General features: G+C 41.7%; 5 protein-coding genes, 1 long non-coding RNA gene and 1 pseudogene across 10 annotated transcripts; 4 read left to right on the plus strand and 3 right to left on the minus strand.

Moving 5' to 3' along the window:
- Positions 1-12137: 12137 nt before the first annotated feature.
- ALDH5A1 (aldehyde dehydrogenase 5 family member A1) lies at positions 12138-32989 on the plus strand. 4 transcript variants are annotated; one of them, XM_061593478.1, is made up of 10 exons: positions 12138-12683; positions 14247-14330; positions 15872-16042; positions 17051-17167; positions 17571-17714; positions 18968-19111; positions 20229-20387; positions 20557-20726; positions 22972-23030; positions 29920-32989. In XM_061593478.1, the coding sequence occupies exons 1-10, from the start codon at positions 12222-12224 to the stop codon at positions 29928-29930; spliced, it is 1521 nt and encodes a 506-aa protein (XP_061449462.1). In that variant the 5' UTR covers positions 12138-12221; the 3' UTR covers positions 29931-32989. The 4 variants fall into 4 exon arrangements, with proteins under 4 accessions (XP_061449462.1, XP_061449446.1, XP_061449454.1 ...); XM_061593462.1 differs by lacking the exon at positions 29920-32989 and adding an exon at positions 23215-26116 and having other exon boundaries at positions 12146-12683; XM_061593470.1 differs by lacking the exon at positions 29920-32989 and adding an exon at positions 23215-26116 and having other exon boundaries at positions 12153-12659.
- KIAA0319 (KIAA0319 ortholog) lies at positions 26131-72762 on the minus strand. Its single transcript, XM_061593537.1, is given in 21 exon segments — positions 26131-27156; positions 28051-28142; positions 30157-30247; positions 30386-30508; positions 30589-30731; positions 32378-32537; positions 34402-34540; positions 34990-35141; positions 36565-36713; positions 37833-37965; positions 40710-40833; positions 42871-43099; positions 44346-44474; positions 44578-44674; positions 45712-45799; positions 47280-47377; positions 51273-51371; positions 53891-54083; positions 57697-58457; positions 66584-66744; positions 72178-72762. Coding segments are annotated over 20 exon segments (3237 nt in total). The 5' UTR covers positions 66639-66744; positions 72178-72762; the 3' UTR covers positions 26131-26974.
- Positions 68877-68973, plus strand: LOC133375976 (U6 spliceosomal RNA; annotated as a pseudogene).
- LOC133368834 (uncharacterized) lies at positions 72206-85048 on the plus strand. Its single transcript, XR_009758769.1, has 3 exons — positions 72206-72322; positions 74255-74337; positions 82861-85048. It is a non-coding gene; the product is annotated as an uncharacterized LOC133368834 (long non-coding RNA).
- On the minus strand, positions 84141-94953 carry TDP2 (tyrosyl-DNA phosphodiesterase 2). Of its 2 annotated transcripts, XM_061593498.1 has the most exons (7): positions 94326-94943; positions 94141-94220; positions 92090-92263; positions 88998-89089; positions 88097-88215; positions 87187-87357; positions 84141-84797 (listed from the first exon to the last, which is right to left on the minus strand). In XM_061593498.1, exons 1-7 carry the CDS (start codon positions 94539-94541, stop codon positions 84516-84518), a joined length of 1134 nt encoding a protein of 377 aa, XP_061449482.1. In that variant the 5' UTR covers positions 94542-94943; the 3' UTR covers positions 84141-84515. The 2 variants fall into 2 exon arrangements, with proteins under 2 accessions (XP_061449482.1, XP_061449491.1); XM_061593507.1 differs by lacking the exon at positions 92090-92263 and having other exon boundaries at positions 94326-94953.
- On the plus strand, positions 94402-100861 carry ACOT13 (acyl-CoA thioesterase 13). The gene is made up of 3 exons (XM_061593523.1): positions 94402-95149; positions 97744-97928; positions 99694-100861. The coding sequence occupies exons 1-3, from the start codon at positions 95063-95065 to the stop codon at positions 99851-99853; spliced, it is 432 nt and encodes a 143-aa protein (XP_061449507.1). The 5' UTR covers positions 94402-95062; the 3' UTR covers positions 99854-100861.
- A 22869-nt stretch (positions 100862-123730) lies between these two features.
- C1H6orf62 (chromosome 1 C6orf62 homolog) lies at positions 123731-131454 on the minus strand. Its single transcript, XM_061593555.1, has 5 exons — positions 129229-131454; positions 128500-128676; positions 126240-126365; positions 125571-125705; positions 123731-124996 (listed from the first exon to the last, which is right to left on the minus strand). Exons 1-5 carry the CDS (start codon positions 129355-129357, stop codon positions 124871-124873), a joined length of 693 nt encoding a protein of 230 aa, XP_061449539.1. The 5' UTR covers positions 129358-131454; the 3' UTR covers positions 123731-124870.
- Positions 131455-144179: the final 12725 nt, after the last annotated feature.

Here is a 144179-nt window from a genome sequence, read left to right on the forward strand (position 1 = left end):
TACACTATCAGGAAGTAAGTCTTCAATAGGATTACTTCTGCATTAGCATACACAGAATTGCACTGAAAATATCTATACAGTCTGTTTCATAAAGCATGACACTGAAAATTGCAGTTTTTGGCTGATCTGGCAACAGACACCACTCCTTTGCAACTTCTTGCAATGCCTTCATATGGTAACATCATGAGGAAAATATTTCAGTTATTTCACAGCAAATAGCTCTTCAAGTTTTATATCCCTGTCTCACATGGCACACTAGAAGAAATATCTGCCAGGAGAGAATAAGAACTAGAGTCTGACCCTATGCATATATATTCTCATGTAAGGTGCACAGAATTGTACCCTATGCCTAACTGCTGATTATTCTGGGTCCACATCCAGCCTCTTGGTGTATACTGCTGAGAAAACAGACTATAAACACAAATATGTTTAACCTATGGCAGTGAATGAAGAGATTAGCAAGGTTTGTATGAAATGTAAATAAATTGCTCATCAAATAAATCAAATACAAAAATGATACGTTTTTCAAATAAATGTTTGAAATAGAAAAAATATCTTTTTTTCTCTACAGTGAAGGAAAAAAAGTATATCATTCTCAGGACAGTGCAAGTAGAATAGTAAGTTTCAATTATAAAGCAAGAATTGTATATTCAATTTTTATCATTGTTTCAACCAAAAATCACTGTTTACATTTTAATCTCTGGTTACAAATGTTTAATATCATGTTATTGTTCCAAAATTTGACCCTGATTCTGTAGATGCTCACTTTTATCAAAATGTCTTGTAGGAAGTACTATTCTACAAAATCCAATTATCACTGGACCCTATCAGAAAGGATGGTTAATATATCTTGCCAATTGATAAGACACATGCTATTTTAGTAAATGTCTAGATCAGGTAAGACAATTTTTTAAAATGCTCTTGATCTAGAGTGTAAAGAAATAAAAACACCCCTAGGATGAAGCATACCTAAGAATTAAGTAAATGGTATGCGTGTGAGGGGGGGAGCTATATTACTGATGATAAAAAATGTAAATGTACTGCCTTCAAGTCGATTCCGATTTATGGCGACCCTATGAATAGGGTCTTCATGAGGCTGAGAGGCAGTGACTGGCCCAAGGTCACCCAGTGAGCTTCATGGCTATGTGGGGATTCAAACCCTGGTCCAACACCTTAACCGCTACACCACACTGGCTCTATTAGCAATGATAGCTGACTTCTTTGACATTACTATTTACTATTGAATTTGCAATGACACTAACATCAAACAATTTTTATACAGAGCTCTTTGAAAATTGTGTTACAATTTTAAATTGTAGCCACCTTGATGTAGGAACCTGTCAATCCTTTCTTGATGAAGTGCCACAAACAGAGAAGATGCTACATAAACAAGCAAACAAAAACACACCCTGATACACGTCCAGAGATCCTGTGCAACTGAGCCGCACCATTTGTGTTACTGAAGGGACAGCTCATTGCACAAATCCCTTTCTGGACCAAGAACTGTCATTTCATTGAAGTGACTGAAAAAGCCCATGCAGGCTGGAGGTTTGGATAGTTCATTTCCAGGCCCCATTAAGGCACTCATGTTCGTGTTTAAAGCCCTAAATGACTTAGGCCCAAGTATCAGAGAGATCTCTTCCTTCCCTACAGACTCTCTTGGGTGATAGGATCAGCAGAGGGGGGCTTCATGGTAGTTTTGCCACCCCCAGAAGTTCAGGGGAGGGTGGCCAGGGAGAGGGCATTCTCTGTGGCAGCCCCTCAGTTGTGGAATTCTCTCCTCACAGAGCTGCATCTGGCACCTTCACTGTACAGTTTTTGGTGAAGATGCACCTCTTTACCCTGGCTTTTGGCACTTTAGACATATGTGTTCAGGACCCACCCTACTCCTGTGATTATAATTTAATTGTTTTTGATACTGAATTTTAAACTGCTTTAACTTGCCCTGGGACCTGCTGGTGAAGGGTGGGTAATAATCAATCGTCATCATAGTGCTCAGAAGCTCCTACAAAAAACCACCGGGCTTGGGCAACTGGCTGCATTCTTACAGTCCATGGGTGGGTGTCTTATTGAGGCTTTGTGAAAAGGGTGAACACCACATAGGGTGTCCTTTTAACAACAGCCAACAGTCTGGTTTGCTTATATAAGTCAAGAAACTATTTAGAATATTAGAGTAGTTTGGTCGCTCTGATAAGCAAGCCATGATGGGAACTGCTTCCAGTAGAGATCAAATACATTTCTTTTCTCTGTGGAGGACTATGGAATGGTATACAAACTTGCATGAATTCATCTTGGGTCTTAGGGTCATGACCCTTTCACAATAAATATATTGCCTGGTGTTTATTTCCAGCATTACTACACATTAACTTGGAGAAGGATATAGATTACTACTCTAGTTTTGCTTTATGGGGATCTGAAAAGGAGTCAATGCAGGACACAAAAAACAACAGAAATAATTTCTCTCAGCAAATGTCACCTTGGCTGCTTCTTCTGAAAAATAAAATGTAGCCACAAATCCTCTTTGTTTTCCACGGCCAGGTGCATAAGGAGAACCAACCACTAAATGGCTGTTTCCATCCCCATCAATGTCAACTGCCAGCAGTGACCAGCCAAGGTTACAGTATTTTTCCTGTAAAAGACAATATTTTGGTTTCTGAATTCCCCCATGAAATTTCTCTATAGAAGAGGTTAATATTTTGTGTTCTATTTTCCATCGCCTTTCTCACAAAAGAAATACCACCAGACCATGGACCAGATTCACACCAAGGGCACATCCAGACCAGTAGCCTGTCCTTAATTGTACTTCAGATGACAGGAGCTATCTTTGTTCTATGGGGCTGGTTACAGACATTTCTTTCCATAAAAGAAAGGGCTCCTTCCATTTGCAGATGGGAAGAAATGGCTATTTGGTGGAGGTAAAGGGGGGGGGGCGAAGGAATCATGAAAATGCACCTTGTCCCCCTTCTGCTTGTGGGAGAATTCAGTTAGTGGAGTTATGCTGAAGACAAATCTGGATCTAACCCTACATGTTTAAAAGCATATGTTACAGAAGAATGCTGTGAGTAATTTATATCCCTGTTTTCTGTCCCTTTTCTATTTCTTCTAGCATTAGAGTTAGAAAGAACAAAATTTCCATCTGGCTTATCATTCTGATTGTCATGGCCCCGTCAGAGGACTCAGCAGACGAGGATGACTCGGGAGTAACAGCAGCAGACCCAGAAGCAGCAGACCCAGAAGGAGAAATGGAGGAAACTCCTGAGAACCCAGCTCCTTCTCCCCCTCAGCTGCAGAGCACCCCAGACACAGCTGAAGCCCTTCAGCCAGACGTAGACAGTGAACAGGATACTCCCCCCTCACCTGCAGAACGTAGACAGCAGAAGGTCAGGCAGAAGAGAGGCAGGCCTGTCCACTTAAGGCCAAAACGCTGATGGCTCACACCTGCTGACACACCTGCTCCTTAAAAGTCAAACCTTGGCTTCAGCTTGTTGCTGACTACAATGTCAGGTGTGGCTTTGTGTGTTTCTAGTTTCCCTGAACCTTATCTTGGACTGACCCCTTGACAATTGAACCCGGACCTCTACTGACCTCGCTTCTGGACTTCTGGCTTGGCACGTAAGCTTGGAAAGGGCCTTGCCCTTATCATGCTTCATCCTCGTTAGCCTGGCAGATTTACAACCAGACTGCCAGCTAAGGACTTTCCCGCCCTGGTAAATACCCAGGAATTTCTAGCCCCCACCTGCACTGCTGTCTCAGTGCAGAGCTGACACTGATTCAGGAATGAATCTTCAGCATATCAGCGCCATTATAAATCAGTTCCCACCATCCAGCCCATAGTATAAGAGACTTGTGCATCGAGTATAGAGCCAGTAGAGTAAGTAACATGGATGACTCAAAGAAACAAGCAAAGCCAGACGCCACAAGGGAAGACATTTTTCGATCATCATTTTTGGTGTTTGAACGGAAAGAGCTACACATAGACCATGTTCAGATGATCATATCCTGGTTTGATAAACCAGGTTATAAACGAGTGTTATGGTTGCATATACACTTCCTTCAATCCTTCCTTCATGCGAGCAAACCAGGAAGTCTTCAGTTAACTATAGTTTCTCATTTCATCTAAAGTGGAAAACTATGGTCAATGGCTTAACAACAAGCCAGGATAATAGCAGAAGCAATTCACCCTGTAGGTCAGAGCCACAACACTAGCTTCCTGGTAGTGGCATCATTGCTGCTTACTGGGAAGGTCGGTAATAGGGAGGCCAGGACTGTGTGGGCGCACCATAACCAACCATGGTTTGAAGTTGCCTTAATATGGTTGCTTGTTCTGAAGCTGATGTGTTAACCATATTTTTCTAGTTCAACAAAACTATTGTTAACTAACAACATCCTGGTTTGTTTGCTCATTCATCTGCATCTGCTGCCAGAAGGCTCATCATAATTTAGTTTATTAAGTCCAAATGTGGCTTCCTATTTGGACTTTCTTATTCAAGTACACCAGCGTACTTGAACATCTTCTCATAAAAGTATAAAACCAATTCATTGGCACATGCAATGACACTTAATTGAACAACTTGTGCACCAACGCAGCAAGAAAATGTAATGCATGGGCATGTTTATTCTGGTTAGATGTAAAGAAAATCTGGCTTCATTTCTAATTTACATGTATTATCTATCCATCAGCAAACTTACTTGACAAGCTATGGCAATGTTTGGCAGGCGGTGGAAACCTCCTCCTCTTATATTGCCAAAAAATACATATACAGAACCCTAAATAAACAGAAAATCTTTTTTTAATAGGGCATGAATCAAAACCAAAAACTTTTAACTTTAAAATATTAAGTTCAATTTCATCTCATCCTTTCATCATCACATTAATATGTATGTCCAGGTATATTACTGCAGACTAGACTAATCTAATACAGTCCATTTGAGTTTGCAGATATCGGCATGCACAGTCAGTTGATACATTTGCTGTTCCTGTCTTATTTTGCTTGAGCAATGCCAACATGCACTCTCATGAATCAGCCATATACCTACACTAACATTTTCTATTATAAAATTGCTAAACACAGATTCTTACCTTATAACTGAGCTCCTGTGATCCTACAGATGGTGCTCCCACTGCAAGATCCAACACACCATCTTCATTGAAATCCAGAACTGCTATAGCAGAACCAAATCTTCCTGAAGGTTAGAAAAAGAAACAGATATAATTCTGGTGATGAAACATTCATTTTAAAAGCGTATCTCTTTTTAAGGAATACCTACCCAACTATATACAATCATTGGACAAAAGGTATTTTGTTTTGTTTTAAACTGCGACAACACACTGTACTTTAAGTATGTGTATGGAGTAAGAATGTATAGGAACTAAAATAGGCCTGCTGGTTATGTCTGAAATTTAAAGAGAGCTATTACATTTTGCTTCTTTGGATCAATTCTTGTTGATGGTTTAGTACAGTACAGGGTCTACCAAAATCTTCTTCTTAGTTCCTCTTCAGTCACCAATGAATCCTAACCACCATTACTAGAAGATGAAAATCTTCTACCACAATCTTCAGATATAACTAATGTCTACACAGATTGGCTTCATCTGTTGGCTTTGGGTCAGGGAGGACAAGTAGCTGCAATACTCCTGAAACTGCTCCTTCCCTTCATCTTTTCCCAGTCTTCCACGCTCTTGAGAGAATAGTTAAGGGTAATGTTTACAGAATGGTTAGCACATATACTCCAATTGCTGAGAAATATCACTGAGATCCATGCAAGGCATATCCAAGACAGCTTTAACTTTAGGAGCTACACACACCACTTCAGTACTGTAAGTTACCATCTACAGATAAGAGATGTCACAAATTCTTGTTCCTCCTTCTGGAAGCTTGTTCCAAATGGAGCTAGCCAGCCTCCTGGGTTCATACAATACAAGAAGTACAGAACAAAACAAGAGATGGTTTACTGGTGCTCCTGCTCATTCCCTTCAGGAGTGATTTTCAGGTGACATCTGGCCATCTTTACGAATTAGGAAGAGTATCTTCTTGCTCAGTTTCCTCACAATATGTGCTAGTTATTTATCACTGCAAAATGGAGCACCCCTAAACTTGGGAGGCTGAAATAAAAGCTGAGGGAGTCATGCAGGTTAACTGTTAGACATATCCCTCTAAGACTGTTGTTCTGTTTTTTTTTATCATTAGAGGCCAGTTGTCTATTTAACAAAAGACTGCAATGTCTAGACCAGCCTTTCCCAACCAGTGTGCCTCCAGATGATGTTGGACCACAACTCCCATCTTTCCTGACCACTGGCAATGCTGGCTGAGGCTAATGGGAGTTGTGGTCCAACAACATCTGGAGGCACACTGGTTGGGAAAGGCTGGTCTAGATGGAGATAAACTGGATACGCTTTATAAACATTTCCAGTGCTGTGGAGTTAGAAAGCAATATTAGAAAACACAATACCACACTTGGAAACCTGAGGAACTTCATGTATTGCGGGTGAACAGAATTTTAAAAAATGCATCCTTGAGATCTGTCGAGATGATCCAGACATCAGTGTTAAGAAGGGGCAGAATATCCAATAGGGAAGCCATCCAGAATTTCCTAGATCTTTTGAAGAAACTGATACCTTGGAGTTTGAGTGTTTTCCTCACAGATGGCAAAACAACAGGAATAAAGGGCAAGTTGGATCTGGAATTCTGGAACAAGTTTGGTTGCGGTTTCTGGAGGAGAACGTCAAGTTCCCATTCTAGTACTGAAGGGTACGTATAACAAAACTCTTCCAAAGATGGTAAACTAAGGAATTTAATGACATAAAGTATGTTATAATTAATATTCTATTTGGGGCAATGTGATCCCAAGCTTCACCACAGTTGAGGAACCTGGAGCCAAAGCACTAAGACAGTGAAGGAAGATAGAAGGGTCAGCATAAAGGCTTTAATTGACATACGCAAAGTCTTTGAGTGGTATTCAACTAAATAGTTGTGGTAGCGTAAGGATTAGCAACTAGCACAATGGGATTTCCCCTCCTGCCCCCCCATGCATCTCGCAACCCCAGAACAGATTTGGGGGAGGCATGGGGGGAGAAGAGGGCTAGAACATTCTGTTGCACAAGGAGAAATCTTTGCACAGATGGAATGATCTGCTTAATTCCACCTTGAATACAACCCTTTGGTCCCAAAGATAATGACTTGGGCTTGGATTGTTGACAGTTAGAGAGAATTATAAAAAGAAGCACACTTAGGGCTTCTAATATCTGGAACAACATTTAGAAGGATATTTGTAAAGAAACGTTATTTGTCTGCCACCCTGGGCTCCTTCTGAGAGGAAGGGCAGAACAACAACAACAACAGTCTTTAGATTTGGTCTTTTAAAGGTACCATCTGCCTTGATACTGAAAATGCCCTCTTCATAAAATGGTATGTCCTCAACCCACATTCAGTACATCATTGGTCATGGTTTAATTGGGAGAGAGAATAAAAAACAAGAAGGGCAAACCATGGTCACACTCCTAGCATTTGAACACACTAGCATATGCTGTTCATTTTATTTACATTCACTCTTTATTGCCCAGAATTTATTTTCTTTTTATCACCCTTTCCTCTGAGGAGCTCAAGGTGGTATACATGGTTCTCCCCCTACCCATTTTATCCTTACAACAATCCTGTGAGGTAGGTTAGGTTGAGAGACATTGACTGGCTTAAGGCTATCCAGTTATAGCTTGTACTTCCTGGCTACTGAATGGGGATTTGAACCCTAGTCTCCCAGGTCCTAGTCACAACACTCTAACCACTACACAATGCAACTGTAGAAAACATTTCAGTACACATGATCAGTAACCAAAACTTATTACATTCATGTACCTCACACAGATCTCAGTAAAGACTCCTTAGTCTTAAACAGTAATGAATGGAGCATGCTCTTAGGTCATCATGGACATCTATCTGTGATTATTTTAATCTGACTTCTTTCAGAAATAAAATTAATGGTATTACTTGCAGAAAAAGATGGCACTGGCCTTTGAGGTGACCTAAATCACATGCAAAATATTTTCAGTGATCAGTGTTTGACTTGTTTTCCTACCTTACTCCCTTCCAGGACATCATCCGCTTCTTGGTCTAGGTCCAAGTTTGCATGAGGCAACCCTGATTCATTACCATAAACAATATATACACGTCCTATCTGAATGCGTCCCAGTTGGCTATATCCTGGTGCTCCAGCCACTAGATCATCATAGCCATCCTGGTTAAGGTCAGCGGAAGCCAAAGCCCTGCATATTGAATGAAAGCATTCCAATTAATATTTTGCTCTACACTTGTTGAAATGTTCCACATTTTTCAACAGTCTTTCATTCACAGATTTTAAAGTGTTTGGGGAGCCTCTAGATACAAGGGTAATTGCCATGATCTTGTTGTTGTTGTTAACAGATCAGAAATTCAAGGATTTCATTAAATATTTTATTGTATTTTGACAGTTAAAAAATGATCAATGTCTCACAATATCCACATAAATAGCACAACAAAATTATGCTCACCACACATTTGTTGTTGTTGTTGTTATGTGCCTTCAAGTCGATTATGACTTATGGTGACCCTATGAATCTGTGACCTCCAAGAGCATCTGTCATGAACCACCCTGTTCAGATCTTATAAGAATTGCCATGATGGTCCTGAAAAAAAAATCACAGGATGGATCCAAAAAGATTCCGATTTAAGCTTTTATTATCCTGCTTGTAGAGACAGGATAACAAGCCCTTAAGTTTCAAAGAACTCTTTATTTGTCTAAAGAAGGATTATGTGCAACTTAAAACCTTTCTAACATAGTTGTAACCAACTTCTGTTCAGAACAGACCCACTGAAATCAATGGACAAAACTAAGTCCATTGATTTCAATGGATCCACTGTCTGTAAGTATATGAGTTAGTTGGATACAATCCTTAATCACCCCAACTGATTATACAGTCACTTTCGTGGCTGTATACTATAGTCAGCATGGATGTTTCACATTCTGCCATGTTAAATTGAAAATACCCCGCAAGCCATTCTGCTGCTTCCCATAAGCTCATTTCAAAACAAGATCTTACAAAACGTATAGCACTGAACTCAGAAATGCTTGCTTAACAACCCTCTAAGTTTTCATTGTGATACACCAAACACTCAGAGAGAATCCAAAGCTCAAAGTCTTAAACAAGAGTAAAATAATCCAGACCCCTATTGGTCTCATAAATTGTTGAAATTAATTAAAACTCAACCATGCTCACAGAGTACCTGTAATCCTATTACTGACCTTGCTCCATACTCTGACCTTCATCTTCTGCAGTTTAACAGTTAAAAAAATGCATGGCTGGTTTTAAAATTAACATTGGAATCTATGATAGCACAGGCATGCTCAGTAAGAACCAACTCTCAGTGTTCTGAAAGCCACACTAAGCTGCTTGGCTTGCCTAATCAGGGGGCTACACCCATGCCAGTTCCACTTATTCCACTTTAAACAGTCATGGCTTACCCCAAACAATCCTGAGAAGTGTAGTTTTTGAAGGGTGCTGAGTGTTGTTAGGAGACTCCTAGTCCCCTGACAGAGCTCCAGTGGCCAGACTGGTTTAATAGTCAGTCCCTCTTCCCAGAGAATTCTGGGGACTGTAGCTTTGTGAGGGGAATAGAGCGTCTCCTAACAACTCTCAGCATTCACTCACTCTCTGTTGGTGTGGATGTGACCAGGGACAGCTTTACTTTAAATTTGTGTGGGAAACTACACATGTCTGCTGCAGAACAAAAAGGAGGATGAAACCCTCCAAAATAATGATACTATTAACAATGTTTTCCTTTTGGAAAGAAAAGGTATTTTCCCTCTGCCCAATGCTCACCCACCCAATCTCCTCTCCACCCTTCCCTTACCCCCTCCTCCTGCCCTCCCCCCACCTGCCCCAGGTCAGGTTCAGCCATCCTAAGCAAGATTGAACAGAAGTAAATCCTACTGAACTCAAAAAGCACGCACATGATCAAACCTGCCCTCCCCTCCTCCCTCCCCTCCTACCCTCTCCCCCTCCAAATACCAAATTCTTCCAAGCTACACAGGAAGTGGATTGGACTATGAAAGACCAATCCAAATTGTGTTTGCATTTTGACAAATTTGTAGGGCAGTATAGTATCTCAGAGAGGAGGTCAGGTCTCCTGCACCCCTGGTGCATTCACTATAGCTGCCCAATTTCCTTGCTTTTCAAAGTTTGATAGAAATATCTGTTGGCTATAGGTACGTTCTTAAACTGCAAGAAGTTTTTTTGCCTGTTAGTGAATCTAAGACATATAAACCATTAGAGGTCATATCATTTTTACATTTTGTTATTCTCAGCACTTCTTTTTCACATTAAAAAAAATCCAAATTGGCAAGTTTCAGCTGACATCAATACACATACCCATTTATATATGAAGGTGTAGCACATCCAGGAAATAAAACTACTTAAACTATGCAAGTAAAGTATCGAATTTAGGTTCTTAACCACACACTAGCTACTTAACTAATCATTTCCCCTAAATTTATTTGATTTGATTTGATTTATATCCCACCCTTCCTCCTAGCAGAAGCCCAGGGAGGAAAAAATGCTAAAAACACATCAAATCATCATAAAAACAGACCTTAAAATACATTAAAACAATACAACTTTAAAAACATTTTTAAAAAATGTTCACAACTGACTGATTACATCAAAGTTGTTTAAGCCCATTTAGGCCTATTACTCTCACTAGAACTAAAGGCAGCTTCACACAATATGATCAATGCAACAAATACATACCTGGGCATTTTACAATGTATACAAATACTGTGAAATACACATGAGGGTTCATCACGTTATAGCACACAGGTACTTATCCTACATGCAGGTAATAGCTATGTAGGAAAATTACCTTGTTTGAAAAAATTACGTCATCTTGTACTTAATTCAGCTTTTTTCTGCTTCAGACTAAAATTGTTACATTTTAAACTTTGAATCGGATCTGTTCTATGGCTTTGTTAATGAATCACTTACTTACTGAAACTGTAAATGCAAAGTAGGTGCAGATATTGCATTTGAAGCACAGACTGAAAACAGATTTAATGATCTTGTTTTTCCATTAATATTTGTGAAATCTTATCTAGAAGGGTCTGTTATTGTGCGTTGTTTGGTAACTCCATCCTTCCTTTTCTCTCAGCATATCATTGTTCATTAAATCTTTTTCTGCTGTTAAACATCATATCAGTAAAAAGCACACATCAGAGCATATTTCATTTTTAAAAACAAAGCCTAAAATACTGATGGGTGTGCCTCATTACATCAATGTCAATAATGCATTAATTGTTCATGTAAGGTTTGCAATATTCATGAATTTGATATAAAGAAATAAGAACTTAAACCTTTCCATGGAACTAAACACACTGGAAAAACATGTCACTTCATTCACAACTGATGATGATGATTAAATCCATAATTGCCCATTTCAAGCATTATATGGGAGTGAATGCTTGGCTGGGACTGTTCTGTACTCATAAGGATGGCCATTTTGTTATCACACATCTGTACCTGAGCTATGGAAAAGCTTGCCTACCTGCCAAGATAACGCGGCTAGCCAACCTTCCCTGGGTTGAAAGATTTTTTTCCCCACCCTGGCGTAGTTTGGTGTATATATGATTGAACTTCAGTTGATGGGTTGGCATCTCTCACTGGGTCACAGGCTAGGTAGGTTGAGCATAGGAAGCTACCTTCAGCTACCAATCCAATTCACTTCTGTACCTATAATGGGGAGCGGGCACCATCCATCTAGCCCCTTCCCTCAGGTAGCAAAACATTTTGGGGCAGCCATGTATCCAACTCAGTTTGTAAAAAATAATACTTGGGAAATAACAACAGATCAGTATTGCCTATACTGACAAGCAGGGGCCCTCCAGAGTTTCAGATGCGATATCCCCACATGAATCTAGCACAGTTTTGCCTACAATGACTGGCAGCAGCTCTCTAGGGTTTCAGAGAGGGGAGGGGACATTCCCAGATTCCAGCCCGACCTGGAGATATCGATTGCTCCTATGACATTTTAATGGAGCTACAGCGCGGTGCTATCCTCCGCCTATCTATCAGAAGTAAGTCCCAAAAAGACCTACTCCCGGCGAAAACTGCAGGCGTCGAAAATCAGCTCTCAAGTAATACAGTTACAGGCCTAGTTCAGTGCCGGGGCAGCTTGTCTACTAAGCAACCAAGGAGTTAAATGCTTAGCGGGCCCTTTGCACTCGACCGCCCCGCGCTCCACCCTCAGCTCCCGCCCTCCCGCCCGGGCGGGCGGGCGGGCGGCAATGCGGCCATGGCGACTCGGTTGGTGTCGCGGCGCTTCCGAGCTCCACTAGCCCACCCTGGTGCTCGCCTGCGGATTTTGCTACAGTCGCCTCAGGCGGCCGCGCTGGAAGGACTGTTCCCGGCCCGGCTCAACAGCACTAGCCAGGCCATGGCAGTATTAGCCAGTTCCCTGATGCGCACCGGAGGCTTCGTGGGAGGCCGTTGGGTGCAATCGGCGGCTGTTTTCCCTGTCCGGGATCCGGCCAGCGGCGCGGAGCTGAGCCGGGTGGCGGACTGCGGGGTGGCCGAAGCTCAGGCCGCCGTGAGGGCCGCCTACGAGGCCGGTGTTGCTTGGAGCGGAGTATCTGCGAAGGTGAGGAAAGAAAAGCGGCGCCAGGTGGGAAAGCTTGCATGGCGGGAAGACAGAGGTTTCAAGACATAGGTGGCCAGATGCAAACGTGGCAGAGCTTCTTTTGCACCTTTAATACTTGTCCAGAAGAAGAGAGAATATCAGCAACTGTTAAAGGCGCAGCAGCCCTGTCTCCTTTTGCATCCGCTGTGTGGTGGGGCAGATGGGCAACCCCATATAAGAGAGGCGAGACGAACGTACACCCCCCTTCCCTGAGCAGAACTCCCCAGTCAAAAGGCACGGTGAGGAAATCTAGATAGGATTCACAAGGGTACCGGGCAGTTCTGGAGGAAGAGGAGCTATCTCCCTCAAGAGACTCCCCCTACCCCGTGTTTAAACTGAGCCAGATTTTGGCTCCCATGAGCAGCAGGTAAAGGCGCGAGTATTGCAGAGTGCTTTCCGCTAACCAGCTGGGCACTAACGATAGCTTTCAATGTATGTTTTCTTGCAATAGAAGTGACCCAGAGACATAAAACCTGGGGTCTTTCAAGGCGATGCATATAAGTTCCACAGTATTCAGAAGAGCTTTCTCCCTAGGAGTGGAGCCTTAGACATACAGGATTTTGGAACAGTAGGATTTTTTTTTTTTTAGATCAGAATGCATGTTTTCAGGGCAGACTTGAACAGTAACACATCTGATAAATTACCTACTGAGATAAATAACTGGAACTGTATATTATATAGTAAATTGCTTCAGGATTCCCCATGGGAAGTTGCAATTGGTCCTGTTTGTGGGCTATCTATAGGCAGCTGGCTGGCCACTGTGAAAACAGGATGCTGAAAATGAACTAATTTAGAATCTTCAATTTACTTGCATTTAGTAAACAAAGGCAAAAACTTTGAAACTTTCCAAGCTTGCGTAATACTGCATATACAGTTGGCATCATTATATGAACTTATGAAACAGACCTTTTTTTGCTGAACATACGCACTGGCAAAAATGGCTGCCCCTCATCACTGTGTAGGACAGTAGAAGGGCTGCGGACAGCTGGCCCCATAAGGGAGACTCCAGGTGCTTCTTTGAATGTCACCTCTATTTTATTTTATTCTTTCTAAGGTTGCAGTCCTATACACAGTTACCTGAGAATAGGTCCCGTCTTCTCAATAGACATGTGTTGCGCAGTGCTGTATATCATTTAAATTGAGAGATGTAAAGAATGTGTGATTTTCTACCCAATTGCTAAGCAAGTAGTAAGTTGTCCACCAGAGTGCAAAATCACTCAGTGACCCTTGGCCCTTCTTTTAATAAAATTTAATTTTATATACCTGTTAAAATGGCCATTTGCCACAAACAATAAAAATCTGACTACTTGTATTTTGTTGTTGACTTACAATGCCTCTCCTCAGTATTCTCTTAGCCAGACCCCTGCAATGTTTGGCTATGAGCCTGCTAAATTAAGATCTGTCGCTATCATTAGAATTGAACCTGGATCTGCATCACAGGATTGTTGGGAAACAATCAAGTTTAAATATTGTAAAGCATGCAAGCTGGACTTTTTGTTTTCAAATGTTCTTAACCATGATGATTTTAAAATAGTATTTCCTGTTCAGGAAAGAGCTGCTTTACTTCGTAAATGGTACAATTTGATGATAGAAAATAAAGATGACCTTGCAAGGATCATTACAGCAGAGAATGTAAGTATAAAAATTAAGGGGGAAAACATATTCTTGTAGTACTGTTGGGCTGAAGTTAAGCTTGCTGGTTGCAAGAACCTTGCCCAGAAGGTGAGGCAACCAGTGGGTGCAATTCAGACGTCCTTCCATGTTGTTGTATATCATAATAGAATCTATCATATTGTGTGGCTTCTTGAAGCTTTTTTGCAAATATAACACAGAATACCTGATTCTAAGGGATTTGTTTCTAAGAAAGTTTGTGTAGGATACTAGGATTGCAGGTGCATTCTTACTTATTTCTTTAAAAACATTTTAGCTTGCTTTTCCTGAACCCAAAATGGCTTGCATGCATGTAAACAACAATTAATCTTACATTGTGGATGTTATGTTTTTAAACATCCAGGAAACTATAATCAATAATCATCACATGTTCTAAAACAGTTGGGTTGTACATCCTTCATGAAATGTTGATGGAGAAGAGCAGTTTTAAATTTCTACAGGAAGGTTATTCCATAGACTTGGGGTAATCATTAGAAGAATGGAAGAGGGTACTGAAGCCTTCTCTGACAGCTAGTTTCCCCTTGACAACCTCACTCACCCACCTGCCTCAGCAGTGTTTAACTTTTTTTTCTCCAAGCAGGCAATAAAAGTGGGTGAACCTAGCTGAAAGAAAATGGCCCAGGGGAGGGGATTTTTGCAGAGGGAAATCAGTGGAGAGGTTTAGCACTCCACCCACCAATTCTCTCCCACATGCATTCAAGGTTTTAGTTCTGGTGTACAAAGCCCTATATAGCTTGGGATCAGGATACCTGAAAGACCATCTTATCCCTTATATATCCAGTTGATCACTGCACTCTGCAGGTGAGGGCCTCCTGCAGATACCATCTTGTCAGGAGGTCCGTTCTGCACATAGGAAATGGACCTTTAGTGTAGTGGCACTAACCCTTTGGAATTCCCTCCCCTTAAATATTAGGCAGGAGCCATCTCTGTTATCTTTTCGGCGCCTATTGAAGACCTTCCTCTTTCACCAAGCCTTTTAAGTGGAGACCTTATCCTAGTCTGCGTCTGTGTTGGAATTGCTTTTTAATATGTTTTTAAAGATTTTTTTTTAAAAAAAATTTAAGCTTTTTAAAAAATCTTTTTAAAGATGTTTTGTTTTAATATATCTTAAAGTCTGTTTTTATGATGTTTGAACATGTTTTTAGTGCTTTTGGTTGCCACCCTGGGCTCCTACTGGGAGGTAGGCAAATCACAGGATACATTATTATTATCTTGGCGAATGTGGATCTGACTCCACCTTTCTGAAATAGCATCTGCCTCATATAGGCAGAAACTGTCTAAGCCTTAGACTCTAAGGTTTGTCCCAGACTAAGAAGAGCTTTGCCAGCACATGGAAGACAGCAGGATAAGTTTATTTTAAAAAATTAAATTGCAGTTTGGAATGAAAAATAAATGTGATAATATAAATCCATACATATAATTGTCTATATTGTTATCATATGTTAAAGAGAGACTTTTATGATTCATTTCATGTGAATTCCTGCCTTCCAAATCATTCACAGGGAAAGCCACTGAAGGAAGCACAAGGTGAAATTCTTTATTCTGCTTCTTTCTTGGAATGGTTTGCTGAAGAAGCTCGGCGTATTTATGGTGACATCATTCCATCTTCTACAAAAGACAGAAGAGTCCTGGTTCTGAAGCAGCCTGTGGGAGTCGCTGCCATCATTACTCCTGTGAGTTTAGCTGATAGTTTAAATCAGACCTTTAATCTTAGTATTCAGAATAGGCAGGATTGGCTTATTGGTGCTCCGAGCTCAGTAAATTAAAATTCTTGCAATGAGAACTCAAATTTTGCACACGCAATACATGTTGCACTATATTGTGCTAGGACTCAGCTAAAAAACTAAGGCTGCAATCCAGTACACACTTGCCTGGGAGTAAGTTGCATTGAACTCAATGGACCTTACTTCCTGAATAGACATGTATTGGATTGCAGCCTAAGTAAACCATGTTAGTTACCTGGGGAAACTTCATTGGAAGACTCACCCAATCCTGTTTTTGGTTTCTGAGCTTTCATCAAATCCTGTAGCATGTTCAGGATACAAATTAATTTAAGAAATTTATACACTGTCTCTTGAAATAAGCGTAAGTATCTCAGGGTAAATACAAATATCTGATAATTAAAGCAGCCAAAAATTAGAAGCAACAGTTAAGACCAACAGCAACTAATGTTCCAAACCTGCATAAAATTAACAGAATTCAATCACTAGCTTCACAAAATTGAACAGTTTTTTAAGCTTACTTTAAAAGTTAAGAGTGAAGGAACCATATGGGAAGAGAGTTCCAGAGATGCAGGGCCATCACAGAAAAGGCCCCATTTCTGGTATCTGCCAAGCTGATGTTTCTAAATGGCATGCCAGAGGAGAGTAGTTCCTCTGAGGCCAATATTAGTGCCCCCAGGCAGTCCATATAAATGCAGGCAGAAATTATTTGGTCCCACACCGCTTAGGCATAAATAGTCAAAATTAACGGAAGTTAATATGCCATTTAGTTGGTGGACAGGATGGCTTTTATACCTATATTGATGGTTCCCAGAAGATACAAAGACCCCAGGAATGGATAGATCAAGCAACAGCCAATCTCTTAAACCTTCTTACTTGCTAATTTTCCCCTCAGAAATTTTAGAACTTACCAGTTATTTCAGTGTGTCTGTGTTTAAATGTATCTTTCTTTCAATATAGTGGAATTTCCCAAGTGCTATGATTACACGGAAAGTGGGTGCTGCTTTGGCAGCTGGCTGTACAGTGGTGGTGAAGCCAGCAGAAGATACACCCTTATCTGCTTTAGCACTTGCTGAGGTGAGATTTTTATATTGGTGAGCAGTGGATAATTTTTTTTACAGTAAGATTCTTGAAAGTGGGCAATTGAGTGTGATTTTCAAATATCTTCTAAGTGCATTCTGCCTTCAGTGCTTCACCTGTTTGTGATATAACTGCAAGAAGATGAAGCCAAGCTCCACAATCAGGCTATTTACTATTAGCATATAATTTCAATCTTTTAGCATGTGTTTTAAAATTGTTTTTAAATATTTTAAAATTGTGTTTTTAAATTGTTTTTTGTGTTTTAAGATTTGTATATTTGTTTTTAATGTTTTGAATTGCTGTAAACCGCCCAGAGAGCTTTGGCTATAGGGCAGTATATAAACATAACAAATAAATAAATAAATAAATATTGTTTCTGATCACTATTTTCTTGCTGCAGCTTGCAAATCAGGCTGGAATACCTGCAGGAGTATATAATGTCATTCCCTGCTCTAGACAACAGGCAGCAGCAGTTGGGGAAGTGCTGTGCACTGATCCCTTAGTAGCTAAAATCTCTTTTACTGGCTCAACAGCTACAGGAAAGGTAAGCTTTGTGTGTTTGACATTTTGCCCTCTTGGTTCTTAAACTGTTGCAACTTTGTAGCTAAAGTACATCTAAGACATTTTGGAATAAAGGTGCACAGACTTTAATAGTTTGCATATTTTAGATTTCTTTAATAAAATTTGGAAAAGTTTGGTAAAATCAGTTCACTCTTCAAGGATTTTTCTCTTTCTACATAAAATTCTGTTTTAGCCCATTAAGGTGTGCATACATATTTTTCATGTAAAACTACCATTCTTAAAAGTAGTGGGGGGGGCGGACAAAGATGTTTGTGTTATATTTATGAATGTTTTGTGAACTGTTTCTGGACTGTCATGGAGGTCTAATAACTTAGAGGTCACTGGTGGCATTGGTTCTTGAGCTAATTAAAGTTTGCTACTGAAGAGGAGAACCATTCCCATGTCCTTTAAACCAGTCCTGTTTTCTTTGAGCCAATTATTTGAGGTTTGCAATAGAAAAGGCTATCAAGGAGGGGCTTGAAAGGTTTTTTGAGTCCATTTGGGACCGAACTGGATATGAGATGCCATTTACACTATGGCTTTTAAAAAGTAAATTGTCAGAGCTCCGAGTCAGATTCTGGTGTATCTGGGAGTAGGGGGCTTTAATCATTTGTCTCCTACTTCAGTCCCAAATTAGATCTGTCCGCCCACCCCCCAGTTCCTGCTGTCTGTGTTTGGGGGAGGGGGAACCTGGGTCTACTTCACAGGATTCTTTTTCCCAATGAAAATAACAGGATCAGTGGGATGAGGTTAAATTACCCCATGACAGGTATCTCTCACAGCTGCAATTTACTTTTAAAAATGCAATTGCTAACTGTGTAAATGTTGTCCTGTCTAGTTTGACCCTTACTGACTTTCCTGAAACTCAATCCAAAATCCATTGAAATCAGTAGACTCTTTCCACTCACTGAGAGAATTGGATCTTCTCATCTCAGAGCACTTCCTTAATGTGTGCATAGAGATATTGAAAGGAATGGGACTATTTCAAGAATTACCTTAAAGAACATCTGGAGTCCAAGACAAAATACACGTAAATGAGGTGTTTGGATGAATTACAAGCTAAAATAAGCACTGGGGTCTCTGAGATCTAAATTTGTTCCTTACAAAGATGAGCAGGTGGCTTTGTAGGAACTAATAATTTCTACCACACAGTTTTCTTATGGCATTCAGAAAATTGAGTTTTTATCATTCATCTCTGTAGGTGTACATCTTTTTGTGTTTCCTGTGTACTTGCAGATATTGCTGCGCCATGCTGCTGGCACTGTGAAGAGGGTCTCCATGGAGCTTGGAGGACATGCTCCATTCATAGTGTTTGACAGTGCTGATGTAGACAGAGCGGTTGCAGGCGCTTTAGCTTCTAAATACAGAAATTCAGGCCAGGTGAGATTAATCTCCTTTCTTTAATCTGTTTTTTCCTTACGAGACTTGCAAATAATTTGAGTACTGTTCTTTATATAATTTTTGTTGTGTCTTATAGTGGAGAAAAGCATAGTTAAATTACAGTGGGACCATTACCATCTGATTTATTTGGAAGTAAGTGTTATTCATGTCAGGGGGAGCTTACTTCTAAATAAGCATGCTTGGAAATCATGCTTTTGAAAAGCAAAATACAATTCTGGGACACTTGAAGTCTACAGTGGATGTACAGACTAAACCCATAGCCTTAATTTGAGGGAAACCCTTAAACTTTTACCTATCCTATACTTTTAACTCCTCTTAAACTTACTTGGCCAGTGCCACCCTCCCAAAATTCTCTCTATCAGCATTCTTAGAACTACCACCCTGACATCTAGTTTGAAATCCAACAGTGTTACTCATGAAACCCAGCTGTGTTACCTATGATGTTGGAGGCCAAAGCATTTACAATTAAAACAGTATTCTACACTCTCATGTAAAATGGAATGCTGAAATGGCTCCCGTTACACACAGGCAAGCAGTAAAGCACTGCAGCACAAGGAGAACTCAAGAGGATATGTTAACAAATATTCTTCCACTTTTCAAGTCTTAGTTATGAATATTTTCATCTATAGTAAGTAATTGGGTGTTTCATATGAAAGGAACAACTTTACAGCCAAAAGGATGCATCAAGCCCATAGAAGGTAGAGAGAAGGGAAGACAACATTGTAATTGTTAAAACGATCAAGAGTCTTGTGGCACCTTAAGTCTAAAAAAAATAATTATGTCATAAGCTTTTGTGGGCTATGGTCCATCAGATGCATGAAGTATGTTTGGAGTTATAGTTATATATACTTGTGGTTTGGGGTGGGGGTTGTAAAAAGAGGTCAGAGGGAAATGAAATGCAGAAAAGATCAGACAGCAATAGTTACGTACTGGTCATAATTGCAATAGTATCTAGTTATTATTCATTGAATCATGATTCACTAGTTATTTATTAAATTTCTATCACACTCTTTCTCCCAAAGGAACCCATGGCAGAGAACAGCAACGCCCTAGTGGATGACTAACAGAAAGCAAATGGTTTTTCTTTTGACTTTAGACCTGTGTATGTACAAACCGCTTCTTGGTGCAAAGAGGGATCCATGATGCATTTGTAGAAAAGTTTGCACGAGCCATTAAGACAGAGCTACATATTGGCAATGGGTTTGATGAAGGGACAACCCAGGGACCGCTAATTAATGAAAAAGCTGTGGAAAAGGTAAGGCTTGGTTTTAATGTTTTATGTTATGAAGAGGTACTGCCATAATCTATCTTAAGTCATGTTTATTTTCGATGGAATATTATGAGGTACCAGATTCCACTTGAGACGAGAACAGCCCTTTTGTGGCGGATCTTGTTCTAAGCTATATTTGCTTTGTTTGTCTTAGGTTGAAAGACACATTGATGATGCAGTTTCCCAAGGAGCATCCATAGTTACAGGAGGAAAAAGGCACAGTTATGGGAAGAATTTCTTTGAGCCAACTCTTCTCAGCAATGTCACAACAGGCATGTTGTGTACACAAGAGGAGACATTTGGTCCTTTGGCCCCAGTTATCAAGTAAGATGGTCTATTCTGCAGACCACACTTTCCATATACTAATTGAAGTTTGTTAAAATGCTGCCAGGAATCCTCCTCATGTAATGATTCATGTTAACTATACCATATTACACACACTCGAAAGCAAGCTGGGTTGTGATGTGTATTTTTCACATTTTTATCGTAGCACTAGTTCATAATAGGAAACTAGCTGACTTTTCTCTCTCGCTACATGCAGTTCCTCTTGACCATCCCTGGATTAAGGATCATGCACAAAATGTAATGTTTGAACTGGCAATGAGCTGTTCCTACACAAATGTACTCTGTGATATCCACAATTACAGCTGTGCTTTTTGGAACCATCAGAGTTATACAAGTGCCGCAGAGTTTATTCATATAGCAATGGCTCCACTGCTAATTCACATTACTCAAAGCTGTGACAGTCAGCAGGAATTATGTGGAGAGGAAGAAAGTATCTGGCTGGCAATGGTGAACTGGTCCTTATTTTAAATTGCCATCAACGAATACAACCATACTCAATACAACCGGTAGAAGCTTTCTATAAAATATCAGTCATTTTGTGTTTCTGTATACTTTATGTATATAATACTTAAGTGGGTACCTCCTTAGATTTCTTATGAATACTTGAGATTTTGTTGTTATGTGCCTCCAAGTTGACTACGACTTATGGCGACCCTATGAATCAGCGACCTCCAAGAGTTGATCTTTCTCTTAGACAGTGAAAAAAGCGGATAAGAAAAATCAACTCCTTTGAAATGTGGTGCTGGAGGAGAGCTTTGTGCGTACCATGGACTGAGAAAAAGACAAATTGGGTGTTAGAACAAATTAAACCAGAACTGTCACTAGAAGCTAAAATGATGAAACTGAGGTTATCATACTTTGGACACATAATGAGAAGACAAGATTCACTAGAAAAGAAAATAATGCTTGGAAAAACAGAAAGGAGTAGAAAAAGGGGAAGGCCAAACGAGATGGATTGATCCCATAAAGGAAGCCACAGACCTGAACTTACAAGATCTGAACAGGATGGTTCATGACAGATGCTCTTGGTGGTTGCCGATTCATAGGGTCGCCATGAGTCCTAATCAACTTGAAGGCACATAACAACAGAATCAGGGTTTGCCTTCATTAGCTAAATATAAAGCCTTTTTCAAAACTGCCTCACCTCTTCAAATGAGGATTGTGTAGTGGGCATAATCTTGTGCTATTTATGTGAATATTGTGAGACACAGGGGGGGGGTTTAACTGTCAAAATACAGTGTTTAATTAAATCCTTGAATTTCTAATCTATTAGCATTTTTAAGTCATTTTTTCATCATCCTGGGGAAGAAAGTAATGTTTCTTCCTGAAGAGTGCACATGCACACGAGAAAGACGGTACTTACCTTGTTCATAGTGATGCTCCTGCTCTAGCTTCTCTGATGGCTCAGTTTTTTATATGCCTAAGCTGCATAGTGCTTGTACAGACTTTTCCAAGGGAAACTGCTGGATTTGGTAAAGTGTTGCAAATATTTACTCACTGGGAGAACTGTCTGATAGTGCTGGAATATTCCTGAAGGACTATATATATGTGTAATGATGTGGCACACTCCCCCCCCCTTACCATGCTATTTCTTTTCTGATATGTTTCAGTTTCATGGAGTGACATATCCATGTTGGGACTAGCATTTGCTTAGCTATATTGAACTTAAATGCCAGTTGAAGAAGTTATACATACAGTCTTTGGGTAGTTATTTCCAACGTTTTTCTCTCAGGGCAGGATCCAACATCACAGCAGCAGACTTAACAGGACTTCCCTTCCTTTCCCTCTGAAGGAGAGTTTTGGGACAGGAGGGGCTATAGGAAGGAGGAGTGGAAGGGGAGGTCCTGTTTATGTGAGTGGAAGTATGTTATGTAAGCAGGTTGCTATTGGATGTTGTCCTTAGAAAATTCTTCCCCATTCCCCTGCCCTGGTGTGTGTTAACCTGATGAGATTCCTTAAGATTTACTAATCTTCCCAAAAAATGTGTCACTTTTAAACATGCAAGTGTATTACTTGTGCTGGAAAACTTCAAGTCACCTTTATACAAGTTTAACTCATGGGATGTTACAGAAATTTATCTTGGGGCAGGGGGAGCATAGGTATTCCACTACACATTTTTCTGTGGAAGAGTCTTCTAATTGCACACAACTTGTAATGAAGCATTTCTTTGAATATTCAAAAAGAGGAATTACTATTTACATCTATTGATGCTGTTTCTCTACAGATTTGATACAGAGGAAGAAGCTCTTGCTATAGCAAATGCAGCCAATGTGGGTTTAGCAGGTACGTGCTTTCTTAAGAGACAATGTAAATTTGAAATCCTTTAAGAAGGTGAATTGGGGACTGGTTCAAGCTATCAGGCCATATCTTGACTTCTTTAGCTTAGAGAAATGACCTTCCCCACACCCAAGAGGTTTCAATTATAAAAAAACACACCCTGTTTTTTATTCAATGATACAATTTTCAGGTTATTTCTACTCCCGAGACCCTGCCCAGATTTGGAGAGTTGCAGAACAGCTGGAAGTTGGAATGGTGGGCGTTAATGAAGGCATTGTGTCTGCTGTGGAGTGTCCTTTTGGTGGCATAAAACAATCTGGGCTAGGAAGAGAAGGTTCAAAATATGGCATCGATGAGTATTTGGAAATAAAGTATGTCTGTTTTGGAGGTTTATAGTAGCCATTTGTGATTAGCCCCTAACTAATGCAGGCCTAGAAAACAATGTTTTGGGACATTCATAAGCTTTAGGAATACGATTTGAGTTTTTCTCCCTCTCATAAAATGGAAGTAATTATGTTTATGTGTAGAAGTGTCTTTACATAGAACTATGGCTATATATACATAACTCTGGTATCTCGTTTGTGAACACAGGTTGCAAGAATATAGATTTATTTATACCTACATTACCTGTCTTAACCATAATGCAGGGGAAAATAATGCTTCTGTTACTAATAGTGTTTCAGAGGAATTTGGAAAACTTTATAATTAAGATAAATGATTTTGGAGAGGACAGAGGCAAAAAGGTGCTTCTTTACCCTTCTTATATGTTGAGCAGGTGTGGAATAATTGTGCCAAATGTTGGATTTGATTTTTTCCTCTAATGTTTACATTCTTTTTTGATAGCCTATCTTACAGTTTCTTGGAGAATTTATTGCTCACGGGGAAAAATGTATGCCACTTTTCTCATATTATTCTTCAGCCCTTGGCTGGAGTTTAAAATGCCCTTATGGGCATATGCACACTGACAGAATCATACATATTATTTACAACAGGACTAGAGCATTTTTAGTCTAGAGGACTAGAGACGTGAGCCTAGCAGCTGAGCCTTGTGACCAAATATGCATTAGTACAGCAGCACAAAAATATGAGCATTAACTGTTTTGTGAAAAAACATTTAGCGTTTTTGCATTCCAGAAGTTGTGATGTACTTAGACCTGACTGGGCCAATAGCTCCATAAGGAAGAAATGTTTGATTGAAGTGCCACAATACATGATCTCACATTTCCCTAACCCCTGCCCACCCATTGCACTGCTATAGAGCTCTGTTCCTGCCACTGAGTCGCCATATGTTATTCACTGCCAAGCAATATTTCTTCTCTGGAAGGCTAGCCTGTTCCTCCGTGGTCCTCCTCTCATTCTAGAGATTATGGAAAGGAGGCAACATAGTATTCTTTAAACCTAGCAAGAGAAAAAGCTTACAAGACCAGGATAAAGCTTCCTCCAGTTCATGAACCTACTTGAGTAACATTGATGTATATACAGTACTAGGAACCCCAAAAGGTATTTGTTTTACCACCCCCAATTAAGACATTTGTTGGCACCAGATAAGAGCACTAAAGTGCCCTTCCTAGTTGGCTTTTGTGTTACCTGCAAATAGTTAACTTGAATGGTCCATCAGGCTTTCTGCATCTGAGCTACAGGAACTTTGGAAAGATGATGAAAAGATTAGTTTAACAATGTTATGTTAACACTGTTGCATTAAATTGAACATGCACTTTATTTACACTGCAAAACTTCATTTGACATTTTGCAATATATATTTTAAGCGGACTTGCGCGCACGCACGCACACACACATGTCTTTTGTGAACTGGAAGTTTCTGCCATATCTGACTACTTTAAGAGACACTATTAGGCTTCAAAAGTAGTTTGCAATGCAGCCATGAGCATCTGTCGTTCAGGAAACAAATTCAAAGCCGATTTGGATACACCAAACTGGTTCTTGTTTCTATTTCCATGTGTTCATTGTCTTCTAGATTTCAGAAGGATCAGCCAAACTTGGTTTGAATGAATTTGTACAACAAAACATTTTGCTTCTGCTTTAGTGTGTTAGGAAAAGATAGATCAAATTGTGGCACTATAGAGACTCCTAAAAAGCACATTTTGTAGCACTAATTGCTACTTTTAAGAAAAAATAAAAGCAAGATGGAGGTTGGTCTGTAATGCCAACAAACTGTGAATAGTTCATGAAGTCACTGTGCCAAACAGGGTTGAGGAAAAAACACAGTGACTATGTACTCTGAAGGCTTTTTTAATCTTTGTCATTTTTGGACATACAGGCTAGTACAACAGACTAATCTACAGTCCTATAGACAAATGTAGAAATACTGCCTGCTATAGCAGCCTGACATATGATGGTAGATTCATGGGGTTAGGTGTTGGGCTATTCACATAACTATAACCAACACAGGATGAAAGCTAGGTCTGAAGTTAAGAATTTCGGTTCCTCATTGACAAATATGGTTGGATGAACCCATTCTCAAATTATGCTTTAAGGCAGTTGCTACAATTTGGCATGTAACTCAGAATTTGAAATACACTCATACAAAACAAAAACTAAAGAACTCTAGGAATTGAATATAGTCAAAGCTTGTAAACACTCTTTTTCAGAGGAGAAAGAAGCAAAACATGAGAAGCACCAATAGTTCAGGCATGTGACAAGGTACTACCATCGTTCCTTGTCCGAGAAATTTCTTGGGGGTTAGATTTAATATATATTTGTGAGTATATTTACATCAAAAATAGCAAAAATATTGTTTAAGTGTTTGTATACTGTAATACCTTAACAGAAAGTGATACTAGAATTCTTACATTTTACTTTATTTGTACATTTGCTTAGCGTGTTGAGAAAGTTACAGCTATAGTGTAATAAATGTTTAATTTAAAAATTGGTGGACATTCACATTTACTATCAAATTTGTGGTGATTTGTAAGTCTATTTTTCTTAAACCTTATGTTTGTGTGAGCTCATCTAGTCTTAATATGTATAAGTTCTGGCCTCTCATGTGAAGAATGCTATAATCAATGGAGTGGAGCACATCTAATTTACTCTCTGGACTTCAACTGGAAAAGTAAAGAAAAGACTTAAAATTTGCTGTACTTGTTATTAAATCTGTGTACCCATAAAAGCTGCAGTTTTCAAAGATATGAAATGATTCTGCAAGCCTGACTTCAGTAAAAATGCAAAACAGGATCAAATTGGTGGCACATTGCATGTTCCATCATCATATAACACTAAAAGCCAATTTAATTCTCTGAGTGTAGATCCTTATGGAGCCAAAATGATACCATCCACACACATGAGGAAGGTATATCTAGGCTTAGGGGAACTTCATATTTTATTGAAATCCTTTTTTGCTTCAATAAAATTGTCCTTGCTAGGCAGGCAGCCTCCCATCTGAATACTAACCTACTTTGGTGCAGTAAGGTTGCTCTATCATGTGCATTCAGATAATGCCTTGGGACCTTTTACAAAAGAATTTCAATTCTACTGCCTTACCAAAGCAGGCATCACAAACACCTTTTCATCAACCCTCTTGTTTCTTCAACTAAAAAGTGTATGGAAATCAAGACTGCATACACTGCTTTTAATAACTAAAGGTAGATTTGCATACTGATGTGTTTCCATGTCGATGCATAGCTGCTATTTTCTATCGGAAACAATATAAGGGAGCTTTCATATGTGATTCTCCTAATGAACAGTCTTGAACAGTAGTAACCTTTTATATGGAAACCATCTGCAATAAGTTAGACTTAAAAACCCTTCCACCTTTCCCATGTGGCGGATTAAAAGGTGTTATCTGTTAAAGAAATAAAGAGAGTGCATTGTGTCAATTTCCTCTTCTATATTCAGGATGTTTATCATTCCAACTGCCACCAATATAAAGGTTTTGGGGGGCAAGGGGGATGAGGATCAGTTTAGCCTTAGCATATCCTTTCATTGCATCCTCTTCATTTATCTGTCCTTGAGCTGTAGCTGAAGGAGACACCATTTTTCATGGAACCATTCATGATGTTCCTTGAGTTCTCTCTTTCAGTCTTCTCTCTGCTGAAGATAGTGTCTTGATCAATGTCAGACTCAAACTCTGAAACCATCAGTCTGGAATTGTGTTCTGTACTTCGGTGTTTTACACCTGATACAGGGAGAAAAGGGGAAGCAGTGCATTCTTTGAAATGTCTATTTTCTATTTGATTTTCATTATCTCATTCACAACATCAAAATTCAGGAAATAATGCTGTCTTACTACTCCACCATAGTCACCCAGATCCAAAGCATTTTCCTAGCCATGTTCTGTGGAATGTGTGACTAGCCCTCTTGCTACCTTTACCAGTGGCTCATCAGTTTGGTGTTTCATCTTCTGTTGTGATCAAATAATGGAGTGGGAAAGGAAGGAGGATCTCTCTCACACACACACTGTGTGACCCCACTGCCAAGGAAGGGCAGCTGTCTGTCTTTGAAACACAAGCAATAACTGTCATTCATCTCTGATGAGCCTGTTGACAGGAATATTTATTGGCCTGAACCACAACCAAAGCAGACCAGCTTCAATTGAAGCTGAACCCAAACAGAAACTGTAGAAAGTGGGGTGGGGAAAGAGAAATAATTGAAAATAAATAAATTTTAAAGATTGGGTTCTGTGGGGAATACGCAAGAAGTGCTATTGCAACTTGGGGATTACTAATTTATCACGGCTGGAATGTTTAATAGGGGAACACTCGAAGTGGCAACGGTTCCACTTCAATGAGCTGCAATAAATAATCACAATTCATTTTGGCTGGTTGCTGGCTCACCACTTCGAGGGTTCCTCTCCCCTTGTCTGCAGAGCATTTGGGGTGCCTCCCTCTCTGCTTTCCTGCTGGAATGTTTAATAGTCTACTCCATCAGATACTATTGTCCCCTCAATTGTGAAGTCAACAGATACATGCAAAAGGAAAATTATGTATTAACAGCTTGAAAAATAGAAGTCACATATGAACTAAAGAGACCTTTACTAAAAGAGCAACCACACACACACAAAAAGTCATACCGTATTTGGGCCTGAGCTCCATTCTCTCCTGATCATCTATATTATCCAAAATTGTGTATTTTGTTTTCTTTCGTGTTTTAGTCCTCTTTCTGCTAAAAGGTGAAAAAAAGTGTTCCACACACAGCTGGCAAACAAAATACCCATTCAGTTGAACATTATTCATAGAATCATACTTGGGACCACTTCAAAAGTGCAGCCAGTCATCCGCAGGTGTGGCCATTTGTAATGTAACCCTGTGGGTGGTACTCGCATGGAGAAGCCATTTTACAAACAGCCAGAACTAAGAGGCTTATACAAGCATGATTAAAAATCTGTTTGAACTGTATGGGTGTCCACACCAATTTCTGTGTGGAGCTCTATTCACACTGTTGTGTTATGGGTAGCCACAAATGGGATAGCTGCACATATGAAGCAGGCCTCACAGTCTAAAATCTAAAATTAGAATCAGAACAGTAGAGTTGGAAGGGGCCTACAAGGCCATCAAGTCCAACCCCCTGCTCAATGCAGGAATCCAAAGCATTCCCAACAGATGGCTGTCCAGCTGCCTCTTGAATGCCTCTGGTGTCAGAGAGCCCACTACTTCTCTAGGTAATTGGTTCCATTGTCATATGGCTCTAACAGTTAGGATGTTTTTCCTGATGTTCAGCTGAAATCTGACTTCCTGCAACTTGAGCCCATTATTCCATGTCCTGCACTCTGGGACGATCAACAAGAGATCCCAGCCCTCCTCTGTGTGACCTCCTTTTATGTACTTGAAGAGTGCTGTCATATCTCCCCTAAGTCTTCTCCATGCTAAACATGACCAGTTCTTTCAGTCTCTCCTCATAGGGCTTTTTTTCCAGTCCCCTGATCATCCTTGTTGCCCTCCTCTGAACCTGTTGCAGTTTGTCTGCATCCTTGAAGTGCGGAGACCAGAACTGGACGCAGTACTCAAGATGAGGCCTAATCAGTGCTGAATAGAGGGACCTAATACTTCACGCGATTTGGAAACTATACTTCTGTGTTAGTGCAGCCTAATAGAGCATTTGCCTTTTTTGCAGCCACATCGGACTCTTGGCTCATATTCAGCTTGTGATCAACGACAATTCCAAGATCCTTCTCACATGTCATATTGCTGAGCCAAGTATCTTCCATCTTATAGCTGTGCATTTGGTTTCTTTTTCCCAAGTGTAGAACTTTGCATTTATCCCAGTTGAATTTCATTCTGTTGTTTTCAGCCCAATGCTTCAGCCTATCAAGGTCCCTTTGAATTTTGTTTCTGTCTTCCATGGTATTAGCTGTGCCCCCCCCAATTTAGTCTAACTGGACACCCCCTAACACCCATTAAACACTTGTCAAACTCACAGGATAGTTAAAGGGCAAATATTCCCGCAAACCAGTACACCCGTGGGAGGAATCTTCTTTAGAGGATCACCTAAAGCAAATGAAGAGGAGCAGCCCATGTCAAAGGAGTGTAAGGTTCAGAGCAGAGGGATGTGCGCCATTCAGGGGTTATGGCAACCCAACTTAAGACATAGATAGTGCCCTCATGGAATCAGGCAGAAGTCAAGCGGCCACCAAGTCCTAGTGAGCGCAGTCACCTAAAGATGTAGGCTCTGCCAGATGCCAGAATACCTGCCTGAGGAACTCCTCATGGGTAAAGGGATACCCGTGAAAAAGCTACTCCTCACAAGTAGAACAAATCCTAGGCAACCCAGATGGCCTGCAGCAGTTATGCTCGGGGGGGGGGGGCTTCTGAAAACTCAGGGTTGTGAAAGCTCCCTGACTTTATTTTCCTATTTGTTGTTCACTGGCTCCCCTCATATTTGGACTTCAGATTCTTGCAGGACCTTGCTTCTTACATTGCCCTTTTTTCTCTTTTGACTTCAGCCAGCTACTAGACCTTGCTGCTCATACTGCCCCTGTGATAAGATGCTGGACTGTGTCTTGGCCTTGCTTCTTGTGCTGCCCTCTGTTTGGACTGCTGTAAAACCCTGATTGTGGGACTGTCCTGCTAACCTGTGCCTGTGTGCAACCTGAAGCAGGACATGATGAGTGAAATAGGGATTCTAATCTATTTGTGACTTTCACTGCAGAACTAAGGGGTGTTAAAAACAGTGTGAATACCTTTTGCAACAGCAGATGCAGAGCCACGCTAACCCCGCCATCAGCACAAGCAAAATGCAAGCAGATGCCGTTACATAAAGTATGCTCCATTCTAGAAGACAGTAGTAGAATTATCAAAGTTATTAGAGGGGCTATTAACACACTTACGCTTTCAAGGTAAGTAACTTTACAGATCTACTCTATGCAGTGTCCATGCCTAGAACATTTCACCCAGATCCTCCCAACTCACCGCAGTTACTCTCTCCACTGTTTAGGTACTGCTTTATCAAATTCTCCATCCACATTTGATAGCAAATGCAATGCTTTGTGATGGGGTCACAGTGTCCATGACCAGAGCATTTTAAGAGGCAAGCTATAACAGCAAAGACAATTGAAATTATTACTACATTGGGCTTTGGTATTATTCCACTCCGTAGCACAAATACTACCTACCAGCAGTGTCAACACGAAGCACTTTAAAAAGCAGGAAGTCTGGCTTCTCCTTTAAGAGTTGCAAACGTAGTATCTGTGCAATATCCAGTGCCTTTATCACTTTAAAAGGATGCCCATTCTGAACATAGAACACAACAGCTGTGCTGAAGATAGGATGTATATATTAAATAATATCTATATTTAGCTTTTCAATTTAGTTGCAAGAAGTATTCTTGCAGTCAGAATGTTTGATTTGACCTTCACATAAGCCCTATTTATTTATGCATGCAGTTCACCCATGCAATGACAATCACACTGACAAATCATGTTGTCACCTCCAACACATCACCTCCCCCATGGTTACAGCCCTTCACAAGTTGAAGGACAAATCTATAAAGCAAGCAGCCTCATAGACATATGGAGGCTCCCTGTACAATTCAGAACCTCAATCATACTACAGAGAGAGATAGAAGGCCCATCTAGTCCAGCATGCTGTTCTCACAGCCAACTGGATGCCTATGGGAAGCCTCCAAGCAATACCTGAGTAAAGGCATACCCCACTTAAAGTTGCTTCACTTAAAGTCGCCTCGCTATAAAGTACATGCTCCATACTCCACCATACCCCACTTTAACGTACGCGCTTCACAATAACGGACACTTAATGCCATGACACCACTGCCATCTAGTGGCAATTGCAGTGCAGTACATGCATAGATAATTGCTTCACTTTAAGTACATTTTCACTTTACATACACGCTCCAGTCCCATTGCGTATGTTAAAGCGGGGTATGCCTGTATAACAGCATTCTCCCCAGTTGTGATTCCCAGCAAGTGGGTTAGGGTTGGGTGAGAATTTTGATACAGTTCACATTTTAAGCAGAATTTATCAAATTTGCACTGTCCGAATCCGTATGAGAACCAAAACACAACCATCCTTAGAAATTTGCATTTATTAGAATTTTGTGATGCAGTTCACCAACTAAACAATATTTACAAAAATGCATATGTATGGGGAAAGCGTGCATAAAAATGAATATATGAGTGAAAATGCATTAGATAATGAGAAATGGCCTGCAAAAATGTGTACCTTTGTTAAAACTGCTTACAAAAATGTGTTTATTAGGACAAATTCGCACTAAAATGTTGGAGAATTTTAATGATTATTTTTTAAAAAAATGCAAATTGCTGCAGCAATGGGGAGAACTGAATTTAAGATTGGAAAAACGAGAAACTGAGAGAACCGAAATTGACAGATCTTTCCATCCCTACAACTAGTATTCAGAGACATGCTCCATCTGACACTGGAGCTAATGCATAGCCATCACAGCTACTTTTGACAACCTTATCTTCCATGAATTTGTCTAAACCCCTTTTAAAGCTAACCAAGTTGGTGGCCATCTCTACATCTTGTAGTAGAGAACTCCATAGTTTAACTATGTGAAATGTAAAATAAGTATATCCTTTTGCCTGTCCTGAGTCTTTGCTGAACAAACTATAGAACCTTACTTACACAAAGCATCTTTGAGTTGGCTTTCACAAACTTTCTTCTCTGTAATGTTCTTCTGTTAGGAAGCCTCTGATTAACAGACCTAGCAACTTATTATCTTGACAGTTCACACTGCAGACTTTTCAAGGGAAAAGATGGTTTGTTTGGGGTTACATTTAGGTCACTGGTTGCTTTTGTCAGCAAGTCAAATTTTAATATCTGCAGGTTATTCACCCCTGCACTGCCGACATCCCTCACCAGTGAAATGAAGCTTAGCAGTCTCTAGTGATTTGGGTCATGTCTACTTTTGGTATCTCTGTGTACCTGATATCAGAATGAGCATGTATCTTCTGAACTTTAATATCTGAATCTAAGACATTCAGTAGCATTGCTAGCTGTCGCACAAGAGTGTCTTTCTGTTGTTCAGTCAGCTGGCCAACTCCAACTTGCAAGATCAGTTCCACAAGTCCATTTTTCTTAGGATCTGTGAATGCAACAACAATGCAACTCTTTCAAAGCACTAGAAATGTTTTCTTCAAATTTGAAGGTCATACTTACAAATTAGTATTTACTAAGAATTCCAGTTGGCAACACAAAACAGGGAACATGCAAGTTCCAAACAGGTATTTTTCATGGGTGTTATTCATCCAACTTAGAGTAGATCTATTGAAGTTAATAGACATGACTAACTTAGGTTCATTCATTTGAGCAGGTCTACTCTGAGTAGGACTTAGTTGAATACAACCCTATGTGTTGAATATGAAGTTACATTCCTCTCAAACGTAGCACATGAAGTTTAGAGGAAGCTACGCGATTCCCTCCCTCCCCCTGATTTGTCATACCCACCATCAGAAAATGCAATGGATTAGTTTGTAAAGGATGGCAAAATTATTAACTGCTTTAAAAATGCCTTAAATAAATAATAAATTTAATAAACTACCAGCTACTCAGTAGCAAAAATTTGTAGCTAAGTAGCAGAGAAAAAAGCTGGAGCAAAAAAGAGAAAGCATGGGAGAAACAGGGTAATAAAATGAAAGGGATCAGATTGTCCAAATGGTATTTTGTTTTGAATAGTGATTAGTGCCATATACTACAAAGAGACAGAACAGAGCATAAAAAGACCACTCCATTTCATTGCTCCTGGAATCAGGTTTGCTTCACAGGTTTGCTTCACAGGTAAAACGAGGGGCTACATGATACATTATATTTACATTGTATTTCTCTTTTCCACATAGGCACTCTTTAGCATGCCAGGAGAATCTATAGTTGTGCTAGTAGTTAGGGTTGGCACAGGTACCAATTTGGTCCGCAAGACTGTTTCCACCTAACTAGGTCCCACACCTGACATCACATCGTAACATCAGGTGTACGACAATTACAAGACACAGCTGCAAAGGAACAACTGGGAGCTTAAAGTGACCTCCCAATTGTTCCTTTGCCAGCACTACCAGCTGATCAGGAACTCCCTATTGCAGCCAAAAAAGTTGCTTTCAATGACTTCCAATCAGCTGATTAATGCTGACAACACGCCTTCAAAGATAGCTTTGCAGAGGAAAAATGTTCATTTGCAGATGCAGTTTGAATCCAAACTGTGTCTGCAAATGGCCAACCCATGGCTTGCAGTGAGCCACTCTGAAGTTGTCACCTGACATCATAATAGCATGTGATTGACAGATGAGTGGCATCATCTGTCTGCCAAAATGTTCTTCCAGTGATGCTGGGAGGTTGGAATCTGGCCTGCTGACCAGTAAAGGTTCCCCATCACTGCCTTATATAACAGATTAGCCCCACCATTCCATCTAACACTGTGACACTATCACTCCTCCATACCTGCTACTCCCAATTGCCACCATCAAAACTGTATGGCACTAGCGTACATGTGATGTACATTGTCATTAAGAAAATATGGTGGTAAAGACTAGGGAGCCTCCAGCCATTATGGAAGCACTGAAGAATGTGCCAGCAATAGCAATGAGAGGAGAAAAAGTTTTAACTGAAGAGTGAGAGAGCTACCTCTTGCAAAATGGGTTTTAAGCAGTATCATCACTCCACCTGTGACTGGAGAATCCAGGAAATAAATCATGACTTCTGATAGGACAGTCCTTTATGTCTGCTTTAGGCACCTGCCTTGAAAAGTAATGGAGATTCAAAACAATGGAATCAAACCATAAAATTTTTAGCATTGATGGGAAAATTGCCAATGAGTTACTGAGCCAGTGTTTAACATATGAATTGGTCACCTAGCCTGACAAGATCTTTGTTGTACTCTGCTTGTAGAAGAAGAGGGCAGATTTGGGATGAACATAGATCATAGCATATGCTGTAAATGTCCTCTTAAAATATCATACCAGGCCGTATTTCCACAATAGCTGTGTCGATGTCTGAATCTCCTTTGCCATCGGTGACTTTCAAGTGAAAATAATAGCTCCCTTCTACAAGATTAGTCAACTGCAAAATGGCCTCATGATCCGAGCCATGTATCACATCCTGCAAACATAAAAGTCAACACTGCTTCATATTCATTTTTACCCGAGTCCAGTGATTTTATAACTATCCACCACAAATTATCTTAGAACAGCCATGTACATAAGGTCAGGGGAGCTGAACCTGTGGTCTTCTACATGCTAGATTATAGCTCTCATCATCCATTGCCACTGGTTGTGATGGCTGGGGCTGATGGGATCCAGCAACATATAAAGGGTCATAGGTTCCCCACCCGTCATATAGGTGGCGGGTGTATCTTTAAACCCATGAGTTTGGTTTCTTCCTATTTTAAGGCTGAAGAACGAAGACTCAAATCGACTTGCCCAAGGCTACTCAATTTGTACCTGGATTCAATGCCATGGCAACAATGCAAATAAAGCATACACTGACAGAAATACATTTCTCTTTTTAAAAGATTCAATGTGACTTCATTAAACTATGAAAATACTTACTCCAGCTGCTGGGCTCTGGCCATCCCGAATCCAGAGATAAGCCACAATTCCTTGGTCATCAGTAGATTGTGAGCCATCCAAAGCAATAGAGTTATTGGGCAGAACAAGGATATGTTTGCCACCTGCATGAGCCTGGGGTGGATGGTTACTTTCTAAACAATAAAATTGTAAGAGGGAGAGTTTTGTTTAAAAAAGAAAAGAAATTACAGAGTGAAAATGGATACACTGCCACAAATGTTTTGCTCAATTGAAGAAAATGCTCAGAACATGCCTATGATGTGTGTGAGGGGGTGTCAAAATGAACAATGAAATAATTTATTGTCCTTTTGGCCTAATACTGCATCCTCTGCCAGCAGAAGCACTTTCCCAAAACTTGCTACCTGACCATTCAATTGAAGTTGCCAGGGACTTTCTGCATGTAAAGTATGTGCTCTTACATTCAGCATTGCCCATTCCCCTTGGCTCCTTCAGATCTGTCAACATTTCCAACACAACTGTGAGTCACTAAAGTCTCCCCTAGAGCAGTGGAAGGCAGACCAATTTGTAGTGGATGACATAGTGCTGACAATCTCATACAGAATAATAATTATTTATATATTTTTTAACAATTTAGAATAAATTTAGAATAATTTATTATTTATTTATTAAACTCTTATCTCGCCCTTCCTCCCAGAAGGATCCCAGGGCTAGGTAGATGTAGTCTGCTCTTGCACAGCTTTTCTTATGTTCTTAGGCAAGAGTGCATACTCAATGTCGCTTAAGATAGATTTGTTTTGCCTCAACCGTTTAATGTTTATGAGTATGCATATTCAGTTTGTAAGTTTAAAGCAGAAGTGGGACCTGCAACAAAATGTTGCAGTGCAGGGCTTTTTAACCTGTGGTCCATGGACTTCAGGGGGTCTGTGAACCAGTCACCAATTTTTTCCCCAATTTCCTTCTTGTTACTTCAGAAATAATAGTGTGTGTGTTTATGTGCATTTTTCTGGAGAGTGGACCGATAGCTTTCATCAGATTCTCAAAGGGGTCCATGACCCAACAAAGGTTAAGAACCACTGTTGTAGCATATAGGGATGGAGGAGGATTCCACAGAACTTGCATTCCAAAGGAGACTCACCTGATTTGTTCCAGGTGGCTTATATAACCTCACTTTGATCCGATTCCAAATCTGCAGTCTTGTGGAATCTCATTACAAGGTGGTCTGAGGACTTCAGTGCTGCCTCTCCAGTTTTAATCCATTTTACAAACTCCAGAAGTCAATCAGCCCTTCACAGCCTGCAGGGGCTAGTGCATAGGGCTTTGCATGTTTTGAATGGAACAGAGCCAGTTGCCTGAGAGCAATGGAATTTGATGATGCTCTGTCACTCTCAGAGGGAAACGTACAGAGAGGAAAATGGCCACCTCCATGTAAAAACTGACTTTGCTTTTCTGATATGTTTTTATATATGGTTATATTGATGAAATCACTATATTATTTCCCATTGCTTTGTTATGGTTGTGAGTTGCCTTGCAGTCAGCTTTGTTGTTGGGAAAGTGGCAAACAATCAGATCAAATCAAAATGGGGCAGTGAGCCTTACCCTCCTTAACAGTCACAGAAATTGTGGCAGTGCTACTTAGTCCTTGAATGTCTTCTACGGTCAGTCTGAAATGGTAAGTTCCAACCTGCAGACCTGTGACAGTTGCTATTGCGCTACTGACATTTTCCATTTGCAAAGAGCTTGGCCCGCTGCAACAAAGCAAAAAAAAAAAAAGCTGTGACTCAGAATCCAGATTCACCTCAAAGTTAAAATAAAAAGGACTACTGTAGCAAATAGAGCAAATTGGAATAAGCATTGTCAAAGCTTCAACAGAACTCTTTCTCGCGCTGAATGAGAGAGCAATGCCAACTGCAGGGATTGGTGAGCACTGTACAACTCCTTTAAGTTGCTTCAAGTTAGCAGGACCAAACAACAAACCTATAGCTTGACAAACCATTTTAAATACTGTCAACATTTTCATATTCTACCCATAGCAATGAGGCTCTAAATGATACTCACCTGAGGGCCTGAAATGCACTTGCAAACCTAGAAATTAACAGAATATTTCAAAGAGTGGCAAATTCAAAGGTTTTTCAGAAGTCAGCTGAGTGGCCACAGAACGCACGTCGAGCCCTACTTAGCAGGAAATCATCTGCATAAAACATATGGAAGACATTTGCAAATGCTAAGCATGAGATTGAGACTGCAATACTAAACATGCTGACAAGGAGGTAAGCTCCACTGGACATAGTGAGACTGAGTAAAGATTATGTTGCAAGTGTCTGACATCCCACCTACATGACCCTCTCTAGACACATCATCATATATACAGATGGTGGAGATGTAACTCCTCTTGCTACACTTCCTGGTCAGAACAATAATATGATAGGAATCAGAGTGGGAGATAATATGAGGATGCCAAGAGAACTGAGATCTTTTAACAAATGGTAATCTCTTGGAAAAGTAAATTTATCCCCAACTGAATTAGGAAAGTTGTCCCATTGTCTTACGACTTTCTTCCTTTGACAGTGTGAATGCAGCAAAGGTAGTCATTATTAGCATTTTACCAAGAGAGCAGCATTTTGCATGAACAACCCTAATGCATATAAACTTGGATTCTGTATAGTTAACACAGAAACTAGAAATTAAATTAGCTAAAAGGTTTTCTGTCGAAGTCATTTGGACCAGCTTTCTCTGTTTAGATGCCTGACAAATACCTTCCACTCCACTCCATCCCCACCCCAGGCTTTTCAAGTTCCTTCCATGTAACTTGGTAGGAGTTACTAGGGTGGCCCCACCAGAGAAGCTCCTCCACCTTTACAAAATACCTAATATTTTCCCAATGATAGTAAACAATGCCTAAGTCATCAGTGCTCATGCTTCCATCAAGAATAGTGCTCTGGACAGGAAACATCAACTTCTTATCTGGGCCAGCCACAGCTGTTGGAGGGCTATTCTTTTCTGTAACAAAACAAAACTTGCTCAAAATCCAATGTCTCTTCTAACCAGTAACTTACGAACATTATCATCTCCCTCCAAGCATCAAAGGATTCTTGGCTCTTTAATACTAGTAAAGGTACTAGCAGTGACTTAGCATATCATTTGATCCACATTTGCCTTTCATCCCCTGTCCTGGTCAGGAGGCGAAGGCAATGCAAAGAGCAATGCAAAAACACCAGGCTTGCCCTCTCCTAATAAACAGATGGCATCTCATAGTAATCTCCAGAGGTGTATACTGAGGCAGAGCAATCCCACTGTCATTACTGTTCTGGCCAGCAGGAGACCAATCGCAGGGGCAGAACGAGAGACAATTGTCCAGTCAGATTCCTCACATGCAAGCAGAATTATCCTGATACTGTCTGTAGTGTCCAGGCTGCTTTGCAATCACTTTTGCAATCCGCTGCTGTTTCCCTCGTCCGCCATTGCTGGGCCGGCTTCCTCTCTCTGTTCCTTCTAGAGGGGCTTTTCCTGCTTTGTGTCTGTCTCTGCCGGTTTGGAGATGGGCATTTGCCTCCCATCTTTTCTCCTGGGCCCTTTTTAGAAGGCCAAGAAGAGAGAGGAGTGGATTTTTGCTTTGTGATTTATTAATGTATTTTATTGGATGTTGTAACTGCTGCTTTTTGTAAATTATATTGTTTTTATTGATGTATTTTTATATTTGTGTTTACTTTTTGTAAGCCGCCTTGAGGGCCTTTTGGCCAAAAGGTGGGGTAGAAATAAACAACAATGATAATGATGATGATGATGATAATTATTATTATTATTATTATTATTATTATAAGGAAGTTACAAAAGGTTCTGACTGTGCAGTTCTTCTGCCACTGCTCTAGACAAGCCATCTTTCACAGCAGTCCCTGACTACACTGGTCTCCAAGACTACATGGGTCTCCAAGGCAGGCTGGGTGCTGTGAGCAGTATTTCACACCAAGGACAGAGACTGGTCCGGCAGCCACATGTCCAAGGAGGGAAAGAAGTGACAGGCTGCCTTCTCTTGGTGGTCTAGAAAAAGCAGAAAGGCTCAATTTTTTTTTCCGCCTTGCCATCACTTGTCCTAGGAGAAGGCAGCTCAGATGCCTGCTCTTTGATTTTTGCAAGGGAATCAGGTTTGTCTTTTACAAGCAACCAGGGCAGGGAGCACAGGCTGTAGCTGGGGAAAGAGGACAGCAGAGATGCAGTGAGGTTATCTTTCCACCTCAGGATCACTGAGACTTGAGACTTAGTAAAATAAGAAAAGCTACTTTATTTATAGAAATACATAGTAGATAGAAAGGCATACCTAGTTCTAACTAACTAGCTAAGTTGGAGGTGCAACGCCCAGGTGTGGGAGTTGACCTCATGGCTAGGAGAGAAAGTAGAGAAAGGGTGTCTCCTCTCTCCGGGACAGTCGGAGAAGAAAGAAGGTGGAAAGGGCAGAAGGAGGAGGGGCAGGTAAGTTTCCCTAAAGATGTAACAGCTTAGTAGCCGGAAGGAAGTCAGTCAGAGCATCACAGGTAAAGGTAAACAAGCCTATCCATCTGGAGGACCCTAGCTCTATCTCCCTTCTGGAACATAGACAAAAGAACAAAACAGGAGTTGCTCTTGCCCCACTTTCAACAGAGAGAGCCTTTTCAGTTGTGGTGCCCCATCTTCAGACTGCTCTTCCCAAGGAGGCGTTATTAACAGCCACTCTTCTGTCCTTCCAGTGCCAGGCAAAGACCTTGTCATTTTCCCCACGCCTTTTAAATACTGGTTAAATTGCTTTCATGAGGCAACTGTGATGCTTCTGTTTCACTGCCGCTGCTTTCAGATGCTCAATTATGACTTTATTGCCCTTGTTTGTACAACTGTTCATCACCATGGGAATAATACTACCGACGGGCAGAATAGACACTTTCCAAATAAATACATAAACTGACATAACCTTCCTCTAATACAGCATTTCCCAACCTTGGGCCCCCAGATGTTGTTGGACTACAACTCCCATCAGCCCCAGACAGCATGGCCAATGGTCAGGAATTATGGGAACTGTAGTCCAGCAACATCTGGGGACCCACGGTTGGGAAAGGCTGCTAGAACAGCATTGATTTATTTCATTTATTTGTGTACCTCATTACTTAACCTACACGTTCACACCATTCAGAAAATTACAACTGAAACCTAGTGAAAATCATATAAGAAATAGATATGTGGAGGAGAGATCAGGTGGGGAGGAGCAGATAAAACAAAATTAAAAAACAGAATTTTAAAACACTGAACAGACAAAATAGAGGGTCTCCCACATATGAAGAATGATTCACTCTTCTAAACACGGAGAGGAGCAGCAGCAGGACAACTCTGGGCTCATCTAGGAGCAGGCATGCATGATGGCAGAAGCCCTGTTCCCCTTCTGTCTCTGGCTCTCACACACAAGCCACTTCAGTCATATACGGCCACGGTGGTCATGGAAAGCTCAGTCCTGCTTATTCAGGACTCACTTTTCCCTGCCTCCTTCCTTTTCCTTGGTCTCTCTACTACTGGATGGGGCATTTGCATGTGCATTCAGCTCCCATAGTCAAGCCTCTGTGGTCAACATATGCCCAAATAATGGAGGCTGGCTGGCAGGCAGACTGTTTTTCCTCCCTCCCCCTCCCATCTATCATTAAAGGTCCAATTAAATTTCTTAGCTGATGTACATAGACGTTTAACAAACAGCCAGATGAAGTCAAATATACTATACATCTGCTTACCCGGCTGGACAATCACAGTGACTTCTGCTGTAGCCTGCTGTTCAGCAGAATCGGTAACAGTCAGCTGGAAAGTATAATTGCCTTCTTGCATTGAAGATAACTGGAGATAAGGACTCCTCACCCCCTGTGTAATGGAGGTGGGGGAAGAATATCAGAAGATGAGACAAATGTTAATAGTATGAAGCATTCTATTATCCTAATACAGCATAGTACAGGATCAAATCATTTAGCACAATTATATCTCGGAGAAATTAAAATAGATACGAAATCTAAAATACATAACAAATGTCATATATACTCTTTCAGCTAAATTTCAGATTGTTAACTTATGCCAATACAGCATTTGCTGTTTAAAGAAGGAACACAGGAAGCTGCCTTGTACAGAGTCAGACCTTTGGGCTATCTGGCTTAATATCTGCACTGACTCTCAGTGGCTCTCCAGGGTTTCAGACTAGGGTTTCTCCCAGCACTACCTAGAGATGACGGCATAAAACACTAGTTCGAATGCTGTGCCTTGAGGAAGCTTTCACATCAAAAAGTAACTTCCTCACAAAAATGCACACCATCATCTTTTAATCTACCTAGCAGGCAGGTTTGCCACAAATCAATAGGTATGCAAGAGAAACCAATTATGATGGCTTTAAAGTAACCTAATGCATAAAAACAAATGCATTAAAAATACTGAAGATCTAACCTTAGCTTAAAAGAGGTAACCACTCACTTGCCAAGGATTCTCAATACCTCAGCACAGTCATTAACCAAGATGGAGACAATAGTCAAGAAATCAGAAGAAGGCTAGCACTGGGGAGGGCAGCTATGAGAGAACTAGAAAAGGTCCTCAAATGCTAAGATACGTCACTGAACACCAAAGTCAGGATCATTCAGACCATGGTATTTCTGATCTCTATATATGGATGTGAAAGTTGGACAGTGAAAAAGGCGGATAAGAGAAAAATCAACTCATTTGAAATGTGGTGCTGGGGGAAAGCTTTGTGCATACAATGGACTGCAAAAAAGAAAATTATTGGAACAAATTAAAGCAGAACTATCACTAGAAGCTAAAATGACAAAACTGAGGTTATACTTTGGACACATAATAAGAAGTCATGATTCACTAGAAAACACAATAATGCTGGGAAAAACAGAAGGGAGTAGAAAAAGAGGAAGACCAAACAAGAGATGGATTGATTCCATAAGGGAAGCCACAGACCTAAACTTACAAGAACTGAACAGGGTGGTTCACAACAGATGCTATTGGAGGTTGCTGACTCATAGGGTTGCCATAAGTCATGATCGATTTGAAGGCACATAACAACAAACAACACACACGGCCCATTTTGGACCACTGGTAAAGCCCATGAGGTCATGCAGTATCATGGGGGGGGTGGAGCTTACCACAAAAGCAGGTGGACATATACTCAATCATCTTATACAATGGGAGCATGAAGTACAAGCCAAACAAACTAAGATTCATTTTTCAATTTAGTACATTTATATCCCACCTTTCTTCTGTCATGGAACTCATAAATGAGGATTGAAGGTGGACCCTTATACAAGCACTAACCAGGTTGAGACTCGCTTAGCTTCAGCAAAGTGACAACATGTGCCTTTAGTCCATGCCCCCAAACTTTACATCCTTACATTCCATGAAGGGCAGTCAAATATGACATTAGGTTTCTGTCCTCTGCCACAATTCTTTCCTTTTTTACAATTCAATCATTATTTCACATCCACCTTAATATACCTACAATATTCTGCAAAACTTTGAATTCCTTGAGTGAACATCTAAGAAATAAGTGTGATCACCATGCTCAAAACTCTGTACTGTTCCTTTACAGAGTAATGGCTTGCTTAAGCACAGTGGGTTGGATCCAGACTTAGTCACAGCAGACCCACTGAAATCAATGGGAGTTTAGTTAGTCATTACTAAATTAAGTCCAGTGGGTCTATTGTAAGTATGACTAAGTCAGCCAGTAGCCGTTTTCCAAGTACAGGAAAAACTAGAAGAGACTAAGTGATTCAAGGCAGTGGTCATCATTTCCTGGGCACCACTGACTCTAATACAATCACCAGGCTTTTGCCTATTTTCACCAAGCACCGCAAAAATTCCTCTGAAAGATATTGGATGCAGGATTATGTTAGCAAGATGCTCTTCAGTTACCTGCATTGCTACCACTTTGCCTTTACTTTTGGGGCTCAGGGACCACTTATAGCTGACTATCTCGTGATCATCATTGCTCTGGTTTCCATTCACTGTGATGGTGTTTTCAGGCAAACTGATTGCCTGATTTGGCCCTGCATTGGCAATAGGAGGATAATCCACTTTTTTATTGACTCTCAAAGAAGCTACCGTGGAGTTAGCTGCTCCACCAGAGTCAGTGACGGTTAACCTAAAGAAGAAGAAGAAAACGTGAGTCATTCATGATTTTGAATGTGTACCGTTGTCTTTCATGCTCAAAATTCAGCTGGATTGGATTCTTCCACCTGAGGGGTGAGGAATATTCAGGAATATTCAGCCTGTGGGCCTAATTAGATCCATTAGGCCTTGGAGGTTGGCCTGCCAAGCCTTTGGTAGCAAACCACACCCACCTTCTCCACCCCTGATGTCAAGTATGATGTCAGGTGGGGAAAACGTCAAGTCGCAACTAAAAAGAACAGACAGGAGCACACTCTTAAGTGCGCTCCTCAATTTTCCTTTGAATCAAAAAGTAGCAGGTTTTGAATGTGGTACCTTTTTCTGTTGCCCAGCACAGCAATACAAAAAAGACACTGAATTCAAAAACTGCTGACTTTGATTCAAGGTAACAATCAAGAGCACACTGCCTTTGAATCACGAATAAAAGCCAGCAATGCAAAGGATCTTCCTCTGCAGCATGGCTCAAGCCTCACCTGCAAAGGAACAATATCCCTTTGGTCATCTGACATCATTGTGAAGTCAGGTGACTGACAGGTGGATGGCCCCAATCACCAGTTGAAATAGCACAGAGGGTGGGGTTCCTGTTCCCCACCCTATTCTACCCTGTTCTCCCAGGTAGGAAGCCATAACCTTTTCATTTTAGTTTTGATTACAAATGCATAGCTGGACAATATCTAGTCCTTGGGCCTATTTTAAATTTGGACCCTCACTGGCCCTAATCAATTTGAATCCAAGTGTATGGTACAATATTTTGCTCCCTGAATCACTTGTGAGAAAAGGCAGCAAAGCCTTAGTTCAGTATTCTGTGAAGTACACATGATCTTATTAGGCACATTCAAGAGAACCACAGTGTCAATGTAATCCTGCTTCTTGATGTGGATTCTTCAGGAATCACATTTGTTCCTTAGCTCCTAACCTGTACTGATCATCTCATACAATCACATTGTGATATTCTGCATCTGGGAAGATGCCAAATTTATCCTCCCAAAAGAAAGATCCAAACCATAAACCAGGGATGGGGAGAATCTGTCCCTCCAGATGTTGTTGGACTATATCTCCTATATCATCCATGGCCACTGGCTGTGCTGGTTCCCTCATCCCTGCTACAGACCAATGCCTGGAGAACAGAGTGGTTCCTGGATATCCCTCAATTGGCCATCCCTGACTTGGGTTGTGGCCCATTGAGCCAAACGCAGAAAACAAAAATATAGGGCACTCACCTGAAAGTGTAATTGCCAGGACTGAGGTTAGACAGATGTAACACTGGTGTATTAGCTGATGCCTTCTTTTCTCTGGGTGGACCTTCAATTTCTTCCCAGTGGTAACTCACTATTTTCGTCTCATCCATACTTTCAATGTTGAAGGGGAATACCACAGAATCATAAATTAATACACTTATATAACTGTGAGCAATTCTAATTATACTGCAAAACAGCAGCTGCTGCCTGGTACTTACGATTTCCATCAATGAAAACAGAAGCGGTAGGAAAAGAAATCTCCTGCACTTTGGGAGAGACGACAGCAACAGGCGGCTGATTTATTCTGACTGCTGCATAAAGAGGAGAAACAGAACACTGGGTTTAATTAAATAAAGCCATCCCATGCAACCCAATCATACTGATACAGCTTTGTGCTTATTCCACAACCAAAAAGCATTCACTGGTCACATAAAAGATTAAATACTTAATATAAGCAGTAGGCTAAAAAAAAAAAGATTTTGAGTGGTAAATAGACAAAAGACAGATCCATACCATACACTTAAAGCACATGTTTTTCCCCAAGAAATCCTGGGAACTGTTGTTTGTTATGGGTGCTGGGAACAGTAGGTCTGTAGGAGGAAATAACAGTTTCCATGATTCTTTTTTTTTGGGGGGGGGGAGAATGTGCATTAAATATGCACTGAATGTGTTTTAAATATATAGTGTGGATCTGCCCAAATTGATCCTTGTGAGTTATGATTTAGCAAAGCCACTTCCGGTACATTCCAAACTGGATAAATTGTACTGGGGGAGAGGTGTCAGAGGACCAAAAAAAGGAAGAAAAATTCCAGCTTCTTAAAAACATTTTTTAGGAAAGACACAACAAGGATGTTCATGTTTCCAATATCATGTTTTGTTTGACATGTGAAGCACCCCACAATGGAGGCCTACATACACTAGTACTTTATCACGTTTTATAAATAATGTGTCCAAAATAGAGGAGGGGTGGAAAGGGAGAGGGATGGATGCTCAGACCAAAATGCCCATGCAAGTATGCCAGTAATGCCCAGTGTTTAACATGGGCTAGAAGAGCCTAACTACAGCACAGCAGGAAGCTATTTGCCTGAGCAACTTCAGTCCTCCCTCTTTCCTTCTTCTTGTCTCCAAAGTGCTGGACTATAGAGCCTGAACAGGTTGCAAGAAAAGCTTCTCCTTTCTTAAAAACAAAGCAGGAAGGGAACAAAACTGTGAGATTAAAAATGTAAACCTTTTACAGCTGTTCACTATCTGATGAAATTCAGGACTGATGAAAAGTTTCATTTGTCAAATTGCATGCAGGTATGGAGGAAGAGGAAATTAGTTTTAACTGTCTGAAACACTGATTTACCTGGTTGAACAGTGACATTTACAATTCCTTCTCCAAATGCATTTTCAGCAGAAACAGTCACTTTGAAGTCATAGGCACCTACTGGCAGCTGTAACAGAGGGTTGTTAAATATATCTCAAATAACAGGTAGAACTTTATAAGGCACAATATGAATAATTCTAAGAAGCATGTGTCTGTTCGTATCGAGTCCAGAGTTAAATGTATGAGCACAAAATAGCATCTTTGTTATCTTCCAGAATTACTATGGGGCAGTGGGAGGGAGGGAGCAACTCAGAACACGATAGCTATGCCCTCCATAAGGATGAATAGGAAGGAAATGTAAAACACACAGTAAGCGCTGGGAATGGATGGAGTAGGAATAAGCAGGTCTTAGAAGACACCGGAACCAGACGGACTCTTAACGGATGGTACCATAACAGAAAAGCTCACTGACTGGCCAAGGTATGCCAGAGATGCAAAGTGACTTTGATGCAGTTTGGTTCGGTTTCATCTCCTATGTGAATAAATCAAACTTGACTGCAAGACCACCGATGACCCATGGTACAGTATGGAAGGACACACACAACTAGTGAAAGCAGATGCACTGAAAAGATGAACAAATTGGACACCTCTGTATACCTCTATATATGGGTTAGTTTGTAAATTGAATGTTACCTGTTTGTTGATTCTGTACAAACGATAAAAACAATTTTAAAAAAAGTCTGGAAGCACATCCGATAAGATGGACTATCATCATTATCTTTGGAGGTCTATAAGAATCCCTCAGACATCTAGTTGTCCACTGTCAGAGACAGAAAGCTGAGCAATATTTGGTCTCTCCCAACATGGCAGTTAAAAATGGGTGTCTGAAGAAGCCTTACACATGAGCAGTTGCTCACACTTGGGAGTTCCACGAGACTGGGACCCCAACTGCATGGGTGTCTCCATCATATGGACAACCCTTTGTATGAGCAAGCTGCTCAAAAGGTAGAAGATCCTCTTCAAATATCCACACTCAACATGTGAACATCAGCATGGGACTAGATGCACTCCTCCTTCAACACACGAGACCCTTCTCACGAGTAACACATGAAGAGGGATAAATAATATTCACAGATGGTAACAGGGAACACTGGAAAACACCTGTGTCCTTCAGGTGTTGTTGGACTACACTTCCCATCAGCCTGAACCAGTATGGCCCATGTTTAGGGATGATGGGAGTTATGGTCCAACAGCACATGGAGAGCTACAGGTTATACACCTCCACTGTAATGCGTGAAGCAGTGCTCAGAAGCATGTTCAACTTGGCACTGACATTGACTAAGCCAATAGTGGAAGCCAGGGCTAGAACAACATCACACTCTTAAGATGCCAATCAATATATTCTCAGGAGTCTGGCTTGCTCCCAACCATCATGGACTCTGCCCTAATATGGAGAGAAACAGGCCCATTGACAACAGCGTTTGTAACAGACTTGATTGCCTTACAGAAAACATCTCTAAAGCCATTATCCATAGTAGCCAAAAGTGCATTTCAGAACACCCTGCACTGAATATGAGTCAAGTATGACTAGTTGATGGCTCACTTACTTGAGAAAGTTTCAGGGTTGGGGTGTGCCTGCCCTCCATTTCACTGTCATAGCCATCAGGATGACTGATCAAGCTCCACTCATAACTATAGGCTGATTCTGGAAAGGAAGCACAGCAATTGGTGTTGTTTGCCTATTGGAAGAGAGATGTGGCCCTAGGTCTAGTCCACCAAGCTTTCATGGGATGGAGTAATGAAAGGCCCCACTAACTTCCACTGCATAAGATACGAGCTGAGCATTCTGCAGTGATTGCTCATGCAATTTATTTTTCCTTTCTCTTGAAGGACAGAAATTGCACATGCAGGCCCTCAACCTCTAACTCAGGTAGATATCAGAAAGAAGTGGCTGGTGTTATTTTATGAGCTTATAAGAAATGTGAAGGCCTGGGGGGGAACTGTCCTCCCCCCCCAATTTTTCAGAAAAAAAATAGGAAAAAAATCCCACTTTTTTCCACTTTTTCCCCAGACCTTCACATCTCTTCTAGAGCTTATATACTGCTTTTTGCCACAAGTTATCTCAAAGCGGTTTATATAGTTTGGCTCCTACAGTAAATCATCTGTGTGGTGGAGAGGAAGAAGACATGACACTGGTACACCGTGCGATGCTTGCATAAATATCTGAACTGGGTCCTAGTAATAGGAGACTTATGGCACATGCATGATCACACATGGCCCAGAGGACTGTCAACTGCCTCTGTTTCCCCAAATAGAACTAGCCAAATTGAGCAGTAAGATTCCCGTTCCGTGCCCGGGACCTACCGGGCAGAGGGACGAGCTTGCGGCCGCTGTCGATGTCCCGGCCGCCATCTTGGAAGGGATGCGTGCGCACACGGCGCGCTGGCGCGCCGTCGTGTGACGCGGCAGGGAGGCGGGGCGGCTGAAGGCTATTTAAGGCCACCCCGCCTGCTTCCCGCCATCCAATTCAAATTTCGGCGGCCGCAGCAGCAGCAGCTTCGGCTCGGCGCGGCACGGCACGGCTTTTTCTTTTTTTTTTTCTTTTTCTTTCTCGGCGGCAGCTTCGGCGCGGCTCCTTTTGGTCAGCAGCAGCTTCGGCGCGGTGCGGCTTCTTTGCCGGCGCACGTGGGCCTCCGGAGGCTTCCTGAGGCCAGGGTGGCTGGGCGGCAGCGAGCCCCCCCCCGGCCTCATTGGGAGACAGGGAGGCAGCGGCGGCTGGCACCAAGGCCTATGCGGCGAGGATCCTGGGGCAGTCACTACGAGGCGGCAGCACAGGATCGGATCCAGCAGCGGCGAGGACCACAGGCTAGGCGGTCTTTGGCCGGCAACTTTTAAATTTAATTATTAATTTTAATTAACGCCGGGGTAGGTGGGGCACGACCCCAACCATCAATCCTTACCACGTGCAGGGCAATTAGGCTCCCCTCCAGGATAATTGGGTGCCGGGAGGGGGTATTGAATAAGCAGGCGGGCCCCTTCGCAACGTCTTGAAATCACGTCATTTTGTAAGCGGGGCCCCTATCTCCCTCTAGTATGCCACCTAAGAAAGGACAAGGGGGGCCAAAAGGGAAAGGAAAGGCCCCCAGAGCAGGGGGGAGATGCCCACCCCCAGCGGCAGAGGGGGCAAGGAGTGGGGAGGGGCCACCATGGGCAGCCATATTAGCCAGGTTGGAAGCCCTAGAGCATGGCTCAGGCCATCCTAGTGCACCTCGGGACCAACCTGTGACAGGGAGGAAGGACCCACCACCCAAACGGTCTCGGGAGAAAACGCAGCGGCCAGTGAACAGTGCTAATGCAGGGGCTGTTGCTTCCATCTTAGCGCGACTGGATGTGCTGGAGGCCGGGCTCAGGGCTGAGGCGAGGACGCCCAGCATAGAGCCAGGCGCAACTCCCACCTTGCTAGCAGCCCCAACAATGCAGCCCGCACAAGGACCTTCGGCGGAAAGCACACAGGGTGAGTCCTCTATCATGCCACAACAACAAGGGCAGCGGCAGTGGAGCTGGGCCCCCTGGGGGCACCCCTACTGGCCCTTTTCCCCACCAGCGGTAACCGAGGGATATGGGCTGGCAGGGACCCTCGCCGGCGGGGGGGGAAGTTACGCCACAGCAGCAGCATCCCCTAAGGGAGGCCTGCGAGCAGGTCTGGCACCTCGCTGCTGGGACGGCGACGGAAGGAGGGCATCAGCCCGCCCTGTCTGCCAACCCCCCTGCAGAGATATCCGACCCCCTGGGATCAGTCAGAGAGGGGGCCATACCTTTTGGGGAAACGTCTGCCCCACTGGGTTTTCATCTTCTGCCTGCTACGAAGGACAGAATATGGAGGGGAGAGTATGTGGACCTATTCTCGCTCTTGTACAGGGAGCCGGTTGGGAAGGATAAGGATAAAGGGGAACATGCAGAGCCCGATAGGCCCAAGCGCCGACGGGTAGAGCGCTCTTGGTCTAACTGGCTGCCTGCATTCCTTACGTACATGGGGGTGGTAATACAGAGGCAGCCTCATAGGGCCTCGGTACTGATCAAATACCTCGATATCATATACCGGGGCTACTCTGAGTTTCAAGGGACGGCATGGCTGGACTACGACCAGGCGTTCCGTATGAGGGCGGCTTTTGATACATCCCTCCCCTGGGACAAAAAGGAGGCTGACCTGTGGCTGCAATTTATGGCACATTCTAGACCCATGGCAGGTGATAGGGCGGACAGCGGCCATCTCTTGGCGCGCCAGGCATCAGCAACTGCTTCCCGCGGGCCTGCGGGGCAGGGGGTTCAACCCCGCCTGCTTTGCTGGGAGTTCAGCTCACGTGGCCTTTGCGGTCGGAGCCCGTGCAGGTTCAGACATGAATGTGCCATATGTGGGGGCCCCCACGCCTGCACTAGCTGCCCCAGGGGCCGCCCCTTCAGGGGTGGAAACAGGGATTCGGCTGGCGCAAGGAAGACAGGGGCTGCAGGCGCAGCTCAGGGAAAGGGGCCCCAGCCCAATTAAAATTGCCGAGCTCCAACACTTACTCCACCTTTACCCCCTAGTCCAAGATGCCCAGTTTTTACTCGAAGGCTTCACAGTGGGTTTTCGGATCCCCTATTTGGGTCCCAGGCGACCTTTCATGTCTCGCAACCTTAAGTCAGTGGAAGGCATGGAATCAGTTCTGAGAGAAAAAATTAGGAAGGAAGTAGTAGCCGGCCGGGTTTTGGGCCCCTTTGCTGCACCACCCATCCCCTCACTCAGAGTTTCCCCATTGGGCCTCGTCCCCAAGAGGGCACCAGGCGAATTTCGCCTGATACACCACCTGTCCTTTCCACAGGGTGAGTCAGTCAATGACTTCATCCCAGCGGAGCTGTGCTCAGTCCGCTACACATCATTCGACTGTGCTGTGCGAATGGTCAGGGACTGCGGGGTTGAATGGCCAAACCTTATAAGCCAGCTAATGTGTGTGAATTACCGATAGTATATCTGGCTTTTAAAGTAAGCAGTTACCTATTTTTCACATCAGTGTAAAATGTTTTTGTTTTTTTTAAATCTATCATCTCCCCCATTTGTTCTTCCTGAGCCTTTTTCCTACACGTATGTACATAGAGCTATTAAACTTTGTTTGCCTTTGTGTAATGAAAAGTCAGTAATAAACGCAAAGTCTGTATTCAACATAAGCTATGCCAGTTGATAACATTTATGCAGATTTCTCTATTTTGTGTACATTTGTTGACTTCACAGATTTAATATTTGCATAATTTAAAATCTTATGAAAAAGAATGGGCCCGGCTCAGACAAAAGCAGCAAATCATGCTTGTCATTTCATGCATGTACCATGACTGACCTCAAGCTCCCAATTCTTCATGTGCAGGAGGAGAAAATAAGAAGCTTCAATATTTATTTTGCAACAAACCTGTTTTCTGTTTCAAATGAATATGGAAACTAGTTTGTGCAAACCATAGTTTATTCACAAATCAGGATATGCCTTTAGCAGACAGTCCCTACATGTTTTGTTGCATGAGGACTAGCAAACTGGTGTGTTTTTTTCTCCATTCCATTTGCATTAAGAACTTACCTGAAAGTAATGGTGTAACTACAAATGCATGCAATTCAACTTCATTTTCTGGTAAAGTTACTTGTTGATTATCTCCAGCCGACACTACGAGTTCTTTTACTGCATATAAATGGGAGGGAGAGAGTTGCTTTAAAACAATGTATTGAGTAAAGCTTGGCAAGAATCTTCTATCACTGAAATATTATATTAATAATAATAGTTAGGGACCGCTATTTTCTCATCAAGACATCATCATCAATTTGCAGTTTCAGATTCAGAGGAAAGATTTATCATCATCATCACTTGAACCATTAAGTTGCCTAAGGTACTCCTTAGGCAGGAATTATGCTGTCATATACCTCTTGCAGGCATTCTTCTCTTGAGTCAGGAACTCCAGGATTGACTAACTCCCAACACTCACCCACTTTCACTTTGTTTAAATCAAACTTTCAAGAAGGTCCACAAAAGTTACTAGCTGAAAAACCTTCTTTTTTTTTTTACACTAGCCTGCCTGGTAAATGTGTATCAACCATTTGTGGCCTAAAAAAGTGAAACAACCTTTCTAAAATTTCTCTCTACTAGTCCACATACATAGCAGAATGAAGTGGGAGCAAGGTGTGAGACTCATGAGGTACCATTTCAGAATGTAGGTCAGAGATCACTTTTTTCTATCTAATCTCTATATAACATTTTTTGAAGAGTTGAACCCAGTTTGCTTGGCGACAGACAGGTGGTGCTGAGAACTACAACCATGCTGGGTTCAAGGCCAGGGAAGGGGGGAAAGGGAAGGAAAGCAGCCAGCCCAGCAGACAGTGGGAGAGTGAGTGGGCGGTAGCCAAGGCCAGGGGAGCGGAAGGACAGCAGGAGCGTGAAGGGGTGGCAGCCTGGGTGGCTCACAGAATTGCTTCATGGGAGGCCTGGAGGTTGTTACTGTGAAGCCTCCCTTTCCTGCAGGGCATGGGGGAGGAAGGAGGGTAGGTGAGACTTGGCAGAAAGCAGGGGGAAGGATGAGGTGCCTTGGTGATCTAGGGCAGGGGGGCCTTGACAGAGGGGAAGGGGGGCCTTGGTGACTTGGAGGGAAAAAACCTCCCTGAAAATGGAATACAAGGATAGTTCAGAACCTTTCCTCTTTCTGTGATAACTTTTTACTTGCAGAGTTTTTGGAGGGCAGTATAGCACAGTGGGGATGGGAGTCCAGAGTCTGTGAGTTCAAATCCCCGCTCATGTCTTCTAGGCCAGCTAAAGATCACCCCCACAGTGAGTGGCTCAGGGGTTATGTGCCCTGCCACCTTTGTAGCCGTGGGCAAGCTGCATAGTCCCAAGGAGCCCAGTTGCCCCCCAGCTGGCAACTGCGGACAAGGAAGGGGCTGGCTTGTGCAGCTGTGGCAAGCTAAGTAGGCCCTAGCCAGCTGGGGAGGACTAGCCTCAGAGGTAGGCAATGGTAAACCCCCTCTGAATACTACTTACCATGAAAACCCTATTCATAGGGTAGCCGTAAGTCGGGATCGACTTGAAGGCAGTCCATTTTACATGTGAGAGTGTTAAATGAACAGTTCCACCCATGCACACAGTCTGAAATGGTACAGCCTACTCTTACCACCTACTGTATCTTTAGATCAAGGTCTCTGCTTGTCTGCCCAGAGGAAACTCTTTATTTTATATTATTATTCAGAAAGTCAAACATGATAATCCACTGTTAACAAAATACATTCCTTTCAAAGCTTATATTTCCATATTCCACTAATTGACAAAAGTCCATCTCTCTACGAATTTATTGGTTTGAAAGTTGCCACTTCTCCTATGAATCAAGTCTATGAATTGACCCATGTCTGCCATCTCTAGATATTTCCAACAGTCCCTTGCATTTAGATAGGATATGGATTTAGATATGGATTTTTCCATCCTATGTGCCCATACTATTTTTGCATAATTACTATTAAGAATTACAAATTATTAGGGATGTTCCTAGTCACATTGAACAACACCAGCATTTTAGCAAGTTTTTCTTTTCATTTATTTACTTACAACATTTTAACACCATTGTTCCATTTAAAATATCCAAGGTGATTTGCAATATGTTATAAAGCGCATTAAAAAAAACCCAACAATAATCAACAAAGCAACAGTTGACAGAAATAAAAGGCAGTACTACCGAAAATATATCAAAGGTTAAAAGCTGGAGATGGGGAGATCTGTGCCTGGCACTTAAAAGACATCTGTTTAGGTGAACCTCCCTAAGGAGAGAGTCCTCCAAGTGGAGCACCACAGCTGCAAAAGGTCCTCTTCCCAGTTACCATTCACCTCATCTCAGATGGCAACAGCATCCAGAGGCCAGCCTCTGAAGAAGACCTTTGTGTATGCGCAAGCTGAATTAGTCGATGTTCTCTCAAGCATCCAGGTCCCAAGCCACATTAGGGCTTCAAAGGATTCTTCTCTTCCTCACCATATGCAAGTAGCTAAATAGCTCTTTACAAGTTTGACTCAAACAATAGCTTAAGAAGTCAGCATTACTAATTTACAGCACAACTCTTATGACTGCTCAGAAGTCATTCCTATTGAGTTCAATGGTGTTTTGCTCCCAGATAAGTGAGGTTAAGATTGCAGCCACAGAACTTCAAGCCACAAAGGATTTACATTACCTGCTTTGTTGACAGCGGTGGGAAATGATGCTTCATCTGTGGCAGGGAGCTAGGTGGCAACAGTACTGATGGGAAGGGATGTGGTTTTGTCTTGCAGAAGATTACTCAGGTCTGATGTTCGAGTTTCTGCAGCAGAGGTGGAGAGAAATCCCAGGGTGTCTGAAGAAGGAGGATTATGGGAAGTTGTTAAAACCTACAAGATGAATGGCGGGAACATATAATTATTGTGAATATTTTCCCCCTCGTATTCTGATACACAATATTAACATTGTATTGGAAGTGCAAGTGCAAACTTCTAGTTGTTATAGAATCAGTGACATATGGGATTAAAAATATTGTACATTCCAAAGTCGCAGCATCAAATATTTAAGTACCTGGGCAACAAGATAACTGGGATTTTTCCAGCTCAGCTATATAAAAAACTGAAAACTGATCAGAAAACAGGATGGATCCACTGGAGATATATAAACATATGCCCCGTGCAAATTCTGCAGAAAAGAATTCCATCTATGACCAAGGAAAACCATACGTTGTGGCAATCACCAGGCATTCCCACAGCTTTATATAGGACCAGTAGTTACATTATATATGCAACAATAGGATAGATTCATATATAATAGGATATATAATAGGATAGATTCATATAGGGTAGACTCATAGGGTCACCATAAGTCGTAATCAACTGGAAGGCACATAACAACAATAACAATGGGATAGAAAGCAAAATGTTTATAAAATGCCTCTGATCAGACAACATCAATTTCCTGTCCTTCAATAAGACGAGCACAGTGAAATCTTATTCATTTGAATTGCCCAAAAAATATGCAGCATTAGGGATGGAAAGATCTGTCAGTCTCAGTTCTCTCCGTTTTTCATTTTTCCAATCTTAAATTCAGTTCTCCATATTTCTGTGGCAATTTGCAAAAACACCCTGAAAAAAATCTTTATGAAAATTCTTCAGCATTTTGGCACAATTTTCTCCTGATACACATTTTTGTATGCAGTTTCAGCTTTTGTACACATTTTTACAACATTTCTCCTGATATAATACCCTTATGCATATTATTTTCATTAATATATTAATTTCTATGTACACTTTCCCCTAATATATGCATTTTTGTCAACACCTTTTACTCTCAGTGGCTATCCTCTGCCTCCTCGGTTGCGGGCAGTATGCCTCTGAATATCAGTTGCTGGAAACCACAGTAGGGGAGAGTATTCATGCACTCAGGGTCCTGCTTGTGGGCTTCCCATAGGCATCTGGTTGGCCACTGCGAGAACGGGATTAGATGAGCCACTGGCCCGAACCAGCAAGTTCTTCTTATGTTCTTATTGTTTGGTTGGAGAACTCCTTTGCAAAACTTAGATTAGTGTGAATTTTGAAGGATGGCTGTGTTTCAGTTCTCACATTGTTTTGCTAAGTTTGAATTTATTTATTTATTTATTTATTTTATTAAATTTCTATACCGCCCCATAGCCGAAGCTCTCTGGGCGGTTCACAACAAGCAAGCAAAACATCAAAATACAATTAAAACCAATATTAAACAATTTAAACACATTAAAAATACCAATATACTAGCATACTAAATAGTAAAATGTAATAGGATGTGAAATGTTAAAATGTTAAAATGCTTAAAATGCCTGGGAGAAGAGGAATGTTTTAACCTGGCGCCGAAAAGATAATAATGTTGGCGCCAGGCTTGCCTCAGCAGGGATTCGATAGATTTGGCTTTAAATGCAAACTTTTGCCCCCATCTCTAATGCAACACAAGTGGAAAGAAATCAAGTACACTTAAAACAAAAGTATCATTTACTTAAGCTTTCCATATTTCACAAAGGACAAAGACTATTCTCGTCACAGAACTGTATAGCTCTCAGCATTTCATGGATAAAGGAATGACTATTAAGCTAATTTACAGTGCAGAACCTTTTGCATTCTGTTTCTTTTTTATGTGTCACATAGGTTGTATTTCATGGATGAGATCCATTGGCCAGTGCCAGTCCAAAAGTATTCTGTCGACCTAACAGGCCAGTATTTATTCAGGTTCATTTTCTGTCCTCTAGCCATTGCTTTTACCAATAGTATTTTCCCCTTACAAAAATATTGATATTAATATTGATATTTTAAAAGAATTTTTGATACTTTGAAAGGAAATATCAATAAACAAAAGGAAGTATTGATAAATTTATCTTTCTTAATATTGATATTTTAGAGGCAAATTGTTTTTAAAAAAATTGTTTTCAAAAATAGCCACAGAAAATTGCTGCATAAAAATCCGTCAATAATAGATAATAAGTGAATTAATGAAAAATTTGGTATAAAATCTAAACTGGGCGGAATTCTAGCACATTCCTATTGTATTTGTTTTTAACTAATTGTTTTTAGATGTCTTCAGCCTTTTAAAGGAAAGCTGGGATCAAAATGCTTTCAATAAATAAAGTTGATTAATCCAGCATTTTCTCTCTCAGTAGTTGTAGGTAGGGACAGAAAAAAACGTCTATTTCCAGGCTGTACTGTCTCACATGTTGATTCTTAAGTCTGTTCCATCCTATTTTCACATCAATCCTTGATTTTTTAATAGAACTCCATACAAAAATGCATATTTAAATAGTATATTATATACTATTTTATCACAAAATCTGCATTTTATCTCAGTATATGTATTTCTAAATCTATTTTATCCTATAATACATTTCTAATGCACTTTGTCACTTTTTTAAAGCTGAGAACTTTATCATAAAATCTAGAAAAGTGTGAAATCCAAATAATAATGTTCTAGTGTGTGTATTACTCCAGGAGGTGCAAATTAGGTCAGTTTGCTTTAAAATGCAGACTGAACAGAATTCTCCTCCATCTCTAGTGCAGGTATGGCAACAGCTGTTCCATGTTGTCTTCCCTCATGGGGCCAGAACTCCACACACACACACACACACACACACACACTGTAAAAGACAGGACAGACTGTCATGAGCCAAGCAGGGAAGGGGTGGACAGATGAGGGCAAAAGAGAGGATGAGGACTTGGACTGGGAACCTGGGGAGGGGGCAGACAGCGGAGTGGACTCACAGGGCACCCCAGCCCATCTTTGACAGCTCAGCCCCCTCAGCTCCTGACCCCCCTGTGGAAGCACCACCTGGCACACCTGACACTCTCCAACTGGACACACCGCCGCCACCAGAGATTCAACACGTCAGATGTTTCCCAGCCAAGCGCTGCCCAGCTTTCCACGCCCAAACTGACAGTTAGCAGCCCCCCTCTATTGGAGCGGAAGCTGAGATCAAACCACCTTCACCCCACGCTCAGAGGTGCTTGAGGTGGGAAGTTCAACAGACTGAGCTGAGGAGGAGTCTTCGTTCGCACGCGCGATCCAAGCCTATTTAAGGGGACTCGGGGGGAACCCAGTTGCTGAGTCAACATCTTAGAATCGCGAAATCATGTTTAGTTACAGCAGGAGCAGAGCTGAGTTCCTAGAAAAAGTAGTTAGGTTAATGGGGCGAACTGCTTTGGATGTATCTATTACTTTAATACAATGAGAACAAGTCACAGCCAAGTCTGAGTCTGAATCCCTCAACTTTAGGCAGGACACAGACAGAGAGAAACCCCAACAGGACTTTATTCTCTTGATTTCCTTTCATATTCACCCCAAGTCCCTATGTCTTCCATTACGGATGAGGCATAAGCACACCTCTCACACACACACTCACTCACACACACACACTCCATCCGTACTTAATTTGCACAGATTTCTGTTACTCCAATCTGAACTATGCCACTTCTTAAAAAATAATACTGGCAACAGACATACCTCTTCCTGCCAGGTGCTGTTGGCTTCATTAGGTGGTTGAAAATCTAATTCATTTGCAGATTTCTCCATCAGGTCCATCATAATCTCTGGCAACTCTCTGGGATGTTCAGTGACAGGATTCCCTTCAGATTCATTTGCACTTACAGGAGTTTCCAAATGACCTCTCTCTTCTTCATGACCTGCTAGGTCAGCATGTTTGTCTCCATCGCTGAACCCTGAAGAGTTGAAGTCATTTTCAGTGGTCGCCATCAAACTCCAGTCAGCATAGTTCACATTCTCCTTCTCTTCTTGCTTGAGGCTCAACTGAAAAGGGTTCTGCTCCATATCTCCATATTCATCCTGATATGCCGGGGTCTTCTCAAGACTATGTTCTTTGCTGAGGAAGGACAGTTCCTTTAGGCTGCTAGCTTCCTCCGATGGGTCACCTTGCAGCACCACAGAGCGGATGACATTTGATGGCTTCTGCCCGTACCCCAGCAGTGCAGAGGGCCTCTGTGCAGGCCTTAGCACAAAGGTCAAATAGGACTTCACTTTCTCCATTTTCCTGGGCTCACAGTTTCCTTTATGTTGACAACTGACAAGGTAGCAATGCCTTTCAAACATCCAAGATAAGTCACAGTCAGAAAGATCACAACAGGCTGCTGTGCAGTCTGACACCGACACAGCATGGGGTACCCCCATAATTTTAGTTGTTTCTAAATTGGGAGATATTATTGCATCTGAGTACTTGGCTCCTTCTCTGCACTGTTCACAGAAACACCCTGAAATGATAGGCATTGATATCAGAAGGGAACAGTAGCACTAAACCGCCCCTGGCCTTACAATAAATTCTAATTCAGAGAGGGAAAAACCTTCATTAATTTACTTTGATTTAATGAAGCCTAGTGAATACTCACTTTATTTCCATGAAATAATTTTAATCATTTACCATTTGAAAAACTCAATAAAAATGTAATTGGAAGTTAGATCCCTTCTTTTAATGCAACTTTCTTCCGAATAAGTATGCTTAGGATTGCAGCCTATGAAAAGGGGGGGGGGCACCTTTACCTATGGGCTAGCTCCATCTGTTATGTGAAAGCACTGAACTAGATGTTGTGCAGAAGATATACTCCTGAAGGAGGAAGAGAAATTTCCACATCTCCTTTCCAGATCAGGTACCCACAATACCTTCCACGATACCTTCCACTTCACACCACAAGCATATAAACAAGCAGTGTGACTCACTTGCTTATCCTTTTTTGACATCTTCATACAACATGCAAAGCCACCTTCAATATAAATAGAATATCTTAATCAGTGAACAGAAGCCTAGCTAGACATTTTATTCACACAATTAGCTATTACAAGGTGTGTGTTTTTTCAAGAATAGGAGCCGTTGCATACTACCCGAACAATGGGTAGTATGCAACTAAATAACTGTGCTAGCTCAACAGGAACTTCCCCCCCCTCCACCGCCCCCTCAAGCCGTCCCCAGATCTGCTCCAGAGGGTTTGGGGAACCCACAGAACAGATTTAGGGAATACCCAGGGAGAGGAAAGGGTGAAAACATTCCATTGTGAAAGAAGAAATTCTTGTGCTGACAGAACCAGCAACTTGAAAGCAAATCATATTCCATAAGAAGACGTTTTTGAGGTAAGTGTATAAATTTTAATAGCGATCTTAACGTTGGGGCAAGCTTGATCTGTATAGCTGAAGGCATTTTGCCTCAGAAGCTTTTCTGTGTAATTTGAAAGCTTGCAGGCTTAACCACCGGCTCATGGGATGGTGTGTTTCAGTGTGTGCTTTTTTTAATTTCTTCTACAATGGTACAATCTGTATATTCAAATCTTTGTGAAAATGCATGACGTTTATGAACATGGTATTAGGAATACAGGATTGTTCTCCAAGTTTCCACATATGCATGCTGATCTGAAATGGCACTTGTTTTAAAAAATTACACTTTTTGACAGAGGTAGAAAGAAATGACTTGCAAACTTGCGATATCTTTGCAATATGTCCACCAGCATGCATGATATGCCCAACAAAACCAATATCAAAATGCTAAATGCACAGAACTGCACAGAACACAATGTACAGAACACATTCTCATCACAGCAGTCACCATCAAAAGTGGCCATCTGTTGGCCAAAGGAAGCCAGGATTTTCCAACACTGGCACTCAGGAGATTTTGTCCTTTTTATTTGGGAAAAAAACCCTGTTTAATAAAGAAGAGAGACTCAGCACCTCTGTATCTTCCTAATAACGTGCTTACCAGAACTACACTTTAACAATGTTGTGTTTGTTCTATAATTTAATGTTTCTAGAGAGGAAATTTTGTTCATAAGGATACAAATCTAATCTACTAACATAGAACACAATAATGCACTGTGTTCTTATGCAATAATGCATAAAATATTGCACATTATTATGTTTTATGTTCAACAGATGTGCAATTCACAGGGTTATTGTGGCCCCAAGAGAAACTCCAATTCAAATGCTTCTCCCCTTTACCAATTATAATTATTTCTTTCACAATCCCATTTGCCTTTGGAAATATAACAGAGAGGTGTCTGCTATGACAGCAACACCATAAATCATATCTGAAAAGAACTCACAGCATTTGTCCAGCAGACAGACTAAAGCTTGAAGACCAGGAGTTCAGCTTCCCCTATTTTTCGAAGTGAAATATCATGTATTTTGGAACCAAGTACAATGAAAGGACTTTCTTTTCTAAGCTGCCACAGAAGTCAGGGGTAGCAGACAAATGAGTTGACTAGGCAAAACAGCATGCTGAGTCACAGGAAAAGATATCATCTTGATTGGAGGGGATCAAGATTATGCACTCCTATCAGGCAAAGAGCCATCCTCAGCTTGAGCAAACTAATTCTGGGCCTGCTGGAGAATCAATTAAGATAGTACACAATAACCAATTAACATGAAATGATGTGTTATTGTTGTTTTAAGACCACGATTCTCTACTCCTAACTCCCCCTCACCCAGCAATTCTTTTTAGTCAGGAATTTCGCTGCTGAGTTCCTCCTCAGAATCAAGCCCTATAAAGACATCTTAACTCCCACTCACATGCACCTGCAGAAGTGTGGAAGCTTCTTTCTAATGGTGGGATCCCATGCCATGTGTGCATGTATGAACTCAGTGAAGGAACTATGTAGTTTCCAGCTAGATGAGGGTTAAGTAAGACTAGAGATGGGCAAGGATTTTGCTAATTTTGAATCTGGCACCAAACCTTTCCCTATAGTCTGCCCATTTGTTATCATGTAGACCGATCTTGCGTGCTGCGGGTTGTTGCAACTTTTACTGATAGTGGCTTTTCCTTGCTGAATATAATGCAAATGATATTGATATTTATACTGTCAGGGGAAGAAATGTTTGAAGTGTTTGCTATGCCAATACTGCAGTTTTTATTTGGTATATTCGGAGGCGGCAACAACAACAGCATGCACACAAACACACATCACACAAAAAGCCCACCCTGAAGACCGCAGCAAGTGGGAAACAAACAATAGACAGGGAGACAGGCAGGCACACGGTTCTCCATGGCTCACAGTCCTGGCTCTCTTGGAACTGCAGATCTCTTGGTGAAGCAGAAGCAGCCCATGCTAAACTACCAGCATGGCAGCTGGCATTGACAGGCAGGCAGCCAAGCAGTGTGTAAGGACCTAGCATAACATAGGCGAAACTGACCAGCCTTCTCTTTACTTTGCTAATGTGAAATTGACCAAAAGTGAAATTGATCCCACGATCCCTCCACTTCTCTTGCTTTTTCCCATGGCTGGGAGTAGCGGGAAGGTTCCAATATGCCAAAATGCCATGTCTCCAGTGTGCTTCCCCTTCCATAGGGAAACAGACACTGTAGCAGCTGTCCCTAGAACTTCCTACAGCCATATGTCCAAAGCAGTACCTTATTTGCACAAACAAACCCCTAATGTTCCAGTGCAACAAGAACACTGGTTTGTTTGTCCTTCCCATCTCCTGCAGTGAATTCTTGCCTCTTGGAACCAGCTGTGCTTGCTCACCCCCCAGCAAAGCACAAAAGCCGCTTTGAGCATATTTATGTGGCTTTCTACCACCTGCGGGATTATGATACAGCCAGGCACCATCTCCAGGCAGCAAGCAGCCCAAAGGCAGCAGCGGCAACAGACAGGGCAGCGGCAGCAGCAGCACGGGAAGGCGCCCTGGATGCAACTCCCGAGAACACAGCCGGAGCCACCTCAGCGCCTCGGCGCAGTTTGATCAATGGCTGAGGAAGTCCTGCGCCACTTCGGCATGCAGGAGAGCGGCAGGAGAGCTGGGGCCTCCGCGTGAAGCAAGTGCAGCGATTCCGGGAGAAGTACAGAGCCAACGGAAATGAACACCTGCAAAAGCCATATTGAAGAAGAGTCTCTTCTCCACCCCTGCACCTTTAACAGTGGTATTAAAAAGGGGCTGAGGTTGCAATTTTATCAACATGGCAAGTTCTCTGGAAGATGATGTGACTTGTCTGAGCTACCATTCATAAAATCATAAACGTGGCGTTTCCAGCTACCCCACTACCTCCGGCCTTTGGAGGGCTTGCAAGAAGTGGCTGCAGGAGTTAGACTGCGAGTAACATCATGGGTGGGGTGTTTCTAGGAGCAAAGCTGAAACTGTCTTAATTTCCTTTTATTTTTGCCATATTGCCAAGAGGTGTAATGTGGCCTGCTAAAGAATGTAATGTTATAGTACTGAAAAGGGTTTTGTGTTTGCTGTGACATTTGTTACTGTTTTATTACTGCTGTTGTATTATTTTATTATGAAATTGTTTTGTAATTGTTGTTTGCTTTTGTTGTAAGCCACTTTGAGCACATTTTTTTTCTTTTTTGTAAGTCGCATTGAGTTCCATTTTGGGGGGAAAGCGACTAATAATAATAATAATAATAATAATAATAACAGTAAGATTCAAGGTTAGGAGGAGGAACAGGAGAAGGGGTATTTAGTGGGTGGGCACTGGGCATGCAAAGAGAAAGCTGCTTTCCTTTCATTTTGGAAAGGAAAACATTGTTAGAAAAAATGATATAAGTGTTATTTTTCAGGAGGAAAACAGTAACATGGTAAAAGGAAAAGATAGCGGAAAACAAATGAACATAGGAAGAAACCACCTTCCAGTTCAATGGAATGTAATTGAACAGTTAACAACAAGCAGTTCCCAACCCTAATTGGGACAGACTTGCACAACTGGCCTTGCAGATGCAATTGCTTTCATTCACACACAAACACATTCCTGTCCTGAGCAGGGAGGTGAATTCCACTCTGCTGTGCACGCACAGCAGATGGGACAGTGGATCAAGCTGAAAACAGTGGTAGGATGAAGTAAGTGGAGAGATGATGCAATGTGAAAAGATGCAAAGCCGTATGAGAAAAGAAGATAAGGAAGCTGAGAGCTGAGTACTGTCCAAGCCACCTCAATATACTATCCCTGACTCTGTGATATTCTTGGGAAAAACAACATAAGTATAACTGTGGAAACAATGTAGAGTATATTGGTTTGCAGAAATGGCAGCATAATCAGAATATGACCTATAGGTTTGTTGATCATTTAAAAGTTGAAAACTATCCAGCCAAATTCACCATATCAGAGATAAATGTTTCTCTCTGCCCTCCAGCTTAGTTCATCCCATCAAACATCTGTTCCTTAACAGTAAACATAACACAAGTCCTGCCAAATCAGACCAAAGATCCAACTAGCCCACCATCCTGTCTCTAACAAGATTGGGAAGCCCACAAGTGGGGCATCTCTGATATTCCAGTCTTAAAATAAAACACAACAGCAAAAGTCATGATTTCTACACAGTCACTTTCATTTCATTGCAAGAGAATCAGCAGAACATCTGACACAGACCTCAGTCTTTTCAATGTGTGCAGCATGTGCATTAATTTAGGACATAAATGAATACCTATTTAAAAAGTGTCTTCCACACATCTTTTTCACCCTTATAGGAGTGGCTTGTCTATCCAAAATACATTTCGAGTTTGGGTCTATTACTATGAATTTAAATACATCTATTCATATCTTAGCTGAAATTATTTTTAAAAGACAATTTTCTAGGCCACATGGATTGCAGAAAACTAGATGAAATCAGGATGTCAGAAACAGGAGAAAATATGCACAGTTTATTCTCTGAACAGCAGTGAGGGTCAAATTTCCTTTACAGTTGGTATGGCAAGTATGGATAATCTGTTCTAAATTATTTACTTATAGCATTTATATTCTGTCCCACCACCAAATGGCCTCAAAGTATCCTACCATTTTTTTAAAAAACCCTTAAGAGTTGTATCTAGATTTTACTCAGAGTAGACCCACTGAAATTAATGAACCTAAATTAGTCATGTTCATTCATTTCAATGGATCTACTCTGAGTAGAACTGGCATTGGATGCAGCCCTTTCAATCATTCTAAAAATTCAAAACAAAAACCAACAATATCAAAGACAGATGAAATATGTGGCGAAAGATGACATATGAAAATGACAGGGCAAGCCTAACCATATCTACTCAGAAGTAAGTCCTACTGAGTTCAATGAGGATTACTCAGAGGTAAGTGTGGAATAGGACTGCAACCTGAGTCAAGATGCCAGTACAGTTCTCACAGCATAATGATAGCCTTCTGTGACTTTGGCAAAATTTTAAATCTATACCCTTCTGCGTACATACTAGGGTGGCTTCATTGCAGTAGTTAAGGCTGCAGTTCTATACATACTTTAACTCTGTAGGGTTTACTTCTGACTAGACATGTATAGAATTGCGCTATCATTATTTGGTATGTGATATTATGGCAATTGTATAAATGCAAAATGACAGCCTTTCTAACACAAGTGTAAAAAACAATTTTCATCAAGCCCAATAAATGGTTCAGGAGCACTATCACTAACTTGGATGGGAGTGTCTTAGGAGTGAGCTAATTGGGCATTCACTGCATCAGTATTGCAATTCTAGTCGGCAGCTCCCACAAAACAAAGAACACTGGAATAGGTGGCAAAAAGCTGTTAACAGGCCCATATTTACAAAGGAAAAAGGCAGCAACATGACAAAGACCTCAGGGATCTGAACTCAGAATGCCTCTGTTTGAGAGCCAATAATGGGAGGTCACCAATCTTTTTAGACCAATGGGCACATTTGCAAACCAGAAAAACTGTTAAGAATAGAAGAAAACCTTGCTGGATCAGGCCAATGGCCCATCTAGTCTAGCATCCTGTTCTGACAGTGGCCAAAGTTACCCATGGGAAGCCCACAAGCAAGACCTGAGTGCAAGAACTCCTGCGGTTTCCAGCAGGACCCCACACAAGACCACAATCAAGCACACACCGCAATCTAGTCTACTTGCTACAAAAGAATGCTTCTTTCTAGCCTAATTTCAGCAGTGGGGAGAGGAAGCAGAGGGGACCGTGCGAGTGTCAGGGGAGGCCTCTGCAGGCCCATGTGTGCCCATGGGCACCATGCTGGCAACCACTGTGTTATAGAGAAGCAGTGAAACAGAAGTATGAATCATACACATTTCATTCTCCATGGCTTGTGCTGTGATGCTTAAAGTGGGACAAAACTACACCTCCCACAGTGAGATCCATTAGTACCAGTGGACATATGGAGACTTGACTTCATGCAATCTAGGCAAGCCTACGCAAAAGTATGCCCCATTTAATTAAGTAGGGCTTACTCCCAGGCAAGTGAGTGTAGGATTGCAGCCTATGGACCTCACCACAGGCATTTGCTTCTGCTGGTAACATGCAAAGCAGAGAAAACAGATTGCAGTTCATTCATGCTTCCGCCAATGTATGGATGAACAAACAAAGTAACGTTTAACCCTAGAACACTTACTCAGTAGGTCATTAGTTTCAACTAGAGACAATGATCACCCACAGATTTATATTTCTGGGGCTGGGGGGATCTATAAACTAAATGCTGACAAAAGCTTCTCAGGCAACGTTTGCTGGAGCTTATGAAAATCTTCCCCAATCAAAAGTCAGAAATTCATGAGAAGCCACACTGTTATGCTATATTCATTTTTAAGCTTCTGTCTATTGAGTAGGATATCATGGTGTCACACATTATTGAAGTGCCCAGCCTCCTCCACTTCCCTGAAATATGGCAAAGCCTTTTAGGAGGGGAAATCATCTGTTTGGGGAAGAGCAGAATGCCATTTCTAAATGGAGATTTAGTGGCTGATGGGAAGCAAAATGAGAGAGAGGAAAATACCAAGGTAAATAAAAGTAAAGCCCCAAGGAAGGGATAATCCCAACAGCATTCTGCACAAATGAACAAAATGTGGTCTGTAAAGGGTTTATGAAAAAACAGAAATGCAGGCAACACACAAGATTTACAATGGAGCCATTTACACATCATGATAATCCATAGTTCATAGTTACTGTGAACGTGCAGAAGACACTCACTTAACTCCTCCCCTCAAGTCAGTAGGAGCAGCAAACCACACCCCCTGGCTTAGTGTTATGTCTCGACCAGGAGTCATGGATTGGTTTGCTCCATAATGCAAAGTAAAGGTTTGTCCTTGGCTAAACAAATGTGGCTTGTCCAGAGCAAAACAAGCCACATCCCTGGTTCAGACCATGGTTTACTGTGATGTGTGGACTGAACTGGGCCAACAACTGTGTTATGTCTACAGTGATATTTTAGTGTTCACATCGACTGAAATGCTGTGTTCTGGGTCATTAGATGACATATTTCTCACAGTCCTCGTTATATAAGCCATTTGGGAATCTGTTGCAAGTAAGTCAGGAATTATCCATTTCCAGAAGCCTTCATTTTATCTGGCCTTTGAGGTTTTGGTGCACAGTGGAGACCCTTGGTTGGGTTCTCACCTGACCTTGAAAGCAAGTTGTTTGTTATCTTTATAGCATGAAAACTAGGAGTACTTTCCCACCTCTTAAAAACCCCAAGAGTAAGCAGAAGGATCCTAGTCCTAGCCCAAAAGCCATTCTTGCTTAAAAGGAAACAACTGCAGTTCGAGGTAGTAGTCTGAAGTCTGTGCATAAAACCTTATTGTTAGTTTCTTCCAATTCTCTCCAATATCCCGCTGGGGGCCTGCAGTATTGGAAACAGAAGGACAAAAAAAAAGTTTGCTGTGAATATTAAATGAGAATGTCACAAATCAAGCAGTTAGATAGGAGTGTACAAATACCCCCTTGTTGCAGAGACAAAGAATAAAACAGGCTAGGGGAAATATGATGGTTAAAAGGCTAGCAAGGTCAAAAAGGACCAGTTGGATCAGTTGTAGTAGTCATTCTTCAGAACTGCAAGAGAGTCTTGTACAAAAGAACTCCCATAGAGATCTTCAGCACATGAAGATGGATGTATATAACGAACTGAAGGCTTGTTGACTGAGCACCTGTCATTAGCACCATCGCACAAACACTGGCAGGACAGCATTCCTCTGCACAAATTTCATAATTTTAATCTGAGAGTTTTATACTCAGCTGTTTGAGGAGTACAGTATTTTTATATTCATAACACCTTTTGAAAGGCATAAAGCTGGATCCCTCTTAACACTAAGCCTCTGTGTGTTTAACCTTGTTCCACAAATGATCAAACAAACCATGGCTCATTTCACCAAAGTTTGGTTTGTTTACCAGCTGCTCTTGCCTCGTGCCTTTGCAAATTGGCATGTGTCTTAGGTGGGATGGTCAAACAAACCATGGTTAAGGAAAGGTGCCAAGTTCACACAGAATGCCAAGCCACAGTTAAAACAAACCAAGCCAACAACAAACCAAGGTTTTGAATAATGGTTTGTCTGCAGTAAACAAACTTCAGTAGGGCCCTACTTTTCGGCAGCCCACTTTTCGGCGTTCCACTAATATGGTGGCTTTCAATTAGAGTAGGGCCCCACTCATACGGCGCTTGTTCCGCTTTTACGGCGTTTTCTGGGCGTCGGGTGCCATTTTATTGATGGTGTTCCGCTTTTCGGTGGGTTTCGCTTTTAGGCAGGGGTCTAGAACGTAACCCGCTGTAGGAGTAGGGCCCTACTGTATAGTTAAACTACAGTTAAGCTGCTGTGTTGGTTTCACATATAACACCAACCCATGGTTAATAAACCTTAGTTTAACAAACCATGGTTTAGCATTATGGGCAAACCAGGCCATTGTTACTAACAATGAACAATAATAATATGAAAGAGACCAGCATAATATAACAACTTGATCATAGGTTTCCTTGTTTGTTTGCTCATTCATTTATTTACAGCATACCATCCCACAAGACGAAGTTCTCTGAGCAGCTTACAATAAATAAGAAAATATTAAAAACAAAATAAATCCATAAAACATAAAAGCAACCCTTGGGTTGGCCAAGTGTGAATGCTGCTCTCAAGCCAAAAAAGGTTAACCACCCTGCTTCAGATCCAGCCTAATAGAGAAATGTGCTATAATTCTTCTGCTTGGTTTTTTAAAATGTCCTATTCAAGAAAGCTGGAGGCTAATCTCTCTCTTTTATTTATTTTAAGCTTTTACATGTTGCTTTTCTTCTTGAGAAGTCTCTAAAGTAATTTTTAATAAAAACAATCAAATCTCAATTACATATCAATCCACATAAAACAAACATAAAAGAAAGCAGCAGACTGCAGTCAATGAAAAGGGTCAGAAAAACCAATACAAGCAGCGGAAACCCGTCCATCTTTAAAATATTTGGAGATTAAAAAGGTCTTGACCTGAAGACTATAAGAAAGGGGCGAGGAAACTCAGACCCAGGGGCTGAATGAGGCCCACCAAGTTGCTCTCTCTGGCCCTGGGACCCACCCCAGACCATAACCCCTCCTCAGCCCCCCCCCCCCGCTGCGGCCCTGCTTTGCACCTGCTTGAGGGTTTCTGCCTGGCTGGAATGTGCCTTGAACTATGATCATGCCTCTTTGCATGCTTGGATGGAAGGCAGAGAGGGGTTGTGAGCGTTTGCAGAAAGTAGCCTAATGTACAAAGGAAAGATTTACATTTGTTGCTCCGCCCACTTTTGCCTCTGGCCCCACCCACCACTGGCATGTACCCCCTGAAAGGTTATCCAGAAGGGAAGGAAACCTTGGGGTGAAAAAAGGTATGTCTCAAAGCTGCCTGGACAGGGTATTCCATCAACTGGGTTCTACCAAGGAAAAGGCCAGCTTCCCCCACTCATCACACTCTAACATCAGAGGGCAGAGATGCCCAGAGAAGGACATCTCAAGCAGATCTTAAGAGCCAGACAGGTTCATGTGACTGCAACAATAAAGAGAAGATTGGCACAGCCCTACACAAGGATAACACACAAAGTCATGAAGTCTTCCCTATTTAAGTGAAAAAAGGCAGGTTCACCCAGGAGACAATCCTTAAAATACCTCAGTCCTGAGCTGTTGATCGTGGTTTAATTCTAGTAAAGATAAGCTGGATTCCTGCACCGAGCAGGGAGTTGGACTTGATGGCCTTGTAGGCCCCTTCCAACTCTACTATTCTACAATTCTATGATAAATCAGCCACAGTGACCATGTTCATACATCATGTTAAGCCATGATAAGGAAGAGGGTCTTTTCAGTGGTAGAACCCAATTGATGGAATACCCTGTCCAGGCAGCTTTGACACATATCTTTTTTCAGCCCAAGAATTGCATTCCCACACTGCTGACTCACCATGGATTATTGTGAATTAGCAGCATTTTGTGGCAGACTGCTTGATCATTCCTGCTTTGCTCCTCCCCTGGCGCAAATGGGAGAAACAAACCAAGAAGCCACTATTAAACCCAGCTCCATGTGACATCCAAACCTAGAATCTTTGTTAGTTGCTCCCTATCAAGCCAAGATTTGGAAACCTACAAAAACAAAACAAAAAACATGGTTTAAGGCTGGCTAGTGATCCTTGCTTGTTAGGGAGAAACAAACCACAATTCCAGGTTCAAGCTTTCTGCTCTTTTACAATACACCACGATAAAGCCAGCAACCCTGATTTATTGTGGTGTTCAAGCATGACCACTGAAAGTAGTGATAGCAAATAATCCTAATTTATTGGAGGTGGGGGAGGGGAAATAAAAGCAATCAAGCCACTCACCAAAATAGACTCTTATTTCATAATATTCTAAATGCCCATGAGATATGCTCCAAATTCTCAGTTGCTAGATAATGAAAAAAGTGATGATTCGTTTAAAAGGGCACTTGGCAACAGAATCATTAATCTGATATGACACCTGCCTAATCAAAAGCCTGTGTTAACAATTGCTGAAGCCTCCTTGAACAAGGAAGTTCTAAAGATGAGAGGTTTTAAAAGGTTGCACTTTCAAGAACCAATCACACTAAAAGTCAATGAGCAGTGTAATTGTTCTGCCAATATATTAAAATGCTATTATTAAAAAGAAGACTTATACTATATTGTGACACGTCTGGTAAATAGAAATAAACCCCCATTGTTCAAGGGAACCTATGCTTCAGAAGTGATCCAGCTTCAAATGCATTTCCAAGGATAACTTAACATACACAGTAACAGACAGCTGATCAAATGCCAGACACCATCAATAGGAACCCACACAGTCAATAATTGCTAAATCCCACTTGTAGCATATTTATTTGAATTTTTATACCCTACTTTTTCGAGGAACTGCCTCCAGATTTGATACACACTTCCAAAGAAGTTCCAAAGATGGAAAAATAGTGAAATGATCTTAACTGATAATTTGTTTCTGAAGATGATGGGAATTTCAGTTCCTTTTAAGTTTCTTAGCTTCCCCCCCCGTTTTCTATATTTACAAAAGTCACATTATAATGAAAAGCTGACCTAATTGCTTACTTCTTGATAACAATCTGTGTATTTTTCATATGTATAACTTGTGTATGCGAAAGCAAACTTCTCTTAGAGAAGCCATTGTTGACTATGAAGATAATTCTCTATAACACCTAGCTACAACAGTCTGTTCTTGAAAAAAGCACTTACAGCTGTCTACATGAACTACTCAGAGCTTATAAAGCCTCAAGGCTACCCCTAGGATTTACAGATCTCAATATTCAGGGAAAGCATAAGTATCCATCAATTCCATTGATTTAAAGGAGATTTATTCTTGTTTCACTCTAAGAATATAACAATTGCATTGCTAGACCGGAACAAAATCTAAACCCAGGTTTGGATCAGTGGTCTGGTCTGGATAAGAAAGTGCCTGGGAACCACATGTTAGGAAGAATCTCCTGATAGTACAAACTGTTCAACAGTAGAACAGACTGCCTAGGAAGGGGGTGAACTCTTCTTTGGAACAGGTTTTAGAGGTTGAATAGGTGCATTTCAGGGATGATATAGCAGTGGATTTCCTACATCAGGAGGGGGTTGGAGTAGAGGATCTTTGAAGTCCCAGCTCTACTGTTCTACCACATCCTGACTTGAGTTCCTCAGAAGAAAGGCAGCATATAAATGTAATAAAAGAAGAAGTCCAGGGACTCGACTGATACTCAGATATTAATAGAAAGCTTACATTCAGGAGATTTTATTATTTATTTATTTAACAAGTTATAGCCCACTCTTCCTCCTAGAAGGAGCCCAGGGCAGCAAGATGGAGATGATGCTCAGAGCATGAGAAGCTCGCACACCAGGCCCTCTGAATAGATCTGTTGAATTTCACCAAGGGAGCCCACCTATGAGTTTTCCACTGTAAATAACAGGAAGCACTTAGCAGTGCACTGGCACCATGTATAGTGCCTACGCAAGGAACAGAAGGGGAAGGGAGTTAAAAGGACTCCATTAAGCCTTAAAGGGATGCCCTTCCCCTATGCAGAGCTCCATATATGGGAGGGGGTATGCTTTTAACTGTGCTGCAATCATTTAAGGATTATGCTGCAATCATTTTAAACTGCGGCTCACAGAGCTACAATTCTCAGAGTACTCTGGGAGGAGGGACTGACTGTTAAACCACTGTGAGAATTGTAGCTCTGAGAGGGGAATAGGGGTCTGCTAACCACTCTCAGCACCCTTCACAAACTACACTTCCCAGGATTCTTTGAGGGAAAGCAGTGACTGTTCAAAGTGGAATAATAGTGGAATAAATGTGTAGTGTGAATGTGGCCACTATCTTCCATCAGCTGTTTTTTTCATGACAGAGTGCAGGATGCCCAAAGGCTCTGTCACAATAAGTAAGATTCAGTGAACGCTGTATGGGGAGGGCGGGAGGGGCGGGGCGGAATTGTTAGGCAATAAAAGGAAGAAAAGTGTTTCCCCTGGAAACAACCACTTTTTTGCTGCGGGGGAGAGGGGAAGACAGATGAAACATGATATCGACTTTCCCCTTGGTATTTTCAAAATGTATTTGTGAAGCAATCAGATTGCGGGTGGATTAATATCAGAGCTTTACAGGGCTCACCTTGCTGGACACAAGAAGGTACAAGACAAACGCGGAGCCAGCAGAAGAGAGAAATCCAAGGAAACCCCTCTTCCTCATACCCCGCTCACCTTAAAACAGAAATCGCTGCGCTGGCACACAGTCGCCAGCAGCAACCTATGCCGGGGGGGGGGGGAGCTCCGATGCTCTTACCTGGTGATTACCGCGGGGGGGGGGGGGAGGGAAATCAGGCGGCGCCAGGGTCGGCAGCTGACCCTTCGGCGAGGCACGGCGGTATCTTTCGGTGTCCCATCTGCTTCTCCTCGTCGTCTTCCCGAAGATTTGCAGTACGGAGCAGGTGCTGATGGCAGCTTCTTCTTTTTTTAACCAAGGGCAAAAAAAAAAAAAGTGGGTGTGGGCACTATTAGGCCCAGCTAGCAAAGGATGGGCGATCGATGCCCGCAAGGCTTTTTCACGCTGCTTTCCCTAACGAAATGAAAGCAACTCATGCAAAAACACGAACGCCTGGTTTTCCTTCTTCACTTTGCTTCCCCACCGGAGCCACCAGGGCGCATTCGTCACCCATAAACACCTCCCAGCCTCAGGGCTGAATCCTAACCCCGCCAGTAGGGGGCGATGCCTGAGCTCCACCCAACTCTCCTGTTAGGAGAGGAGCCGTTCAAATTCCCTTTCACCGGAGGGAGCCTGGAAATGTCCACTCCAAGCCTTGAGGGGTGGCTAAAACGTTTGGCCCTCTGCGGAGGAACAAAGGATTTTGTCCCACCTATACAGGATTGCAATTCACTCACTCTTCTAAGGGTAGAAATACATTCACTGTCTCCACCTCTCTCTTCTGAAAATGGGTGCACACGAAGCTAGTCAAACCCCGCTCCTCTTCGCTCTAAAACTTAGTGGGAGCCACTCCAGTGCCTGTTTCTTTTAACTCAGCTTCAAAGAGATTCCGTGACTGATTGGCAGATCAACCCATCCCCCCTCCAGCTGTGGCTAATGGAAACACTTTGCTAGGCAGTAGTTTAGTGGCAAATTCAGAAGTGCAGGGTCCCTTCATTATAGTCACAGTTATTATACAACCTTCTAAGATCATAGAATAATCTGGCCAGGCTTGAATACTGCTTTCTGCTTTTTTGTCACAGTCACCTTTTGACAGTACTTTCTCACTGTCAGAAATATTGGACTACTGACTTCAGTGTCTACATGTTTATCTCCTGCTGAACTGAACTGCTTGATGATATAGATGGGATGCTATCATCAGGATTCACAGTCTCTTCTTCTGCAATTAGAGAATTCTCACTCTCCATAACTTGGCTTTTTGAAGTAGGAACTAATAGGAACTCCTTTCACACTTATTGGCTACAATCAGCAGGAAACAACAAAGCAAGTTAGAAGACTCTTCTGAGTGGCAAACATACTCCCCTTTCATGCTGATTGACTTTTAGGATGCTGGAGACACAGGAACCCTGCTAGGACTTGGCTCCCAAAAAAGTAAGGGGTATAAGGCCCCCTGAGATCCTAGATGACTACACCCCTGGCTGTAGGCGACTAGTGTGTTTACAGCCTAATGCATTGGTAGGAACTAATATTCTAATTCATGAAAATGGCTTTCAGGGATAGTAGGCAGTTTGGATGCAACTGGGTTTTTTTTAAGTGTTGGAGTGAAAGGGTAGCCAACATGGTGCCCTCCAGCTGTTGCTGGACTACAACTCCCCTGACCATTGGCCATTCTGGCTGGAGCCAGTTAAAGTCCAACCAATTTCCCACCCATCCCCAGACCCTGATACAGAAGGAAAGGTTAAAAAGTAGTATCATCAGTAAATATAATAGGCATATGTAAAAAATAGGCATATGTAAAAATAGGCATATGTAAAAAAAATGCATAAATAGTGAGAACATTTGCTCTCTGTTTCAGGTGTATCTGGAGGACATTAAACAGAGTTAATACTGAAATTATAATACAAATTTAATGCCTCAAGATGTGGTGTTAATGACTGGCTATAATAAACTCAGAATAGGGCTCATAACTATTTGTCAAGCATGATAGGTAGCATTTAACTGACCAAAACTGGGAGAAAATTTGCACTCAGTTCTAAGTTGTTTGTACTGTACATTTATTTAAGGCTAATGCTGATTCAGATCTTTAAGTTTTCCAAAGGTAGTAAAGGTTGATCACCCACATCCAGTCAAATTTAAGAGTGCAAGACCAGAACCCTAAATGCAGGCTGAGATATAGTGCTAGACAACATAATAATGTCTTCTATTATCTCATCCATAGACCAGTATGCAGCTGTTAAACTTAACATCTACCTCATTTGCTGTATGTTCAGAGGTGCCTATCTCCTTCATGTTTAATCAGAGGTAAGTTCTAGAAACTGTGCTTAGGACTGCAGCCTTCTATCACACAGAAGTCTCTCCATTTTGTGTAGTTTAAAGCAGCTCCTGTGTCTCATAGCCATCACTATTGTTGAAACTGGCCCCTTAATACGTCATTTCCTGTGCCTTCCTTGCCATAATTTGCCCTTTAATTAACCGCTTTGCAGCCAGAGCAAAGGAACTGCCACAACCTCCGGAGGTAGCTTGTTCTACTATCAAACAGCTCTCATCCATTAGACGTTTCTCCTAGCTTAGTGGTGAAGCATCTGCTTGGCATGCAATCTCCAGGTAGAGCTGGGAATCTAGGAATGCCTCCGGCCTGAAAGCCTGCAGAGCTACTGCCAGCTGGTGTGGACCTTACCAAGCTGGACAGACCTATGTAATCGCTTCCTTACCAGGGCCTGGTCCTACCTTCTCAAGAAAAAAAGAACAAGGCTGTGGGCACACTAGTTGCTTCAAAAGCAGCCAGAATGGTTTTTCTGGCTTTTTTTTTTAACTTTAACTTTTTATTAAACTTTTCATACCATACATAAAGGAAACCACTTTACTTGACCCACTTTACTTAACCCCCCTCACCCCCCCCCATGGATTGACACTCACAGTAATTCATATACATTTGAACTCTTCATCAAAACAGTCCGTTTTCATTAACGGCTTGTCAGAATTTCATCTTCAACTTCAAGAAAGGGTTGTGATAAGACAAATCCAGGTAAGTATAACTATTTAAGGCAGACTATCCACATTCTAAGGATAATATTTCAAATGTTCTTTCTCTTTTATTAATAGGCAGATGTCTCTTGCTACCCCAAGCACCTTATGACAATGGGTATATGGTGCAGGAGGGGAACACTCTGCTGCATTAGCATAATCAATATATTTATTCCAAACTGCAAGGAAAGTGTCTTTTTTCTTCTTGTCTCTTGCTTCTTTTATTTTCTGTATAAGTTTTTCTAGTAAGGCCACCTTCCAGATCCTCTGGTACCAAGAATCTAAGGTGGCTATTTTAAACTCTTTCCAGTTCTGGGCAATCACTGACCTAGCTGCAGAGAAAAGATGGTTCAAGAGCTCTTTATGATTCATATCCAAGTCTGAATCTATGAACTGTCCAAGGAGGGCCATTTTTGCTGATGGGTGAACCCGTTGGCTCGTGTACTGGCCTCCTGAAAGACCTTTGTCCAGAACTCGAGGGCAGGACCACCACATGTGTTCATATGTCCCAATTGCTCCACATCCTCTCCAACAGAGTACTTCTGAGCAGAGTACATCCACTGCATCCACTTAGGGCGATGCGGAGCCAGTCTTCCCCTCATGCCCTCTTGTGTTATCAATCTATTAGATTTGTAAAAAAATCACATAGTCGGTATAGGTCTTTACATTTCCAAATCTCCACCTCCTCCAGGATGTATTTTCTGAGCAGGAGGGGGTGATCGGCAATGGAGATTGCTGGTGAAAGTGCTGGAGCCAGAGTGCCTGCCCATATATTCCAAGTTTTAAACATAGTTAAGGTAAAGGGGCTTTTAATCCACCCCAGGGAACAGCATTTATGCTTCCAGTAAGGATATATACATTAATAGGAGCCCTCTCCTCTTCAACACAGCTGGTATGGCACAGTGGGGAGAAGAGCCTGGCTGGGAGTCCAGATTCTGTGAGTTCAAATCCCCGCTCGTGTCTCCTGGGTGTCAAGGGCCAGCTAAAGGTCACCCCCACAGTGAGTGGCTCAGGGGTTACGTGACCTGCCACCTGTGCAGCCGTGGGCAAGCTGCATAATCCCAAGAAGCCCAGTTGCCCCCCAGCTGGCAGTTGCGGACAAGAAAGGGGCTGGCTTGTGCAGCTGTGGCAAGCTGAACAGGCTCTAGCCAGCTGGGGAGGACTAGCCTCAGAGGGAGGCAATGGTAAACCCCCTCTGAATACCGCTTACCATTAAAACCCTACTCACAGGGTCGCCGTAAGTGGGGATCGACTTAAAGGCAGTCTATTTCAATTTTCCTCCACTTCTACCGATTCTTTAGACCAGCCTTTCCCAACCAGTGTGGCTCCAGATGTTGTTGGACCACAATTCCCATCTTTCCTTACAATTGGCAATGCTGGCTGAGGCTGATGGGAGTTGTGGTCCAACAACATCTGGAGGCACACTGGTTGGGAAAGGCTGCTTTAGACACTCAGCTTTTTAGGGGATCTCTTTCCATAAAGGGAATCAGGTGAGCCAATTGATTGGCACCGTAGAAAAACTCCAGTGTGGGTATTCCCTACCCCCATTGCTGTCGTGAAGAATATAACAGGGATTGATGGATCCTTAGAGTTTGGGTACCAAAAATAAAGTTATTTAATTGTCTTTGCCAGCATGATAGTTGCAGTTTTGGAATCCACACCGGCAGGGTTTGGAACAAAAATTAAAGTTTGGGGACCTCCATTGTCTTTATGGTGATCAACCTATCCATTATGCTGAGATTTTGTTTTTTCCATCTATTCACCTCTTTGCTTATACAGTAGTGCTCCAAACTCTCCCATAGTTGGCCTTATACAGTTTATTAAGATTTTTGGTGATTTGTACTCCCAGGTAACAGAATCCATTCTGACTAATTGGGATGGTCGGTGCCCTAGATAGCTGTGTCTGAATGGGAGGCAGGATGTTAAAGCACAGGAGTTGTAATCTGCTAAAATTAACTTTAAGACCCACTAACCTCTCAAAAGCAGCCAATTCCAGGAGGAAGTGATCTGTGGATACCATGGGTTTGGATGTGGTTATGACCATATCATCTGCATATACTCCTAACCGATATTCGGCCCCATTTATTTGTACTCCTGTAATCTCTGGGTGGGCCCTGATCCTGCAGGCTAGGGGTTCTACAGCTAGTACAGAGAGGGCAACCTTGTTTTGTTCCCTGTCGCAATTCGATTACTTTTGGATCTAGATTATTAACCCTGACTGTTGTTTCTGATTTTTTATATATTTGGCTTAAAACTGCTATAAATTTAGGGTCGAATTTCATATTCTGTAAGACTTGGAGAAGGTAAGGCCATTCCAAACAATCAAAGGCTTTGAATATGTCCAGAGAAAGGATAGCCAGGGGTATCCTTTTTGTTTTAGAGAAATAAATTATATTGATGAGCTTTCTAATTGGATCTGAGATGACTGGCGACGGGGGACAAAACTGGTTTGATCTATATGTATAAGTTTATGAACAATTATTTTGAGTGTATTAACCAAGGTGGCCATGAAAATTTTATAAGCTAGATTTAGAAGGGAGATGGGCCTGTATGATTCCAATTTGGTGGGGTGCTTAAATGGTTTGGGCAATACCTATATTCATGACTGGCACCATGAGTAATTGCGCACCATTCATAACATGGTTGTATAGGCCAGCTACGACTGGGATGACAGTTTCTTTGAATTGTTTGTGGAAACTTCTTGTAAAACCATCTGGCCCTAGAGATTTATTAGCCTTAAGATTCTTTATTGCCTCTCCGATCTCCTCCATTGTTATTGGCATACTGAGGTATTGTGGATCATCTGTCTGCAAAGAGGAGATCGGAGAGGAACTCAAGAACTGACATATACCTTCACCTGAGGGGCCGGTGGTTTGATATAATCGACTATAAGTGTGTGCAAATTGCTGGCGTATTGTGGATGTATCAAATACTATCCTTCCTCCATCCTTCTGTAAACTTGTCACCCTGGCCTTGTTTCTTTTCTGTCTCAGTTTGTTTGCCAGAACCCTTGAGTTCTTCCCACTAAATTCATAGAACTTCTGTTTTAGATATAAGAGGCTGGCTACTCCAATGTTCGCCTTTTGGATTCTAATTCTTTATATACCCTATTTGAGCCTGTTTGCTTATAGGTAAGTAGCAGTGCCTCAATTTCCTCCTTTAATTTTCCAGATTCCTTCCTTATTCTCTTCCTTCGCAGACTTCCTTCCTTTATACACTTTCCACGTATCACTATCTTCATAGTTTCCCATAAGAGACCATGTGTTGTGCTCTCATCCTTATTTTCTTTAAAATAATGTGTAAGGGCATCTTGAAGGTGGTCTCTAATTAACCTGTCATACCAGCGTTGGGCTAAAGGACCAACTAAATAAAGTAGGGTCTCCTTTGATGTGATCAAATATTGCCTCTATTGGTGCACGGTCTGTTATTTTTATGAGTCCAATAATTGTCTGTTTAACTTGGTTAAACAAATTTGATATGGATAAAAGGAAGTCTATCCAGGATTGTGTTAAGTGTCTCTGGGAGGAGAAAGTGAAACTTTTGTCCCCCAGATTCTTTTCCACCCAGAGATCCCAAAATGACCATTTGTGAAAAATTGTTATCATCCGGAGTTGTTCCCTGAATGATTTTTCTTGTTTTCTTCTTTGGCCACTAGGGGGTGGGCTAATTAAATCCTTGACGACTCTTGTATTCCAATTTAAATCTCCCCCTTGAGTAAAAGCCCTTGCCTTTTCTAGGACCTTGTCTGCAAAATGTAATTGTCTCGTATTTGGTGCATATATAGAGATGAACATCACTAATTTATCCCCTTAAAGCTGGCCCTCTACAAAAATATACCTTCCACTGCTGTCTTTAAGCACTTTTGTTACAGACAAATTCAACTGAGAGGCAAACACTATTGTCACCCCTGTTGATTTGGCTGACCCAGGAGCCACAAATTGGCATCTGAACCATTTCCCTTTCAGGAGGGGGACGTTCTATGGTGCCTTATGGGTTTCTTGTAAGAAGGTAACCATAGGATGCATGTCTTTTAGATAATTATTAATTCTGGCAAACTTGACTGCATCTCCCATCCCCTTAACATTTAATGTTACTGCTTTAAACTGATATATCATTTAGCCAGATAGTGCCATTTGCAGCCCTGCCCAGGTGGATTCCCATCCTGTCATTTAGGACCCTTCTGCTCATTACAATGGAGTCTATGATTTTGTCACATGCTTTAAGGTTAGCTAAAGCCGGTTGTCTGAATAAAAACCTTGTCAATCTTTCCCCTTCCTTTGACCACACTCCTACACCTACCCTAGCCGGGAATTACTCAGCAAACTGCCAGCAACTTTGGTATCTAATAAATTCAGCAAGGATAAAACCAAGGTTATAATGCTGACACAGGGATACATAGTCAGCATGTTGTTTTTTGAAAAACAGGTCTGCTCCAAACTACTGCAGCCCTGCAGATCCTTGGAGCGGCGCATGCCACCACGTGTGTACTGGACCCTTGCCCTTCCTGCCTCATTAGAAGTACCAGAGGGGGACTGGTCGATTGGGTCAGGGGAGTAGTTAATGCCTCTCTACAACAAGGCAGAATTCCGTCATGCTTAAAGGAGGCAGTTATAAGACCACTGCTGAAAAAGCCCTCCCTGGATCCCTCTTTACTAGGTAACTACCGGCCAGTCTCCAATATTCCATTTCTAAGCAAGATAATAGAGCGTGTGGTGGCCGCCCAACTCCAGAGATTCCTGGATGATACGGATTATCTGGATCCATTTCAATCTGGTTTCAGGCCTGGCTATGGGACCAAGACGGCTTTGGTCGCCTTGGTGGATGACCTACGCAGAGAACTGGACAGGGGGAGTGTGTCTCTGCTGTTTCTACTGGACCTCTCAGCAGCTTTCGATACCATCAATCATGGTATCCTTCTGGGCCGCCTTGCTGAGATGGGACTTGGGGGCACTGTTACAGTGGCTCCAGTCCTTCCTAGAGGACCGAACCCAGAAGGTGGTACTGGGGGACTCCTGCTCGACCCCCTGGCCATTGACCTATGGGGTCCCTCAGGGTTCAGTTTTGTCCCCCATGTTATTTAACATCTACATGAAACCGCTGGGAGAGGTTGTCCGGGGTTTCGGGGTTCGGTGCCATCAGTATGCTGATGACACTCAACTCTTTCTCTTTTCCACCTGAAGCCAAGGAAGCCGTACAGGTCCTAAACCAGTGTCTGGCATCAGTGATGGACTGGATGAGGGCAAACAAGTTGAGATTAAATCCTGATAAAATGGAGGTACTCCTGGTCATTCGGAGGGCAGATCAGGGAATAGGGATTCACCCGGTGCTAGATGGGGTCGCACTCCCCCTGAAGTGTCAGGTTCGCAGTTTGGGTGTACTCCTGGACTCCGCTTTGAATATGGAGGCCCAGATTGCTGCTGTATCCAGGAGTGCATTTGCCCAATTAAAACTGGTGCGCCAGCTGCGCCCGTTCCTGGACCTGCCTGATCTGACTAGGGTGATGCATGCCTTGGTTACATCCCGCTTAAGACTACTGTAACTCGCTCTACGTGGGGCTGCCTTTGAAGACTGTTCAGAAACTTAAATTGGTACAAAGAGCTGCAGCCAGAGTGCTAACCGGGGCTGGTTACAGGGACCATACAATTCCCCTGTTACAACAGCTCCACTGGCTGCCAATTTGTTTCCGGTCACAATTCAAAGTGCTGGTTTTGACCTACAAAGCCCTATACGGCTCAGGTCCAGGCTATTTGACAGATCATATCTCCCTACATGAACCTGTCAGGGATTTGAGATCTTCAGGTGAGGCCCTTCTTGTGTTCCCCACACCTTCGCAAGTACATATGACGCGGACACAAGATAGGGCCTTTTCCGTGGCCGCCCCTAGGCTGTGGAACTCCCTTCCGAGTGAGGTGCAATTAGCTCCCTCCTTGCCGTCTTTCCGGCGACAAGTAAAGACTGTTTTATTTCAACGGGCATTTGGGATAGAGAACGACCAGGATTAAGTGTCATAGGTTTGATGACTACATTATATGATTTTATTATTTTAAATTGTCCGCTGTTTTTAACCTATGTTTTATGGTTTTAATTTTTCTCATAGTTTAATTCTTTTTAATTGTATACTTCTGTATGTTTTAATTGGTGTTATTTTAGTTGTAAGCCGCTCTGAGTCCTATTGGAAAAAGGGCGGGGTAGAAATAAAGTTTATTATTTATTATTATTATTATGTTCCCATATTTATATAAACTTAACATTTTCACTTAACCTTATCCTATCCTTAGTGAGAATAAGATTTTACTGATCCAGCTTGCTCTACCTCATAGGGCAGAGATCCAAATTGTTTCCAACATTCACTTATTTTTGGCAGATGTGGAGCGCAGTAACCATGCTTGTGATGAAAAAGGAGTCTCTCCTTGTTTTTCTGGCCCTGCTTGGTGCTTCTGTGAGCATTTGTTCTTTTCCACAGTTTCCCAGCTTTCTTTTGATGCCTCACCTTCCTCTTCCTCCTGTAGTCTCCCTCTGTCGTGAGACATTAAGAAGATAAGAACATAAGAAGAGCCTGCTGGATCAGGCCAGTGGCCCATCTAGTCCAGCATCCTGTTCTCACAGTGGCCAACCAGGTGCCTGGGGGAAGCCCGCAAGCATGACCCGAGTGCAAGAACACTCTCCCCTCCTGAGGCTTCCGGCAACTGGTTTTCAGAAGCATGCTGCCTCTGACTAGGGTGGCACAGCAAAGCCATCATGGCTAGTAGCCATTGATAGCCCTGTCCTCAATGAATTTGTCTAATCTTCTTTTAAAGCCATCCAAGCTGGTGGCCATTACCGCATCTTGTGGGAGCAAATTCCATAGTTTAACTATGCGCTGAGTAAAGAAGTACTTCCTTTTGTCTGTCCTGAATCTTCCAACATTCAGCTTCTTTGAATGTCCACGAGTTCTAGTATTATGAGAGAGGGAGAAGAACTTTTCTCTATCCACTTTCTCAATGCCATGCATAATTTTATACACTTCTATCATGTCTCCTCTGACCCGCCTTTTCTCTAAACTAAAAAGCCCCAAATGCTGCAACCTTTCCTCGTAAGGGAGTCGCTCCATCCCCTTGATCATTCTGGTTGCCCTCTTCTGAACCTTTTCCAACTCTATAATATCCTTTTTGAGATGAGGCGACCAGAACTGTACACAGTATTCCAAATGCGGCCGCACCATAGATTTATACAACGGCATTATGATATCAGCTGTTTTATTTTCAATACCTTTCCTAATTATCGCTAGCATGGAATTTGCCTTTTTCACAGCTGCCTCACACTGGGTCGACATTTTCATCGTGCTGTCCACTACAACCCCAAGGTCTCTCTCCTGGTCGGTCACCGCCAGTTCAGACCCCATGAGCGTATATGTGAAATTCAGATTTTTTGCTCCAATATGCATAATTTTACACTTGTTTATACTGAATTACATTTGCCATTTTTCTGCCCATTCACTCAGTTTGGAGAGGTCTTTTTGGAGCTCTTCACAATCCCTTTTTGTTTTAAATACCCTGAACAATTCAGTGTCGTCAGCAAACATTGCTGATGGGGGAGTCAGATTTAGTGCCACCAATAAAGCCAGTGTGGTGTAGTGGTTAAAGTGCTGGACTACGACCTGGGAGAAATCACTTTAGTCCAAGATTTATCAAGAGTTATTTTCCATCTTCGGTATGTGAGTACAAGAGTTGTTGTTTGTTCCTATGCCATGTGTTAATGAATTGTATGATGAAAATTATTAAGATTTTATCACTGACTACGTTTGTATGTTTCAACTTTCAGCCCCTGACGAAGGCCAAAACCCAAGGTGGCTGGAACGCGTTGGGCTTTTCTTTTTATAAACTGCTTTGTATTTTTACAAACCCACTTGTTGGCGTCTTGTGGGTCTTTCCCCCTTTTTTTCTCCATCTTGACACTTGGCCACACCCCTTCTTCTGGCTGCATTTTGAAGCAATACTGCCCTCTGCTGGCCACATCTCCCTTCCCCACTGCTGCAGACCTTTCAGGACCACCCACAGCAAAGTGTCAGGCCAATCACTGTCTCCGCCTGAGCCTGCACCAAAGAGTTTCTCTTGGCCACACCTGAAAGACAAAGGGGTCTATCTATCAATCAGCTGCAAAACCTCCCTGAAGCCAATTTAAAAAAAAAAAAAAACACTGGAGCTGATCTGATGTTTTAAGAATAAAAAAGGTTGGAGTTTGACTAGCCTAGTGTGCCCCCGTTTTGAAAAAAGAGAGGTAGAGACACACTTTTTCCAGCCCAATAGCAAGTGTATCTCTACCCCAACTCTGCTCTATTTTCTGTATGACAATCTTCAGATAGAACGGTAAGCAGCTGTGAAGACGTTGCACTATGCTTGCAGATACGGTAGCATGACTATTTTCACTATGCAAAATTGGAAAGAATTCCCTATAAGCACATGATGCCTTTGGGAACCAATAAATCTATAGGTGGAATACCTCAAGATCATCTACCCATGGCAATCATATCCTGCTGTTAGCAATCACTAGTAGGCTTGAAACCCTACTGGGCTGCAGACCTCCAGGTGAAAGGAAGTTGGTAAAGAGGTGTTCCCTTTCCTATTTGACTCCATACTCAGATCTACTTTAGGATTGCTGACTTTCAAGAATCATTACCCTCAGTGCTAGTCATAGGTTTTTTGGGGGGATGCATGGGCAAGATGCTCTCACTGGACCCCATTCCCCAAGTACAACTGTCTCATCCTCTTCACCACTACTCATTTGGTGGTCTCTCTCTTTGGACCCAAGCTATACCCCCCCCGGGGAAGGATAATACATGAAAAGGATATGCCTCCTTCCCCTACCTCCTCTCATTGCCTGCTTATTTGGGGAGGAGAGGTGAACAGGCAGGAACAATAGGAGCAGGAGGCTCCAAGGATTGAGCCCCCTACTGGTGCATGGGGTTCAGCAAGTGTCCACTGATGCCAATCTCTGATGCAGGCCTTGTTGATCCTGAAACAGCAGCCCCTTTCTTTGCAGACAGAGAATTACAGGACCCTTTAACAATGTACCAGCTGAAAAAGACATGTTGCCATGAAGAATCATCCTTAAAATCTACCTTTATTATGCTCAATATAAGATGCATAGATATGTGGAATTATTGTTTTAACTTGAGAGTGAAAATGATATATTTTGCATTTTTTTCAAAACATATTTTGCACAGGACATAAATACTTAAAAAAAATAACCTGGACTATATACAAGTTGAAAGAAATTAAGAAGTATATGATGAAGTGTTTTCCTGGCCTTCCACTGGGTAAGAATTCCAGAAGCAACTGAATAAGTAAATTATCTCCCGAGAGTGTGAATCTCAAGAAATCCTACAATCGGCTTAAAATTTAGCAAAATGTGTGGGGAGAAATCAGGAAGAGTTAGAATGGTGTCTTTAAAAAGGAAATCCTTAAAACGCTTTTTTGTTACAGTATCACAGCAAAATTGCAAAGCAGACCCCAATGATCACTAGGAAATCTGCCACAGTCTAGTTTTTCCAGCCCAATTAAATCCAAACTCTGAGGAATAATTTGTCCACCAGCAGAAGCAGCTCGGAGGAAGAGGCGGTCAAACCTCAACTTGCACTTGTAACGTGCATCCAAGTTAGTGTTTTGGCTTGTGTCCCATGTGTAGCAGCAATGTTCTGGCTTGCCCAAGAATTCCCAAATGTCTAAAACGTTATTAGGCAAGCCACCTAGTTTAGCAACCTGATGGAGAGAAAAGTGGAAAAACATTAAGAGTGTATTATAACCATATTACTAATAATCTGTTTTTTGAACAATAAAAGATGGTGCCATGTACTGAAATTATCACAATTTTGTCTCTTCTTGTATCTCAGGAGATTTTATAACAAAATGTAAAAACTGTATAGGATACAAGACTGTGCCTTCCTCTATCCTTTCTTCCCAAATGTATATTAAATAATTCTCGCCTTTTCTTTGCTGTCCCTTTTAACTCTGTGAGCCAGTTCACATTATCATAGCTTGGATTATACAACAGAGATAGGCACAAGCCTTTTGCTCAAGTATAGAGCACCATTGTGTGAACAGTGATTAAAATAGGAAACTTCTATGTAACCATAGTTTCCTGGTTTGGATGGGGCAGGAAATTACAATTACTCGCTTTGGAACAAACCAGGATATTAAACCAACTTCAAACTGAGGTTTAATATTCTGACTTGTTTCAAAACTGGCAACCATAGTTTCCCCAATGTAGATGGAACAGGAAACTATGGTTAACTGGAAGCTTCCTAGTTTATATCATGGCTCATGGCCAAAGGAGGAGCAAAGGAGCTGCATGCGTAGCCAAAGGCTTGTGAACTTCTGCGCTTAATATGGTGAGATATGATTGTCCAAAGGCAGCCAATGTGGGTTTTCCTGTCAGCTCCATCAGGGATGGTAATCATGCCAATATTATTTATGTCAACAAGTCTTCTAAAATGTATTTTTCTTCTCCTTTTCTGAAGCCTTATATAAACATGCTCAAATAATCTGGATGTAATTTTATTCGTAAGGGGTTGAGATAACATCCCATCTTCAAAACAAATTGTCACTAACAATGGATGTTTACGTAAGGCTTACAAACACGTTGTCCCAGGTAAATGAAATTATTTTGGAACTTATTAACCAGAGAGTATCCCAGGGATTAGACACAGATAAGATGATCTGACAAGCAACAGAGATGTGAAGCCCCCCCAAAAAACAGAAAAAGTCTGGGGGGGGAACTCCCCCCCCCCGCTCTCAATTCTTCCAGGCCTTCACATCTCTAATAGGAACTTAGGACACTAGCACTGATCCAACTAGCCCAGCATTGTTGACACTGGTTAGCAGTGGCTCTCCAGGATTTCAGGCCAGTGTCTTATCCAACCCTACCCGAAGATGCCAGGGATTCAACCTGGCACTTTTTGCATTCAAAGCACGTGCTCTACCATTGAGCCACAGCCCTTCTGTCATGGAAAGGCACAGATGGTTACGGGTGCAATGGCATGTTGTACATGTTCAGTAAATTCAGGAGCAAAGGATAAACTTGAGAAACGCATAAATGTTGACTTGATGCAGGTTTGTAGGCAAAATAGCTCCAAAATTCACAAGTGGGACCTGACATACAGTGTTGCAGAGTGAACTGCTCTGGTTCAGGAGACTCCATTCCATTCTCCTTCCTGCCCATTTTCTGTCCCTGGCCCCCTCAATAGTCAGTCAATGTTCTGTGGCCCCTGAGCATAATCTAACTTCACTGGCCTCTTTTTAGGGTCCCCTCTCCCCCACTTAGGGTTTTTTCTTAAGACTTTTTGTACTTCTGCAAACTCTTGAGGCTCCCTCGAGCCTACTAATACCTCTCTCTTGTTCATGGGTGTAGGCATTTTGGCTATATATGGCACTCAAGAGAACTGAGATCAGTCTTCATATATATGATCTTTCCCCACAGTTATTCTTAAAGCGTGAGGCAAGTTTCCCTATGAAACTACCATTTTGAGAGAAGGAGCAATCATTTTCCCAAATGTCTTGACTGACCCAGGAAGGCAAAGGGCCCTGACTATCAATGCAACATGGAAGTCCAGGTGCCCTGTCTGTTAATGACAATTGTCAGGGTGTGAGACCAACAAGCAACCCTATGTTTAAAGCAAGCTTTTTGTTTGAACCTTCCAGGCACCTTTAAGGCAAGCTCGAGTGACTTTGCTTCTTAAATTTCATTTAAGTTAAGAACAAAAGGCCAGTCCAGAAAATAAAGTCTCCTATCCTTATTTTGCCTTACTTAGAACTTGGGAATACTCAAGGCATTTGGGCTTATTAAGACAAAGTCATTTTTAATTAGCATGAAATGACTGAGCCACTAATTTTGTCATAAAGGCCAGCGTTCAAGCACTGCTCCTTAGCAACGCTGTTCTAATTTGGAAACACGTTATCAGAAATAAACAGCTAAGTGGCAACCGACATTTCTGTACCCTAGCTTCGTTCTATCACTTGACAAACAAGAATTGTGAATAATCTTATTGTAGCGGGAAAGGGACGTGTAAGTGGAAAAGCAACTGGTATCTTCAGGAGATCAGGAAAGGAGTTGCAAACAAAAAAACAACACTGCCATTTTGTTCCACTTCACCTCTTTGTCTCTCAGATTTGTATCTCCTCCAAAGATCACGGTAGTGGACTCAGGGACCTCCATCATTTTTGCAAGCACCAGTTTCAACTGATTTAAGCGTTCTTCACTATGATTCTTAGTGCTCTCCAGATGGGAAGTCATAAGGCAGAGCTCATTGCCAGATATGGTTGCCTGTTAGAAGGACAAGATGGAAAGCAAAAAGCTACATTTTCTGCTAGAACAGTAAGATTCCACCTTTCTTTACAACAACAGTTAATTCTCCTATATTCTGCCCTCCACTTTTGGAAAGCATCAAGATGGAGCTTCGACTGCAAACCCACTTGGTACAGATCTTGTCAATTTTGGCTTATCCTATACAGTGCTTAGGCAACCCCACTGTTCAGGCTAAAATGGCAAGTCTGCAGTCTATAACTGGTTTAATCAATAGGAGCTTAATCAACTAATATTTTAGTTAATAACTGGATAGGGGCTAAATTTTAATCCACAACAGAAACATTTAATATGATGGTCTGTGAGATAAGCCCATGTAGTAAGAGAGCGAAAAATAAAATCTGAAATATAGGAGAGCCAAACAATGAATGGTAGATTTTGTTTGCAAAGATATCCTCACACTTTATCCAATATCCCAAAATCCAAAATCAAGATAATATGAAAAGTAAATTGACTGACCAGTTAAAAAAACAGACAGAACTAAAAATTCTTTTATCAGTTGACAAACATAATTCAAAGGTACTAATAGGATTTTCTGTTCTTTTGCCACTAATGCCGCCTGCTTTTCAGAGGTCTATTTTTATCCCCAACAGTACACAAAGAAATTCCACCATTTTAAGTTATTTCACATATCCACACTTTTGATCTTAGAACAAAAAACTGTATTATCTATAAACTAGATGTACAACCACTCACTCACATGTACTGCTAATAAATTTCTCATCATGGAGGTTGTAGGGAAAGGCGTTATTTCATGTTTTAGAACTCTCACTCTTGATTTTTTAATCAATATGACAGTAAAATAACCATCCGTATTACCTGGAGACAGAAACACGCATACAAAGGAAAGGTCAACAGTGACATTGCACTAAGAAAAATTCCACATAATAAAAGACGGCAGCCTTATTCTGACCACTAAACTATGGTTTATGTTGCATGAATAAGTCTGGGTAAGCTAGAGATTTGTGAGCTTCTCTCCTCTCTTCCTCCAGCATGGCTGCAGGGTGGAGATCAGAAGCTGTTGCTCCTGTTTTTTATTAACCACAGTTTAGTGTTATGTTTAAACCCAAATTATGGTAAACTTTATGGTTTATTCAAATAAGCCAGCTTCATAAAAAAAAAGGTTTGAAGTTGGCTTGTTATAGTAAGCCATAATTAATACCAATCATAGTTTGGTTGGTATGGAGGGATGGGGGAGAGACTGTATGAGCTTGAGGCTCTGTGACATAACACCAAACCATAGCTTAGCATTACATCCAAATGAGACCAATCATTCTTTTAGGAAACTGATACAATCAGCTCATAGCTTATCTTCTGCTGAGAGAAGGCTCTGCAGACTTTGCAACTCACTGTTCCATCACAGAGAACAAAGTAACAAGAACAAAAGTAGTGTAGTGATTATCACAGCTGCATCCGTATAGAGACAGGACCCCAGTCACAGAACACACAGCAAAAACAACAAAAAGTCTTGTGACACCTTAAAGACTAAGAAATTTGGTACATGAAAGCTTATACCACAATAAATTCATTCTTTTTGCTGCAGCAACCTATCACAGCTACCCCACTGAAAGCTTAGAGGAATTAGTATAGTTTCATTTTACCTGGAATAATTGTGTAACTGACAGCTCTCTTCTGTAGATAGTTAAAAACTGGAGGAATAACCTCCTGTAAAAATACGACGTCTGGATTGTACCTAAATGAGAAAGAAGAATTTATAACGGAACACCAAGCAACATACTGTAACACTAAGGAATGATAAAAAACACTTCAATTGGTCCTGATCAGTAGGGCTACGCCAATGTATTACACTGCTGTACGCTGTTTCCCAAGAGTGGATTTCTTGTACCCACTTTTAAAAAAATCAGTGGCCTGATTCACACATACACATATGTTACTCAGTGTCTTGTTACTTCATGACTCACAGCTGAACATGCATACTACAAACACTGAAAAGTATTTTGTTTGATGGGAAAAAATATGGAAGGTCTGCCTGCAATTATTGTTTCACACATGCAAGTTATCACTTGATACTATTTAAATGTATCAGTAGCTATGTCGGGACATCATAAACTATTTTATCAGGACAGCAACAAGCTGCACTAAGCTTTGGACTCACTCATTTCCCCTTTACCTTTCTTCCTCTGGTACAGCTGAAAGGAAGAGATTGGAAGACTTTCACTTTCATTCTTAATTAACCACAGTTTAGCGTTAGATTCACACCTTGAATTGTGGTTAATCTTAACAATGGTTTGGTGAAACAACCCAGCTTTATAACCCATTCTTTGAAGTTGGCTTGTTTCAAACACAGCATAGTTAAAATTAACAAATTTGTTGGGTTAAGATGAAACAAGCTGCTAAAGTAATGGAGGTTTTTGTTTTTGTTTGCTTATTTATTTATTTCTATCCTTTCTTCCAGCATGGAACTCAAGGCACCTTACAGGAGATTCCCAGGTGGTATCCTCCATCCAGCCACTTACCATACCACTACCAGCAAGGTATTGCATAATGTGTATTCAGACCACACCCAGGGAAACACACCTTAATTTCTTCCTTGTGGTCATCTTGGAGGAGAAGGGAAGGAAAGGAGAAGCATATGAGCCCAAGGCTCACTGTGGCTCATTCCTGTCATGATAAACTATAATTTAGTGTGACGTCTGAACACAGTTGTTATGTCTCCACAGTTATCCCGAAGACAACTATTTCTTAGGATCAGTGAATGGCAGGAAACTACCTGGAAGTAAACTTCACATTATGCCAGTACTTTAGGCAAAATAGATTGTCGATTCTTTCACTGAATTACAGCAATTGTGATTTGTAGATCTCCTGGCACACACTGTAAAAAAGTAGGTCCAACAGTCTAAAAAAAGGTAACAAGTATCCATGAAATCATTAGGCATACCAAATTGCTCCTACATGTGAACTAAAGTAGCACATTTTCTCCATTTCTTTCTTTCTGTAACATTTTTCCATTTCTGAAAAACAATAATCTTTTAAATCTACCATTCCTAAAAAGAGATTTATCAGTTTGGTTATTTCTACGAGCCATGGGGTATGTGATGGGGTAGAGATGCAGAGCTACCCTCCTGATGTTGCTGTTGCTGCCGCTTACATGGATGGGGCTCAGGTGAGGTCAGGGCCATGCTGCTGCACCAATGGGAGCACTGCTGCCAATCTGGCACTGTTGTCACCATCCACATATAAGTAGCAGTGACCCCAGTTTCAGGAGGGTGGGTCTGTGGTTCTGTCCTACCACACCATTGCCAATTTTTATTAGTTATTATTAATGCAAGGATATCACCCTGCAATTAAAAAGGCTTCTGGAAGTGAACACTCTTGACTATCTCCTTTAAGTTCAATAAAATAGCTAATGGTTTAATTTATGGCCAATTATTACATAAATGGTACTCACCATTTTACCCAAATATGCAGCATTTCATGATTGACCCAGAGAACTATTAACTGTAGTTAAAGTCCTGGTTGCAGGTGTGGACTGTATTCAGCAGAACACTCAGCAGCTGTTCTGTTTGAACTTTTTTTAAAAATCAGTACTGCAACCTGATCCTGTCCTCTTAATTTCACTTGTTAGGGTGGTCTTGTATTTGAAATATGTTACAAATAAGCTGTTTACAATAATCCAACATTGGTCTTGTAAAGTTACTTAATAAAATGGAAATGCACTGCCTTCAAGTCAACCCCAACTTATGGCGACCCTATGAGTAGGGTTTTCATGGTAAACGGTATTCAGAGGTGGTTTACCATTGCCTTCCTCTGAGGCTGAGAGGCAGTGACTGGCCCAAGGTCACCCAGTGAGCTTCATGGCTGTGTGGGGATTCGAACCCTGGTCTCCTAGGTTGTAGTCCAGCACCTTAACCACTACACCACACATTTTAAGGCTGCAATCCAATGCACGTTTATTTGGGAGCAAGCTTCACTGAACTGGATAGGATTTACTTCTAGGTAAACATGCCTAGGGTGGCACGAGACAAATTGTAAGACAGAGAATTGCTCTTGAATCAAATGCACAAGCTTCACTAGGAAATACCAAGAACTTGTAACTGTTTATATGCAAATTGAATAACTAACAGCTGTGTTCAACAAGCACTAAGTCACTGGTTGTGTTACAGCACAAGGATTTGTCCTTCTGCAACGGAAGGTTTTTCCCCTCTCCTCCTCTGCATAGCCCCCTAAGTCTGTTCTGGTGTTTCCCCAACACTCCGGAGCAGATTTGGAGATTACGAGGGGCACATGCGGCTGAGGGTAGGGAGAGTCCTGTTGCACTAGTGCTAATTGTTTAGCACAATTATTTAGTTGAATACCACCCAATGTAGATTTCAAATCCTTTTGGGAGCATAATCAATTCTGTATTTCTAGGCTGAAATGCTTAAAGCGGCCTCCAGATGTTCTGGACTACAGCTCCCATCATCCTTGACCACTGGCCATGCTGGCTGGGAGTTGAAGTCCAAAACATCTGGATGGCCCCAAGTTGGACAAGGATGGCTTAAATATTCTTGGGAGCTCTACATTTCAGAAATGTCTAAAGAAAAAAATTACATTGTAAAAATGTTGTGATTTCTCTTTAAAAAAAAAAGTGCAGCTCAATCCTAAACATGTTTACTCTTGACTAAGTCCCAATAACTTCAATGAGACTGATTTCCTAGTGAGTTTTCATAGGACTATTACTGCAGGTACTCACAAAGCTATATAAGAACAGATTCCTCGTGCCCTGTCTTGCATATTATTCAAATCCAGGCCATCTATATTCCAGGTAATTAAAGAAAACGTGCTGTCATCTTCTCGTGAGCCAAGACCAGCCTCTTTTACAGCAGCAGCTACACTATCAGTAGTCGAATCATCAGTTAGGTCAACACTAGAAAACACATATGCAAGTTATTTATTTAAAATATTAATAAGCTGCATTTAAAACTCTCAAGTTGGCTTCCATAATAAGAGAATAAAATACTGTATAATACAGCCAAATAACCAAAGCCCTAATAAAAACAGTAATAACAAAACAAATATCTAGCCCAAAACTAACATACAATTCATAATAATAGCAAACAAAAAACATAGTAGCAAGAGACTACAATCAAAATAAGAGCACAGAGATTTTTCTTCCAAATAATGACTTGTTCATCTTATTAGGAAAGATGTTTTCATAGGCTCTTCAATTGTGAAAATTGTATCTCTGTTCTGCTTGACAAAGTAGGGGCAGTTAATGAAGGTCAAAAGCAATTCCAGGCATGCCAAATATGCGATGGCAATTATATTGCTATGTGAAGCAGGCCACTGCTGATGACTGCCCCCCATCACCACTTTCAATTGTGTTTTTCAAGTGCTCAGCAGCCATGTGGCAACAACATTAACGTCCCCCACACTGTCTGTGGTATGGCATAGCAGAACATGTAAATATGGCAGACCTCAGTGGGAGCTAACATTTTAGCTTTCCCACAATGGCCTGGAACTCTGATCTGTTTACATCTAGAATGTTTAGCACAGGCATACATCACTGTAGAGCAGGTGTAAGGAACCTTTGGTCCTCCAGAAGCGGCTAAACTACAGCTCTCATCAGCCCCAACAAACATAATCAATGGCCAGGGATGATGGAAATTGTAGTTCAGCAACAACTCGAGGGTCTGTAGAGTCAAGGCAACGGGGGGGGGAAGAGTAGGTACATTACAATCTTCCAAAGAGACTGTACCAATAAAACAGGGTTGTAAGTATTCTACTACACACATGGCACAGTGTATCTCTGTGTATACAGGGGTGGGGACCCTGTGGCCCTCCAGAAGTTGCTAGACTGTAATTCTCATCACCCCCAATTGTTGGCCATACTGGCTGGGGCTGATGGAAGTTGTAGTCCAACAACATCTGGAAGGTCACAAGTTCTCCGTCCCTGGCATACACAGTCTGACATTGACAGAATTTCAAGTTTAATTTTTCTCCTAGCCCTAGCTCTTACAAGTAGACTTAACGGATGTGAAAAAGCATCTGGCAAACCTGGGAACAATAGTCTCACAGGAAAGATGTAAGATGTGCAAAGGGGTGAACCTCTCCGAGGCAGGGAGCCCCCTGACCTGGGAAGGGGAGAGCGAAAGGGTAGGCAGCCACGAAGGAACTGATTTAACCCAGAATAAATGTTGCCCCAAAGCTATGATAAAGCAAAGCTTACAACCAAAAAGATGGTCACATGTGCTAAGGCACCTCAGATCACAAGGGAGTTATGAGATCTGGCCACTTGGGCAGTTAGCCACAACTACCAACTGCAGTGATGCAGTTAGGTAATGTTAGGCTCTGGACTTAATGTTCTTTAACAATGTGTATTACTTCCCAATGTGGTGTTTAGGGACTACCTTGCTTTTTCTGCGGAGTGGAGCCCTGGGCATGTTTATTTATATCCCACTTTTCCTCCAAGGAGTTCAAAGTATAACATACAGTTCTTCTTCCCTGTCCCCAAGTTTACCCTCATAACAACCCTGCAAGGTAGGTTAGGCTCAGAGTATAATGTCTAGGCCAGCAGGGTCACCCAGTGAACTCATGACTGAGTTGGGATTTGAACCTGGGTCTCCCTAGTCCAAGCCTGACCTTAACCACACTGACTCTCCTGCCCTGGGAGCACCACTGTCCAACTTCAACAGGATGATCCATGTGATGCATCTGTGCATAGGCCAAAATCAATTATCTACCAGGGCCTCTTCTTCAGACGGATAAGCTACAAGAGCAAGAGGCTTTATAGAAGCTACTTACAGGCTCTCTACCACTGGAAGAGTATGTCGCTCCACATGTTGCTCCTCAAGGGGCGGCTCAAAATAAGAATTCAGTGCCCTCTGCGAAGCAAAGACCAAAAAAGCGGGATTTTAATTGTGCTCTAGGATCATACTACTACCCCGGGGTCAAGAAAGCTTGTGCTAAAAGGAGAAGCGAGCCCATACTTGCATATCCCACTCATTCTCTGCCAGGTAGCACTGAGCAATAGCTGTATCACTGCCGCTGACGGAAGCAAATTCCGAACACAGGCACTTCCGGTGTTTCTCCAACAATTCCCGCTGCTTCTCTTCCTCCTCCTCGGAAGGCTGTGGCTGCCGCTCCAGCGTCCTGTCCTCCGGGGTCGCTTGCTCCATCCCCTGAACAACACTGCCTCCATCCATCTACCTGTTTGCGTGCGTGGTTGTTTTGTTTTTTAACCGTTTTCCGCCTTCTTTCAGGACCAGCGCTATTTTTCCAGCCTCACAAATTCCACGCCCCTTGAAGCTCAAATGTCGCGCACGCGCAACGCTGACTAGCTCCCCAGTATGATCAGCCCTTGAAGTTTCTGTGCTCACAACCTTTACCCGACCAATGTCATTGTAGGAAGCTAAAGAGATTACACCGCACCGTGGGCGTGAATTCGAAAAGGCTGCGAATGTTCGACGGATGGAACGTCGAGTAGCAAGTTTTAGAACGCCAGAAACAAAGAAAGGGCGCAGGAGGCGAGGATCAAAGACGTGTCAATAGGCGCTCTTCCTGTTCTGTGCGGACCCTGAAATCCGAGGGGGCCTTTTTCTCTTTGATGCTAACAGATCCTGCTGCTTTGCAACTATCGTGACTTGGCAGTTCGGAGAGCCCCTAATTAACGGACTGCAGAGGCTTGGTTAGCGTCTTGCTCAAGAGGAGGACCAAACTTTGAATCATGACGAGTCACCTCACGATCCAAGCTCTCCGCGTGGTGATGAAAGCTGTTTTAGAGTCTCCCGGCTTTGATCGCGTGTTAAATAAGGTAATAATGGAAGGCTTGCTTGACATTCCCTATCCTGTCAGTTTGATTGACTTTCCAGAGTGACCTTGGGTAGGGCAGCAAAATTCTGCTGTGAGTAAATGCTGTTAGCCTCTTGGAGCTTGAAAAGCATTTGGGACAGGCCCTAAGTAATACTTCTTTGGATTGCCAAACGACTTTCTCCACCATACACGTATATGCTTAGGGACTACTCCGGGATAAATGGACGGCGGCCTCCAACTGAATATACTTCTGTATCTTCAGAGAAGCTCTGTGGCTATTGGCTAATAAGTGTCCGAAACATAAGCGCGTTATTTACTTGGAAACCACAGTGGTTTAAAAGTAACTTAGTCCTCAGTGCACTAGCTAGTTTCAGTCAATCAAACTTCATATCAGTTAAAAGTAATCGGGATTCCCTCTGGCAGCAGGCGTTTTAAAATATATTTAGGCTGCAACCCAATACGTGTCTACTCAGAAGTAAGTTCCATTGGGTTCAATGGAACTTACTCTCAGGTAAGTGTGTATTGGATTGCAGCCTTTAAAGGATCCATAATTACATATATCAATCTCCAGAACAAAGAAGGCAATTTATCTCTCACAGAGCTACCATTCCCAGTACTTAACAAACTACAGTTCCCAGGAGTCAAGGAAGCCATGTACATTAAACTTCTGGTTGTTAGCCATCCTTAATCTGGTGCCCTCCAGGGTTTATTCTAATGTGTAGCTTGACATGCTTGGTGCAGTGTCAAAAAATTGTGCAGTGTGAAATAAGTTTTTGTGAAAGTGACCATATGGGCTTTAATGAGGAGCTAGGTTCTTGAAGAGAAATAGATGAGAAAAAGAAAATGAAGTTAAATACTGGTTCCTTTCAGATCTTAACTTTATATTAATAGTATATTATGGGACTAATTACTGGACTAACTCAGAGGCAGGCAATGCTGGCTGCTTTTGCAGTAGGGAAAAAAAGGCTTATCATAAACTGTTTTTGGATGACAACTTTCCTCAGGCCCAAAGCAACATGGCTGTGCTGGCCCTGGCTGATGGGGGTTGTACTCCAAGAGAGCTGGAGGTCATCAGCTTGGGAAAGGCTGAACCATGCTCACCTAGCTGGTGACTTTTTTGCAATGTGTCCCCTGAGAGCTTATATCTGCTCTAATACATGCTAAGCCTTTTAGGTATTCATTACTATGACCAGGACTCCACAGATTCTGGCTTGGCTTCTTTGCTAATCCTTCACTTGCAGCTGCCACTTGCCCCTCTCTAAGTCTACTGTGGGTGCTCGGGAACCAGAAGTGTGGTCTTGAATCACACTGGTCTCTGGAGCCATGGAAGCAGGTCATCTCTTGTGCAACTTCTGCCTGCTCCAAAGGTCAGCACTTTAAGAAACCTCTTCTAGCAGCACTGCAGAGGGGTATGGTCAGCTTTCTTTCCCTAAGCATGAATGAGAAAACTAATCCAAACTTTTTCAATCTCCTTGTAGAGTTTTCTTGCTATTCTGAAATGAGAATTTATTTCCAATGTGACCATTCTGGGGGTCTGTTGAAGCTTTCTGGGGCTGAAAGGTGTGCCATGGCAAGCAAGTCTTGGTGTAAGGCTTAGACTTCTGACACCATGTCATGTTCATTCTGAGAGAGGACACCAGGCCTCAAGATGGATGCCTAACTGAAGAACAGCTTTATTGTTAGAACAGCCTAGAGCAGCAGCTTTGCTCACTGCCCAAGACTGGACACAGCACCATCTACAGTTAGAACAGCACATAGCAGTTAACATCACAGGGTGTCTCAGGCCAGAGGCACTAGCATCTGATAAGCTGACAAATGGATTTGTAGAGGCCTGGCTATTTCTTATTACAGTAGGGCCCCACTCATATGGCGGGTTACGTTCCAGACCCACGCCTAAAAGCGAAACCCACTGAAAAGCGGAACTCTATCAATAAAATGGTGCCCGACGCCTGAAAAATACCGTAAAAGCGGAACAAGCACCGTATGAGTGTGGCCTTACTCTAACTGAAAGCCGCCATATTAGCGGAACTCTGAAAAGCGGGCTGCCGAAAAGCGGGGCTCTACTGTATGTGTAGGGTGTGCATAGAATTAGAAGTAATGGTAAACTCATTCTTTGAAGATCTATCCTTTTGTTGCCAAAATGGCAGCATTTATGCATTAGGCAGGTATCAGCTGGTTTGCGGTAGACCCCAAGATTTGCAGAAGATCTAACTTTTTTGTGTGTGGGGGACCACAGCAGCCCAGTGAAGACTGAGTAAGTTCAGTGTGCATGGCATGCTGTTGGATTGGGAAAGGGGGTGGACAGAAAAACATTGGGGAAGCATAGATGGAGTATCTTGGAAGAGGGCATTGCTGGCTGGCACCCGCAGGAGCACTACTTGCACCACAACATTATTTTGTTGCCAGTTCTGCTTGCTTTCTCTTATTGTTCACTGCTTTAGGGGCCTGTTGCCAGGCAGCATGGCAACATATACATATTTTAATATTTTAAAAAGCCAAGCACTTAATTTTAATGTAAGAGTCCATAGAAACCCTACTGAGAAAATTGGATTTAATGGAATTAGATTTCTCTTCTCTTGCCTACCGCACTTCCAGATGACTGTTCTCTCTGCCAGTCCTGGAAAAATTGTCTGTGAAATGAAAGTTGAAGAAGAGCACACAAACAGAGGTGGAACTCTGCATGGAGGACTGACGGCGACTCTGGTAGATGTTGTGTCGACAGCTGCTTTACTGTACACTGAAAGAGGAGCACCTGGAGTCAGTGTGGATATGAACATCACGTATGTATCAAAAACTTGAGATTTATTTCAGTGCTGGTTTCCATTTAATTGGGCCTTGATTCTACAATGAGTGTGGCATGTATTAGTTAAAAGCAATGATGTCGGTTTTCTGAGAAATTTTGAGCTGGAAATGTCAGACTTTTAAAAAAAGCAAATTAGGGCAACTTGCCTAGGGCAATTGTCAGTTTGCAGCTGCATTTTTTGATGCAAAGGTGGAGAATTGGGTCTGGCCAGCAGGCCAGCTCATTATCTCCCCCAGCCCTCAAGGGCCAACTTTGGTTCTGCCCACATGTCAGGAGTACACCTTCAAAGAGCTTTGCTGTAACTGCTGTTCATCAGGGTGTCATTTTCCTCTGCAGAGAAAGCAGTTTAGATTCAAAGCACTTTCTCCAGCCCCCTTGGCTGCACTAGTGCCTCCCTAGTGCAGCCCATCCCAGCTGATTGTCACGGCTGCGCTTTGAAGCTACATAATAAACATACAAAACAGAAAAATAAAGCACAAGGGAAATTTATGTTTTGGAAAATCTTCCATCCAGCTTCATAGGTTAAGAGATCCTGCCTTGAATAATCAATCCAGCTCCACTTTAGTCTGAAGTATTGGGGATTTGGGGCTTTATTCCTCATAGCACTAAATTAGGGTCCCATCAGTGCAAGGATTACTGCTAGCGCAATGGGATTTTCCCCCTCTGCCCCCTGTGCATCCCCTAAATCTGTTATAGGGGTTTCCCCAACCCTCTGGAGCAGATTTGGAGAAAGTGTGGTGCTAGCAGTATTCCTTGGTCAAGAATGATGGGAATTGTAGTCCAAAATATCTGGAGGGCACCATATTAGGGAAGGCTGGTCTGTGCTGACCGTCGGTGGCTCTCCTGTCTGAAAACCTGGGCATCTTTTCTTGTCCTCTTTGGAAATTGAACCTGGGATCTTTTGCATGCATTCACACCCTTTACTTTCCTCGAACAATCCCATGACACAGCTGGAATTGGAATGAATATTTCTCAAAATTTGCTTTTATCTGCTTATCTTATCTGCTGGGAAGCCTGAAGAGCATTCTGTTAACATTCATCAAATAAACTCTACATGGAATCCAGCAATTTCAAAAATCCTTCTTTTCTGTACATGAACACTATTTTACTAATACTGATTACAAAGAATTTGATAGCTCCGATGGTCCTGTCCTCCCCCTCAAAACAAACCTGTGTGGTAGGTTAGGCTAAGAGTTACTGACCCAAAATTTTCCAATGAGCTTCAGGGTTGAATGGCATTTGAACCCAGGTCTATCCAACAATTAGGCTGTGGGCACACTAGTCATTAGGCTGTGGGCACACTAGTCATTAGGCTGTGGGCACACTAGTCACCTGCAGCAAAGTGTTTCCATTGGCCACACCTGGAGGCAAATGGGTTGATCTGCCAATCAGTTGCGAAATCTCTTTGAAGCTGAATTTTAAAAATACACACTCAAGCTGATCCCACTAGGTTCTATAGTAAAAAGGGGTGAGGTTTAACTAGTTTTCAGGAAACAGATGGAAGTATCTCTCTACTCTTAATCTCACTGGCTCTGTTTGTAGCTTCTTTAATATACAAAATCTCACTTGGGCATGAATTTACTGGGTGACTCTGAGCTAACAGAGCACTCTTTCAGCCTAATCTACTTTACAGGTTGGTTGTGAGGATAAAATGAAGCAAACCATGTGTACTGCTTTGAGCTCCTCGAAGAACAGGTGAACTATAAATGTAAAAAATATAACCCCCTTTTTCCAAATTCAAGCTACATGTCGGCAGCCAAGATTGGAGAGGAAATCCAGATCACTGCTGAGATTCTGAAGCAAGGAAGAAATCTGGCCTTTGCCAATGTGGATTTAACTAACAAAGCAACAGGAAAATTGATAGCCCAAGGGAGGCATACCAAATACCTGGGACAATCATAGGAGGAAGTGATCACTTTATTTGAAAATCTTGAGGGTTTGAAAAAAAGAATGGAGTAACGTTACACAAGAAGATGTCTTTTTGAAGTGCGCCTATTGGGGATGAAATATCATCATCTGAATCCTGCTTAAGTTGATGGTCTAACTTCAGATTTATTATTCTGTGTGAACTTTATTGTAAGCCATCTCTGGTGGATTGGAGGGGGGCTCTGTGTGAGTGTCCATGTAAGTGCACATGCCAGGAAGCAGGATACAAATGTAAATGGTAATAACTTACCACCACCAGAAAAATGTGTGGTATAGTTAGTGTTGGTTTGATTCCTGAAGCACTGAAGAGAAGGATACAAAGAAAAGTTGGGTGTTTTTCTGCCGGAACTTAATGCTCCCTCATCTGAGATTAGGGTGCCACTTGAGGGGAAGATTCCAATGCTGACGCCTATGGCTTCATATTTTGGGGTTGGATCCAGAGTTCCTGAGTGAACCTCTGCTTACAGGATGCTTTCGCTGGAGGAAGGAGGTTGCTTGGAAGGGCTGAGGAACTCACTAGCACAGTGTGTGAGGTGGTGCTGAGGGCTGGAGGTGAAACACTTCCTCTTCCTCCACCACCCCCTTCCTCGAGCAGGAGCCCCTGCTAAATCTCAGGCCCTTCTGTAAATGGACGGTGTCCTCCTGTTTGCAGATGGGCAGCTCTGGATCCAACTGGGAATGTGTGCAGGTGCTCCAGGTGACTTCAGCATTGCTCCCTTCAGCAAAAGTGCTTGGACTGGCCTGTATGTACTTTGAATTCAGTGTTGAATAAATGCCAAACCAATTAAGTAAAAACCACTTCTTTCTCCTCTGTTAACTTGCAGATTGATACGTATTCATTATTACTGAACTGTGTAAAGTTAATAGATTCTAAAAGGCCACTACTATTTCCAAATTAGTGTATCTAAAGCATGAGCATTTTGCTAAAAGGAAGTTCAGTAGGGTGAGAACATGCCAACTTTCAATAAATTTGGTTTTGTGGAACTTGAGTGTTTGTGTGTAATCTTTTTTCAAGTTTGTTTAGGATACTATCCTGTAAGCATTTACCTAAGAATTGGCCCCAGTGAACTCAATGGAACTTAACTTATTTTTCAGTAGATATATATAGGATTGCACTTTTAGACTACTAATGAGAGCTCACAACTAAATCTCTTTTCTTCCTTCCTCCTGCAAGTTTCTGACACCTTTCTTATTTTTAAAGCAAAGTTTCCCAAAAAATGTCCAAATTATGTTTGCTTTCAGTTCTGAAAACTTTTTTTTCCTTTGGAGGCATATAAAAGAATGTGTTTGTATTTTGATGTTTGGTTGAAACTATATCTTATGAACCTCTTGTATGGGAAAATCTTGGAAGACATTTTGATGTAACGAGGAGGTTTAGAATGGTGTGCTTGATTCCCCTGTCCCATGCTCCTATCTCATGCCCCTGCATTCCAGCTAGGTGGGCCACTTGGCATGCTTTCTTACCCTGCCTATGTAGTATACAACAGTACAGAAGTCTGGGAGGCTCTGTTTATGTAACACGGATGAGTCAAGGAGAGGCCCTTAATTGCCCAGATGGACCATGGATGCCAATAGCTCATTAGTGAAGATGTTTTCACACGCTGCTAAGGGCTGGGAACATGGCCTTCAAGGCAGGTGCAATGCATGATGCTGCTACAAAGCTCAAGGACACTGGCCAACAGGATAAACAAGACAGAATTGTGAGACCCAAATTAAAAACATCCCAACAGGTATAGCTAATTAAAGTCACAGGTGCAAACCTGCACCCAGGTTCAGGGGCTCTTTCAGGTGTAAATAAGGCTCTCTAAATTCTGTTTGGGGAGCTTCAACACAGACCTTAGCCACAGTGGTGCTGTGTACCTGTTAGCCAGCTGGGATCTCTCCGTTGCCGCTTATCTGGGACTCCCAGCAACTGAAAGGAGAACATAAGATTATCTTTGCTCAATAGCTGCTTGCATCCTTTCTAGCGCATTGCCTGCTGTAAAATACCAGCTGCTGTCGAATAAAAGTTGTAAATCTCCCCGATGTGTTGCCTTTGAAATCCGCTGAACCTCTTGCTTTTGGCAAAACACACCTATGTCTATAAAGATATTTAAGTGAGGCCCTGCTCTGTATTCCACCTGAGCCGGAAGTACATAGACATGAATTGCGCACAACCCTCTTGATCATGGCACCTTAGCAGTGGAACTCCATTCAAAGAATGAGAACAAACACCCCTTGTCCAATAAGCTTCAGCTAAATTAAAGTTTGTAGTCTTTAATGTTGAAAAGTTTTATATGGGATAGTTCTTGCTGTCATGGCTTTGTAAACCATTTTGAGATTTTTTTTCTTAGGGAGTGAAAGGAGCATACAATTATGTAAATAAATAGTAAGAACGCTTACTGCTGATTATAGTTGTAAGGAGATTGATTTTGAGGTTACAATGGACCCACATACATACTCTCTAAACTCATACCAGGTCTGCTCTGTAACATTTCTATGTGAAGTTCAAGTTTATACACAATGGGTGGGTTGCTCATGATGCTAAACCATGATTTAGCATTCTTGCATCAACCTCTGCAAGCCTGAGCTAGGGATGGAAGGACCTGTCAGTTCCAGTTCTCTCAGTTTCTCATATTTTCTCCAGAGTCAATAATCCATTATCTAATAGTTTTTATTTAAAGTTAATTTGAGTAAGTGAAGATCTCTAGTGGAATGGGGAACCTCCAGGCCTAGAGTCTAAATTTTTCCCTTCACTGTCATTGGCCCTATTCTACATCTTCCTGAAATGTTTTTCCTGGATAGAATGTGTCCTTGAACAGTGATAATGCCTCCTGTTTGCTTGGATGTAGAGATAAGCCTGTGTAGAAACCTCTGACTTCTCTGTGGCTGGAGTGTAGCATTCTGTACAAAAGTAAGAGTCATATTTGTTCTGCCCAGAGCTTGGAAGATTACTTTTAAAAAGTAATAAATTACCGTTACATTGCCCAAAAAGTAGTAATTGCTGTTACAATTACAAATGCTCTGAAAGTAACTGATTACTTTTTTCAAAAGTAATCACTACGATTATATTTCAGTTTTTTAAAAAAATTCTTACAGCCTTGGCTGCTGCACATCTAAGTAACCTAAAAGAATATTAAAAATAAACACACATACAGAGGTAATAGAATAATTCTTTTTATCCATAAGATAGCAATGGTGGTCTCTCTGCTGGTGAGGGAGGCAGAGGCCACTACTCAGATCTTTGCACGTCAAACCAAGTCCAACCCCACCCCCTCAGCCAGCCAGCATAATCTCTCTCACGTAACCACCTGCCAGACCTTGCCCTGCCACCAACTAAGGGACACTCACCCAAGCAAATATTTTTCCCAAGATGCAAAAAAGTTAAAATACTGCAAATGCAGCACAGTAGCCAGAGAGGGTGGTGGAGGCCACTTTGTGTGCCAAGTGCAAACACAGTATTCTTACTCACACACATAGACACACATTGTCATCTTTCACCTCCACAGTTCTTTATCTCCATTCTGCTGCTGCCTCCTTCTCCTTCATCCATGTTTTTTTTTTCAATTAATTTTTATTCCAATTTTCAAAACCAAAACAATACAAAAAGAAAACAACACAAATCAATAACTAGTACAATACAAAAAGAAAGAAATATATATATATATATATATATATATATAAAAAGAATATTGACTTCCGATTTGTCATAGTTCAGCTATAAATCTATAATATATAACAAACCTATCTCTTAATAGATTATAAAATCACCTTCCTCCAACGGTTATCTTAGTTGGTTTCAAATCTCATTAACATAATATCATTTTAATCTTCCACAAAAAGTCAAAGAGAAGTTTCCAATCCTTGAGATATATGTCAATCAATTTTTTTTCTAAATAAACATGCCAATTAATCCAACTCATCAAATCTACTAAGTCCAGTAATTTTAAATCGCTCTTCTGTCATTATCCATATTGGGTCCATCTTCCATCTTCCATCTTTACGCACCCAAAAATCTTGCTGTCATAGTCATATAATAAAAGTCTGATAGGAATTTCCTCCATCACAGATATTTTCTTGCCATCAAATCCAAACGTATCACTGAAGTATTGTTGCAAAGCCGCATCTCTGTTCTTCTTTTCCACGTGATACACTAGTACATCTCTTGAAGGTTTTTCCATTGACACAAAACAGGGATTAATTCTGTTAACTCTCTCCATTTCAAGTTCCATCAAATCTTTCCAGTCCAAGAATTTTCTTGAACCGATAATATCTTTATCTCCAATCTCTTCAATTCCTTCAAGGACAGCGCTGAATTCCAAACTATAATATTTGTCTCCAGAATCCATCACAGCCAGGAAATCCAAATCTTTTTTCATGTCCATAATTAAGCCAATCTCCATAGTTTGAACCTTGCCTTTAATTTCTCTTTCATCCTTTTTTTGTTTTCCAGATCTATCTTTATTCTCCTTTCTCATAGAATCCTGAGTTTCTTTCAGCTCCTGTCTCATTTCGTGAAATTCAATTCTCCACGCTTGTCTATTATTTCTCAGTTCTTGTTTTATTGAGTTAATCCCATTCATTATTTTCTGAAACATGTCTAGAGATAAAGTCCCTTCTTGTACATCCATGATCTTCTTAATTGTCATTCTTAAAACCAAAGGAACAAAACTCCTTCAATTTTCAATGTCCCAAACAAAGAGCAGCTTATTTCTTTAACCAGTTACAAAGGAGTTAATCTTTCCAGCAAACTAACGTCACACGCTAGACAGCCCTTATCTCTTATCTGCCCAGAAGTGTAAGAACGGCTTTAGTTCACAGCGTCGAAATAGCTAGTAGCAGAGAGAATGAGCAGATTCGTCAAAAAAAAAGTAGATCAAGAAAAATAGTCCCAGCAAGTAAATCAAAAAGATTTCTTATCTCTTCCAATCAGAAATCTCTCGTCCGTTTAATCTTTAGATGCTATTTTCCATGTCAGCTTTTTGCAATAAAAAAAAGATACGCTATTTATATTTTCTTCCACCTTAGTTCCGTGAATAAAAAAAGGAAAGTCTTACCTCACCTAGGTTATCTCAATTGCTGTTACTTTGACAAATCTCTTTAGCTGTATAGATAAGAAAATGATGAATGTAGACAGGAGGATGTTTGCCTGTTAATCCGTATAAAAAAACGGGTCACTTATCCAGCTGAGCTAGCATAAAAATCTTCGCTCTGTCTGGGCTGCTGGAAGACAGACAATTCTGACGAATTCCAGACTCCAACAATCAAAACAAAGCTATGTAGGAAATCTCACGTTTCTTCTTTAACCGGAAGAAATTATTCCCAGTCAGAAAAGAGCCTTCTGGGGGTCCCTGTGAGAGAGGAGACCCCGGAGATTGGAACAGGGGTCCCTGTGAGAGAGGTGACCCTGGAGACTGGAATAGGGGTCCCTGTGAGAGAGGAGATCCCGGAGATTGGAACCAACGTGGAACAGGAACAAGATTTGGAGTCTATGGACTTTAGAAATAAAATCTATTGTTTGGAACTCAATGTTATCTCTGAAGAAATGAATGAAGATTCTAGAGATAAAGTTATCAATGGCATGGATAATCTTCTGGACTGGAATGATGTGATGGAGCCCAATATAGAGAAAATCTATGGAATTAACTGCAGCCATGTGACAATGGAAAAACTTTTAAGAGATGACCCAGTGTATTTTGAAAAAAAGAACAGAGATATGATTTTACAGCAGTATTTCAGCAACCTATTCAGAATGGATGGCAAGAAAATATTTGGGATAGAGGTAATCCCCATCAGACTCTTACTATATGACTATGGCTTTGACAGCAAGATTATTATGGAATACTGATAATGGAAGATTGGATATTGAAATTACTGGACTTAACAAGACTACTGAAGATGGAAGATGGAAAATGGAACTAATAGAGATAATAGAACAATGGCTACTGAAATTATTGAACCTAACAGATTCTGATGTGATGGATTAATTGAAATGTTTATTTTGACTATGGTTATGACAATAAGATTATCATAATTAGTAATGAGATGGATTAATCGATATGCTTATCTGGAAAAAAAAATTGATAGATATATTTCTTAAAGAATTGAAACCTCTCTTTGACTTTTTGTGGAAAGAATAAAGTAATGTTTATGAGATTTGATGATTAAGTAAGATAACTACTGGAGGAAAGTGATTTTATAATATGACTTAAGGGACAGGATTGTTATGTATTATAGACTTATGACTGATTTGATCTTTGACAAATGGGAAGTCAATATTTTACTCTTTATTTTTTATTTTTTTTTTGTTTTTTTTTTTTCTTTTTTTCTTTTTGTTTAACTATTTTTGATTTTGTTTTTTGTCTTTGAATGTTTTATGATTTTGTCTTGTATGTTTTATGAAAATCTGAATAAAAATTATTGAAAAAAAAAAAAAAAAAAAAAAAAAAGAAAAGAGCCTTCTGACTGAATTTAACCTGGATAAGTTTCATCCAAGACGGGAGCCCGTCTCAGAGGCAGCACAGGCGGAGGGATCCTCCTGGGAAGTCCCTTCATCCATGTTCTTGCTTTCCTCCGGCTCCTTTTCCCCTCCACTCCATTCTTCACCACCAACATCCATTTTTAAACAATTGTTTTCTCTACTCCATCCCGTCTCACTCTCCACCTCCTCCCTCGTCGCCTCCTACCCACCCACAGAGCATGAGGGAAGAGCGATGCTGCACAGAAGCCCAGTTTGAGGCACATGATTTTCATCCACAAATCAGAGGAGCAGAAGACTTCCCTTGCTTCCCCCCCACAAGTAATGCCCAAACGTAATGCTGGAAACATTACAGTTACTCCACAAAAGTAATAAAATTACTCCTAGTTCTATTACAATCAAAATGTAAAGGAATTACCCACTTGTTCCTCAAAAAAGTAATGAATTACAAATAATTCTTTACTTGTAATGAATTACTTCCAAGCTCTGGTTCCTCCACCCACTTTTTTTGCCTCTGACCCTGTCCACCACTGGCATGTGGCCCCTGGAAAGTTCCCCCATCCCTGATCTATAGAGTTAAGCACCACCAGCACTAGGATGTCTAGAAGCAGAGGCAGTATTGTGCAGAGCTATATGCCTGATAAGCTTGCAGTGCTGCTGGGCAATCATATTTGCTGTGGGTACAGCAGTGCTTCCCACAAATATGGAAATGACTGCTACCCACCTTAAATATCCATTTGCATGCACAGAAGAAACCTGCTTAAATAATGTTAGCCCACTAGGGCAAATCTCAATGCTTGCAATTCCTGTGACGCTCCTTACAAATGTGCAGGCATATATATCTTTTGGACTTGCGTTGCACAGAGAGAGAGAGATCATAGTATTCCATGCTTCAGCAGAGGCCTTCTGCTGGCCTAACAGACTGCAAGATGGGGCGGCTGAAATATTACAGCATGGAGAAAAGGCCCAACTCTGTAGTTTGTAGGATAGAGCGGAGAATGTGTTTTGAAAGAGATTAAGTTAGACTGAGCTGGGTGCAAGACAAAGAGAAAAAAATATAAAAATCTAAGGTTGCACCAAACACTGGGGGGGTTGGGGGGTGGAAGGATGGATGCTCTCCCTTTAAAGATATGAACACTAGCAATCATTTGGATGTCTCTAGCACTGATTGGAATACAAAGATCCCTTGCAAGGCTGTGAGAAAAATTAAATCAAACTGATACTCCTTATATTAGCAAATATTAATTTTAGATGGTACAGGAAGGAAAGGGTTAATAGAAAACCAATTGGATAGTATTACCTGGTGGTTGGAGGGCTCTATTCTTTCATGGGCAAAGCCCCATCGGTGGGTGCTAGAAAGTCATCTGTCTCCCTCAGCTTCTAGGATGTCTCCCCTAGAAATGCTGGCTAAATTCAGTAAATTCAAAGCAGACAAAAATTGCAGGTAGCAGTATTGGTCTGTGGTGGGGGGAGGGTAAAAAAGTAACAGTAGGGTAAATAGCTTCATTAGGATCAGCTAAAAACACACAGGACTATGGTGAACTGTGTATTATATATACAGTAGGGCCCCACTCATACGGCAGGTCCTGTTCCGGACCCCCGCTGTAAGGCGGAAATCGCCGTAAAGCGAAACCCATTTACGATAATGGGATGAGTCGCATGAAAATGACATCAAAATGGCGCACGACTGGAAAAAACCGCCGTAAGAACGGAACAAGCGCCTTAATGCGGGGACTTTCCCTAATTGAAAGCCACCGCATTAGCGAAGTGCTGTAAAGCGAAGTGCTGTAAAGCATGGCCCTACTGTACAGAGCAGTTGTGTTGTATATTAAATTATCTGAAAGGAAGAGAACTGTTATAACTGCTACACAAATAAAGGGATTTTTGGATCTTGTCATTCTGTTACATAATAAGGGCCATAATTTTTTTTATTATTTATAAATATACTTGTATACTTCTATTTCATTTTTGTAAATTAAAGCTGTTTACAATAAAAAAAACCCATACAGTAAAACCCTCTAAAAATACAATACAAAAGCAAAGATTAACTATTGCAAAAAGGTTTTCATCAGGCTTTTAAAAGTTAAAACAGAAGGCGCCTACTGAATCTCTGTTGGCAGAGCATTCCAGAGAAATGGCCCGATGACACTGAAGGCTCGATTTTGTGTTGATGTTAAATGAGCCTCACCAACTTGGGGGGACTAAATTAGAGAGTTCTCAGAGTTAAAATCTACAAGGCGGTCCATCTGGTCCCCCAGCATCAGGCAACTCTACTGCCCTCTCTAAACACTCTATTGAGGGTACTAAGAATGATCTCTTAAGACGTCCCCAGTGTGGTGTAGTGGTTAAGGTGCTGGACTATGACCTGAGAGACCAGGGTTCAAATCTCACACAGCCATGAAGCTCACTGGGTGACCTCGGGCCAGTCACTGCCTCTCAGCCCCAGAGGAAGGCAATGGTAAACAACCTCTGAATACCGCTTACCATGAAAACCCTATTCATAGGCTCGCCATAAGTTGGGATCAACTTGAAGGCAGTCAATTTCCATATTGTGCCCTGGCTCAAGGAGGTATATTTCCAGAGTGCCTGTATTGCTGTGTGTCGAGCCCCAGCTCCCTCAGGAGGATCAAGGAGGGGGGTTGGATGAGTGTCAGTGCCGGCTGCTAGGGCAGGGGAAGAATCAGAGGGTGTTGAGACTTTCGAGGATGAGGCGAGAGGGGGAGTGTTTGACACTGTGCCAGTTCCCATGGACAGTTCTTCCGCTGAACTCAGCTTCCAGATGCCCTCATAGAACCGTTGCGGGATGTCTTGGAGGATGAAGACATTTCCTACTTAAGCCTGCTCCTCCCTGACCGGGGTGCTGACTCAACTTCCTTCACACGCTGCAGAGTTTATTTACTTAGGTAGCCTAGTTAGGGATTGCAGTGAGCTAGCATAGTGTGCCTATGAAATGTATTGCCTTCGATGTTACTTTAATAAAACAGGAACTGATTCCATCCTTGTCTCCATCTCGTGAGTCTCACTCTGGGCAGGACACTGTGGCTTTATGAGATTTGCATCATGGACTTCAAACTTAGTAATTGCACTAGTATTACAACATTCCCAATTCTGCCCCTATACAGCAGTGATTCCCTTGAATTTATCTCTACTTTCAAACACAGTGGCATCGTTAAAACTTAAGGGATCTGAGGCAAAACTGGGAAGGTGAAAGGAAATGACTGGCAGTTTGCATTATTCTAGCAGCATGCCAGCTAGTCTTGCTTTGCGGAATCTGGGCCATATTCTGCAAAGTGCTTCTAATGTCCTGCAATGGAGTAGCAGGGGGTGAAATAGCTCCTTGCGGCTTCCTGCAGACAAGTTATTCCCGTTAAAATGTTTATAGAATTTGGAGGGCCTGAGCGGAATTGTATTTCAATTGACACAACTAGTCAATTACCTGCAGTTTTGAGACTGGCACTTCTCTAATCATTCCCCATTTTCAGAGCTCCCCAATCAGAGCAAAGGAATAAAAGGGGGAGGGGGGAACAAGCAAAACTGTAGGGAAGCCAATCAAATAGTAAGTAGTGGTGAATGGCTGTGGATGTAGTGAATGGACTATGATTGCATAGATAAGAAATATACATTGCTTTTAGAAGTGTGGTTATGAGGGTGATTTTTGCACAAATACAAATGAGCACCTATTGTGCTCACATGATTTAGCCCTTATCTTGAGCATTATGGTTTGTTAATAGCAGAACCTATATTGCTGCATCTTGGTATTATACTTCCTCCTATAGGGTGCATTAGGAAGATAGGAAGCTGCCTTAATGTCGAGTCAGACAATTGGTCCATTGAGCTCAGTATTGCTAACACTGAATAGCAGCATCACTCCAGAATTCCCGACAGGAGTCTTTCCCAGCCTTACCTGGAGATGCCGCAGATTGAACCTAGGATGTTTGGCATGCAGCATATGTGTGCAGTTAGGGCTCAAGCCTGTGTTCTGCGATAGGCTTGCACCCCAAATTCATGATGTGTGTGGTTATGCAAATGGTGAGGAAATATATTCTGCAAATGCTCAGAAGATCATTTCCCCTGGAAAGCATCAGAGAGATACAGAGGCCTGGATGCAAACAGAGCTATTTTAGGTGCACCCTTGCAGGGTGGAATTTGACATTTTTATTTTGAACAGTAATCCTTCATGCCATATTACAAGGAGTTTCTTATGAACTCCTCTTCCTTTAATGAAGTTTCAAAAGTGATTTACCATGTGGTATGGTGCAGAGGTATGTACATCTTCTGTTGAAAAGGACATGTTCATACATTCCTGAAGTACACACAATTAGTTGTGTGATTCTTTGGATCCTGGTCACTGTCTCAACATCAGAGAATGAATAAGTGATTTTTAAAAGTTTCACTATCTGATGTTTTATAATGCTGCTTTTATCATTTTATAGAGCTTTTAGTTTATGTTCATGCCATTCCACCTTCGGTATTGTTTGATAGATATATTTTTTTCATACTTTCCTGTTTTGCATATCACACACTCCTGGGTGGGGAACTTTTTTAGTCCAACAACCCAGATCTTTATCTCCTCCGCTATTGGCCAAGATGGACAGGTGGGCTGGGCCACTCATCTGTCAGTCTTCTGACATCATGATGACATCAGGTGACTGATAGATGGGCGGTCCCACTCACCTGTCAAAGTTGGCCCAGGCAGTGAGGGAAAAGCTCTCCTTCTTCAGCATATTCCCCAGCATGTTCCCCACACAGAATGCACTGGCAAAGCAGCACCAAGCAGGATTGAACCCCCCCCAACCATCTGCCAGCATCACTTAGTCAGCTGACTGACAGATGGACATGGTCTTGTGGACAAAATTGGAGCCCATGGGTTAGTGCAAACAAATCTTGGAGAGGATTTTGCTCCTCCCTGATACTTCTTGCTGTTGTGCTAAGCTAAGCTAACCCAAGATTTGGCTTAGCACAGCCTTCACCAACCTACAAGAAACCTGACCCTAACCCCAAATTTAAAACTAAATGGAACCCGAAACCTGACCTAAAACCTAAACCTAACCTAATCAGTAACCATAACCCAAAACCTGAACCCCAACTCTTTAAAGTTTCTAAAATCATGATAGCAAATTTGAATAGGTTGATACGGTTGGTTTCCATTCAAAGATGGGCATTACTTACATTTAGCATTTGAGGTAAGGTTAATACTCTTAAGGTGAATATTTTGCCATGGATAATATATATACTTTGTGGTATTTTATTAACTGTTCCCCAATTCTATTTTCAAAAGATTAATGTGATACTTAGGAAGTTTATTTGGGATAATGCTCCATCTTGTTTTTCACTGAAGAGAATGCAGCTTCCAATATCTGGCTTTAACTTTCTAAATATTAGAAAGATATCATAAGGCATATTTGTTAGCACATACAAATGACTGGCAAGTTTCTCCTTCTATGAATACCCCAGTTGGGGTAATCTTAGAGATGGCACATTTCACACCCCTCTTTGGATAGCTTGTGTTGGGGCTATGTATAATAAAAAGAAAAGACCTACACCACTTTCAATTTTTGCAAGTAGAGAGACATAGTGTATAGTGGTTCATCAGTTACAATTTGACTCATATCCTCATTTTAAATAAACTTTATGGGGTCACCCAGATTTGAAGATAGAGAGGCAGCCTTTTTGTAAAAGAAGTGGATTGACTGGAATATATACATTAGATCAGCTGAAAAAAGAATTTTTGTCATTTTTGTTTTACAGCTTAAATACCAATTACCAATGTCTGTGGAATGGCAAGATCTTCACCATTGTTAGTTGGAGCATATTATTGGATCCTTACAGAAAGCTAAACCTACAACAGTTTAGAAATGCTTAAGAGATCTTTATAAGGTAGAACTTCAGGAACGTAAGAGAGGTGTGGAACAGGGAATTAGAATGTATTACACAGCCTCAGCAATAAAAAATTGTTTTAGAATCTATACAGAATGTTTACATAGACCTGAAACTGAGACTGATCTAGCAAAAATTAATATTACAGATATATTGGACTCCAAAACATTTGTATAGGAAAACACTGTCCAATACAGATAGATGTTGGAGGCGTAATGTTTAATGGCTCATTCATAGAATTATAGAATCATAGAACAGTAGAATTGGAAGGGGCCTATAAGGCTCAATGCAGGAATCCAAATCAAAGCATTCCCAGCAGATGGCTGTCCAGCTGCCTCTTGAATGCCTCCTGTGTCGGAGAACCCACTACCTCTCTAGGTAATTGATTCCATTGTTGTATGGCGCTAACAGTTAGGTTTTCCTAATGTCCAGTCGAAATCTGACTTCCTGCAACTTGAGCCCATTATTCCGTGTCCTGCACTCTGGGACGATTGAGAAGAGATTCTGGCCCTCCTGTCTGTGACAACTTTTCATGTACTTGAAGAGTGCTTTCATATCTCCCCTCAGTCTTCTCTTCTCCAGGCTAAACATGCCCAGTTCTTTCAGTCTCTCCTCATAGGGCTTTGTTTCCAGTCCCCTGATCATCCTTGTTGCCCTCCTCTGAATCTGTTCCAGTTTGTCTGCATCCTTCTTGAAGTGCGGAGACCAGAACTGGATGCAGTACTCAAGATGAGGCCTAACCAGTGCTGAATAGAGGGGACCTAATACTTCACGCGATTTGGAAACTATACTTCTGTTAGTGCAGCCTAAAATAGCATTTGCCTTTTTTGCAGCCACATCACACTGTTGGCTCATATTCAGCTTGTGATCAATGACAATTCAAAGATCCTTCTCACATGTCATATTGCTGAGCCAAGTATCCCCCATCTTATAACTGTGCATTTGGTTTCTTTTTCCTAAGTGTAGAACTTTGCATTTATCCCTGTGGAATTTCATTCTGTTGATTTCAGCCCAATGCTCTAGCCTATCAAGGCCCTTTTGAATTTGTCTTCCATGGTATTAGCTGTGCCCCCCAATTTTGTATCATCTGCAAATTTGATAAGCATGCTCTGTACCTCCTCATCCAAGTCATTAATTAAAATGTTGAAGAACACTGGGCCCAGGACCGAGCCCTGTGGTACCCCACTCATTACTTCTGCCCAGTTTGAGAAGGAACCATTGATAAGCACTCTTTGGGTACGATTCTGGAGCCAACTGTGGATCCACCTGATGGTTGTTCCATCCAGACCACATTTAGCTACCGTGCTAATCAGAATATCATGGGGCACTTTGTCAAAAGCTTTGCTGAAATCGAGGTATGTTATGTCCACAGCATTCCCACAGTCTATCAGGGAGGTTACCCGATCAAAAAATGAGATAAGATTAGTTTGGCAGGATTTGTTCTTCATAAATCCATGTTGGCTCCTAGTAATCACTGCATTATTTTCAAGGTGCTTCCAGACTGGCTGCTTTATAATCTGCTCCAGGGTTTTTCCAGGGATTGATGTTAAACTGATTGGTCTGTAGTTCCCCACTTCCTCCTTTTTGTCCTTTTTGAAGATAGGGACAACATTAGCTCTCCTCCAGTCATCCGGCACTTCACCAGTCCTCCATGATTTTGCAAAGATAATAGACAGTGGCTCTGAGAGTTCTTCAGCCAGTTCCTTCAATCCTCTAGGATGCAGTTTATCAGGCCCTGCTGATTTGAACTCGTTCAAAGTGATTAGGTATTCCTTGACCTTTTGTCTACCAGTCTCAAGCTCCAATCCTGCCCCTTCTACTTCATGTTTCCTGGGAGGATCATAGACCCTTCTTTGGGAGAAGACTGAGCCAAATTAGGAATTGAGCACTTCTGCCTTTTCTTTGTCATCTGTTATCATTTTGCCATCCTCATTGAGTAGCTGTGCTACCATTTCTTTTCTCTGTCTTTTACTATGGACGTACGTGAAGAAAGCTTTTTTGTTGCTTTTAGCATCTCTTGCTAACCTCAGCTCATTCTCAGCTTTCAGCGGCGTCACTAGCGGGAGTGCGGGGAGGGGTGCGGACCTCCGGCGCGCACCCTCCCAGGTGCATGGACGGGGGTGGCTGGTCTTGCATGCGCGTGCACACATGCACACACACACAAACACACTCACCACATGCTCCAGGCTGGCGGTGGGAGGCCTGTCCCGGCTTCACCGCCAGCGAGTGGGTGCCTGCTTTTGGTCTCGCCCGCCCGCCTCCGAGGAGGAGTTGGCGCAGGGCAACGGCACGGGGCAGGGTAGATCTGGGTGTCACCCCCCTCAGGGTGTCACCCCGGTGTGGTCCGCACCCTCCGCACCCCGGTAGTGATGCCCCTGTCAGCTTTAGCTTTCCTGACACCATCCCTGAAATTCCGCAATACCTGCCTGTACTCTTCCTTTGTGGCCTGGCCTTCTTTCCACTTCCTGTATGCGTCCTTTTTCATTTTCATGTCATCTGTAAGCTTTTGGTGAAGCCACATTGGCTTCTTCTGCTGTTTCCCCCCTTTTTTCCTTGTTGAAATTGCTTGCCATTGCGCTTTTAGAATTTCCTTTTTTAGAAACTCCCACCCATCTTGGACTCCTTTTCTCATTAGGGTGGCTTGCCATGGAACCGTACTTACAATTGTTCTGAGTTCATTGAGACACATGATGTGGGCTTGCCCAATTACACATCTGGACTGATGTTATCTGTATTAATTTTGTATTGGCAAAATCTTTGATTTTTGTAGATGTTCATGTACTCCGATTATATTCCTGTAGTATTGGGGTTAACAGCAGGACAACAGAAGTGGATCTTGCAAGCCCTTACGGTTGCTAAGAGACTTATACTTCAAGCCTATACGAATAAATGTCTACCATCTATTACACAATAGTCTCACTGCCCTGGTTACATTTGAACATATTTCACGTAGATGTCAATTTTGCGTGCACACAATTTTGGATATATGGAGGGCTTATATTAACTTATATGTTTAAGATCATGCTCTGATGGTTATAGTATCTGTGATGTAAATTAATGGTTTATTGTTACTATTAGAATTTACATACTATTTTTAATTTTACATTATTGTTGTTGACATTCTCATTTGTTTTCTTTTTTCTTTGTTAAATTTGCAAATAAAAATGTAATAATAAAACTACTGATGGGAGTTGTAGTCCAAAACATGGCACAAGGTTGGTGTAGCACGTTGTGGAAACTGGGACTTATTTTTAAGCTTTCTCCAGACTTACCATAGCTGTAATTAAGGGTTGTTTGCGGTTACAGCTTGTGGTTAGTGAGGAGAGAACTTAAGCACAAGCACAAATTCAGATAACACGCTAAGCCAAACTTAGCACAGCTCAGCACAGGACAGTAGCAAAAGGGATCAGGGAGAAGCAAAACAGCTGCAAGCACTTCTCTGGGAGACTACATGCATGTTTGGCTTAGCATTGACATGCAAACCAGGCCATTGTATGATGCTTTAATCTTATGTAATCTGTTTTGAGCTCATGATGAAAAAAGGGCAAGGTACAAGTTTTTTAAAAAAATATAAAATAATTTTATTAAATTCCTGGCATCTCTAGATAGGACTGAGAGAGATCCTGGTCTGAAAGCCTGTACAGCAGCTGCTAGCCAGTGTAGATATTACTAGTTAGATGAACCAGTAGTCTCAGTCCATAGAAGATTTCTGCCTTTGTTCCTACTTAAAAAAAGAAAGTGAAAGGACAGTTGAAACAGATTTAGTTTTATTAGTTTTGTATGATTTATTTGCATCATTTTTAGCCACTTTAGAAACTGCTCTGAGATGACTACACAGTGAAAGGTGGTCTGTAAATGTAATCTAAAAATAAATTAATAATCTTGTGGGTAGCATCAGTGAATTATGTATGCAGGGGCATGTTATATATTTTCTAGACAGCATGGTTATAAAACATATTCGCATGTTACCAAATTCTTCCAAGCTACACAGGAAGTGGATTGGACTGTGAAAGACCAACCCAAATGGTGTTTGCTTTTTGACAAATTTGTAGGGCAGTACAATATCTCAGAGAGGTCAGGTCTCCTGCTCCCCTGGTGCATTCACTATAGCTGCCCAATTTCCTTGCTTTTTAAAGTTGGATAGAAATATCTGTGGGCTATAGGTACGTTTTTAAATCACAAGGTTTTTTGTCTATTAGTCCATCGCTCTGCTTTTTAATCTGGGAAGTAAGAAATGGCATCCTGTGCAAGTTTGCTGAGAATGGATTGATCATTTGCATGCTTATTGAGTTCAATGGGATTTACTTCCCTGCAATCTTTCTTAGGATAGGTGAAACTGACCACAGGGGATGGGGAGGGAGGGCAGAGTGAAAGAGGAATGGGAGTAGGCAGAAAGGGGAGGGGAGGGAAGGGGAAAGGCAGGTTTGATCATTTGCATATTTATTGAGTTCAGTGGGATTTACTTCCATGCAATCATGCTTAGGATAGGTAAAACTGACCAGGGGCGTAGAGGAGGCGGAGGGAAGAGGAGAGGGAAGGATAAAAGGAGGGGAGGGGAGAGCAGAAGGAAGGGGAGGGGAAGGAGGGGATTCAAAGGAGAGGGGCAAAGGAAGGGGGAGGGCAGATTTGATCATATGCATGCTTATTGAGTTCAGTGGTATCTACTCCCGTGCAATTATGGTTAAGATAGGTAAAACTGACCATGGGGAGGAGGAGGGGGGAGGAGATTGGGTGGGTGGGCAGGCACTGGAGAGAGGGGAAGCCCCTTTCCTTTCCAAAAGGAAAACATTGTGAACAGTATCATTACTTTTCAGCATTTTCCCTACCCTTTTATTCTACAGCAGGCACATGTAGCCTCCCATCCAAATATAAACCAAAGCTGTCCCTGGCCACATCCACACCAGACTTTTATTTCACTTTAGCCAGTCATGGCTTCTCCCAAAGAATCCTGGGAAGTGTAGTTAGCGAAGGGTGCTGAGAGTTGCTAGGAGACGCCCTGTTCCCCTCACAGAGCTTCAGTCAGAGTTTGTTGTTGTTATGTGCCTTCAGGTCGATTGCGACTTATGGCGGCCCTATGAATCAGCGACCTCCAAGAGCATCTGTCATGCTCATGAACCACCCTGTTCAGATCTCGTAAGTTGAGGTCTGTGGCTTCCTTGATGGTATCAATCCATCTCTTCTTTGGCCTTCTTTTTCTACTCCCTTCTTTTTCCCCCAGCATTATTATCTTTTCTAATGAATCATGTCTTCTCATGATGTGTCCAAAGTATGATAACCTCAGTTTCATCATTTTAGCTTCTAGTGATAGTTCTGGTTTAATTTGTTCTAACACCCAAATTATTTGTCTTTTTCGCAGTCCACGGTATGCACAAAGCTCTCCTCCAACACCACATTTCAAATGAATTTATTTTTGTCTTATCCACTTTTTTCACTGTCCAACTTTCACATCCATACATAGAGATTGGGAATACCATGGTCTGAATGATCCTGACTTTAGTGTTCAGTGATACCTCTTTGCATTTGAGGACCTTTTCCAGTTCTCTCACAGCTGCCCTCCCCAGTCCTAGCCTTCTGATTTCTTGACTATTGTCTCCATTTTGATTAATGACTGTGCCGAGGTATTGATAATCCTTGACAGGTTCAATGTCATTGTCAGCTTTAAAGTTACATAAATCTTCTGTTGTCATTACTTTAGTCTTTTTGACGTTCAGCTGTAGTCCTGCTTTTCTACTTTCCTCTTTAACTTTCAGCAGCATTTACTGGTTTCTGCTAGTAGTATGGTATTGTCTGCATATGTTAAATTATTGATATTTCTCCCTCCAATTTTCACACCTCCTTCGTCTTGGTCCAATCCTGCTTTCCGTATATGTTCTGCATACAGATTAAATAAATAGGGAGATAAAATACACCCCTGCACACCCTTTCCAATGGGGAACCAGTCAGTTTCTCTATATTCTGTCCTTACAGTAGCCTCTTGTGCAGCGTATAGGTTGCTGATCACGACAATCAGATGCTGTGGCACCCCCATTTCTTTTAAAGCATTCCATAGTTTTTCATGATCTACACAGTCAAAGGCTTTGCTGTAATCTATAAAGCACAGGGTGATTTTCTTCTGAAATTCCTTGCTCCGTTCCATTATCCAACGTATGTTTGCGATGTGATCTCTGGTGCCTCTTCCCTTTCTAAATCCAGCTTGGACGTCCGGCATTTCTTGCTCCATATATGGTAAGAGCCTCTGCTGTAGAATCTTGAGCATTACTTTACTTGCATGGGATATTAAGGCAATAGTTCGATAATTACCCTGGGATCCCCTTTCTCTGGAATTGGGATGTATATGGAACACTTCCAGTCTGTGGGCCATTGTTTAGTTTTCCATATTTCTTGACAGATTTTTGTCAAAATTTGGACAGATTCAGTCTCAGTACCTTGTAGCAACTCTATTGGAATGCCATCTATTCCTGGTGATCTGTTTCGTCCAAGTATTTTAAGAGCAGCTTTCACCTCGCATTCTAAAATTTCTGGTTCTTCATCATACGGTTCCTCCGTGAATGAATTTGTCATCCAGGCATCTCTTTTATAGAGTTCTTCAGTGTATTGCTTCCGTCTTCCTTTTATTTCATCTCAGTCCGTCAGTGTGTTCCCCTGTTGATTATTCAATATCCCTACTCTTGGTTTAAATTTCCCTTTCATTTCTCTAATCTTTTGGAACAGGGCTCTTGTTCTCCCCTTTTTGTTGTCCTCTTCTATTTCTATACAGTAGCTATTGTAATAGTTCTCTTTGTCCCTACGTACTAGTTGCTGTATTGTTGCATTTAGGGTTCTGACTGTGTTTCTATCTCCTTCTGCTTTTCTTCTCTTTAACCATTTGAAGAGTTTCTTCAGTCATCCATTGAGGTCTTTCTTTCTTTTTAACTAGAGGTATTGTCTTTTTGCATTCTTCCCTGATAACGTCTCTGACTTCAATCCATAGGTCTTCTGGTTCTCTGTCAACTAAGTTTAAAGCCTAAAACCTGTTCCTTATTTCAGCTTTATATGCTTCTGGGAAGTTATTTAAATTGTATTTTGGCATTATGAGTGCTTTGTTGGTCTTCGTTAACTTTACTCTGATTTTCAATTCAACCAGTTCATGATCTGTACCGCAGTCTGCTCCTGGTCTTGTTTTCGCAGAAAGTATGGAACTTCTCCATCTTCTGCTACCAATTGTATAATCGATTTGATTCCTATATTGACCATTTGGTGATGTCCATGTGTACAGTTGTCTTTTTGGTTGCTCAAAAAATGTGTTCGCAAGAAACAAATTATTGGCTTCACAGAATTCAGTAAGTCTTTGTCCTGCTTCATTTCTGTCTCCTAGGCCCATTTCCCCACAATTCCTAATTCTTCTCTGTTCCCTACTTTTGCATTCCAATCCCCCATGATTATCATGTTTTGGTGTGTGATCAATTTCTTCCTGTACTTCTGCGAAAAATCTCTCCAATTCCTCTCAGGGGAATAGGAGTCTCCTCTCAGCACCCTTCACAAACTACACTTCCCAGGATTCTCTGAGGGAAGTCTTAACTGTCTCACATGAAATCAAAGTCTGGTGTGGGTGTGGTCCCCTGATTAGGCAAGCCCAGCAGCTGGGAGTCTGGCTTTTAGAACTCTGACAGTTGGTTCTTACTGAGCATGCCCAACATTTATCATTGAGTTCAAGCCAAAATTTATTAAATTAATTAAAAATCAGCCAGGCATTTTTTAAACTTTTAAACTGCAGATGATGAAGATCAGAGTACGGGGCAAGGTCAGTATCAGGATTACAGGTACTCTGTGAACGTGGCTGATTTTTAATGAATTTCAACAGATTATGAGAACTCTGACAGAAAAAAGCCCAAAAGGGATCTGGTTTCCCCCCCTCTTTTTACACTTTCAGCTCTTGATTCTCTCTGACTGTTTTGTGTATCACCATGAAAATTTACAAGGTTGTTAAGCAAGCATTTCTGACAGAGCTTGGAAGATTATTTTTAAAAAGTAATAAATTACAGTTACAGTTATATGGCCCCAAAAAGAAGTAATTACCGTTACAATTACAATTGCTCTGAAAGTAACTGATTACTTTACTTTTACTCAAAAGTAATTGCTACAATTACATTTTAGTTGCTTTTTAAAAAAAATTGCCTACAAGGTGTTGGCCTTCGCTGCTGCTCATCTAAGTAGCCTAAAACAACATTAAAAATAAGCTCGCACACACAGAGGGTAGTAGAATATTTTTTTTTATCCGTAAGATTAACAGAATGGCATAACAGAATCTCACCCCACCCCCAGCAATGATGACACACATATTTTTGTATATATATATATTGCCTCCAGCTCTTTTTTCCTTCCACTCCTGTCCATTTTTAAACAATTGTTTTCTCCATGCTGTCTCGCTCTCCACCTCCTCCCTTGTCACCTCCTAAGCACCCATAGAGCATGAAGGAAGAACAACGCTGCACAGAAGCCCCATTTGAAGCACATGATTTTTATTCACAAATCAGAGGAGCAGAAGACTTCCCCTGCTCCCCCCCAAGGAATGCGCAAAAGTAATGCCGGAAACATTACAATTACTCCTCAAAAGTAATGAAGTTACTACTCGTTCTATTACCAGCAAAATGTAATGAAGTTACCCACTCGTTACTTGTAACTAGTTACTTCTAAGCTCTGGTTTCTGAGTTCAGGACTGTAAGTTTTGTAAGGGTTTGTTTTCAAATGAGCTTATGGAAAGCATCAGAATGGAAAGGGGGGTATTTTAAATTTAACATTGTGGAATGTGAAAAACCCACGCTGGCTACAGTATACAGCCACTCTTGTGGCTGTATAATAAGTTGCATTAAAAAAAATAACCACCAGGGTAGGTGGAAATGGCTATCTATAAATTCATCCACATTCAAGCCATGAGCACACCTTGTGGAAGAAATTTACTTCAATCACAATATATATCAAATCTCTTCGTTTTTCTTTGCTACAAGGGAAAATCTAATTCCAATTAGGGAATGGGAAGGGGGGGTATTTTCAATTTAACATTGTGGGATGTGAAAAATCCACGCTAGCTATAGTATACAGCCACTCTTGTGGCTGTATAATTCTGGCATAGCTAGAAATGAGTTCTACTGAACTGGTAGTCTTTGAGCCAGCTTTGATCTTGTAATTGCAGAATGTTGTTGTTTTTTCTTTCCAAAAATAACCTTAGGCCACTAGCCAAGTGTGGAAAACCTAACTTTTAAGTCGTTCTTTTGATAAACTTTAATAGCACCAGTTCCAATTATTTATGCTTGACTGGCTGACTCATGCTGGTTTGTAACAAAAGCTTAATCAGAGGCAATTTGAGAATATGTAGTGCTCTGAAGAGGGTCTGTCCCATTTTTAGCTTCTGAATCCTTAAACTTTAGCTATTCCATATGAAGATAAACCCCTCTTTCATAATTTTCTAAGTTTTTTGTAGGGTCTGGGGAAGATAGAAAACCAATCTCTCTACACAAAGGGAGAGGTACCAGATCTCTCAATAGAGCTGTAGGTTCCAGACGGTCTAGGCAATCACAGAAACCATTGACAGCACTGAGAACAAAGGTAGAACTTATGATGCTTTTCACCTATCCAATCTTCCGCATTTTAACCCTGGTCCTGAAAATAGCTTAATATGAAACAAGAGCCTTTTGGGGACAGAAATTGGGAAATAGTAATAGCTTTCCTAAAGCAGCCTAGCTTTTCTTGAAGCTGCTTGTTGCACTTGAGCAGTTAAGAGCAAAATAGCTACTATTAAGACAGTAAATGGATTGGAACATATCCCTTGGGTTCTGTGTGCAACTGAAAACAGAACAGGACTAGATAGAGACAATAATTCTGCACAGGGTTAAAAGGTTTCTGCTCCCAGATGTGACTTGAGAAAGGTAGAGTAGAAACAAATCATTTTACCATACAGCTATATCTATACCATGAGAACCAGTGTGGTGTAGTGGTTAAGGTGTTGGACTATGACCTGGGAGACCAGGGTTTTAATCCCCACAGCTATGAAGCTCACTGGGTGACCTAGGGCCAGTCATTGCCTCTCAGCCTCAGAGGAAGGCAATGGTAAACCCCCTCTGAATACCGCTTACCATGAAAACCCTATTCATAAGGTCGCTGTAAGTCGGAATCAACTTGAAGGCAGTCCATTTCATTTTTTTCATATCTATACCTCACCATTTGGCAAGATGACACACAGATAACCCAAGCTACCACATGATGAGAACAACAGTTTCATTCTCTGTAGACTGAATGAAAACAGCTCTATTCTCACTGTTGCATACTACTTCAAACTAGGCACATGCAGGCATACTAAAACTGCAAGGAAATGCTATTTCATGCAATATGTAGTTTTAGTAATATGGGTGAACAGAATAATTTCAATGGAATGGCTGTTTTAAGGGAGAAGCCCTCTGTTGGCTCCCCTGTGACCAACTTCTTCCCTTCATTTCAGCAGAAGTCATACCACAGGGTAATTATAAAACAGCATGTGCTTGAAATAGCTTCTTTTCCTATTATTTTCCTTTTGTACCGAATCTTAGCATATGAGCTTCTATTTTAATCTGTAAATTGCCTTGGCAGAACAGTAAGATGTAGTTATTTTAAGTATGTATAAATAGGTTCAGCAAAATAAGCCAAGCCACAGGGGCCATGATCAATTGCTGCAAGGTACGTAAGCTGATGCTGAGTGTTTCTTATCTGTCAAATTGCTAAAAGGTGGGGATGAAAAACATTCTAACTACCCTTCTCTCAACCAGCACATTCGTACCTAAAGCCCAATTTAACCATGGGAGGACTAGCTGTATAATGGATTTGACCATCCTTCATAAATTCCAATTTACATAAATTAGTTTAAGTTTTGTAGGATTTATTTTCCAATGTTCTTCACAAGATAGGCCAGGTTCCTCTAGTATTTCAGCATGTCTCTTATGAATAAATTTCTGGGACATAAAATGGCTGTGTCTACATGGCAAGTCAGATTTTCTGGCTTACTGTGAGTCAGCTGGTACATGTTGCTTTATCACTATTTCACTAGTGCCAGAGGAGGAAACAAACTGGGAAGTCTTGGCTTCCCATTACATTCGAGCTAGAGTGCGGGGCTTGTTTCTCCCTTACAAGACACTAGCCCCATCCAACCTTATGCCATGGCTTATTGTTGGCTTCCCAATCATAGCTTGTTAGGGAGCAAAGAATCCTCAGTTCAAACGTAACAGGAAACCTCCGGGTTTATCCTGCTCACAGGAGGAGGAGGAGAAATGTGCACTAGTATGCTGCTCATTCATAATAAACCACAGTAAGTTTGGAAGTTTGGCTTATTGTTATACATGAACATGGTCAACATACTTTTAATTCTTATGTTCACTATATCTTTTCAAGACACATCAAAGCATATCTAGCTGTTGTCATATGTAAGCACTATGTATGCCTACCGTTAAAAACTATTAAGTGTAATGGGTTACAAGCTAGCATCTACATTGTTTTTATAAATAAACATAGCAGTCATTGTTCACCTAATTTGTTTATTTCCATTTTTTTCCAATTCCAAACAAAAGCTAAATACAAATTTTAAACAGATAAGCACTAGTTTTACCCAAAGGGAGTAGGCTTATACAGATTTAATCAGTAAAATTACTCAACCCTTAAGCAAAGCTTTCTTTGCCAAAACTATACAGTAGTCTTCCTTATGTTCATTGCACAATCTTAAACAAAATATGTTGTCAAAACCAACTTTGACACTCCAAACAATATTTTACAATTAAATCCACAACTGCTTTAGAATATCTTATTCCTCCCCTCCCCCAAAAAAGAACCTCAGAGGGTTTTTCCATAAGAAATGTTTTGGAAACCAGTATTTCCTACACAGTTCACAAGTCAACTGTCAGGAAAAAAATAAGAATCCTCTGCCAACATGGTTTCTGCAGCTGCTATTTTAAATTTAGCTGCTTTAGGCTACTTCAGACTCCAGGTCTGTAAAAATGTATTCAACTCAACAGAACACTCTACATTTAGTTACACAGCAAATTGGGGAAAGAGATCCAAAAATGAGAATGCCAGGAAACTCAAACATGGCCAAGCAAAACACAAAAGGCAATTAATGCCTACACCAAATGAGATGCTTTTTCCCCCCTTAAAAAGATTTCTTTCCTACATATAGCCATCTACTGTAATAAGCCATAGACCTATTCATCAGAATGAATCTGACACAGCTCTGATACAATCATGTTAAACAGCAAAGCTTATGGCTTTTACACCATTACATTCACTTCTCACCCTATGAATACTGATATTAGGGGACATGACCAGCACAAATGGGAACACCACCATAAATGATCACTTTGTGCTCTCAGATACATTTCTTTCAGTGTATAACAGTCCCTTCATTTCACATTTGGTAGGATGCTCATACAATGCAGAAATATGCAGAGCATTCTCTTTCACAAAGTCCATCCAGAAAACATCTAAAAAAAATTTAAAGTTCTGAGATACAAATGATAAAAGAAAATAATCCAGGATGATCAAGTTCCACGATGGATAGTGTTCTGAACATGTGTCCATTTTCTTCTATTCCAAAATAAATGGTGAGAAAAGTGAAAACTGCACTCCTGCATTCTGTGATCTTCCCCATTTTGCTGGCCAGTACCCTATTCTGGCATGTATGGACGGAGGTGATCCTCTATGGTACCAACCGCCCAGTGGGTGAGCTGCTCTTGTGGCAGATACAGGCAGATGCTGCATAACTTGAAGATTGTAGCTTTGTTTTTTGGAGTCTGGAAAGAGACACATCAATTATTTCTGGACAGCATTGTCTGGAGAAACAAACTCCACAAATTGCCTCAACTCATGCTTTCAGAAGTAACAGAGCATGGAACAAACCGACAGTGCAACATAAAAGCATAGCAAAGATTTTATGGTGCTTGCTGAATATACAAATTGATCCTCAAGAGTTCTGAAATCTGCCTTTTCCAACAAAAGGACTGTACAAAGTCTCCCCAACCCAGTTTATATACAAGTCCTTATGTTTCAAAAGTGGAAACCAACTGGAAATTGAGCCACAATGAATGACGAATGTTGCAGATGTGCACTTGCAAACCCCCAGTGTCAGTTGTTCAATCAAACAGGAATACACCCAAATTAGAATGCTTCATTACACTAACAAAGAAAAGAAAGCAGAGCAACTCTTTACTTAGCATACCCCACAGATTTATTGTGTTTGGAATGTATTACACATTATGCCATAAAAACGGAACCCTGATAATTTCAGTATTCTGCCAGTGATAGGTTGTTAACTTTAAAAAATGAGGCAAACAAAAAGTGTAAGGAAAAACACTGGGAGACATCTACCTGCAAGTGCTGTCGGTCAATGAAGAGAAACACTGACTGGTTAGGGTTGTTGATAACAATTCCAGTCTTGTCCTTTCGGCTCAGTACGTGCAGAAACTGTTTTTCATAGTCACCATGATGAAATTCAAACCTGGCCTATGGGAAATAAAATATGTAACAAAAAAAGTTAACTAGAAGATGTATAAGAAACTCCAATCCAAATTCAAACTTCTTTCAGATTCACTTATATGTTCAAGTCAGTACTTAGGGGAAATGTACCCGCAACTTGAAATGAAGAAATTTAGCTAATGAAGAAATGTAATGGTTTATATGAGATTATGTCAGCATCTCTTTTCTAAAACAGTGTATTAGAACAAACCCATTTTTAACATTATAAAAATGATTATAGATGCAGTACTCCATACAGAACTGGTAAAAGTTTTTGGCAGGTTTATTAAACTAGACACAAAATAAATTGCTTCTAACCCTGAATACTATCAAGACCCAAAATACATGCATGTGTACATCCAGTGACAACATCCTGACTTGTAATCATACCAACACGTTCTTAAACCACACAAAAAGACCACAACTCACTTATGACCACCATAAATAAAAAATTGTATTCATGAAAGGTGCTAATGACTTAATTGAGTTTTACTAGCACACCATCTAAAATATATTCCATACCTGAACAGGCCTAAAGGGCTCATCATCCAATCCCTTCCACCTAGAAAATAGAAGACAGACTATCTTCTCAATATCATTCCGAGGCCAAAGTATGAAGTCCATCTCTTGAGTACAGCCAATCACATCCTATAAGGAGGGGGGGAAATCAATAGTGTCCAGCAATCTAGTGTGAGAACACATATATACTTGTTTGTAGAAAAGTAGAAATATATAAGGAATTTGAATTGTAAATAACTTTCACACATCCATAATAGGATTTCCCCTTGCTTTTCTGATTTATTGTAAAACTTTACAACACAACTTGCATGTTAAATTTAAATTAAATGTGTTAAATTACATTTCTAATGTGGAAATCAGAACCCAGTCCTAGTAATTAATTATGCTCATGGTAGTTAACATTTTTGGGTTGCATTCAACGTAGAACTAAGGCAATTGTTCCATCAGTGCAAAGATTTCTAACCTTGTCGAAAGAACTATCTCCCCTTCACCTCCCCATACATACCCATAAATCTGTTCTGGGGTTCCCCTATCTCTTCAGAGCAGATTTGGGGGTGGTGCAGGGTACACGCAGGGGAAGTTCCCTTGCACTAATGCTAACTCTAGTTCGTAACGTTAATTGAACACCACCCTATGGGTTTAAAAAAGAACTGCCTGAACCAAAATGATGACCTCAGGATAGTCTTTTAGATGTTCAGCAGCAAATATAGACCAGTTTCAAGCCAAATGCCATTTTATCATATTTATATTTTAATGTTGAATTTTGCTGCCTTCATGAAAAATAATTAAAATCAAATGCATAGTTTACAATACTTATATTTGTAGCTTCAAAATCCAATTGGTATGGCTTGGACCCTGAGCTTGGAAAAGTTACTTTTTTTGAACTACAGCTCCCATCAGCCCCAGCCAGCATGGCCACTGGATTGGGCTGATGGGAGCTGTAGTTCAAAAAAGTAACTTTTCCAAGCTCTGCTTGGACCCCAAGTTCCACTTCTGCTGGCAGGAGCATCCCATGAACAGAGATCTACTCATGGGATGCTCTTACCAGTGGAAGGGGGGGGGGACTTTCTGCAGTTCTCTCGTGCCCCTGCATCCCTGTCCCCTAAAATACTGTTTGAGGGTTAGGAAATCCTATGGAACAGTGGGGGGAGGGGGCTTGCAAATGGTGCCTCCCCCTTTCACCAGCAGGATCCTCTGCTGGATCACAAACCATTCAGTGAATGGAAGGAGTCCTTCCACTCGTGGAATAGAACTCAGGGTGCAAACCAATATGATGGATTTCTACAAGAGAAATACAATCAGTCATACATTACTATCAGATGTATTTTCCAAACTAAATTAATATTCCAATTCCATGCTTTAATTTTTTTTCTCATTTGCCTTCGTCACATCTACATTTTAACATGAGATCAATGTTAAAATATTAAAGGCCAGGATAATTTAACTATTATATAAATAAAGTTTATGTGGCTCAATTCAGCAATTTCTAACCACTGTACAATAGGGATAGAACATAAAATCAGTTTCATCATTCTTCTTACCAACCCTGTCTTGGGGTGGGTTACAATTTTAAAATATGGTATTAAAATCAGCTAAAACAAAATAAAGTCAAGGTAACAAGGTTGATCCTAAAATATGTATTCCAAGTTTCAAAGGTCGGGGTAAATAGGTGTGTCTTTTAGATAAAATAGAAATGGACAGCCTTCAAGTCGATTCTGACTTATGGTGACCCTATGAATAGGGTTTTCATGGTAAGCGGTATTCAGAGGTGGTTTACCATTGCCTTCCTCTGAGGCTGAGAGGCAGTGACTGGCACAAGGTCACTCAGTGAGCTCCATGGCTGTGTGAGGATTCCAACCCTGGTCTCCCAGGATAAAGCAAACTAAATACACAAATATAGATTTTCCAACTGACAGGCAGGATCCGAAACGCCCCAATGCAATGTATCCAAATACACATTGTACTTTAACACAAACACCACACACAGAGAGCGCAACCCCCCTTTATGCTGCACAAGTTCCAAGAGCAGTTTGAAGCATATCTGGGGGTGGCAGGAGTGGGGATTTGCTGTTCAAAGGGAAGCAAATCTCATTAAGCACATGCAAACCATTGAGTAAACCTAAAGTAATCTTTTTCAGTCTGCTGACTATACCTAGATCTTTGATCGACAAATACTAGTAGTAACATTAAATGGCAACATTAAGAGCATTAACAAAATCTTTTGAACGTTGAAAACAAAATGATAAAACATGAATTATCTTACCCTGCGCATAGACTGATAGCGGGGTGCATGTAACTGTACTACATCCTTTTGTAGAAGCTCTATGGAACTTTCCAAGGAATAGCTGGAATCCCGCACACCTTTCAGGATATTTTCTTCATAATTATTGGTCATGACTGGTATCACTTCAGACACCTCAAAGAGCGCCGACTTTTTCCTCTAATCAAAGAAAGTGAACATAAGTTTCATTCATTTCTAAGCAGTTTGTCAATATATTGATTTTAACACTTAAGAAAGTAGGATTGAATATACTTATTTCACACATAAGAATGGGACACCCACATTCAATGTAAAGAGATATTTAAGCACATGCTCAAGCATAAACGTATCTCCCACTAAAATCAAAAGAACTTAAAAGAGCAGAAGTTTGGCTGTATCACGCTGTCTCTAAATTTAGTTTTAGGTAATCCCCAGATTCCTGTCCAATTACTGCACATGATATTCTATTAATTCACATATTCTCTCATACACAAACACACTTCAAAAGCTGTAATAGGGCTTTGTTACAGCAACTAATACATATGAATTTGATGTCATGACTCAACATTAAACATCAAGGTTACAGCCTAAGCTCGATGCCAAGAAAACAGTGTTTACAGGAGTTTTACTGTGCTCTCCACGTTCAGTCTCAGAATATAATTCGGACAGTTCTAATGAAGAGTTTTAGAGTCACTCAATGCACAAAAATGAAACAATCAGAAAGGAAATTACCTTGTCTTTGAATACAAAGGCAATATACATCTTGAAATCAAACTGGTCAGCTAGAGATTCTTTTTTCTTTTTAAGCTGAGCACGAAGTCTGTTCAAAGCTTGTTTCTTCCGGGAGTTTGGGTCCCCCATTTTGTAATATGGATGGTACTAAAGCCTTTGGAAACTGTCACTAAACTATGGGCCCTTTTTCATAAGACTCGAGTACAACAGAAACAAGTCATTTTATTCCTGCTAATACCACTGAATCAGTATAATACAGGCGTAACCCAAAAATGCACCTCAGGCAATTGTTTTACAAGGCTGTCTTATTAGAGGGGTCATAAAACAAAATAACTAATAGTCCAGCCATTGTTGGACGAAGAGTTTGCACAGTATTATCAAAAGCCCAAAGAAATTTGAAGAAAATACACTGATATACACAGTTTAAACCACAGGAATAAGTGGGCAAGAATGGGAAAAAAATCTTATCACAATTTGTGTGTAGAATAAAAAGCAGTAACGGGCATGGACCCAATCCATTTGGGCGGGTTTTTTTGCCTCACCCCACCCCCCAAAAACAAAAACTTAAATTAAAGACAGTGTTCTACCCCACCCAGATTCATGACTCTGCTTATTATGTTCAAGACCTCTGCTATTGCTATACTGCCTGGTTTTATATTTAAGAATTATTCGACTTGGTAGAAAGGAAAGGAGGGAGTGTAGAACAGGAGTGGATGTCCTGGGAGGTAAGAGGTTTCCCTACCAACAACAAAATAATCAACCACAGACAACACAGTGCTGGTTTGCAGAGGAGCAAGGACGTTGGAAAACAGCAGTGTCATTTCTAACTTCATCCTGCTCATCATCAGGCACATAGTCACCCTGAGGCTGCGTCTGTTAGAGAGAAGAGGGATCATGATGGCCATTGATAAAAAGGTGGGGAGGAAGATAAGGGATAGTATCTGGCCTTTCAATCCCCAGTAGATCTCTGGATCTAGCACTCCCCTAGCAGGAAGAGAGACCACACACACACACCCAACAGCCTTCCTTTCCTCAGTCTATCCGACCGACAGGACAAAAATCCTCCTCCCTCTGCTGCTTGGCACCGCAAGGAGCGCGGTTTAATTGGGGCTGGGCATGGCTGATGCGATTGGCCTCTTTGCGGGGGCTGTTCCCTTCCTTGCTCAACACTGAAGAGGAAGAGGCGGGCCTGTGAGCAGCGCAGCGGGGGGCACTCAGTCTACGGCCCGGAATTCGCTCTTGCATTCATAGTCACAGCAACTCGGGTTCTTGAAAAAGAAAAAAAAAGAGAGAAAAGAGGGTAGGGGAAGAACACGCCAAGAGATTTCAATTGAAAATAAAAATACAGTTTGCAGAGAGATATTTTTGTTGCTGCTGTTGTAGCAAACTTGAATAAATTTGGAAAGAAAATGTGTTTCCCGGGAAATACCTCGGATCAAACAATAATTACAAAAGTAAGAAAAGGATTAACCCGTCCTTCCCCTTTACTAGTAGTTTGGGTAAGGCTTAGCTGTTGTTTTTAAAAAAACACAGACTCCCTTTTCATAAAAATAAGCAGTTTCCCTCCCCCTATCCTTTTCGCCCCAGCGGGAGGCTCAGGCGGCAAGAGACACCAAACCGGACCGGAGACTGTGGCGTGGACTGGCTCGCTACCCGCAGCCGGCGGGCGCGGGTGGAGCTGTGGAGGCGGCGGTGGTGGCGCTGCTAGCAGCACGGGCAGGAGCCATGTCAAGATAAGGCCACCAAGAAGCCGCCGAGCTCCCCCATCCCCGCTGCGCTGTTCACGATGACCGGGCCGCCCGCTCTGCCGCTGCTCAGCCCCAGCAGCCTGGTCCCCATAGCCTAAGATCGGCGCCCCGGAGCCGCCGGGGGTTGGCAAATGGTGGCGGAGGCGGCGGCGGCAGGAGGAAGAGGACGAGCGGAGGCGGTGGCGAAGCGAGGCTGGGCAGTCCCTGCTCTACAGGCTCCTACAGCGAAAAGGGCAGGAGGTAAGAGAGCGACCGAAGCTCCCCCTCCTGTCCCCTCTCAGGCGAAGGATAGCGCGAAGTCTCTCGGCCCGGATGACGCGGAAGGAAGCGAGGCAGAAGCAGCAGTCAGAGCGAAAACCCTTCAAAATGGCAGCCGCCGCCTCTCCTTCTTGCCTGAGTCACACACATACAGGCTCCGCCTGTGACCCGCTGCGCAGGCGTTCTGTGGTTGACTGTACCATCTCCGTCACAGGAGGGAGGGGGGAAAAACGAGGCAAGAGGCTTCTGTCCTTATGAAGACGCTTATGAAGACCTCGTCCTATGCATGTTGAGTCCCACCTGCTGTCATCTTCAATGGGGCAAAATATGCGTATGACTATAGCCTGGGAACCTATGCAGTTAACTGTGCTTTAGGCTATAATCCTAAACATACTTGACAGTGACTAAAGCCCAATGGGACTCGTCTCTGAGTAAACAACATGCATAGGATTGCGTTGTGTAAATCAACGGGTGTAGATAGGTCCGCCAATCTCTGCACATTACCGGGTTGAAAACAGCATGGGGCGGTTAGGCTTTGTCCATGTCACCCTCACCCACAAGCAGGGTTATTTGAAAATCAAGTCCGATTCATTTTCCTTGATTTACTTCCGAGTAAGCAACAGCGCACACAGCGCATCAAATAGTAATGTGTCATTATAAGCGCATTCACCGCACGCGAAAGATTAAGGTTAAAGGGCATGTGGGATCACTTTTATGTGATTCCGATTATATACTATTTGTCATTTAGATACGGAGCCGGGGATGTTAGTGTATCCTCTCTTGCGGTTTTGTGTTTGGAGGCTTTGAAATCTTTGTTGCAGAGTTTCTAAAGGTGGATGTATGTTGCACAGCTTGTTCCCCAGCTGTTGTTTTGAAAGAGATAAATATATCATTTCATCCAATCGTATGCCTCTAAATTGTGAGATGAATTGCTACAGCCAAGGTCCCGCTTTTTAATCGTACCCAACTACAGGCTGAGTAGAGCTCCTACGCAACTCATAACCTTCCGAAGTACAAAAAGCCCTATCGGAGATACCAAAACGGATGCAGAACGGAATTTAATGCCGTGGTTGGGCTGCAATCCTAACCAGGTTTACTCAGAAATGAGTCCAACTCAATTCAGGGGGACTTCCTGGTAAGAGGAATTAGGATTGCAGCCTAAATGATGAATGCTGTCCAACTAGAAAGATTTACGGTCTCGAGTCCACAGTTCGTTGAAAATGTTAGTTTTCCTAACATCTTTCAACTCGAATGCCGCCAGCTGTTTCTCGTCTCTTTCTTCCTGGCAAAAATAACTAAGAGCCTTTTGGCACCTTAAAGACTAACTATTATTATTATTATATAAGTTTTCAGGGACCGCAGTCCATTTAATCGTCCTTACAGGGGCTCTTAAGCTTGCTTGGCAACAGAGTGCTGGACCTGTTGAATTCCTGGAGCGCACCTATTAGACATCCTTTACGTATTTATCAGGGAACTACAGGGCGACGCTGTTTCAACGGCCAACATACAACGGTTACATTCAGTAACTTCAGCAACAGCAAAGCAGCTGTTACGGTCCACAGACCACCTCAGGCTATAGCCCTTAGCAGGCCTTAACGCACCATTCCTTCCCCCTTTCCCGTCCAAGGGAGTTTCGTTTTCCATGACCCACAATGTGCAGCAAGTCTGCCACCTATTATTATTACTATTGGCGATCAATCGTGGCCGAGTAAGATTGTCTTCCAGGCTCTATTCTGTTCTTCCCCTCAGTATTCTCGATATGAGGTGCGGGTTGTCCCCGTTTAAACAACCGCCCGATCAGAACCTGCTAAGCAGTATAAACCTCAACCGGAAGGGTGCGCACGCTCCGACATTGAATTAAAGAAGGAGTGCGCGTCCGCACCTTCTCTTTTATGTCGTTTTTCCCCCTCCGGGTACTTATTTCTGCCCAGAGACAGGCTCCGTGTTCCTTAGGCCCGCCTTTTCCTCGTTACGAACGTCGGACGTGTGATGTAAACAATTCCACCCATCTTGGGCGTCACCACGACCTTTCCCGGTAGCGGGGCGCGCGGGCAGAGGTGTCATATGTACGATAATAGCATCACAGAGAACCCATACCTTGCGCTTGTTAAGAGCGAGTTAGGGTGCTTCCAAATGAGGCCTTAATACTGCAAACAGATAATTCAATTATCGCAAAGGGGTTATTAGCAATAGGGGTTTTTTTTTAACATGAGATTTTCCATGGAAAGGATAATTCCCAAACAAACTGAAGGGGGGAAGGATCAGAACGACATTGTGTGGATGCTGCGAAGAATTGGCACGCATAGCACCGTTCCCAAATAAAAAAGCAATTGTTATCCCTCACTTTCCAGTGCATTACTCCCATCACTTTTGGATTTCCCCCACCCGCAAAAAAGCAGGTTTTATTGCACAAGAGTGCCAAAGACACCATAATTGCGCAACATAATTACAACTGATACCCCACCCACAAAACATCAACATCTGGAGTGGAGTCTAGTCAGTGTAACGAGTAGGGCAGGCAGCTGCTGTTCTCTAGTGACTTGCAAGAGAAAACAGCTTTCAATCACATTTGATCACAAATAATTATGTGAGTGATTATGTATGTCCAGACCTGGTATACATTATTACTAATACTTGCTTGGAATCCAGGTTTGGTTTTGTTTTTAACTGAAGAGTGAGGTGAAAATACTTTAAATACTGTATGTAAAGAAGTTTCACTGAATTTAACCGAGCTTACTTCTCAGTGAACACGTATTGGATTGGGCTATTATTATTACAAAAACACCTTAAGGCTATTCATCCTTTGGTTTCCGATCCTTTATAGACCACGTAGACTGTGGTCCATAAAGATTTATGCCATAATAGATTTGTCCGTTTTTAAGGTGCTTTGTTCAGGAAAATGTGTGTCTTGTGAACAATAACAGATTTTCATCAAGGCTATGGAATGGGAATCACTGACAATAATTAGTAGAAGTGTAACATACCCCCTGAAAATAAGCTCAGATAAAATTAATGGCAGAGTAATCCTATACTCACGTTATGCCAGGACTGGAGATTTTTCAATTTCAATTTAATTTATTTAGAAAAAAATATTAACCACAATTCAAAAGTTCTTTAATCAGTGTACATAATTAAATTGTAAATAAAACACAGTTAAAATCCATCAAACTATTTAAAAAAACAAATAACAAATAACATAATTATCACTGAAACACCAATATGATCAGTAAAACTTTTAGAATGGATATAGGTAACTAATACTATCCAATGCATACTCAGCCCAGGAGGGAAGAAAAACTGCCTCAAAATGTAAAATGGTGGGGCAATGACAAGGCATGCCCCCAGTGCCTCTGGCCATTCCAGGACTGTGCAGGTGAGATGTCCACATGACAGACAGACACAGAGAGAACCAATAGATTCATGACAGGAAGCTGTTCCAGAATAGTTGGGCAGTTACACCAGCATTTATGGCTCCATCTGTGCTATACATTTAAACCAGTATCATATTACTTTAAAACAGTCATGGCTCCCCCCAAAGAATCCTGGGAACTGTTGCTTGTGAAGGGTGTTGAGAGTTGTTAGGAGACCCTTATTCCCCTCACAGAGTTAGAATTCTCAAGAGTGTTTTAACAACCAACCCCTTTTTCCAGGGAATTCTGAGAATTGTTGCTCTATGAGAGCAATACTCCTAACAAACTTTTCAGAACCCTATACGAATCCCAGGATTCTTTGGGGAAAGCCATGGCAGTTTAAAGTGGTATGATACTGTTTTAAATATATAGTGCAGATGGGACTTACGTCACAGCACTTTATATGGCGTAGTGGGACTTCCTCCAATTCCTGTAACTCCTCAGCGGATGGCTCTTCAGTATAGGATTGTGCCCTTAATGTTAATGTTACATTGCCATCTAGTGGAAATTTAGAGGCTGCCAAGAATTTAAGTTCCTGTTGCAATGGATTCAAGTTAGGGACAAAGAAAGAGAACATTTCCCATGTACATTGCCTCTCGATTTGAGAGCCATAAACTGGGGATTATACAGTGAGCCTACAGGTTTGTTTAAATCTGTAAATTGCCCCATCCCAAAAGTTCAGGCTAGATAACAATTGATTAAAAATGATAAACATTAAAAACGATTTGAAATCCAATTCCTGATGGATATTCCTTATGACCAAAGCATATTTACTATTTTCTAGTAAGTCAAAATTTGTTTGTGTGTTTTCTTATTGTTCCTTCATTCTGTCCGTGGAGTTAATCTTCCCGTGGCATTGCATGGGCAGACTCAGGGCCAATCTGCATGCTACATTATCTATGCTTTTCTAAAGCATAATTTTTATTTGGAAGAAAAAAGAGCTGTGGGGCCTGAATCTGGAACATGCTCCTCATCTGGACTGGGATCCCACACCAGTTTCCTGTTGAAAATCCCTTTACTGCAAAAAGCACCTTTGGAAGTAAAGAGCAGCCAGGGATGGGGTGATTTTTCTGGAGGTCTACCCAACTGGGGGTCTACCCACCGGCCCTCCACACACTATCTATCATTGTTCAGAAGTGTCCCTGGCCCTCTAGATGGAGGCAACTGCAGGGTGGGTTGGTGGGAGGAGACAGGAAACATTCCTTCCATTAACTTCTTTCTGTTCCAAGCCATGACATGGCTGCAGTCACAAGCACATTTACTTAGAAACAGGCAGCACTGAAAGGAAAAAGAAACCTCTCTGTAACATCTGAATTGGGAGAGGCTGTGCAAGCCCTGGACCACTGCCTGGACTTGGTGGTGGGCTGGATGAGGGCCAGTAAACTCAGTCTGAATCCTAGCAAGACAGAGGCACTGTGGGTTGGTGGCTCCCGAATTCGGATAATTGGTCAGTTGCCTGCTTTGGATGGGGTCGTACTCCCTTCAAAAAAGGAGGTTCATAGTCTGAGGGTGCTCCTGGATCCATTTTTGTCACTAGAGGCTCAGGTGACCTCAGTGGCTAGGAGTGCCTTTACCAGCTTTGGCTGGTAAGACAGCTGTGGCTGTTTCTGAACCAAGATAGTCTGACCACTGTAGTCCATGCACTAGTTACCTCCTGACTGGATTACTGTAATGTGTTCTATGTGGGGCTGCCTTTAAGGTTGGTCGGGAAGCTGCAGCTGGAACAAAATGCAGTGCCATGACTGCTCACTGGGGCAGGGTATAGCCAACATATCACCCCGCTGCTGAAAGAATTGCACTGGCTGCCCATTAACTACCAGGCTTAGTTCAAGGTGCTGGTTTGGTGTACAAAGCCCTATACAGCTTGGGACCAGGATACCTGAAAGATTGTCTTACCCCTTATATACCTAGTCAACCACTACACTCTGCAGGTGAGGGCCTCCTGCAGATACCATCTCATCAGGAGGTCTATTCTGCACAACACAGGAAGCAGCTTTAGTGTAATGGCACCTACCCTTTGGAATTCCCTCTCCTTAAATATTAGACAGACACCATATCTGTTATTTTTTCAGCACCTGTTAAAGACCTTCTTCAACAAGCCTTTCAAGTAGAGACCATATCTCAGTCTGCGTCTTTGTTGGAATTGCTTTTTAAGATGCTTTTGAAGTTTTTTTTAAAATATGTTTTTAAATATGTTTTGTTTTAATATGTTTTTAAATATGTTTTGTTTTAATATATTTTAATGTCTGTTTTTATGATGTTTTAGAGTATTTTTAGTGTTTTTATTTGCTGCTCTGGGCTCTTACTGGGAGGAAGGGCAGGATATATATTTAATAAACAAACAAACAAATAAGGGAAGATGTTTCTGTAGTTGTAATGATGAATGGTGCAAGGAAGGTGTATTAAAAACTGGCTTCACAAAGTCAACACAGTTATAGCAGGATGCATTCTATACCATCAAGAGTTTTCAGTTAAGCATGAGGGTAGAAAAGCAGTGAAAAGTCTTGCTGAAAGTGTAAAACACAAGGAATTAGAGAAACAACAGAAAAGAATGCCACAAATCTCAAAAATTTTTAGCAAAAGAGATTAATGCCAAGAAAATCAGGAAGCAATAGTTGAATTAGGGCTGTTAACCACAGTATTTCCCACCATTTAACTTACACAAGCCAAGACTGTGCAAACAAAATGCTTCTAAGAACATTGCCTTATTCTGAAATTGCCATATATATATAAAGTACAAAGCAACCAGCATAGCAGAAAACATTTTGGCACCAAAATCACTACAATTTTTGCTTAAGGACTTGGATAATGCTTAGTTTTTTTCAGTTGGGTTTGATGCCTCCAACAAGGGACACAGGAAATCCTTCCCATAAACTGTATGCCTTTTAAGTTGAGAGCTATCCCAGTCTGTCTCTGTGTCAGATTTGTTTAATATGTTTTTAATAATGTTTTTAACCTTTTAAAAAAGTTTTTAAAATGTTTTTAATGCTGTTTTGTCTTAATGTATTTTAAATTTTGTTTTTATGATGTTTTAAAGTGTTTTTAGTGCCTTGTTTGCCACCCTGGGCTCCTGCTGGGAGGAAAGGCGGGATACAAATTAAATAAATAAATAAATAAATATGTTACTTTTATGTGACAGAAGGAATTAAACGGATTGCTTGATTTTTACAATGACAACGATGAGACAAGTGAGGCAATTGCGACATGGATCTCCAATATTCTACAGAATAACAGTCTCAGCATTAACAGTATGCCATCTTACATGGCTGACAATGCCTCTTTAACTTTGGAAAACATAAGTCAGTGTATCAGAAATTAAAACAGTTTAATGACCACCTGATACAAGTGGGATACAAATGTTATATAATCCATAAATGCCTCAAACATGGGATGAAGGCATTGAGTTTTAATGTAGAAACACTTATCCTCAAGGTATACAGTGAGTTTAGCTTCTCAGCCAAGAAGGCAGAGTCTCTTTTGGTCTTTTTTTAGCTTTTTAAAATGGAATACAAAGATGTGCTTTGGCATGTCCTAAGGGGGCTGTCACTTCTACCTGCTATTGAATGCATACTGCAGTGTTGGCCTGTATTGAGGGCATAATGTTTTTTCAGACTGGGAAGAAGAATGTGTGAAGATTGTGTGGGCAGCTTTCAGTAAGAATGAACACAAATCTCTCCTTCTTTGTTGTGTTTACTTTTTGCACAATCTGATGGTAATCTTTCAAGATACTCTGAGGAAACTGGAATGTAACAATGTCAGCTCCACAGAACTCCATGGTGTAATGGAAGGCCTCCTTTCAAAACTGAAGAGTAGAAGAAAGGACAAATTCTATGGAAGATCAGCCCAAGTCATTTGGGACAATGTGTCTCCAGCTGGCAACAGAAAATTCAGAGAGGAAGCCTTTAAGACTGTAATACAGTGCATTAAATACCTGGAGAAATGGTATGATGTTGAAACATCACTTTTTAAAGAAAACATGTCAGTGCTCTCACTTCACAATGATGTGAAAAGTGCAGATTTATATACTGTTGCTGTAGCACTCCACACTGAGATCAACACTGACAAGCTGTATGTTGACTGCTGTGTTTTACAACAAATAAGGGAAGAAATTGTCTCCAAGGAGCAAAACATAGATCAGAGATGGGTGGAAGTTTTTCAGACAAATGCCAGAGGGTAGTGGTAGCTAAATGAAGAAGGTGGTCTCTTTCACACTTTCCATTCCTGTGTCTAATGACTACTGTGAGAGATATTTCAGTTTAATGACACAGCTGTGGACCAAGGACAGAAACAGGCTGAGTGATAGTGTTGTGAAGGTCAAGCTGCAGGTGAAACTGAACATTAATATGACCTTTGCAGAGTTTCTAGACATCTTAAAAAAGAACACGAATCTGCTGAAAACAGCAAGAGGCCAGCTCAAATATACATTTAAAAAGCAGGAAGCTGAGGACAAGCCAACCCAGCTTTAAGGTAAAAACATCACATTACATTTCAGGTATTTTAGTATGAAGGTGTCATGTTGGCCACCTAGCTGCAGAAAGGGAGGATAGAACAAGGTTGGGGGGAAAAGAAATGGACTGCCTTCAAGTCGATCCTGACTTGTGGCAACCCTGTTGGGAGACCAGGGTTCGAATCCCCACATAGCCAGGAAGCTCACTGGGTGACCTTGGACCAGTCACTGCCTCTCAGCCTCATGAAAACCCTATTCATAGGGTCGCCATAAGTTGGAATCGACTTGAAGGCAGTACATTTACATTTATGAATAGGGTTTTCATGGTAAGCGGTATTCAGAGGGGGTTTACCATTGCCTCCCTCTGAGGCTGTGACTGGCCCAAGGTCACCCAGTGAGCTTCATGGCTATGTGGGGATTCAAACCCTGGCCTCCCAGGTCATAGTCCAACACCTTAACCACTATACCACACTGGCTAAGAGAGTGAAAAGAAATGGCTTCTGCTAGTAGCTGTCTTTAAAGACTCTCCTCGGGATTTATTTTTAAAATATACTCTTTATTTTAACGTTGTTTCATATTTTTTACAGAATGACAACAAAATGACATGCAAAAAGAAAACAGTACACTGAGAGCAGAAAACACAAAACAAAAATAATATAAAATAAAGAAATGAAACAAAGGGGGTGCAAAACAAATTGGCTGATCTCACTATTTGTTCAAGTGTTTGTTGAAGTGCAAACGGTTATAACAACAGGAATATTAATTTGTTTTGAAACAAACTGAAACCCATTCTGATACACAGCAGTAGAGAAAAGAAATATTGAGATTGGCAAAATGTTTAAATGAACACAAATGTCACAACATGTTTTTAAGCATACCAGACCTTTGTGCTCAGTGGGTTGAAATAAAGGATGTAACTTGAAGCCTTTATGTCAGATATCTGGCATTCATTATATATGGCAGTCCCCACAAATGAACCTGTAAATGACCGAAGAAAAGGTCTGCCACATCTACCCTAAGATTCTTAACAAATCCCTCCAAGCTGAAGAAATGAAGAACTCTTACTGAATCATAATGGTGCACAATAGGAAAACTTTTTCATTAGGTAAAGAAGGAGTGGTTCCATTATTAGGAACACCGAGCCACAAGAACCTCCACAGCCAGGGACAGATTAAAGGAAAAAATAATCAGAAACTCAGGTTCATTACATTTAAGTCATCTTATTACTTACTTCTGTTCCACAAATTTCAGCTAAATGATTGCAGCACTCATACAGACAGAACTTGTTCACAGCAACAAATCTGAAATGGTTTTGAAATATATGTGAAAAAGATCCTAGTCTTGGGGCACTTCCATGTGACCTGTTTATTGAGCATTCATCCTGATTTGTTCATAGGGAGATTAGACAGTGTTGGCTACTTAATGAGAACTCATTCTGATTTATTTGCAGGGAGGTTACATGTCCTTGCTGCAAAGCAAGTGTTGTCCCACACTTTCCAGTGCATTTCCCCATCACTCTCCTTATCACAAAACGTCCAATATTTGGGGGGAGTGAGTTTGTTGTGCAAGAGTTCCTGCTGGGAGGAAGGGCGGGATACAAATTAAATAATAAATAAATAAATAAATAAATAAATAAAGAGCTGCCAGTCAACTATAATTGTGCAACCTGAATGTGCCAGTGTGTAATTGAATCCCATCTGAAAAAAGTGATACTCTGGAAGTGCCCTTAGTTGTTGTTCATACAAACTGCAGAAGTGATGGTGAAAAACTGTTCCTGGACTGCGCCACTTTTATACTGCATGGGGGAGGGGGTTTGTTTCATTGAATGGTCCTCCAGGTTAACAAACAATGATAACTCTTTACACAAGAGAACTCGAGAGAGGTGTAACAGAGAACCATTTTAGCCTAGCTTTCATATTGATATTCAACATATATTATGTGCAGCGATTCCCCCAGTCCCCCCCCTATGAACAAGCATTCAGCCACACAAGCTCAAATCTGCAGTCTGAGGTAGTACTGACTAGAATCACTTTAACCACCTCATCTGCTGTTTCATGTGAAGTAGGTCTGAGAATTTACTCAAAACAGAATTTCAAATTGAACTCGGGAAGGGCCACAATGCGGCAGCAGCACACATGCTTTGCCTATGAAGGTGAGGTCCCAGGCTCAATCCCTAGGGAAAATTGGGAAAGACCCCTGTTTGAAACTCGAGAGAGTTCCTGCCAATGAAAGTAGACAATACTGAGCTAGATGAACCAATGATCTGATGTGGTATAAGGCAGATTCCTATGTTCACGTAAAACTCAAATCCCTTATCTTTAATTAAAAGCAATAACTTTGTATCCTCTGTTTACTACCTACTATGCCATCAATCAACAACAAGTGGGTTTTACTTTTTATTTCAGAGGCATACACAAGTCAGCTGTTGACTAAGGTGGTTTGCAACAAATTCTGAAAGAACAGGCAGGGAATCTGTTACACCCACAAAGACAACAAGGGAAGGAGAGGAGCATCTCTTGCATTTCCAGTTTGAACAGACCTCCCTTATTCTGTTCGGCTCTAGAATGCAAATGAGCGCTGCCCACAGAAACTGAGAAATCCAGGCAGTAGGTGTCCTCTGTTACCCCTCCCTCCTAAAGGTAGCAGCAAAGCGAGGAGTCCTGTTCTTTCCAACTTAGGCTGTTCTTAATACAAAACATTTTAAAAAGTTTCTGAACACATCAAATGGGGGTAGGAAACCTCAGGCCCAGGGGCCAAAGGCAGTCCTCCAGACTGCTCTCTCTGGCCCTCAGGACTCATCCCCATGCCCTCTTCCCTGCCTACATTCCTCACCAATGCTGCTTTTTCGTGGCAGAACTGTGCAGAGCAGTTGCTGGAGCTGCAAGGGCTCACTCACTTCCATTCCAGTTGGGTTCGAAAGGTTTGGGGGAAAAGTGGTGGGAATGGCTTTCTCACTCACCTAGTGGCCCAACCTCTTTGCTTGTTTGTTGCATAGGCCACATGGAGCTGGTGGCAGGCATTTGCGTCACACCACATGGGCAGAGGGAGAGAAGGTGACATGTATGGGAGGCTGTGTGAGAGAGAGGGGGGAGGGGGAGGCATGTATGTGTGTGTGGTCTGTGAGATAGGAAGAAATGTGTGTGTTCTGTGTGTGCGTGAGAGAGAGAGAGAGAGAGAGAGAGAGAGTATGCATGAATGTGTGGTCTATGAGAGAGATGTATGTGTGTCTGTCATCTGTAGGTTGCGGGGTGTGTGAGTATATGTATGAGAGAGAAAGTGTGGGCACTTTCAGATCAATATTATGTTATCTCTATAATACTGGACACAGGACATGGCTGACTTCCTATGGTAAGTATGAGATTGTCAGGGGGGCGTGTAAAGGAGTAGTAGCAATTATTGCACTCTCTCTGCCCTGGGAGACCTGCCCTGGGAGTGAGGACTTGAGCATCTGGGTGCTTGCTTGCTCCTTTGGGTTGCTGTCTGTCAAGACAGCTGAGGTCTCTGGTAAGTGCTGCAAGGACTGGGACCCCCTGCCTGACCCTGACTTGAGAGAGGCTGCAGTCAATCTTTCAACCTCTTGTATCATCTCCTGACTACGTCAGGGGGCATAAAACACTGGCTGCCCTTTGGGGTCATCCCTTGGGGATCCTTTAGGGAGTCCTGAAGGCGAGAGTACTACCCTCTTCTATTTTCTTTTTAAACCAATCTAGAGGAGATTGGTAGTGGGGAGGGTGTATGGTGCATGTGTAGTTCCTGCACAGGGTGAGAGTCTGTGCTGTGAACTGAATGATAGGAGAAAGTTGCTAGATGCCTTTAGAGTGAGAGTCTGCAACTGGCATAAGGCTGGCCCTCCTTGGGTATGAGACAGTGAGGGAGTATATATGCCCTGTGTGAAAGATATTGAGTGGGTCTGACTTTTCCCAGTCCTCTCAGAGGCCAACTGGGATAATGGATTCAGGTAGGTTTTGTTGGTGGGCTCTTGTTGCGTCCATATCAGGTGTGTAGGAGGAGTCTTAGTAAGGAGGGACATGGCTGATGCCACCCCAGTCTCAGTGATCATGGTAGAGGGAGGTATAGCCATGAGGAGGTGATGAGCTACCATAGAAGATGAAGGAAAAGCTATCTATGCCTTGTTCTTAGCTCCTACTCCTCCCATGAATGGGTTCCTCATTGTTCATCTACTGTGCCCACTAGCATGATTTGATAATGGATGAGGGTACCGATTTGATGTGCATTACCAAGACCTGGGTGGGTGAGCTGTGAGGAGTTGATCTGACCCAGCTTTTGCCCACCTGAATACTTGGTACAACACCAGCACAGGCTGCAGGAAAGGGAGGAAGAGTTGCTGTGGTCTACAGAACTTCCATCTCTGTCACCAGGAAACCACTCTGTCTTGGAACTGTCTGTGAAACACATTATCTTGACCCATTCCAGTCAAGGTTCAGGCCAGGGTTCAGGCCTGGTTATGGAACTGAATCGGCCTTGGTTGCCTGATGGATGACCTTTATGAGGAGAAGGACAGGGGGAGTATGACTCTGTTATTCTTACTTGATCTCTTGGAGTCTTTTGATACCATTGGCCATGGTACCCTTCTGGGCCGACTTGGCGAGATAGGTATTGGAGACACTATTTTACAGTGATTCTGATCCTATCTCCAGAGTTGTTTTCAGAGAATAGCATTGGGCAATTGTCTTTCAGCCCTCTGGCAGTTGTGCTGTGGTGTGCCACAGGGTACCATCTTGTCCTCCATTCTGTTTGACATCTATATGAAGCCCTTGGGAGTAGTCATCAGGAGATTTGGGGTGAAGTGTCAGCAGTATGCTGATGATACCCAGCTCTATTTCTCTGTAACTGAATCGGGAGAGGCCATGCCAGCCCTGGACCGGTGGTGGGTTGGATGAGGGCCAATAAACTGAGTCTGAATCCTAGCAAGACAGAGGCGCTGTGGGTTGGTGGGTTCCAAAGTCTGGATAATTGGTCAGTTGCCTGCTTTGGATGAGGTTGTACTCCCTCTAAAAGATCAGGTTCATAGTCTGGGGGTGCTCCTGGATCCGTCTTTGTCACTAGAGGCCCAGGTGACCTCAGTGG

Source organism: Rhineura floridana, chromosome 1 (genome assembly GCF_030035675.1).
Source record: "Rhineura floridana isolate rRhiFlo1 chromosome 1, rRhiFlo1.hap2, whole genome shotgun sequence".
NCBI classification, from domain to species: domain Eukaryota; kingdom Metazoa; phylum Chordata; class Lepidosauria; order Squamata; family Rhineuridae; genus Rhineura; species Rhineura floridana.

Bases quoted from the DNA above. Each gene is read 5' to 3' on its own strand.
- ALDH5A1 (XM_061593462.1), top strand. From the start codon at position 12,222: ATGCTTAGCGGGCCCTTTGCACTCGACCGCCCCGCGCTCCACCCTCAG. The intron at 16,043-17,050 runs GTGAGTTTAGCT...CTTTCAATATAG, and splicing joins TCGCTGCCATCATTACTCCT to TGGAATTTCCCAAGTGCTAT. The intron at 20,727-22,971 runs GTAAGATGGTCT...GTTTCTCTACAG, and splicing joins CCTTTGGCCCCAGTTATCAA to ATTTGATACAGAGGAAGAAG.
- TDP2 (XM_061593498.1), bottom strand. From the start codon at position 94,541: ATGGATGGAGGCAGTGTTGTTCAGGGGATGGAGCAAGCGACCCCGGAG. The intron at 94,221-94,325 runs GTATGGGCTCGC...TTTGCTTCGCAG, and splicing joins AGAATGAGTGGGATATGCAA to AGGGCACTGAATTCTTATTT. The intron at 87,358-88,096 runs GTGAGTGAGTGG...TCCTTCTAACAG, and splicing joins GAAATTTATTAGCAGTACAT to GCAACCATATCTGGCAATGA.
- ACOT13 (XM_061593523.1), top strand. From the start codon at position 95,063: ATGACGAGTCACCTCACGATCCAAGCTCTCCGCGTGGTGATGAAAGCT. The intron at 95,150-97,743 runs GTAATAATGGAA...CCGCACTTCCAG, and splicing joins TTGATCGCGTGTTAAATAAG to ATGACTGTTCTCTCTGCCAG. The intron at 97,929-99,693 runs GTATGTATCAAA...TCCAAATTCAAG, and splicing joins AGTGTGGATATGAACATCAC to CTACATGTCGGCAGCCAAGA.
- C1H6orf62 (XM_061593555.1), bottom strand. From the start codon at position 129,357: ATGGGGGACCCAAACTCCCGGAAGAAACAAGCTTTGAACAGACTTCGT. The intron at 125,706-126,239 runs GTATGGAATATA...TATTTCCCATAG, and splicing joins AGCCCTTTAGGCCTGTTCAG to GCCAGGTTTGAATTTCATCA. The intron at 124,997-125,570 runs GTAGATGTCTCC...GTCTCTTTCCAG, and splicing joins TTGACCGACAGCACTTGCAG to ACTCCAAAAAACAAAGCTAC.